Source organism: Sturnira hondurensis, unplaced genomic scaffold (assembly GCF_014824575.4).
Source record: "Sturnira hondurensis isolate 20B ecotype Veracruz unplaced genomic scaffold, ASM1482457v3 Scaffold0023817, whole genome shotgun sequence".
Taxonomy (NCBI): domain Eukaryota; kingdom Metazoa; phylum Chordata; class Mammalia; order Chiroptera; family Phyllostomidae; genus Sturnira; species Sturnira hondurensis.
In genome coordinates, this window is record NW_028096448.1 from 833,703 (window position 1) to 977,881 (window position 144,179).

General features: G+C 40.1%; 1 protein-coding gene, 1 non-coding gene and 1 pseudogene across 3 annotated transcripts; 2 read left to right on the top strand and 1 right to left on the bottom strand.

The window, feature by feature from the left end:
* Nucleotides 1–6,636: 6,636 nt before the first annotated feature.
* On the bottom strand, nucleotides 6,637–105,687 carry ADTRP (androgen dependent TFPI regulating protein). Of its 2 annotated transcripts, none has more exons than XM_037037959.1 (7): nucleotides 105,464–105,687; nucleotides 77,118–77,264; nucleotides 57,175–57,309; nucleotides 55,395–55,496; nucleotides 26,035–26,150; nucleotides 12,390–12,541; nucleotides 6,637–7,606 (listed from the first exon to the last, which is right to left on the bottom strand). In XM_037037959.1, the coding sequence occupies exons 2-7, from the start codon at nucleotides 77,145–77,147 to the stop codon at nucleotides 7,575–7,577; spliced, it is 567 nt and encodes a 188-aa protein (XP_036893854.1). In that variant the 5' UTR covers nucleotides 77,148–77,264; nucleotides 105,464–105,687; the 3' UTR covers nucleotides 6,637–7,574. The 2 variants fall into 2 exon arrangements, with proteins under 2 accessions (XP_036893854.1, XP_036893853.1); XM_037037958.1 differs by having other exon boundaries at nucleotides 77,012–77,264.
* LOC118981278 (uncharacterized) lies at nucleotides 25,680–25,860 on the top strand (annotated as a pseudogene).
* On the top strand, nucleotides 71,579–71,654 carry TRNAK-CUU (transfer RNA lysine (anticodon CUU)). The gene has a single exon. It is a non-coding gene; the product is annotated as a tRNA-Lys (tRNA).
* Nucleotides 105,688–144,179: the final 38,492 nt, after the last annotated feature.

Below are 144,179 nucleotides of genomic sequence, written 5' to 3' on the forward strand. Positions count from 1 at the left end.
GATTATCACAAGCCATTAGAAAGAAATATTATTTTGCAGAGCCTTCAGAGGGAGCATGGTGCTGCTGACACCTTGAATTCATACTGCCAGCCTCTAGAACTGTGAGAGGATAGACTTCTGTCATTTTTAAGCCATCTAGTTTGTGGTCTTTTGTTATGGTAGCCCTAGGAAACCAGTACAGATAATAATAGCTACACTCCTTACAAGTTATTGCAACTACAAAATAATCTATGTTGTAAACATAATTAAATTTAGTAATGGTAAAGTTTTAACTAAATGTTAATTGGAATTATTTAGCTACTGGGTGAACAGCCCAGTCAGATGATATTTTGTAATAGGAGTCAAGGCCACTGGTCAAGGTTGACCATGTGAGGTAAAGCAGATGACAAATGTTGAATGTAAAAAGGGACAAGGTGTGTGGCAGTAAGACAATAAGTCAAAATCAAAGAGCTTCCCCCCATGGGTACCTCCATCCACCAACTAGCAAAAGAGGACTGGTTGCTCTTTGATCTCAGGTGTAAAACACAACCCCTTGAAACACACACAAACATATTCATGCACAAATGGCTTAGAGTTTTGCTGGCTCTCATCCTTGAAGACCCACCCTGGAGTAGTGCTTTCAATCTCTTTTCCAACAAACAACCACTGAACCAAGGTTCATGTGGCATTTTTATTCAACCCACTAGATTGCCCAGAAAAGTCTACCTTTCCCATTGTTCACACAATCACTCAAGTAATAATGTATTCCATGTGGAGTCTAAGATGGCTCCCAGGTGAGCCTGAGAGTTCATCTGTGAGTTGGAAGGATATTTTGCAACAGGTCTTTTCTCTCCTTCAATGTAAAGCTTACCCAGGAAATCACATTGTTTTGCAGGGAAACTCTGACTGGCTTGGTTGCAGATAGATCCCTTGGCCTCTTGCTTTTAGTTTGGTAACATGTGAAGGCACCAAAAGGTCATGAGGGGAAGAAGTTTAGCAGATGAAAATACATACAATGGCAATACAATCTGTTTTATAATAAAAAGAATTGCATATACTCACATGACTTAAATAATTGGCAAAATTGAATTAATGCATGTACATAAGATGGTGTGGGTACACTTTACTATGTTGTTAGAAGAAATTTCAAATGGAATAAAAAATGCCTAGATTCAGAGTTTTCAGAATTGTGCACCAGATTTCTGGCAAGGTAAAATCATACAATATTTGTTTTCCTAACTCTACAATCCTCTAACTTTATAATTTGAGGCTTAGCAAAATTAAGCATTGAGTAAAAACAAATTTTTAAAATGTAACCAAATATATCTGCTCACTCAGATATAAACCTCAGACTTAAACCTCAGAGGTAGATTTTGTAAGCTCTTATAGAGGAAGTGTTTTTTTTCTCTTCTTCCTGTCTGCATCTCAAAGGAGTTCAGTCTAGTAGTGCAGCTGCAAATGAGCTAGCTGGAAAAACAGTGCTTGGTTCTTCATTCCCTGAAGTGCTACAGGATGAAAGGATGGAAACCTCCAATTCTAATGCAGATGGCCTGGACAATGACCACCATACCCCTGTCCCCATTCTATGGTATACACATGACTAGGGCCAAACACATAGTAGGCACTTTATAATTACTTATTCAGTGAATCCTACAATATGCTGGAGTGCAGTGTTGTTCAACTTACCAGTTGCAACCCTATTGTTGGATTCAGAAATCAATTTAATGGTCACAGTATATTTCAAATGATAGAAGATTATAGGGTAGAAAATAAAGGGGCTAATCATACAAATTAAAAGCCCGCATTTGTGTTTCTACTGGGTCATGATGTAAAATGCATTTCTGAAGATATCAGGAAATATTAAAAGCCATTTGTGGAGTGGAAACAATTGGAGTATTTGAGTCAAATAGATGTAAATTTGAATCCTAATGCTTGCATGAGATACGTGGGCATGTTACTTAAATCTTCCCAAGCATCAAATATGCATTTGAAGTCTACTGTGTATTATGCACGATGCTCTGGGTGGAGTATACAGTGGTGAAAAAGGTATGTTCCTTGGCTTTAATAACTGTCAGTTCCCCTAACACTTCAGTGGCTCTGGAACTGGTTGGTAAGATATTTGGGGAAGAAGAAATCTTGGGCAACTTACACCCTGGCTAAATCTTCTCATAAGCCAATGAAATTCAAATTTCTTTCTGTACTCTGCCACCTCTCTCCTTTAAAATGATGACAACCCAATGCTCACTCCTCTCCTCAGCCATAAAACAAGTTTAAGTTCCTGTAGTGTGCCTAACCAAGCCTAGAAACTGAGTGACATGTCTGTCACAGCTGTGCCTCCTCTTTCTACTTCTCCAAAGGCATGCAGAATTTTGTTGGCCCATCAGTGGCAGAGATGGCTGTCTAGCTCCCTTTTGGGGTACATGAACTGTGGGTTAGCACTCTCAGAGAGGCTAGCTGGAGAGCCGAGATACATTCCCAGTCTTTTCTTGGCAACTCATATAATAAAATGTTGTGGAGTAGGCAAGGTTTGTTCTTGAAGTCTGAAGCGGACCCTCTCTGCAGCTGTTCTTTTCCTTACAATATCCTCATTTTCACTGTGCCAAGCATGCCTCTCCATATTAATACTTGCTTTCAAATCATGACATATCTTTCACTGATAATTGAACATGAATGAGTATAAGTCAATAGGTCACCTCTAAGTATTTACATGCTAAATTTGTCTCTTCATGTCTCTAAATGGTAGGCTTTATCCCTGTTGTGGGATTTTTTTTTTACATTAGCAAGACTTATGGGGTGGCTGTAAGAGCCGAGACCCTTTCCGTGGTCCTTGAAGAATCACCCTTCAGCAGAGGCTGAAGAAGCCTCCAGTATGATAAATTGAGTCAGACCAGACCAAATCTTAATGACAACAGATAACATCTGCAAGGAAGGAGTGAGCAGGCCCCTAAATGAAAATAAATTGATGTAAAGATTTGTTTTCAGTGCTCCCCCTGTCCCACTTTTATGCTAAAGATCAGTCTCCCGATCTGAAGCCTTTTACCCACAACCTATCCCTGGGGTAGTCAGGGCCATTCAGTTGTCCAGTCTGGAGCTTCACCTGCTGCTATCTTTATTCTCCAGGCCATTCCTCCTTTGTCTCTCTATCAGAATTTATTTGTCCTGTGTCCCATTTTATCAGTGTACTTTCTACTGCTAGGTCACATGAAACTATAACTTGATCATCATTGTTAATAGGATTCTGGGATATACAAGTGGAGAGAACATCTTAGATGAAATAGGGAGTCCTGTGTTGAGAATTTCAATTTCTAGGAGAGGAGGAAGATATTAGGTGAGGAAGCCTATAAAATTAAGAAGGTGTTAGTATCCTTTAGTTAGTTCATATTTTCAGTGTGTTCTCAAGGTGCTGAGATGGGCCTTGTAGGAGATACAAACATGACCCATGGCCTCAATGAGTTCGCAGTTAAGCAGAGTAGGCTGAGGAAACTTGGGTGCCAAGCACTTGCTTCCTTCTAAGACTTTAAATCTTATTGTGGTGGGTATTATCATGTGATTTCAAGACTAAGGCTCAGAAAATAAACTATTTTCCCCAAGTTCTATATAAATTGTGAGAGGTGGAGTCGGGATTTAGATTCGAGTTTGGTCTGGTTTTGAAGATTATGTTCTTTCCAGCAGTCCATACTGTCCAAGAAACAAAAGCCAAAGGCTAGATTGAGAAGAGAGTGACAGAACACTGTGTAGGGCTGACATGGCCTGTGGTGAGAGTATCAAGAAGGGAATGAACCCAGTGCCTGGAGAACAAAGAGAAAACTTTTTAGGAGAACTGGAAAATGATGCTCCACTAGGTTCTGAAGCTCTGAAGACAATACATTTATTCAATAGTAGCTGGAAGAAGAGAGGTCTTTCCAGGCAGGGTGATCAGTTTAAGGAAAGGCTTAGGAGTAGGAATGAAAGTGTTCTGGAGGCTAAAGGGGGGAAACCTTATTAAGGTAATGAAAATTATTCTTTGTGGGCTGCCTACTCTTTAACCTCATCTTAATTCAACTGAGGGAGGGAGAGTGAATGCAGGAGAGGGTTTCCCTCTCAGGGACAGGAGCTCAGCAAACCCAACCTTCCTCGAAATCTTACCTGGAGCCACTGCTTCAAAGGAGGATATTCAGGGTCCCCAAAGCAAGGGGTCTTTTCTCAGAAGTCCCTAATGGCACAGGTTGTGAATTTTCAGGAGGAAAGGTGAAGGAAAAGGTAGTTCTCTTTCCTTTTTGGAATCTTGGCCCATTTCAATTTATGTAACACAGCTTAATCCATAGAAGCAGGAGCTAGAAGGCAGGTCCTTTCTCTTTTTTTTTTTTTCCCTCCAAGAAATAGAAACCTTTATTTTCTTCCTATACTGTGAACCAGTGCTGTTAAATAATATTGGATAATTGCACCTGTCGTACTCCCCATATTGTGCTGAGGAAAAATAATTGCTGGTTTTCTGCTTTGCAGTTTAGCTGTGACTCTGTCATTTGACTTGGAGCATGTCATTTTCTCCCATTTTAGACTGTGTACAGTTAAACTCTGTGAAAGGACTCACAGCGGCTCTGCGTGTGTGAGTGGGCATGGGCCTTATTCAGCAATGGTTCCTAATTTATACAGCATTGAAAATCCACAGCTATAAATAAACAGTCCTGATGGGCTTTGCTGCCTACTCAAATGCTTTATTAAAAAAAAAAAGCTCCACCAACTGCATGAGAAAGGAAAACAATGTCTGAATGTGGATTCTGGTTTCTGACACTTGGCCCTCGGAGGGGGGAAGCCCAGTTTTGGGATGGGTTCAGTGCTCAGCCAGGTGGCCTTCTGGGAGGCCTGGTCTCACCCTGGCTGTTCCTTGGCCTGCTCCCACCCCCCATGTGCACCCACAACATGTTTGGGGATTATAGTCAATGGGACTGACTTCTTCTCATGACAAGTATTGCGAGTAGGTGCAGAGGAGCCAGAAATGGCTTGAGAAATGCATGACTCTTTTGGAAAGGGTAGAGCTAATATATTGTTTAGGCAAACATAATACGTCTGTTCCCAAATTCAAAGTTGATTTCACACGTGAGACAGAGCCTCCAGAACATAACAAGCACAGGGACCTGTGAGGTCCATGGGGTGGTGTTGCTCCTACCTCTGCCTGTATGCATGGGTGAGAGTTTCCACTAAGTTTTTGTCCCCTGACCACCTGCTTTTGCCTTGTAAACATACAGGCACTCCTGCTTCTGTAAATAAAGGTTTACAGACCAGTTACTGCTCTGCTTGTAATAAAAATGAAGGTGGGCTCAAGAGGCAACCGTCTGTGTAACCTCAGACCAGTCCATTCCCTCCTCTGAACCCAGTGCTGAATTGGAGCCAGCTTGTACAGACCTGCCAAGACCAAGTGTTGTTCATCTCTCCCCAACTCTGCATTCAGTGATGGTTGATAGTGTGAACAAGGCCATGGTAGAGTGTTTATACCATGGGAATGGGCACGCCCTATAAAGCAGAACCATAACATGTTTTTCTAGAGAGTTGGTTTGTAAACATTTACCAGCACACCAATCAGAAACTCAGTTTACCCATTTGAAAAATGAGAGCATAATACATTTTCTGCTTATAATATTTCTGTGAGGATAAATAAGATCATGGTGGTAGGTATGGTTGTAAATCACATGATGCAATACAAACACTATGGCTAGTTATCTCATCTTTTATATTGTTCTTTAAGCATTAATAGCCTAATGTATTGTTTTTTAAGCACTAATAACCTAATGCAGTCTTATGTAGGCACTTCATACCTTTTAATGAATGTTTAATCAATATTCTTTATAGGTATTTTGTTGCTTCTCTTTTCTAAAGTTACAGCAGTACCAAGGTGCGTTGTGCTCAATGGGAAATGGTTCTGTGGTATTTCTGGTGTTGGGATACATAATTCATAATGGCCATTCGGGCAGCAATGAAGGTTTAAGTTGGCCCTGAGGACAGTAAAGCCACAAATAGAAAACTGCATGTTCATCCCAGCCAAGAGCTTACTATGACTCTGAGAAGCATGCAGCCACATTCACCTTTGGGATGTGGAAAATTTGGGTGATCCAGGTGGGCTTTGTATTTGGGGAATTTCCACTGTGACTACTGCTTTTGGGCTCCTGTTGAGACCAGGTGCTTTGAGCAGCCAAGAAGCAGCAGGTACAGGAAAAGCGGAGGTGTCTCCAGCTCAATCTGGAAATACTTGAGGTTCATATCTACATGAGTGTAGAGGAGTAGGGACCAAGCAGGTTTCTTGGTGTCCACCCTAGTCTTCCCTTACACTGCTTGCCCTGCAGGTATAGCCTGTTCTCTTCCCTAATCCTGCAAGACCACGCTTGATATTTTTGAGGAATTTCTAGTGCTGGAATATATATTGCACAATGGTCAATTATGTAGCAACCAAAGTTTTATTTGGTCCCAGGCACAGTCTTACCAGATTTTATCCGTTTTCACCAAATTTCTCCTGTACTATATTTGGTTGTGAAGCCCAAGTACAATTTACCCTGGTGCCCACAACCCAATCTCCCTGGGCCTTACAACACACTACTAGATTTGACTATCTCTATCAGTCACTAGACATTTATCCTTTGTATTCTTTACCAAATATGCCTGTAAGACCTAGGAAATTCCACTAGGAAAGTCAAACCAGGGTCTATTAATGTGCTTACTGTCAGTCAGCTTTGTTAAATCATAAATTAACTCAGTAAAGTGATTTGCTCCAAAGCCCTCTCTGCACTTCTCATAACCATATCATTTCCCAGCTAGACTGTTCCCCAAGTAAAATATATACACTTATTTGACAAGTTAATCAATACTTGAATAGAAGAGATTTTGACAGTGTCACCAGGTTCAGTGTTTATACCTTCCCAGAGTGCTTGCCCACAAGGGGGACAGATTTCCTAATACTTTTTATAACTTATTTTCTCATTGCCCCAAGTAATTTGCTGTTATACCATACCAGGTAGACAACTTTAGTAGCTGCCATCTCCCTACACTTCTATCCAGATTGAGGGGGAAAAAACAACAGATGAGCAGTCCATGAAAATAGCTAGCTTATAAAAATGCTTATTTTTAGGAAAGTTGGGATTATTAAAAAATGGCACAAGACTGGGAATTAACATATCTAGGAGACAAACGCTCTCATCTTAGTTCTCACGCTAAGTCTTTGACCTCGTGCAGGTAACTTCTCATCTAGGTCTGCAACAACTGCCTCTGTAAAGAGTTTGAATGATTCTAAATTCTTTTCTCTGTCTAAACATTCTCTAACACTGAATTATGAGTTTCTCTGGCCTATGTCCAGATTTTGACCACAGACTGTCCTCCACAGAGGTCAGATGAAGGTAACAAATTCTGAAACAGCAGGAGTTATTTTTGGCATGTCCAGTAAGCCTTTCAAAATCCAGGAGTCCTCAAATTAATCTACCTTCATAACCCTCTTATTAAATTTAAATATTGTTTACTGTCCTTTCTACTTTCTTATGTTTCTCCACCACCTCCCCCCACCAGATAAAAAAAAAAGATTAAGAAAACGTTCATGTTTTCTTCCTTTTTAGTTCTTGCAAAACAGCATATAATCACGTCTTCTTCCTTGACTGACCCAGGTCACCTGTGAAAATTAGAACAGAAAGAGACTTCAGACTTCAGAGTTTTCTGAACAGGTGTTCCTACATAGGAAGACATTCACTGTGACTTGAGGCAGTGGGAAGTTGAGGACATGATTCCAAGGCAAGAGGATGTAATTTAAGGAAATCTCTCACATACCCACCAACGTGCTAGAGAAGGCATTCTCCTCCAAAGTGTATCTGTGTGGAACTCCAACAGTAGTTTCCTTCTGTATAAACTTACATGGTGTGAATATAACAGAAATAATATTTCCTTTTTTTGTTTCTAGCCAGTGGGGGTGGGTCCTTAGTCTTGCATTCTCATGGGGCTGAGCAGTTTCTAGGCTTCTCTGAATCTTCAAAATTCCTCTTACTGTGTTTCCACAGTGAATGGCTAGAGATAAAACTGTTGACTTAGATCATATTATATAATCCAAACAGGGTTCATAAAATGGATTTCAAACTTTGGGGAATAATGTTGTTTGTTATCCTTTTCTTTGTTGATGGGGGGTTTTCCTAGTGGAACACCCCTTGTTTGGTGGTTAGGGTGGTAGGTCCACTTTTGAGTTTAGTTCTTTCTTCATCCTCTGTTAGTACTAAGGAATAGAGATATTTTAGGCCAAACACTTAATGATCATCTTATGTAAGATCCAAACATTTTCTGCTGGCATGGTAAAGGAACCATAATCAGTATCACTATGGATACCATATGTAATTATATATCTTATTATTCCAATAGTCAGAACACAGCGTAAGTGAAAACATACAATTCACAAAGATTTACACCTAAGTATCTATAACTACAAAAGCTACTGCTAGACTTTGAATTGAAAATTTGAAGAACATGTGCCTCATTTTAGCTAGTTGGCTTGGAAAAGGGTGAGAAGGCAGATGGTTGAGGGGTATGAAGTGTTACAGGAATGAGATTTGAGCATTGATGAGTACAGTCACAGTGCAAAAGTTGCAGGAAATAAATGGAGCCGAGGGCTGCTGGAGAAAGCCTTGAGGGGAAAGAGGCCAAGGAAGAAGAATGAGGAATAATCTAGAGGAGATTGTTCAGGGCGGAGAAGTTAGGACAAGAAAGGCACAAGTGCTTTAAAAATACATGAAGAATCATCTCATGATAAGATTCTTTTGTTATGAAATGATCAGGGACAACATGCAAGGCAGACCTTGTAACAGATTTCTTCATGGATAAAAGCAAGAAGGTAGACTAGATGGCCTCTAAGCAGCTTTTAACAATAAAATCTCCTTTTAAAAAATCTGCTCCAGCGGGCCTGCAAACCACACGATCGCAGTTCGATTCCCAGTCAGGGCACATGCCTGGGTTGCAGGCCAGTTCCTGGCAGGGGACTCACTGGGGGCAACCATACATTGATGTTTCTTTCCTTCTCTCCTTCCCTTTCCTTCTCCTCTAAAGATAAATAAATAAAATCTTTTTAAAAATCTGCTCTAGAGCAAATAGTATTAAAGAAAGTCACCATCATTCATTCTTCATTCTTAATTCATTCTTCCCAAGACACCATCGTGAGGTCACTTGGCCAGGCTGAAATTTTCAGTTGATGAACTATTCTTAGGAGGAAAGGATCTATGGTCTAGGACCTCAGCCCATATCCCTCCTGGATGTAAGTAGAGGGGTCATGGGCTCCCAGGCTAAAATAGAAGGCCTCCTACATTAGTAGGTACAGCCAGGAGGCAGTCAGTTCATTGTCCATTACTCTATACTCGTATTTCTAAACTTTGCCTAATTATTTCATAATGTGCAGTCAAGGTCAAGAACTACTGCTAGAGAGATACCTGCATATTAGATGGGTCTTGACTGATACTTCTTGACTGCTCAGTACTTGGCTAGTGACACCCAACTAAGGGCATAATGGGTCTCAGGATTTCAGAAGCAGAGAGTCCAATTAATTCTAGCTTGAATTAGCTTGACCTCCTATTTCACAATAAATTCTTCAGGAACTGCACCATCTCTGTCAATTTGCATTCATTTAGGTGGTTGTTGCTTTTAATTGCCTTAGCTAGGGTAACTGGTAATTTATGCATAAATTAGCAGGAGAGGATTAGAATATCCACTTAGAAAATAAGGTCACACATTTTTGCTGAAGAAGAATGAGATTAACAGCAATAGTGACTAACTCTACATGCTAGGCCCCATTCTTGGCACCTGACACTTCCCAATTCATTTATATATGGTTTTCCATTATCCTAGGAGGTGGGTACCAATACTGTCTTCATGATGCATAAGAGAAAACTGAAACAAGAAGACACTGAGTGCCTTGCAAAGTGTCAGAGATCTACAAGAGTATAAGGTCTCTTGTAAGTAAGTTCTGGGTTAAGGACAAGTTAGGAACCCAGGCAGTCTGGTACAGAACCTTTCTCCTAACCATGGTTTCCCACAGCATCACCAATACACTCCTTTGAGTTTCTGTCCTCATCAAAGGAGTCTCAGGCTGTGGAAGGAGGTGAGAAAGTAAAATCAGTGCTGAATTTGGACAGAGTAGGTGGCTACTTAGTAGGTGTTCCCATAGATCCAGAAGAGAAGTTTTGGAGAACTCAGAAATAGGGGAACCATACAATTGACTGTCCAAGCCAAGACAATGTGATACTATATGCCCATGGACACAAAACTACATGGAGACATGTTGTTGCCCTTACTTAGGGGTCATCTGAATAGTCTTAACACAGGTTACACAGTTGAGGGAAACCTTAGTGGTTTAAGCAGACTAGGACATGGCAAAATGTGTTTGCATAAACAGCTCTGTTTAATTTTAGGCAATTTATAAGTATTCACTGCTATTGGAATTTTAAGAGAGAGAGAGAGAGATTCAACCCAGAACCTTGGCATTTCAGAAGGATGCTGTAATCAGCTGAGCTATCCAGCCAGGGCTCTGATTTCTCTTTTAATGTTTATTCAACCATTTGTAATTAAGATATGTTTTGAATTTAACACATTTACGATACTACTCTGATGCTATATATCTACTACTACTCATGCTGTATATCATGAATGACTTTTTATTCATTCTATCCTTAAGGAGTTAAAAATCAGGAGAGATAAGAGACACAGCAGTCCCCATCTATTTACAGTAATCTGTCCCTCACAAACATTCATAGATGCACAATGCAAATGAGGGCCCACATGGTGATGCTAGCCTGTCTGCTCATGGGTCCTAATTGTGGTGAAAAACTAGATATAGCACTTGAACAACCAGACTTATTAAAAAGAGTTTGGAAATAGTGAATCAGTAGTACTAAATATAGTGAAAATTTTGTTTTGTAATTTAATGGATGTTTTGAAGTCACTGTTTAACAATTTAAAAATTAATCATTATTGGACTAAATACAACTGATTTAGTAAAAAGTTATTGTTCTCTGAGCTCTGAGTAATCGATTTTTCTCTGCACATTTTTATTCGCCCAATTTTAAATGGATTAGTTTCTTCTTTCTTGTTTTCTTTTTTTTAACAAAGATTTGGGGAAGGCTTCAGAAATCTTTACTCAGAATTTCAAGGAGCCAAAACTAGTTAGAATTAGATGTCAACACATCTGAAATGTTAACACATTTTTTTTTCTGGATAGTTCCCTGTGATTTGGAGTCCTGATTTTGGGAGTAATTTTTAGTATTCCACTTTTTAAGTGTTTGCTTTCAAAAAGGATATTGCCTTTGGGACTTTCTTAACTGGTTAAATTCTCCACAAGTAGAAAACATGTGAAAAAGCCAATGCATGCTGATTTATCCAGGGTTCCATTCTCCTCTCGGAAATGTACACTCTTGTGCTGAAACTTCTGAAACTGTTGTGGTTTTTTTTTCAGACACAGCTTATGTTTTCACACTAGTTCATAGATTGGGCGGAAGATGCCACTTCTGCCATTTCTATTTTGATAGAACAGAATGGCATGTGGGTGTGTGATGTGGGGGACTGTATGTGACTCTTGCTGTCCTTATATACAAAATCAGGGTACAGTTCCTGCACTTCTCTTTGGATAGGGAAATAAATCATGAGCATTTTGCAACCTGACTTTTTGGTGGTTAATTTTCCAACAAAATAATATTTGGGGGGTTGGGGTAGTGAGGGAAGCAGGGACAATAAAATTTTTTATTTTAAAGTCACTTGAGATTAATTTTTTGTATGAAGAAGTAACACTGTTCTACCCACCAATAATTAGAAAGCTCAGCTTGCTGACATATTCACATTGCCGTCTAAATGAGAGTTTCAGTCTCAAGTACAGGGTGTGATCTTTTCTGGTAAGTGCTTTACTAAAGTTTGAGAAGCAACCTAATGGGAGAGGGGAAGGAACTCACGGGGGGGGGGGGGGGGGGGGCACTGCTGAGGTTGAAAGAGCCGAAAGGATCATTTTCTTCAAAGCCAAGCCAAACCAAATTAAAACAAACTAATAACAATAACAACAAAACCTTGACATTTAAACATCCTGTATCTCTCAAGGACTCACTTAAGGGAGGGGGACTGAGAAGCCATTTGTTCATGCTGGGAGTGGTGACACCTTACTCTCTGGGTCCTAAGTTCTCTAAAGATTATTTTTAGCCTTGAAGTTAAATGAGGTGTCATTTTTGGTAGAAGGGGAGACAATTTCATGGGGTTCTCTGATAGAGTATGAACTTCCCCCAGTCTTTCCCTCTGGCTACTTTGATAAGACCTGTCTGAGTCCTTGGGCAAAGGCATCAAGCATCACTGCTTTCTGCTTTGAACTAGTTTCTCCTCTGTTTCCAGGAGGAGTGGAGAATGTAAGGAAGAAGTATCTCTAGGTAAAATACAAATAAACTGACCCCATTTCCAGTGGTTGAGCTTCTCTCCAAGTAGGTAGATGCTGACACTAAAGATGTAGCTGAAAGAGAAGAAGGCTGCTAGGCCCACTGCACTGAGTTTGGCTAACACCGGATATACCCATGTACCAGTCTTTAAGTAGATCCATAGGACCCTGCAGAAAATGAAAAGTCATGGTAATTAGGACAGCAGAGGGGAAAGCTATTTTATTTTTAGATCAATGAGTTCTAGCTCAAGCAAATTAAAAGAAGGCATGGCAGGTATTTGTCACCAGTTAACATGTTTCACAAACCTACAGAACTGAATCTTTTCTAAATAGATTTAATTCAGTGAGACATTCTATTTCATAGCCTTGGCTTAGCTAGTTTATGTAATCAATTAAATTTGATGATGGTGAAAAAATACGGGAGGACATTGGACACATCATTAGTCAAATACAATATAGAACATGAATTATCCCTTTCCCTGAGGGATACGACCTGCTGAGACATGGAACCTGCTATGACTGCATCCCTTTTCTGGGTCTCAGCCAGACAAGTGGGTTTGCATTTCTGTACCTAAGAGGTATATCTAGTTTTCCATTATCTCTCTAAGTACATTGGGGCAGGAAGGACAGAGATTGAGCATTATTACACTAACACAATATGCCTGGGATTTAATTGTTGGCCCCAATTTTACCATATAGTAATGAATAGAGTGTTAAATAAGAATGGATGGAATTACAGGATGCTCAGGTCTTGCTTGTGTGAGGATAGAACATAAGTCACTTCTGTAGGCCAAGAGAAGGAAATAAATGCTAGGAGAGAAGCCATAATGTCTAAGTGAAGCCTAAAGATGCAATTTTCTGAACATCAACTGCACTAAAAGATTCCAATGCCTGAAATAACTTTCGAAATTAAATATGAGGAAGACGATGCATCAGCTACAGTTTATAACTGATCAAGAGCACAGAATCTGGAGCCAGGTTTCCATGATTCAATCCTAGCACTGCCACCTGTCAGTCATGTTGCTTCCAACAAGTTATTCACCTTCTCTGTCCCTTGCCCTCATGTGTAAAGGGGGGGGTACAGATATCACGCACCTTATAAGGCCATTGTAAGGATTAAGGGAGTTAACACATGTAAAATAGGACATTGCCTAGGATATTGCTTCTTTCCTCTAGGGATAGCACACTGGCAGTCTTCTCAGCAACCTTTCTTTTGAGGTTATGCATTTCTTGTTACAATTAGGATAAGCCTTGTTTATATTTCATAAAGGACATTCAAATTTGTATACCCCAAGTTATCAAAGGATGGAAGAATAAAATTATGAAAGCTTATTAAACTTTCAGAACCCCGAGTGTAATCATGATTGTTTCAAATACTTGAAGCTTGTCAAATGCTTGTGGAAGAGACAGAGGCTAATATTGGGCCAGGACTATGACAAGGCAAGGGAGGCACCTGTGGCATAAAATTTAAGAGGCCATTTCTGTGCATCAAAAGACACAATCAACAGAGCAAAAATGCAACTTATGGAATAGATAAATATTGGCAAATCATATATCTGACAAGGAATTAATTTCTAGAATATATACAGAACACCTGCGACTCAACAAACAACCTAATTAAAAATCAATAAAGGACTTGAATAGAAATTTCTCAAAAAAAGGTACAAAAATGGCCAACAATCACATGAAAACATTTACATCTTCATTTCATTTGTGTTTCCCAACAACATCACTAATCATTAGGGAAATGCAAATCAAAACTACAATGAGATATCACTTCACACTTATTAGAATGGCTGCTATTAAAATTGCAGAAAATATCAAGTGTTGAAGGAGTTATGAAGAAATTGGAACCTGTGTGCACTACTGGTGTGAAAGGGTGTAACTGCTGTGGAAAACAACATGGTAACTTCTCAAAAAGAGTAAACATAGAATTATTTTATGACCCAGCAATTCCACTTCTGGGTATGTACCCAAAAGATTTGAAAGCAAGGACGTGAATTGATATTTGTACATCTACATTCATAGCTGTATTATTCACAGTAACTAGAACATGGAAGCAACCCAAAGTCCAACTATGGATCAACAGATAGATAAAATGTGTATGCACCCAATGGAATATTATTTGGCCTTGAAAAGGAAGGAGATCCTGACACACACTACAACATTAATGAACTTCAAGGATATTACGTTATGTGAGATGAAATATTATATGATTCTACTTATATGAGGTACCTAGAGCTAACAAATTTATAGAGACACAAAGTAGAATGGTGGTTCCCATGGGCTAGGGGAATGGGTGCAGAGTCTGAGTGGGAAGAAAAAAGTTCTGGAGATGGATGGGGGTGATGGCTGTGCAACAATGAAAATGTACTAAATGCCACTAAACCATATACATAAAAATAGTTAAAATTGAAAAATTTTGTTGTGTGTATTATATAAACACAATTTTTAAGCATATTTAAGGAGGCATCACTCTTAGGGTCATACCAGTGCTGGATTGGCCCTTGGTCCCTAGTTGTGGCCCTACTCTTACCACTCTGCTGCCTCAAACTTTTCTAGGTGCTCCTCTCATGCAATGAAAATTTTGCTAGATTAAAAACAAATGATAATTACTATTTCCAATAGTTCAATTCTATGAATGTGCAGCCATTAACAAGAGCATTTTAGAAAGACATACATAGCACTCCTTTGCTACAGAGCTGTCTCTCATAACAGCCCAGAGAATGTACAAGGGCCAGGAAGTAAATAGCCCTGAGTGGCTAGCTAGGGCTAGGGGTTTGGGGTCAGGAGGACATCTGAGTACCTTTTAAACTGGTTGCATTAATTAGTTCACTCTGTTTGCTTTATATACTTGGAATAAGGGCTTCCTAGTTTCCAGCACATTTATATAAGATAATCTATAAATAAGGACATTCCTCTAGAGGCCTGGAAAATTTGTTTATTTAATTAATTTTTGTTTCCTTCAGCATGAGGTTTTGGAAAGTTTCTGAGGTAAACTAATGAAGTCTGTACTTTCATGAAAAAGTGTGAAGAAAGTTGTATGTTAACTGACCGTGAGGGAAGTAATAAAAATTCAAATAAAGTATCAGGCAAGAATGCAGGTATTTAATGAAAGGCAGTCAGCAGAGAGGCCTGAGTGAGGAGATGCCGCACTCAGTGGGTATCAGTTCTTTATGGCTTGCCTGAATATAGGTCGAAGGGGAGAGGGAGGGAGAAGAAAATGGAGTGGGAGAGGGAAAGGAGTGGGGAGAGAACAGGAGGAGGAGAATAAAAAGGAGGAGGAAGAGGAAGGAGAGATGATGTGAGAGAAGGGAAGAAAGGAAGGGAGGGAGAAAGGGAGGGAAGACTAACTTAGCAAGTCCAAACCGAATTCATCATTGTTTTCTAAGTCAGTGTCAGCTTTTCCTTAGCTCCCAGGGGAGATCCCATAAAATCATATCTAAATGTTTCTCCAGTGCATTTATTTCATAATCTCAGTCTAGGCTCCTTCATCTCACCTGAGTTTCTGGAATTGTTTACTCATTAGGCTTTCTTGCTTCCTTCAACCCACTTTCCATACCATAGGCTACCAGTAATCTAATAACCTTTCTAAAAGAGAAACGTGTTTATGGTGCACCTCTGATTCCAGTTACACATCATTGCTTTAGGAAAATATCAAGCTCCTTTACTCAGTTCACCTGGCATTGCCTTGGCCCACCCATCCACCCTCAGATCTTCAGTCTATCCATATAGAACCCCTTTCTGTTTCTTGAATACACCACGTTCTGCAGCTTTTAGACCTTTACCCATGCTGCTGTCTCTGCTTGGAACACCTCTGACTCTTTCACATCCTGGGACACACTTCCTGTTCTGGGTCTAGCTAAATGGTATAATGAATGCTTTAAGTCTCAGCTTAAAAGTTAGTTTCACTAGAAAATATTTCCTGAACATTCTTTAACTTCCATTTAGTTAGGTTCTTATGTCTTGTTCTTTCCCTACCCATGTTGCTTATTTGACTGTCTTTCTCACTAGCCTGGAAGCTCTAGAGGACAAGGATCATATCATCATGCACATCAGTCTCTTAAATGCAAGAACACAGCATGTTCTTTATGTTTTTAAGTGAACGGCTGTTGGAAAGGCCTGGTGAATTCCAGTCAAGATGGCAGCATAGGTAAACATCACCCACCTCCTTGTACAAACACATCAAAATTACAACTAAATTTTAGAACAACCATCACTAAGAATCACCAGAAGTCAAATTGAATGGAAGCCTAACAACTATGGAATTGAAGAAACGACATCCATCCAACCTGGTAGGAGGGGTGGAGACACGGAACAGGCTGATTCTACATCCATGTCCTGGATAAAAATTGAGGAGGGATATCTCAGAAGCAAGAAGTCCCAGCCCCACACCAGGCCTCCCAGTCTAGGGTTCCAGTGCCAGAAAGATAAATCCCCCTAACTTCTGGCTGCAAAAACCTGTGGAAGAAACTCCTGGAGTCCCAAGCAGTTCTTCTTAAAAAACCCACATATGGACTTAATCAGACTCATTCCCTCTGAGCTCCAGCATTAGATTAGCAGCTTGAAAGGAATCAGTGGCATGCAGGGAGGAACTGACCTATCTAGCATTAAGACAAGAGCTGGGAGATAGCTTTCTCTCAGACAGAAAGGTGGGGAGAAGCCATTGCCCCTTCTCTGACCTTCCACACAAAGCCACTGAGCTGGCAGGCTGGTGCCACAACTGAGACTCCATCAACCTGGCTAGCACAGTTGGCCCTACCCTGGAGATCACCTGAGGCACAGTTACACCCAACTTATGGGCCCACCCAAGCTGTTAACAGTGGCTTTTCCCATTATGAATGACTGGTCTAGGCTCATATTTCACAACTTCCTAAATCCTTTCGAACAATCAACAGCCCGTCTCAGTGAGCCCTCAGTCCCCATATTTTTTGCTAAGTGGCCCCAGGTGAGGTATTGGCAGCAGCCAGCCTAGATTCACAGCTTGGCTACATCTGGGAATTTCCAAGCCCAATGTGAATAGCAGCCGTCTCAGACTGCTTTATAACTCAGGCAGGGTGGCATGAAGCAAAACACTGGTGGGACTGACTCTGACTTGTACCACTGAGAAACCCCATGGCTTGTGTACCCATTGGACAGCTAAAAACCATATAGGAGCACCACCACCCTGCCCCCGCGTAGCTGATCCTTCACAGAGGACAGAGGTTGGTGGTAAGTGGTCACAGACAATACTTGCAGCTGACTGGCCTAGGTAAGTTTCTCCTATTGACCTGCAAGTGGAGGCCAAGGCTTAACTACTAGAGAAGGGTGTACTCAGCCCACATGGAGGGCACATCTCAAATACCCAGCTTGGGTGATAGGGAAGGCTATCCCACTGGACTCTGTAGGACATCTACATTAGGCCACACTACCAAGACAAAAAGTCATAGCAGCTCTGCATAGTACATAGAAGCAAACACAAGGAGACTGCCAAAATGAGAAGACAAAAAAACATGGCCTACATTAAAGAACAGATAAGAATTCCAGAAAAATAAACAAACAAAATGGAGATACGTAATCTACCAGATGCGCAGTTCAAAATACTGGTTATATGGATGCTCGAAGAACTTAGTGAGGATCTCGATAGTGTAAAAATGATCCAGTCAGAAACAAAGGATACACTAGTTGAAATACAGAACAATTTACATGAAAACAACAGTAGACTGGATAAAGCCAAGAATCAAATCGATGATTTTGAACTAAGAAAGCAAAAACCAACCAATAAGAACAACAAGAAGAAAAAAGGAATCCAAGAAAATGAAGATACTGTATATGGCTGCTGGGACAACTTCAATCATTTCAACATTTGCATCATAAAGGAGCCAGAAGGAGAAGAGAAAGAGCAAGAAATTGAAAATCTATTTGAAAAAATAATGAAAGAAAACTTCTTTAATTTGGTGAAGGAAATAGACATACAAGTCCAGGAAGCATGGAGCGTCCCAAACAAGATGGATACAAAGAGTCCCTCTCCAAGACACATCATCATTAAAACACCAAAAGTTAAAGAAAAAGAGAAAATTTCAAAAGCAGTAAGAGAAAAACAGTTTTCTACAGGGGAGTTCCCATAAGACTGTCAGCTGATTTCTCAGAAGACACTTTGCAGACTAGAGGGGATTGGCAATAAATATTCAGCCTTGAAAAGTAGGAAACTGCAGCTAAAATTGCTCCTGGCAACTGCAGCTAAGATTGCTACCTCGCAAAGCTATCATTTAGAATGGAAGGGCATATAAAGAGTTGCCAGACAGGAAAAAACTAAAGGTGTTCATCATTACCAAACCATTATGATATGAAATGTTAAAGGTATTTATTTAACAAAAAGATCAAAACTATGAACAATAAAATAGTAATAAATATGTATCTACCAACAATTGAATCTAAAAAACAAACTAGGCAAACAAGGAGAACAGAGACAGAATCACGGATACAGAGAGCACTTTGATGGTTACCAGATGCAAGGGGTTTATGGGGAGAATGGGTGAAGAGGTGGGGGGGCACTTAAGAAGTTCAAATAGGTAGTTGCAGAACAGCCATGTGGATGTGAAGTACAGTATAGGAAATGGAGTAGCCAAAGAACTTATATGCAAGAACCGTGGACATGAACAATGATGGGGGGATTTCCTGAGGGAATGGAGGCTGCTCTATAGAGAGGGGGCAAAGAAGGAAAATTTGGGACAACTGTAAGAGCATAATCAATAAAATTTAGAACAAGAAAAAAAGCTAATAGCTTTTATGGGTGGCTTACTAGCATCTCTGGTTCCCTTTGAATTGCTCTTCACTACAGCTGGTTGAACCAGCAGGGACACCACAGCCCCTGAAAACTGGGAAATGGACCCAGTAGCCTTCCAAATTAGTTAATCTGATGTTCACTTTATCAATACTTTGATGAAGCCAATGAATCTTACCCTCTGATGAATTATCAATAATATATATTCTTCTGGAACTGTTTTCCATGTGAATCTGTGAGTCAGGGTGGGCAGGCATTGGTCACTAAAAATTAATCTTGCAGTCTTCTCATCCCACACCTTGTAGCATTATAGAGTCAAATGATTATCATGAAATGCATATTTTCTGTATCCTATCAGTAGGGAAATAGTGGAAGTCTGTGAGTTTGAAATTAGTAGATAGCTAGGGATTTCGTGGGCTTCCCACATAATTCTTAAAGTATTATCCCTCATATTATAGGTATCTAGCCTAGCAGAATAAATAGAATAAAAGGGTCCTCTGGTCTCACATTTTATGTTGACTTCTTACATAAACAGATGAGAGGGTCATGGTTGCATCTAATGACAGAGACAAACACAACCTACCTTCAAATTTGTAAATGAACTCAACAAGTTAGCAGAAGATTTCCCACAATGAAAATGTCCCTGAGAGTGGTAACATTGTGATTCCTTAACGTGGAACTTTAGTTCCTTGCTGCCCATGAAAACCACCCCTGTGTCACACCCCAGTTTACCTACCTTCCCAGGCTTTCTATTCATCTCATACAGAATGCAGCTAATCAAATATGAATAATGATATATTAAAAACAACTTCTAGCTTTAATAGCTACAAAAATTAAATCTGATTTTTAACATTAGGTTGTGAGTTTCTACCATTGTCTTAAAAAATAAATTTCTATCATAATTTACTTAACTTTCAATACATTTTAGGTGAAGCAAAAATAAGGAGATAGATGATAGATAGATAGATAGATAGGTAGATATGATATGATTAAAATTGAATCAGGGCCTTTAAAACTTCTGAAGCCCAGAACATATCCTGAATCAATTACATCAGGATCTTTTGGAATGAGACTCAGATATGGGATTTGAAATTGAATCATTTACTTAAAACCAAAACTATTTCTTTTCTAACTTCTGTACATTTATTAGTGGAATCATTATCTTTCCAGGCATCTGGTTGAAAATTCTTAGACTTATCCTTGATATTTCCTTTTTCATTTTGCCTGCTACATGCCAGTTAATCCACAGAACCTCTTTGTTACCTCAACAACGTGTCTCAGGTATGTCTCTCTTTCTGATTGGACAGCTGTATCTATCGTCAGGTTTTCTTAATTCTAATTTCTGTAATAGGCATTTTGGGTGAGCAGGAGCCAGGTTTGGACAGAAAGGATGAAAAGTGTCGATAACCCCTGCCTCTCCTGGCCCCCACTACCACTCACTCCTCTTCGGTGTGCTGGCTAACCTGCATCCCAAATGGTGATAACTAAGGGAGTTGTGTAGCATTTTTACATTTATTTTCATATGTAAGTTTACATGACATCTAAGGAGTCCTGTGGAAAAATGGGGCTGGGATTCTGATCCTCATTAAGATTTGAGGTTATGAGACTATGGAGCTGTAGATGGTCCCAGGAGACAGCCGTATTTCATAAAAGGGTAACAGTGGCTCTGGGAGAGAATTCACACAAGGCGCTAGTGGGAGTAGGAGGGTATTGTCGATGCTAGATTTGGCGAGGTGGCTGGCAGATCCTGGAACTCAGCTTAGTCCAGCCCTCTGGCAGTTTTTAAGATATTCTGGGGGTATAATGTCTGTATGTTTAAGCATGTATGTATAAATGGGTGCATTAATTTAGAAGATTGTTAAACCTGGGGGCCCTGACAGCTTTGCTGTGGTCTTCCCCTGAGTACGCATAGTATGGAAGAAAGGAATCACCCCTCACCTTTACCAAACTGCTATTGAGAAGTGACTCTGAAAATATCTCCCTCAAGGCTGGGTTATGGCTGCATATCTGTGCAACACTTGAACTTGGCCTGCAATTACACACTAGCAGAGATACCTACCACATCAGCAAATTTCTGGTCTACCAAATCAAGGTGGTGATATACTTTGGGTTAGCTGGGGTTGCAGTGGCCAGCAGCATTGTTCTTTTTTTTACTAATACAGGGGACTAATGGGCAATAGGCCATAGTAGTGCTGGCATTGTTAGTAGTGGGGGTGGGGTGCTAACCTTAAAGCAGAGCCAAGTGGAACTGTTGGGCCCAGAAGACTAGGTATTGTGGTTCTACAATCTCTGTGGGAGAGCAGTTTTCAGGACTGTGTACAACACAGGTATGTGTGAGCACCCATCAGATTACTAGAATTCTGTAGAGATGGAGGTCTTGGAGGACTGGGCCACCTGAGTGCAGGCAGGAGGTGCTCTGAGCACACAGATGTGGGGTGACACTGGAACTATGAAATAACCATGGATGAAGAATAAGACAATGTGATTAAACTAGATGAAAAGAATATTCTAGATAACTTCTATTTGTATATTGTTTTATTCTGTTTGGCTTCCCATGTCTTGCCATTTCAATCCATTTTAAGCATTCTCGTCAAGTGAACCTTTTGAAAGCATAAGTCTCTGGCTGTGTTGCGAATGCTTCTCACTCCCACCACCATGTAATAGAAATAAACAAACAACAGCAACAGCAACAATCAAATCTCATAGTGTCTAAACTATGTGTAACTGCCTCTAGCCTGCCATCCACAAGCCTCCTTGGGAGGGCAGTTCCAGGGTGATTGCCTGTCATTCTCTTTCACTAAGAGGTCCAATTTAGAGTGAATCGTTGACCTTTCTTCTAATGTGATCTGTGCTCACTTAGCCTTGGGACTATGCTGTGTTGTCCACTTTCTCCCATTTTTTAAAGCTCCAATCCAGTCAGTCCTTTAGGGCCCAGATTCAATGCACACCTTTCCCACACTGTGCAGCAAGATATAATCACTTCCTCCTCCATGTTTCTATGGCTCCTTGTATTTGTTCTGACATTGTATTACTTCTCATTGCTTGTTCTTATAATTCATATACATGGCTCATCTCCACTTACTAATAAGCACATGTCCCCGATAGGCTGGGGGTGGGGGGGTGGCCTTATATAACTTTGCTTTTCCTAGCAAGCCCAGCCCTGTGTTAATGGAAATACTTGTTCAATAAAAGAATGAATAAGAGCCAGGAGTAGGAACACTTATATTTTCCTGCTCCTCACCACTGCCTCAGAAAGAGATAGTTGATGTGTTCTGAGGTGAGAGAGAAGGGAGGAGTGAGTGAGCTACCATATTTATAGGTGACTAATGCTTTCCAAAGGAAATGAAAGATTTGCAGTTATTACTACTTTGCGAGGTTTATTTTCCCACTTAAGGGCCAGCCCTTCAATTTTGCAATCTGAAAAATAACAAAAAGTAAGTTCCACATGTAAGGCAGTCCCCACGGTCTTAGTCATTATTTTTAGGTCACTGTGATGTGATTTCTGCAGTGAAATGCTTCCCTAGCTCAGAGTTATTGCCATTTTTCAGACTTGTGTTTGTTTCTCACGCTCTGTCTGGCCCAAGCCCATGTTCTTGACCTCATTTCTGCTATACCATTTCCCTATTTGACCATCTAAACAGGCACACCTAACAGCTGATCCACAGCTACTTCTCTAAAACATCTCCATGGATATTCACAGTTTGTGGAGCTTGTTGATGGCCATCTGTGGCTGGGAGGGCTCATGGGCCCCAGAGCATTGCATCCTTAAGGGTGGAGACAGCAGGCAGCAAAGAGTCTAAGCTCCTTTAACCAGGGAATGGGCAGAAGTAGGGAAGCTTCGATCAATGGCGCAGCACAACATGCTCACATACAGGTGTTTTTGATCTACTCTAGAAATAGTGGGGCTTGATGGACCAAGTGCCGATTTACTACTTCATTAATGATAAGGAGGTTCAAATCCCGAACCACTGGGGTCCACCCAGTCACATTTCTGCTGGTGCTTCCTTCCAATTGCTCTATTACATCATTTTAACATCACAAGCACAGCTCTAGATACAACATCATGAAAGCTTTTAGACAGTGGGAACCACGTTAAGTTTTTTTGCATACCCAACAGCTCCAGCGCTTAGCAGAATGTGTTTTGCACATGCAGTGAACTGAAAGTATTCCTGACCATGTGAACTGAGTGGGAAGAGAACTGGATTTGGAAATAGACATGCATGTAACTCCCAGCTTTGATTTTCCCTGGCTATATGACCTTGGGCATGTCATTTAACCCACTGAGGTTTCAGTTCTGCAATGCTAGATGATCTCTTAGTCTCCTCTGACTCACCTTCTATAATTGTATTTGAAATTGACTGATATTGTGATCAGTGGGCTAACATCAAGTCTCACCAATGCTACCACTGTGCTCCTCGTCCTTTTCCTCTTTAACTTCCACACTTATGTCAAAATCAACTTTTTAATCATCTTTCTTACGTAAGTCAGTCACATCATTTCATTCCTCTGCTTAAAACTTTCCCACAGAAAATCCCTCAGTTGAAAAGTCCAAGCTCATTAATGTGAATTCATGGTCTAGCTTTTCCCTGTCCCACAATTCATCCACACCCTCAGCTCCTCCAGCCCTTCACAGATCTGACCCCTAAGCTTGAAGGTCTTATCCATGTCTCTTTTGACTTATTCCTACTCATTCTTTGGGTCTCAGCTTAGACATTACTTCCTTAAGAAGCCAGTCCTCAGCAGCCCACAGCACCCCACGTTTACCCCTCTAACAGTCTCATCATCCCGTCTTCCCATTGTGAGTATACTTTCCTCTCTCCCAGACAGTCCCAGAAAGTAGCATGGGACTGTGTACATTGTTGTGTCCTTGGGATCTTAGCAGAGTGTCTGGCACTGTGAATATAATTAAATGAGCATATCATGTACTCACACCTGACCCCACCTTGTTGCACTTCTCCCCAGCCACCCAGTTCTCTGCATTGTCAGAATACATGATCAGGCACTGACAAGTAAAGCCCTCTCAACCACTGTTTCTCATCTTTTAGGGCTGCTGCAATTTCCCCCCAAATGCCAGTGGACTTGAGTGTTCTTGTGCCTTCTCGGTTACTGAGGAGGAAAAGAGCAGAGATCAGATTTAAAGATCAATGATCAGCTTCCAAATCTCTAGGCAGAAAAAGATAATAGATCAAAAGTGCTATCTTATATATGAACTCCAAAAGTTACACCTGGCAAGAAAGATTAAATAAGTTTAAAATCTACCAGGAAAACAATACAACCCCCCCCCCCCAGAGTATGAAAATTCAAGTTCAGCTACCAACCTTCTTCTCCCCAACTCCATCCGAGGTATTCCGTCTTTAGAGACTTATTTCTTTGGTTAAGCCAGACTTAGCAAATATGTGGCACATATCCTGCTACTCCTCATGTTCATGCTATTAGTAGATATTACTAAAAGATAACACAACTCTGTTTTGGTAGAACCTCAGAATCCTTCCCAACACAGTGCTCCAGATATCAATTACCAGTAAGTTCCCAATGTAAGCCTTATTCTCTAAAACGTCATCTGTTAACATGCAAAGGCTCCATGCTGGAAAACAGTGTAGATCACTGGGATCTTGGTGTAGATTTACTGGGCAATACTTTCTTTAAGACAGGAGAAGCAAGAAAGATTTTGGGCACTCAGGGAAAGAGGAGCACAGAAGGGACAGAGGAGCAGGCTTTCCATAAGGGAAGGAAACACCAGGAAGAAACCATCGTCTGAGTTCTTGCACAAAGGTTACTTGCTCTAAGACAAAAGCTTGGGAAGCTCATGGAGTAGGCACTTGGAGCCCAAGCCCCTCTGGATGTGTTCTCTACCTGGCTTCTGTCAGAGTGCTGTATCTAGTTAGACGTTCCCCCACATAGTGTTTGGGGGATTACCGAGATTGTCAGATATGAACAGTTTATGTGAGTCTAGACTACAGAAAGAACACCATGATTAGCTTCTGATCTGTAGGCATTATGCTTGGCATGCCCCTGTCAGTAGAGCAAAAACTTGGAGTAAATGAGAAGGCTGTGGAGTGGAAAGGGGCTTTCCATTTTCTGGGCAGTATTTCTGACAATTAGTGTCACCAGGTGGTTGAATGATAAAATTTAGACCAGCTGCTAAAATGGTCTTGCCTGTACCCTGCTAGCTGTTCTGCAGGCCCCTGGGCAATTTCCTAAATGCCCTCTGGGAGCTCTAGTGGCAGATGTTGATGCAAATAAACCCATAATGATATAGGCAACAGGAATGGACCAAACCTATCGTGTTGAACCTGCCAAATGCCTTTTTAAAAAGAATATATTTAGATGCCTTGGATCATTCAGCTGTTCAAATATCTAATTGGAAATAGCACCAAAGATCAATATTTTCTTGGGGGAAGTAATGTGTAGCTTTGCAATGATGAATTCTGCATGAGAAAGAGAGGGGAAATCATGCATTGCTGTGTGCCCATCTATGTCTTTTTTTGGCCTGCAGTGCTTCCCTGAGTACCGAAATCAAACAATAAAAATCTTTTTTACTTGATTGCTTCTTGGCCTTTTGGCTAAGATCATCTGTTGTTATCAATTTAATATCTAATACATTCTGTATCCGAGAACATTATATTAAATGGATATTTGGAGCCAGGAGATGGAATAGGAGCTTACTCCTCCACTCTGTGCATTCACTTGGTATTGCAGTACTTCCAGGAATGATGCACCAAAAAAAAAAAAAAAAGAAAGAAAGGAAAAGAAGTCCTTCTTACCTTAATATTTAAAGATGGCTAAAATCCCCATTAACTCAATATAAAGGCACTCTTACAGAACAACATTTTTTCTGGAATATTCCTCAGAGACTTGAACTACAAGTCTAAGTTGATTTTCTCTCAATAATTCTTACCTGCTAATGTAAGCAATGGAGGCAACAGTCAACAAGGTGAGTCCTTTCTTCCTCATTGGATAGCAGTGTGGCCTGAGGATGATTTCAACCAGTGAGAAGGGGAATATGGATGTGTGCTGGAGGAGAAAAGATGACAAACCATATGTCAGTGTTCCTTTGCCTCCTAGTGTTTCTCATTCTCTCTTCCCTAGCACTCTAGCTTCTTCCACAACTGCTAGATAAAACTTTCCAAAACTTGTCTGAGAACATGTCCTTTAAATGCCCAAGGACCTACAGTGGCTCTCTATCACTTACCATACTGATCCAAACTCCTTTGTCTGGCAACCAAGGTTCTTTGTAAAGTTCTGTCACTCTCTCTTGTTCTTGTTACTGCCTGCTGCTTCCCTCTCCTAACACATATGTGCACACGCATATGAATGTGCACACACACACACTCCTCTGCTGGAACAAAGTTGTTTCCTTCATCCTTATTTGTACCCAATATGCTTACTCTCACCTTCGGACATACTTCTGTTCATGCCTCATCTGTATGAAATGTGTCTTCTCTCCCTTTATTCACATGGTCCATGCTCTTCACAACCTATGCAGTCTTCCATGATGCTATCTCTGAATTTCCCTCTTACTAACGTCTTTTAGTCAATTTGATTGCATTTATAGCCTGTGCCGTGTAGTCGAGCACTTATGGTGTGCATCTGTGTAAAATCTTGGGGGCCAGAGAACACATCTCAGCCCGTCTCTGCATTTCCATTGCACTTGGGTCTGTGGAACCATCCTGTTGACAAGAGGTAGGTGCTGTGGGATGTGTGAGAGCCTCCCTCTAAAACCCTCTCTGTCCTCCCCACTCCTTCCATGCTTCATCCTCTACTTCACAACCATCTGCCTTCTCACATCTTTTGAATCCTTAACACTACTTTTATACAACATAATGTAATCAAGGAAATAAGCCTTTAGTAATAGTGGTGTTTTCACATTGAAAGACCACTGAGGCCTGCTCCCCTCTTAGTGATTGGAAATGATCTGAGAAAGGTAGGTAACTTGAGTTTATGTGAAATGTCCTTCCATTTATTAAACACATTAAGTGAACACTTCTGCCATACTCTGCACTTATGGGGAATGCTAAATAATGTATTTTACAGTTTTTACATTTACACCTGTCATTCTTCTTTCATCTCTCTTATATCCATAGCCTTTACCTGCAAAGTCCATCCTATGCCTGCTCCTGAGCCCTGAGGCAGCTATGTCAGCACGTTCACTGCGGGAGCACCCAGTACTTAGGAACATCACAGTGCCCTTATCACCCTGCTCCCATGCCCAGCCATGCTGCTAGAACTCTGAGCACTGGCTGTGGATGGCCCTTGTTGTCAGTTCTTGTGCTTGGGGGCAGCCCCAGGAGTCAGTAGCTTCCTCTGGCCTTAACTTGCCTAGCTAAGGTACAGCCAGTCAGAAGATTAAGACTCTTACTTGACAGGAGATGAGACAAGTATTGACAGGGCAAGGGTGGAATGAGAAGGAGCAAGCCTTAAGTATAGAGTATTTACTGGGACTCCTGGGGGAACCCTACCAAAGCTGCCTGCCATTGGGGAAACACAGAGTAGTTAGGCCTCTTAAAGGCCTTGGGTACCCACATTTTAGTAGCAAAGCCTGGAAAAATATGATTTCAGACAAACCGTGCCTTTTATAGACTTTGTCCAAGGTTGATTCTGAACATTCAGACTGGTTGAATATGCAAATGGAAAGACCTCTGACCCCACTGCCATACATAGCATGTTTTCTGGGTTCGATTGTAGGCTACAGTTTCTCTGTCTCTCTCCCCAATAAAGGAACATGGTGTTTAAGGGCACACACTTTTGAATCTGGCCTTGGGCTAGCTCCTGAGTCTGTCTGAACTTTGGCTTCCTCAGATATGAAATAGGATCATAAATCACACACATGTTTTAGGGGTGCTGCTCTAAGGGTTGAGATCAGTGTATGTAAAGGACTGCTCCTTGGCTCAGTAGACTTCTCGTGACCAGTAGCTGTGATTGTCACTCCTATTGTGATGCTGTTCTTCATGTCATTGCTGACCCAATGTAGAATGGATGAGGCAAAGTTTTGGGATGTGCATAGTATCTGGTGCTCAGACACACCCTGACCCCCGTAGCCTGCAGAAGGATGTGGTGTGCAAGCAGGTGGGGTGTGTTGCAGAGCTGTCTCCATGGCCACCTCATGCCTCCTTCCTCAGCCCACAGCTGTTGCCTATGCTTCCAGCCATGGCCTTCTCAGAGCCCTGGCCCTGCTCTGAGACTGACATGGATGCTCTTTTCACTCAGAGGCCACCTCAGGACATGAGAGATGGGGCTGTCTGCCCAGCAAAGCCACTGCTCCTCCCTCCACCTTCATTCTGCCACAGCCAGGAAAGATCCCACTTATATTAGCAACTATTAAAAGTACCATTACACTGGCCATTGATCTGACAGATTTTATTAACCCTGTCCACAGTCAGCAGCTTCCACTGTCTATGTTAATGATCATTTGGAACAGAATTCTTGGGAAACAATGTAGTGTGTTTGCTTCAAGGGAAAATGAGTTCATGGTGATTAATGCTTTTACAACAAATAACTCAGGGATGCATGACAGGTCACCTCCTTTAGGAGCCTGCCCTTTGCAAGTGACATCCAGTTGGATTTCCAAATGAATTCTTTCTGATTACTTCTCGGAAGCTTTCTTCATTGGTGTCATTAGTGATGGGCCATATACTGTGGCTTAATACCCACTAAAAGGTCTTTTAAAAAACCACATTTTTAGTTGGGCTGGGGTACAAGTGAGAAAGGAGGAAGACCACACTCTGTGAGCTTTCTAAATATTTAGCAACTGTGAGGAGCCAAGCACGACACAGTAAACCTCCTGGTATTTCAAACGTACTTGTATTTCACCTCATGTTGATATAAATTGTATAAACTTTGTCAGGCAGCACATATATTTTTTTATAAAAGAAGAAAAATGCAGTAAGAGAAAAATCAAATATGCTTTCTATTTCCAAAAAAATTCAATAATTAGGCTGAGATTGACACAAATTAGAATGCTGCCAAAAATTGCTGAAAACAGTGACTCATTCTGTATTTCAATTAACAGTTTCTCAGTTTCCCTTATAAACAGTGAAGCTGACAAAAATTAATTATCTCAAAGGGGGTAAAATATTTTCTTCCAAAGTAAACAAAACACCATGGGCTGAAACAATAGTATGCATAAACAGAAAAATGAAAGAAGCTGTCTTTCCTTATCAATTAAGCCATCATTCTGGTGGATTTTTCTTGAAATATCTCATTTTAAAGGCATTAGTTAAAAGGACAGTGTTGTTCTTTTCCCATTCTTTTGTACTACATTATGTCTTTTCCTCTGTCCTTGGTGTAATGCCTATTTCCATTTGAATATCTTGGATACAGAACTGTGAGCATGAAATATAGGTTTAAGTATTAGTATAATAATTGCTATTTTTATCCCCTGGTTGCAAAATAGCCTCATAGTTAAGTACTATAATTTACCAGCCCATAGAAAATTCTTACAAGGTTACGTGAGTGGCAACATGGAAAGTAATGAGCACTTACTTTTACTCACCTTGTACCAGTAGATAAGTAGCTGTTACAAACAGCTTCCTGTGTATGAAGCTAAATCTACAATGAGATACATTTCCCAGGCTCTTGTGAAAGAGGCCAGGCTTAATTACTGAGATAGCCCATGGAGGCCAAAGCTCATCACTATCATGCAGGCTCCAAGGACTGAATCAGTAAGGCTAGAATGGTCACATTCTTATCTCTGAGACAAGAGCACTTAATTTTATTCAGTGAGAGAAATTTCAGGGAGCCTACACATTTTAAAAACCAAAGAACATTTAAAAATATGATCTCTGCCTGTGTCTTCTATTTAATTTTCTTGTTGAACTAGCTCTTGTGTTGACTAAGATAAACAAAACAGCTGCTGCCTTCTTGGACTGGTCATTGAGAGACTTGCTCATTCACCCGCTGTTTCTAGTGAACTTACATAATGTTGTCAAACATAACGTCATGTTTGACTCTTCTCCCTTCACTTGGTTAGGCAACACCTGCGGTGACAATTAACTTATTCCATTGGCTCTTCTCAAATTGATGTCCTTTTCCCAAGTCTCTAAGATATTGTATTTTGTGTATGGTGCCAATACATACGAAGTTTTAAATCAAGTTTTATTGCATCAAGATGTCATTTCTGGGGATGTTAAGGTGGATATTTTTGCTTAGTATATATTAAATATGTCACTTTTTAATTTATTAAAAAATGAAAGCCTCCACCAAATCTTCTCAGGGCCAAACACATGGTCAAAACATCAATTAAAACTTAGATGTAAATACAAGACATGTGAAAATGGAGGGAAAACAAACCTTAATAGAATGCCATGTTAACAGATTGTTATTATACTGCTGGATCATGTTCCTTAAGCTTGAAAACTACATGTAGTAATAGCTGTTTTTTAAACCCTCGTAAAGCAATCTCTTGTTTTGAAAATACCATCCGTTCGCCAGCTAAAAACTTTTACCTCACTCCTTACCACCTTCCCTCACTATAGTGTCTGCCTCTAATCACCTATACTCTCTATAGCTCCTATGCCGTTAAAGGTGAAATAAAGTTTGTATTAAGTCAATCTGCCATGTGGTAACCCTGAAATGTAGACATAGACTAAATCGATTATATCTCTAGGGGAACAAATTGTTTTGTCCACTCTCCCATCTACACTACTTGCAGGGGTCTTCCCCCGCCGCCCCCCCCCCCAAATACTAGAGTGTTGTAGATCACTAGATTTGTAAAAATACCTTTTTCCTTGTTCTAGGAACTCAAGTGAGTAGGCTAAGCACCACTCTAGTTAAAGAGTCAATGTTCAAATGCCTGGGTAAGAGGGACTGGGAAGATAAACCACTCACAGGAAGAGCCACACCATCTATATATAGGTGAGCTGATACAGCCCAGCCTGCTAAAAATTCAAAAACAGATATTAAAAACCATTAGTTTTATTTACTGCAGAGTAATAATGTTTGCAGTTTACTCTGAAATGCACCAAATTAAAATGAGTTGACAGATGGATAGATGCACACAACTGGTACAGTAAACTATTAATAGTAGAACCTAAGTGGTGGGTAATGCAAGTGTTCACTGTAAAATTCTTTAAGCTGTGCTTTATGTTAAAAATTGTTTGTAATAAAATATTTGAAGAAATACAAATAGTCTTTACAGACCTGGAAAGAAAAATGAATGCTCCATTGGGCCAAAGAAGAAAAGACTGCCATTATTCATGAACTTGTGTGTGAATTGAACAGGTGGTTAAATGATAACTTTCTGAATCTTCTAAGTAGAGTTTCCAAGTGATTTTTTACTACCTACACTGCTTTCCTATGGGTTAATATGTAATCTGGCCAAAATCTCAAAGTAGCATTCTTCTACTGGAGAGCTAGTTGGCTTTGATGGTGTCCAGCTTGGTGAAGAAGTGGCTGTATAAATTCTACTCAGTTACAGGAAAGACAATAAAAAGATCTGGGATCTTAGGACCCTACAATCAGGAGCGCATCTGCCTCTTCCTGTTCTCCTCCTCTCTCCCTCCCTTTCAAAAGCACTCAAATCCCTTTCTCTAATTTAGCTCTTTCTGGCAATAATAACACCCTTACACACCTGCTGTAATCACTGACTCATTCTTTTACTTCTCAAATCCAAATGTGATTCACTTTCCCCCTCAAATTCCTCTTATAACTGCCTATTCTTAATTTTCCCAGCATCACCTGCCCAGTCTTCACCTATTTTGGTATAATACATATTCAATGTTGCAATTTGACCAACCTTCCTAGAACAAGTTTCATATTCCTCAAAGACCTTCTCTGGTTCCCTGCTGCCTCAGTCGCCTGCTTATACCCCTTCTGTAAGCTCATCTCCCTGCCATTTTCCACAGTATCTCAATGAGCTCCCTCCTTTCAACTCAAACTAGTTTTTTCATTATCTTTGTGCTTCATTCCACTTCTTTCCACAGAATTCCTTTCTTTTCTCATTAATTATTTAACCCATCTCTCCCAACCAGACCCATCTTTGAGACACCTTACAACCAAAAGCGTGAGAAGACACAAAAGAAAGTCAGGACCCAGGAGAATGCTGAAATACAACTTCACCAAGCACAGGCTTGCTGCTCCACTACTATTGAGATTCAAATTTATCAATACCTTTCCAGGCATCCAGAATAAAACGAGAGAGATGAAATGTATACCATTTTTAATCCAACTATTTTTCTACTACTAATTAGACCTAATTAATCAAATAAATTTGTACTATTGCATTCTAGTTAAGGGACAGTAAGACATAGTAGGAAGTGCTATGTGTCCCCATAGCAAAAATAGAGGTCTGGTTTCCATAAACTGTTAAAAATTTCAAGACAAAAAAATAAAACACAATCTATTAAAGGGGATTCTGCCAATAAGGAGATAATATTGTATAATTATGTAGCTTTCTGATCATCAGAGCAGTGGAAGGACTCCAGAAATACTACTTCCTTCATGGGTGTTTTTATTTGTTTTTGTTTCAATTATGAGTCAGACAACAGCTAGTATTTTATTCTGTTTTTAGAGCCCAAAGTGTAGGTATTATACTGTTGGTGACACAGAGATCTGAATGCATGGAGGAATTCAGAGAGTCAATGGTAATGTTGGTGCCCTTTTATTGCAGATAAGGACTCTCATCAAGAAAATCATCCTGTCTCTTGGAGCTGAGCCCCTGGCTCTTTCGGCTACCTCTGGTGTCCACGCTGCATCAACAACACAGCCACATCACATATCTATCCTTCTCATAGCTTTTTTGGCCCATGCTAGACTCTTCATTGCTTAATTATAGTTAGTTTTATTTTTTATACTGTCAGTTTCATGTATTTTTCTTCCATTCTAAATTAAATTACAAGCAATTTGAGGTCAAAGTTCTCCTTTCCTTTTTCAGGACTTCCCTCCCTCTCAGATTTATAAATGTTTTTGACCAATTTTCTTCATTTAAAACTTTGTATTTCAAAGCAGAATTAAGCCTTGACATGGCTTACAAAGTCCCTCATGATCTATAAACTGTCCTGTCTTACTCTCATGCCCAGGACCCCACCTACAACCTTCAACCTGTCCTTACCTTCTGATTACTCTGCACTCCACCCATCATAGTTCCCTCTCTCACCACTGATACATCACACACTTATGCCTCTTTTCTCTCAGCCCTCACACCTTCCTTGCAGGACTCAGCCTAGATATCCCTGACTCCAGGGTAGAATCTGAAGACTCCAGTCCCCTTCCCTGGCATGGCTGGACCTCCCTGCACTAATTCCCTTCACAGCAGCACATTATTGCATTCACCTAATATTGGACAAATCTTCCTTAGAAATAGAAACAATTCAAAGCTTAAGGCTGTCACCATTTTACCTCCAGTGTCTAGCATGGTGCTCAACCTACTCTGTTCACTTAGTAACTGTGGCATTAATGAATGAATCAAGAAAACAATGGAATGGGGTAGAAGAGAAAGAAGGAGAAGAAGGGCGAGTTCTTCTTCACAGACTGGGAAGACTATCCAGTGTCCTAGTATGAGAAGACAACAGCTGCAGTCCAGATTCAACTGACATGGCAGTTTCACATTGGGCTGTGTCCATAGCAGCAGGATCCCAGAACCAGTCCCACTTTAGGCTGATCACCTTTACCCTTTGTAATGGCTATAGATTGCACCCCAAATCCTGAAAAATGGTTACTGTGTGTCACAGAGAAACTTGTAAGAAAATGTGACTTCTGGGAACAGCCCTGGGTGCCCACATCATGGTAATAAAACTGTAGACTCAATAAAGCGGTGTCACCATCCAGGAGTTGGCAACCCTGCAGAAGCTGGAAGATATGCAGGCGACAGAGGCTGTTTTTTGTTGATCTTTGGGCTCACTGGCCTCTGGCCCTCCATTTCAAAATTGGGCCAAATAGAAATCCTCCAGTTTTTGCTCAATATCTTCTTATACCCCTCCTCTGTATTAATCTACGATCTGTCCTTCCTCTATGCTTCTGTGCCTAGCTCCACCCAGCACACACGGAGACTTGTTTTGAAGACAGAGACAGATGGGCAGCTCTTCAGAAAGCTGCTCCAAGTTGGAGGAAGAAGACTGTTCTTTTCAAGAAAGGGAAAGTTTGGGAAGCATGGGGATTTGTTCTTGCTTTAGAGCCACCATCTCTCAGGGCACTCTCCCTTCCTCTCAGATATTTTACCATGATGTGCATAAAGGACTCAGAATGTGTAGGCAGCTGGTTTCCCCGGGAGATAACAGTATTTTAGGAAAGCATCCTGTAAGCACAAGCTCTGGGGCAAAGTTCCAAACTCCTCCGATGACTGATCCCATGACAAACCCGTTTCCACACTTTCTCCTTCCTGCTTCTAGCCTTCCCTTGCTAAACCATCAGTGTGCTCCTGCAGGGACTGGACCACTGTTGCGCTAGAATGACAGTTACTCACTGGTGGTATTCTCAAATGCAAGTAATTGGTTGATTTAGAGTTAGTCTATATGTCAGGCTCCATGAGGGGCCCATGAGATCACTGCGGGGGTCTTAACAGAAGAGGATGAAAGGACTGGTGGTGGGTCTAGAGGTAAAAGAAAAAGAGAAGTATGCTTGGGAAATGCCCTCACTCAAAATCTGTTAAATATTTCATGAGAAGCAGTTATGTTTCAGCATATCAGGCAATTAAAAAGTATGTAACATATGGTTCTGGAACTCAAAAAAATAAAAAAATTAAATTATATGTGTATTGTAGCCCTGCAGAACTCAGGCTAGGCTAGTTTTAAAGCATTATATAGTGGAGCCTCTGAAAGTGATAAAGAACAACAGGTGACCCTGGGTTGAGCCCTTGGAGTCCACAATGAAAGAGCACAACTTCTTGTTTAATGCGAAGACTGACTTTTCTTTCACTCACTCGGTAAAAATCTTTCTGACCTAAAATACTCAGGGGTTTCTCTTTAACAGCTTTTGTTTCATATAAAACTATGTCTCAGTATCTCACAGAGTGTCACTAAGTTGTGTTTTGTTCTTTCAAAATGAAAGTTAATTGTACTTCCCTTTTATTGATATTTAAACTTGACAACATAGATGGAGGCTTAGGTAGATACACTGTGCCTCCTCACACAACCAAAAGAAAGACAACAACAAATTTAAAAACAGAAAACATTCAGAATTGCCAGACCTGCCAGAAAATCAAACTGTATGGAAGTCTGACAACCAAGGAGTTAAAGAAGAAACATTCATCCAGATTAGTAGGTGGGGCATAGACCAGCAGCTGGGTGGTGAAGACTTGTAGCAAGGCAGCAGTTGGAAAGCAGAGTGGTCCCACATTTGTGTGCAGATAAACCAGGAGGAACAACCGAGGAGCAAGACAGATCATACAACCCAGGGTTCCAGCACAGGGAAATAAGGCCTCAAAACCTCTAACTGGAAAAACCTGTGGGGATTGAGGTGGTAGGAGAAACTCTCAGCTTCACAGGAGAGTTTTCTGGGGAGACCCACAGGGTCCTTGAATGTACACAAGCCCATCTACCTGTGAATCAGCACCAGAAGGGCCCAATTTGCTTGTGGGTAGTGGAGGAAGTGACTGAAAGTGGGCAGAGAGCAGAGGAAGTGAACATTGTTCACTCTCGGACAACTCCCCACATACAGTGCCACAAGACAGTGACACAGGTCACCCCGCCCTGGTGAATACCTAAGGCTCCACTCCCTACTACACAACAGGCATGCCAAGACAAAAAAAAAAAAAAGGCCAAAATGAAAGAACAGATCAAATCTCCAGAAATAAAACACCTAAGCAATGAAGAGATAGCCAACCTACCAGATGCAGAGTTTAAATCACTGGTAATCAGGATGTTCACAGAAATGGTTGAGTGTGCTCTCAAAATAGAGGAAGGAATGAAGGTGATGAAAAATGAAATAAAGGAAAATGTGCAGGAAACCAAGAGTGACAGGAAGGAAACCAGGACTCAACTCAATGGTGTGGACCAGAAGGAAGAAACGTTCAACCAGAACAGAATGAAGAAACAAGAATTCAAAACAATGAGAAGCTTAGAAACCTCCAGGACAACTTTAAATGTTCCAACATGTGAATCATAGGGGTGCCAGAAGGAGAAGAGGAAGAAACTGAAGACCAAGAAACTGAAAATTTATTTGAAAACATAGTGAAGGAAAACTTTCCTAATCTGGTAAAAGAAATAGACTTCCATAAATCCAGGAAGCTCAGAGAGTCCCAAAGAAGTTGGACCCAAGGAGGAACACACCAAGGAACATCATAATTCCACTACCCAAGATTAAAAATAAGGAGAGAATCTTAAAAGCAGCAGGAGAAAAGGAGACAATTACCTACAAAAGAGTTCTCATAAGACTGTCAGCTGATTTCTCAAAAGAAACCTTACAGGAAAGAAGAGGCTGGAAAGAAGTGTTTGAAGTCATGAAAGGCAAGGACTTACATCCAAGATTACTCTATCCAGTAAAGCTGTCATTTTGAATGGGAGGGCAGATAAAGTCACTCTCAGATAAAGTCAAGTTAAAGGAGATCACCATCACCAAGCCCTTACTATACAAAATGTTAAAGTGACTTATATAAGAAAAAAAGAGAAAAAATTAACAATAAAATGACTACAAACTCAAACTATCAAAAACTGAACCAAAAAAAAATGAACTAAGCAAACAACTAAAAAAGGAACAGAACCACAGAACTGGAGATCACATGGAGAGAGCAGGGAAGAATAGGTGAAAAGGTACAAGGAATAAGTAGCATAAATAGTAGGTACAAAATAGACAGAGGGAGGTTAAGAATAATATAAGAAATGTCAAAGCCTAAGAACTTATGTGTACGACTCATGGACATAAACTAAGGAGTGGGGGAATGCAGCTTGGAGGAGCTGTGCAGGGTAAAGGAGAGTAAAGGGGAGAAAAATGGAACTGTAATAGCATAATCAATCAAATATATTTTTAAAAATTAATACCATACAAAAATTATAAAGAAACTTGACAACAACAGCAACAAAAAAAACCCTTTATTAAAAATAGATAACTATATATTAGACTACTTTTTTAAATTATGAACTTTTTGCTTGCTGAGAACAAAGCAACAAAAAGGCTGTCTGTTGGACATGAAACTGAAGATGCCAAGTAGGATGATAGATAAGAGTTTGGTGCTCAGAAGAGAAATTTAGCTGGAGAAAATATTTGGGAGCCAACAGAGTGTTGGCTTTTTTTTAGTGGCAATAGATGAGATGGTCCTAAAAGAGTATGAGCTTAAAAACAGGGATCTTGGAGCAAACACTGTGGAAAAGCAATAGTTAAGCCAGAGTTTCTCAGCTTCTACACTATTGATGTTGTAGAATAGATAATTCTTTGTTGTAGGAGCTGCCTATGCATTGTAGAATATTTATCAGCACCTTTGCCTCTAATTACTGGAGATCAGGAGCACCCACCCACCCCCAGCTGGGACTATCAAAACTCTCTCCAGATATTGCCAAGTGACTCCTAGAGAATAAAATGAATCCCAGTTGAGAATCCTTCATTTAAGGGATGAGCAAAGAACAACTCTTACAAATATAATTGACAAGGAGCAATCAGAAAATACGGAGGTAAGGTAAAGAATAAAGAGAGTCTTTTGAGAAAGATGTGGTCCATTGTCAAGGAAATGTATTAAGACATGAGTACCACTCCCCACATCACCCAGTTTTAGAAACAAGAACACTGTGGTAAGCACACAGGAATTTGCTCCAAATTTTGTGTCCAAAATTGCTTGTTCTTCCTTCCAGAATGACACCGCATGTTCCTGTGCAGTCCTCTGAAAATTTGGATTTCAACTCCCTGCTCACAATACTCTTAGACTTGGACTTTGGAGCCCCTGGAAGCTTGGAGGTCAACACAGATATGTCTCCATGGCTGCGATTGCCATCTGTTCCACAAAACCTAAGGGTGGGTGGAAATCTAGACAAGTTTGTAATTGTAAAATTTAGGAACTTACACTCAGGACAAGCTGATGACAAGTTGGCTTGCACAGAACCCTCTATACTTCTGGCAATGCAAGCCTATGGCATTGAAACAATCTTCCCATTGCCAAGAAATTTGGCTCACTTCCTTATCCTGGTCTTCTTGAGAAAAACAACAAAATTTCTTAAAAGGTCACAAAATCCCTTCTCACCACAGGATAGTAAATTGTGGCTTTTATGAGTTCCTAGATGTGTTTACAGAGACACCAAAAACACACAAGCTTTTATTCCCAAACAATCCATAGAGAGAGAGCCCTTCAGAATACCTTTCTGAAATGATGCACTTTTCTGTTTCCAAACTCAGGGGTGGAAAGCACAAAAGTTTTTGTTTTGTTTTTAGCTTTCAAATGTGAATTTTCTCTGGTAAATCTGTTCCTATTGAGGGAAGTGAAATGCTGAAATTTCCCCTGCTGTTATGAGGCTTTTTTTATTCTGCACTCAGACTAAGAAAACTCTTGATTACTATTGAACTGTTAAAATGCTAGGTTCCATGGCAGTCACCAAATATTGGTGGAGTTCCATGTTTCTGGATTTGTTACTGTGGGAAGTTGACTAGTTATTAATTTTAAAAAAAGAGAGAGCAAAGGAAATTAGACATTGAGCTTAGTAAACTGGGGCACATGAACCTGTTTGCTTCACCAGGAAGTGACAGCTTCACACCCCAGGGGATCGTCATTGCTCTGCCAAGGGGATTAATACTCCTCCCTTCCCTGCTCTGGTACTAGATTGTTGCAGAGCACAGGGGGAGGTGCTGGACCATAGAGGCCTGTTACTCTAACTAGCCGGTGTGGGACCATCCAAAGCCCATGGACGCTTGGGAAGTTGATTGGTTATTTTGAAAAAGCTCCTGGTTATAATCTCAGAAGAACAAAGAAGCTCTCTCTCTCCTCATTCAGTGACCTGCACACACCCCATGTGTTCATGTGTTGTCTCTCTCCCAGAAATGCGTGACCATATGGGTCTAGCAGCTGCTGTGGCAGACTATGTGGGCTCCAAAGGACTAAGCTTTAGTATGAAGCAGAAACTCTGGACACTGGCCTTGGTTTTGGCCTTGCTGAAGACACAGTTGGACTTTTTCCATTTAGGATAGAAGGAAATGAGACACTGGAAGCCCAGGAGTCTAGTTCTACCCAGATAAACCTTGACGCATCACAATCTCCCATGCATGGATTATTGGGAAGATTTCCTTGCAATCCCACGAAGAGCTTGATTTCCATCTACAACAGATTCAGTTTTCACATACATACACTAATGAACCCATTGCTAGTTTCTTTGTCCATCAGTAGGAACCCTGGGTTGGATATTATCTCTCAGGACCAGTTCTAGCCCAGCAATGAAGAGGATGGGGGAAATTGACCTTCCACACACTTCACAGTGATAAAAAGTGATCTCACCTTTAAAAGGAATGCAATCAACAAAACAAACAAGCAAGCACAATATAACCAGAGACATTGAAATTAGGAACAAATTGACAGTCACCAGAGGGGAGGTAGGCGATAATGGGGGGGGAAGGAAAAGGGTTTTCAGGAACAACTATAAAGGACACATGGACAGAACCAAGGGGGATGGGATCAGCAGGGAAGGTGGGGATGGCTGGGGTTGGGGGGAGTCGTGGGGGGGAAAATGCAGACAACTGTACTTGAACAGTAAAAAAAAAAACCAAACTATTGTTTTAAACTGGTTCCTTTGACTACTTTTCTTTCATCTGGTTACCTCTGAGGCCATGTCTTTATTTTTCCTGATTTCAATCTTTGCCACCTTTCTTCCTCGATTCAAGGCTTTTTAGAACTCTCTTTGGTTACATGAGTACCCAGTTACCTAATTAGTTCTAAGAATGGTGGTAACAGAGGAAAGTGTAAGCCTGGAAATGGTTCTACTGAAGAGCGTCCACCCTTGAGCCACAGTCAAAATCAGAACAAACATCATCTCTTCTTTAATAAAATTTGTGCAACTATTTCAACATAGTTGAAGACTCTGCATCTTTTTCAACATAAATCAGTCACTAATACATGATTTTTGATATAACAACTAAAAACCTTGTAGATACTTCAAGAGACAAATACTTCCTCTCTGAAATTTCCTCACTTAAAATTTTTCCTATAAAAGTACACCTCAAAATATCGAAGCATATAATGTCAGCCACAGATTCTAAGGCATGACTACTAAAGGCTTTCTCTCTGCCTTCAATGTCCCCTGGCCCCAGCACATCCCACTCTACTCCTAATGAGGAACTCTGGAATCAATCAAGGGCACAGAGAAACTACCTGAGTAATAAGAGATAAAGACCTCACTCATTCTTGTATGCAGCAATTTTTAGTAAGTTCCTACCCCATGCCAGTCTGTGTTAGGTTGGGGATTAAATGGCAAACAAATACAGTCCCTGTCCTTGTAGTCCTTGTGGTCTAATCAGCAAGATTTTTTTTTTAAACGAGCAAAAAACTACACAAATACCAATTGTGGCATGTTGCTCTGAAGGACACAAACAGGAATCTATGCATCAGAAGAAAAGTGGAGGAACATTAAATAAAGTAATCAGGGAAGGCCAATGTGAGGAGGTCATTCTTAAGCTGGTTGCTCTTTAACACTATAGAGTAACAGGAAGGGGAACTCTTTTCCAATTTACAGTTGACCCTTAAATAACACAGGAGTTAGGGATGCTAACATGCCCCCACACCCCATAGTCAAAAGTACACATGTAATTTTCGACACCCCAATAACTTAATTGTCCTTTGGTGTCTGTGGGGAAGTGGTTCTAAGATCATTGTAGACATCAAAATTTGTTGATGCTCAATGCATATAGTCAGCCCTCTGCACCCATAAACTCCCAACCATGGACTGACTGGGAAAAAAAAATCTTTGTATAAGTGGCTTCATGCAGTTCAAATCCAAGTTGTTCAGGGATCAAAGCACAGTTGTTTAACTATACTTTGTTGCTGTATGGAGAAGGTTGAGAATAGAAGCAGGGAGACCAGTTTAGTGGTGTTGTGTGGAGAAAGTGAAGGTAGACACCAAGTATTAGCAATGGAACCAGGAAGTGAACAGATTTGTTATGTACTTTGGAGGTAGAAGGGACAAGATTAGCTAACAGATTGAATATAAGGGTGGTGGGATGGAGGGAGGTGGCAAGGTCAAGGCTGATTTATGTCTTGAGCAATTGGGAGAATGGTGACCCCTTTTCCTAAGAAGGAGCCCAGGACGACTTGATAGTGAGTATTACATGTCCACTTCTGGACAAGCTGACTCAGAGATGGGCTGATACAGCAATGTCAGGTAGACAGAGATGCAAGTCTGGAACTCAGAGATCTGAGCTAGAGACTCAGCACAATGATAGAATTAAATCCATGGGGATGGATGTGTGCTACTGGGAAAAGAGTACCAGCAAAGCACATGGCCCAAGGCAAGCTTGGAAGAAAACGACCATTTAGAGGGCAAGTAGAGGACACAAGCAGAGATTGAGGTTGGAGGAAAACTACGTAGTGTGCCATCAATAGAGCCGAAAATCAGAATTTCAAAAAGGAAGATGTCTACTGTGATGAATGCTGCTGAGAGTTAAGTAAGATGGGGGGAGGAAATCAAAAGCCATGGACTTGCAATAATGGAAACAACCAGTAAGCAGAGTAAGAGGAATGAGCAGAACAAGTACAGATAAAACATATAGGTCTGGGGCAATGCTCTTGACCTCTGTTCCATTCAGAGAGACGTACATTCTTTTTCGTATGGTGTGAATGGCAATGTCTCTGTCTTGAAGGAAACTAATTAGCCTACCCCACAACCACCCCTCTGCCCCCCAAACACTGATGACAGTCAGGGCAGGGCTCAGGAAGATGAAGTTATAACTTGAGGTTCACCACTGCCTCAGGTGGCAGAAAGAAGCCATTTGCTTTTTCATGTCTTTCCTCTCATCTCCTCATAGAGGAGGCAGTTCAAAAGGCTGGATGCCAGACAGTAACTCCCAGAAAAGTGACCCACTAGGAAGCTTTCATCTTACTTCTAGTGAAGCTTTAAGTTTAAGAGACAATTCAGTATCATTTACCAGAATTCAAGGGAGTGGCAAATTGTGGGGTGAGAGGTGGGAAGCACCACCTCTGTTGACAAAGTCTCCTTTGTTATTAGGTCATTAGGTATCTTGGGGGAGAGTGAGTGTTTGGTTACTGGTTAAATCTCTCAATGGGGGAAATGCCAGTTAACAGTTAGGACCTGCATGCAGTTCACACCTTCCCTGACCAGTAGGCCCAGATCGCTCTGTAGATTTGTGTGCAGAACTCCTATGATGACATTGGCCAGAAAGCAAATCAAGCAATCCTGGGGACTCTAAAACCCAACCTTGAAACTTTGAGTATACATTAACAGAGGAATACAAACATGCTTAATTGCTACATTACCAATCATGCAAGGCAAGCAATTTGATCATCTTGAGAGATCACTTTACAATGAAGAGCCTTTTCGTAATTGCCAAAAAACTCTAAAGGCTTCCCCACCAGAGACAGCTGCCAGGATTAGAAAAGAGAACACTTCACCAAATTCATCTGTAATCATGATTCAGTATTACTCAACAGTAACCTATGGGATAAATCGTAGGAAACAGGGCTCTCATCTGGAATAAAGGGATGAACAAAATGGAATACTTAATCATTAGTTCTCTTTGTTTATGTCTACCCCTTTGAAAGGTGTACTTTAGAATCTTTGAATTTTCCTCTCAAATGTTTCCTGACTTTCGTATTTTGCCACCTGCCCTACATGTCTGACTACATGATTAACTGGAATAGCCCAATTAGAGGTTATTGAATAATTTCGAGCTTTGCACATTCAAGAACAGTAGAAATACTTCTAGGGAAAGGTAACTGAATCCTGCACAAAGGCCTTCCTGTATTCATAGACTGGCACCTACCCCACACCAGGGCCTGTTCCCATGCTTCTCTCCACTCTTTAGAACGGCCTCTGACTGTGGATTCAAATTCTCATTAGTTTTTCTCCCCCTATTCAGCTTTTCCTCTTCTACTAATATAAAAGCAGCCCACTCCATTTCTATGTGGTTATTTTAGACATTATAACATGTTTATTTAATTTGGTAATGGCTAAGGTGTCATTATCCCTAGCCACTCCCTACCAGCAACCCAAGGAGACTTTAGAATGCCTTAATTTCATGCACTCCATTTATGTTCAGTATTTTAATGCATTCCTTTTCTCAGTACCCAGAAGTTGAGCAAATTGCTTGCCACTGCTTTTGATATCTTGGCCCTCCCTTGTGAGATCTTTTTGAAGTACTTCCTTCAGCATTTCTCATGGCTGAAGATCTGTGGGTGATACAATTTGTTTTTGTGTGTCTGAAAATATGTTCATATACTTTCAGGGAGTAAATAGGTTGGCAGTTTTTTCTTTAATACTTTGAAGCTATTTTTCAATCATCTCCTGGCTTCTTTGTTATTGTTGAAAAATCAGCTACCAGTCTAACAGCAATTGCTTTTTGGGAAACTCATCTTCTCATAGAGGAAGCAGTTCAAAAGACTGGATCCCAGACTGGCGTCTTCTTGGATCTTCTTTTTGAATAAATGCATGTAGTGTCATACAAGTGGCTACATGTCTGCCCTTTGTCCTGGGTGGCATTTGGCGGGGGGGCACCTTTTGAATCAGAGAATTAATTTTTCACATATTCCAGGAAACAATCAGTGATTGTCTCCTTAAATATTGCCTATACCTCACACTCTTTGTTAGATACTCTCCTGTTTTCTTTCAGTTTGGGGGAATTTCCGTTACTTTCTTGTCAATAAGACAAATATTTAAAAATAGTTCTAGAAATATCTTACAGCAACATTGCAGGTGTCTTGTGATGCTTGTGTTTGTTTCAGACTACTGGTCCACTTTACAGCCTGAAACAAAGTCACTCAGAATTCTGCTTCCTTTTTCAAGGTCCGTGGGGCATGACTTGGAAGGAGCAGGAAATTTATGGTCATGTATCAGTCACGAGTGCGTCAAGAACACAGAAGTCCATCAGGCATTCTGAGGAGGAAGATTTTAGAGCTTAGGCAGCTAGCTCCTGTTGGAAAGGGTAGGGCAATAAAAGTCAGGAAACTTGTACTGGAAGGGGGTGATTCCAGGGAGCTGGCAAAAAAAGCTGTGGCAAACTTCAAGTCTCTGGGAGCTGCCACCATTGATCTCAGCAACTTGTAGTACAAAGTGGTTCTTAGGTGTTTGGTGGTAGCCACTGCTAACCCAGTGTCTAAATCTTCCCATCCAACTATTCTCACCTGCCACTAGAGAAGAACAGTCTTCTGTTCCAGCCACACCTCATGAGAATGCCTCTCATTGGCTGACTATCACCTGGAACCACATGCAGAAAGGGATTCTGGGAACCGTGTATGGTTCCTTTGCACTATACAGAGGAGAATGAAGAAGGGGTGATAGTGATTTCAAGTTGACAGCAATTTGGCACAGGTCATTATGTATCACTGATAGCACTACACGTTGCATACATACTATTTTCTTTGCTCCTAATAACATTCTGAAAATTAAGAACTAACACACCCACTTTAAGGAACCCAGTACCCAGAGAGGTCTATTAACTTTTCCAAAATCACATAGCAAGATAATGGAAGAAATGGGGCCAGAATTGATGTGTTTCTGGTACTGAAGTCAATTTTTTTCATGAAATTAAAAATTAACTTGTAGAAAACACCTGAGATTATCATTTCTGCAACTTAGACAAAAAGCTAAGAAATTCTGCTTCTATTCACCCAATCTGACTTTTTAGAATCAAGTTCCAGTACCAGTCTTCCTAATAATTTACCCCCTTCAATTTTGTAGCCCCGAAAAAACCTTAACAGAGCATGGGCCTGTGAACCAGATGATCACAGTTCGATTCCCAGTCAGGGCACATGCATGGGTTGCAGGCCAGTTCCCAGCAGGGTATGCATGAGAGGCAACCATACATTGATTTCTCTCCCTCTCCCCTTCCCCTCTAAAGATAAATAAATAAAATTTAAAAAAAAACCTTAACACATGTGAAAGGACATTAGTGAAGATAGAATATTTTTCACAGATGGTTCATTTCTCAATGACTTGTACCTGGAGATGTCTTGCATTACCTGCACCATGCTCTAAGAATCATCACCTCAAAAAAAAGCCACCAATGTTAAATGTCACTTCCATTGGACATGCAACTCAGTATTCCAGTTGTCAAATATTCAATAAGTACTTCTTAAGCACCTTTTATGCGAGGCTTACAATTTCTGTGATCCTCATGATATTTTCATGCTACTAACTCTGACATTATTAGGTTAGTATTTTAAAATATGCCAGTAAAAGTATGCATATTAATTAAACTGTTCCTACATATAAGCCTTAAACTAAACTCCCTGAGCTGATTGTAGACAAAAGACTTTTATTAAATTCTATTTGATAGGTTAGTTATTTTAGTATCTCTGCCAATCATCACTACAAAAGAATATTTATTGTCAAGCATGAAATGAATAAGAAAGGGAAATATTAGCACATTATTGTCTGTTATAGCCATATGTTCTTAAGACAACAGCAAAAACAGCATTTTCAAGCAATGGCCCAGACATATTGCCCCAGATTGCAAACCTGGCATTTAGTATCAGGTTTTTATTCTGTTTTAAACATCCATAATTAGATGGCTGATTCTTTGAGTGGATACATGGATCAACATGCCTATAGATTTTTTTGTTAATGGTGATGCTCTTAGTGGCATACAGGGCACTTTCGATGTCAGTCCACTGTTAAAAGGCTGTGCGTATATACTTGGCTCTTAGTGTAAGGCACTGAGCACAGAAACAGGATCCCCTCTTGGAGCAAACCTTTTACTCACACTCCCACACACTCTGACAGTCATTTCTGTTGCATACACTTCAGCAGGCATGAGCTCCTTAGGCAAAGAGCTTTTTCTTGTCTGTATGTCTTTTCTTACTTTGCTTTAGTTTTGCTCTAGTGTAAAATTTTAGAGAAAATGGATGAATCTAGCAAGTACATGAAGGAGGTAGAGGACAAAGTTGCTCAGTAAGTAAGGATGATGGTAAGTTGGAAGAGTTGGTGAGATTTAGGAAGAAGTTGGCAAAGCAAGTACCTCTGTGTAGATGAATGTGGCCATTGGATTGTGAGAGAGAAATGAAGGGCAGGGCTCAGGATTCTAAATACTAGACATAAACATCTGAGAGTTAGAAATCCATGTGTGTGATCTGTGGGCAAATGGAGTCACCACCAAGAAGATTAGGTAGTACCCTATAGGTGGTAGGTAACACAAAGACCTGGAGGTGAGATGGAGGTAGAGGACTTGCACATCTCGAATTCTCAATTAAGCATGAGATTGCTCTGTCATCAGAGAAGATGAAGAGACCAGGGAAAGAGATGTGGGGGCTGGTTGAAAGCCTGTCAGCAGCTCCCTGTTGAAGGCAAGGACCGGACTCTGCAGCTGCCAGAGTGTCTGCCTGTGGGGTTATGTAGAAACTAGAAGCATGCCGAGGGCACTTCTGTGCTGCCCTCTGATCAGAAAGAGGGTGTCCAATCAAATGTGACAGTGAAGTCTCTTCCATCTACCCACTCACTGAGCAGCTCTTGGGTATTTTCACTTCTGTTCTGAGATCAACTCTTTCCTACCCACATAGATTTGAGTTTTTTTCTCTCAGTACTTCAGAGGGGTTTAGGATCTTCTGTAATGAGTTTCTCCATCCTGGTTATTCTCCAGTGTAAAGTCATTCTTCCCATTGGTAGTATTACACATGGTTGCCATGGAAGTGAGGATTAATTATATCACACAGGAGGGGAGGAGACCCACCAGCAAACCCTCAAGGGCACCAAATGATTTCAACTATTCAAATTCCCACTAAATTCTTAGAAGACAGGACACATTTTTTGATCAGTAAAAACCTTTGACCTTGATTTTGAAATTGGGATATATTTTCTGCTGGTATTCTATTTAAAAAGTGGCCTGTGGATAGAGACTCACTGGATAATGGAATCGTAAAAGCTATGTTGAAAGTGCAACTCTTCAGCACATGTTGAAAGTTCTCTGAATTAGAATTTTCCAAAAAAAGAAGCTATGCTTTCACCATTTTGTTTTTTGCTCTCAAGGGATTAAGAAAGCAGGCACTCTGAATACTTGGTTCTAGTTGTATAAAACCTTAAGTGGATTGGTAATCCTTTGGCAGTTCATTATCAGCATCTCCCCTATTTATCTTAAGAGATCTTGAGGAGCAAAAAGCCTTGATTGTTCTTAGCTAATTCTGCTTCCTTATTTGAGTTTAGCTTCTAATTTCACTGCTGAGCTTTAAGCCATATAACTTCTCAGTACTTCTCAGGCGAATGCCACCGGGGAGCCTAACCTATCTTAGAGTAAGAAGTGAATGGTATGAATAAAGGGATAGCTAAAACGTGTTTTAACCAAGAGGATTGTCCAGTGAGGATTAACCACTGAGGTCATTAAAGCTGGAAAAATATCAAAGTAATTATGTGTATGCTACAAATGATCCTATTTTCATTCTTGCTCAGAAGCCTTGGAACAATGTTCTGAAAAAGGATCTTTCCAGTGGCACACCATTAATACATCCATCATTGGCTCACCTAGTGGATCTCTACCTCCTGCAGGTCACATGACAAGTTCTTTACCAATACCACTTCCTGGTCATTGGTGGAGTCATACTTTCTCTTTTTAATGTGGACCTGGTCTAGAGTAGAAAATACTAGGGAACGTTTTAGAATTTAATGGTACACAACTAATTTGGGAGGAAGAAGCCATGGATTAAGGAATGTAGGTGACTATAGGTGGAAAAGGCAAGGAAACAAAGTCTCCTCTAAAGTCACTAGAAGGAATGCAGCTCTGCTGACATCTTGATTTCATCTCATAAGACACATTTTGAACTGTAGACCTCCAGAACTGTAAGTTAATAGATTTATCTTGTTTTAAGACATTAAGGTTATTTTACTTTGTTACAGCAGCAAAAGAAACTAATCCATACAGGCTCTATGTGTTAGGCTCTATGTCTCTCCACCACTCTATTAAACTGCTCTCATACCAGAAAGCTCAATAGTGCCAAACCCAATGGAAAAATCTTGACTCAAGTCATCTTCCAATATCACCCTACCTAACCTCTCAGCAGTTTCTCACATAAAATACTTCCTCTTTCTTGAAACATTTTTGTGTTTGACTTCCAGGAGACTAAACTGCACTGGGTTTTCTCCTAACTCATTGGTTAGGAGAAATCTAAATCTTTCTAAATCTTTTTTGCTGAATTCTCCTGCTTTTCCTCCCAAGTACTAGAAGTCCTAGGGCCAAGTCCTGAAGTATAGTTTCTAACCATTCTTGCTCCCTAGGTGATCTTACTTGACTTTAAAAACAATCCTTCTGATGAAGACAACCAAATTTATCTCACCAGTCCAGAAGTCTCCCTTAGGCTTATATGCCCAGCTTCCTAGGTTTTGTTGTCTCAGGTATCTTGGAATTAATTTCCTCCTTTGCCATCCTTTGACTTCTCCTAGCATCTCTATCCTTACTCCTTCCCTGTATCTTAAGCTAAAAATCTAATCACTACCACTGCCAGGCCACTCACCCAAACAACCTTCATCTCCTCCTGCAATGAGCAAGCACCTCCTAACTGGCCTTTACTCCCCACTCCCCCACCACACCTCCACGATGTCCCTCTTAGTTTGTAGTGAATGTGATGCTCTTGAAACGCAAGCAGGGTGAATAATAAAATGCAATGGAGATTCGATGATAGATCAATAGATAGATGATAGAGATGATAAATAGATAGGTGATAGGTAGATTATAGATAGATAGATACTGAAATGAAATAAGACTTTATATAGCCCTAAGCACTGTTTTGTACATATCACATGTAATGTGTTGGGAACGGACAGCTAAGGCCTATTCCTCAGACTTTATATAGTTTATGTAGTTTAAACATTGTAAGTGCTCCCCCACAAAATAAGGCCTCCCTGAAAAGATGCTCTTCCCCATCATACTCAGAATAAAACCCTAATTCCTTATAAATCCTGTGAGACATAATTCAAACCCTGGCTACAGTTCTAGTCCTTCTCTTTATGCAGCTCAGCCTGAACCAGCCACACTGGCCTTCCTGCTGTTTCCTACAGATGCTGACATTCCCTCTCAGAGTCTTTCTATCTAGCTGAGCCCTCCTTCTGCCAGAACTTCCTGTGGTACCTCCTTCACATTATCCAAATTTCTGTTTAAATATCAGTTCATTGTAGAGGGATTCCCTGACTACCCTGACTGCCTGAATCCTATTAAACTTACCACTGTAAACACCTGCACATTTTATTATTTATTTATTGTTTACACATTTATTGTTATCTTCCCCAACAGAATGTATATGTCATGCACAAAGATTGAGGGGAGGGTTATGTTTATTTCTGCATCCTCAACTCCTAAAGGACAGTCTGGTATAGTAAGCACTCTATAAATAAGATATTATATATATATAGCAAATTGCCTATGGTAAGATAATGCTTTATAAAAAATTGTGTCAATAAAGGTATGGCTTACAAAGATACTATGTGGGGAGTTACTTTATAGACACCTCACTGTACAAGAGCTGCATGGTTTCCATTAACTTTGGACCATGCTTTAAGTGAGATCTCCAAAAGATCTCACACACACATTATATATAATGAGATCTCCAAAAGATCTCACCATCCTATGAGTGATGTGCTCTGGGGCATTGTATCAGCAGAACACACTCTGGTTCATGCTTATGTCATGGAGAAAGAGAAGTGGATGGAAAGTAAAGTCCCCCATGGGGACCCTGACTAGGTTCTTCTTTCTTTTCAGACATGGACTTTCAGGGGATTAATACTAGAGGGGTTTGTTTTTGCTTTTTAACTGTCCAAATGTTCTGAAGTTTCTGCAGAACACAACCTCTGCCTTTGACAAGTTAAAAGGTCATTTGTGTGGGGGTATATATATATATGTTATATACACACACATATATAATGTACATATATATGTGTGTATGTAATACATGCATATAAAAAAGCTTACATTACAACCATTATATATAATTACATATATAAATTATATATTTATATAAATATGTAAATATATAAATTATATATAATTATGTATATTTATATACACAATTAGATATATAACAGTTGTAACTTAAACTTTTTGAGGTTAGGAACTATGTCTCATGCTTCTCTTATCACCCCATGGAAATGAAAACATCACTGAACACATAATAATGACTTTGAAAAATGGGTGTTTCTGATTTTGTCTTTTTGATATGAACTCGGAATAAGCAACCATTTGGGGGTTCTCTTTCCAAGTACATGCTCAGTTATGCCGGGAGACCTTAACCTGAGTTCCATAAATGGAATTTTGAGGGTCCACAAACCTTCTAAAATAATGCAAAAAATGTTATGGGCATCTGTGTCTCTTTGAGAAATGGCCCATAGATTCCCTTAGGTTCACAGAGGGGTCTACTCTGTGAAGGCTGAAAACAACTGAGCTATTCACAAGCATCTCAGCTGTGAGTCTCCTCTGTCCAGAAGAAGGGCTGGGTTGAAACACAAGAAAGGTGTGCAGAAAGGCTTTGTAGTGTTGGTGGACAAAATGTGGCCAGTTAGCACCGACATGCCTGCAGTTGGCCTTCTCTGCTCATCAGGAATCACCTAACTCTATTTAGCTGCCCAACAATTTCACATCAAGATGAGAGAGAAAAATCTAAGATTGGGTCTGAATTTAATGATAAATGGCATCTTGCACACCATGAGTGAGAAAGAAACTGGAAGGGTTAGAGTTTCACTCCCTTGACATTTTGATGCCCCACTACATCCTAGGAGAGAGGTCTAAGGCCTTTCACGTTGTTCAGTCATGACTCACAAGTTGGTCACATCCAGGCCAGAACACAGGGGGCATGAAGCGTTCCCTGTGCACATCTTTCATTTGGCAGTAATCACACACCACGGCATGCCACCACCTACCTCAATGCCTTCTATTAGTATTAACTGTTATCTTATTGCTTCAGTGTTGTGTGTATATACTAGGTTCACTCAGATTTAAGGTGCTAGAAGTCAAAACCCTCATCAAATATCAATCGTGGTGCTACACACACAGTAGGTACTTAACAATTATTTCTTCCAGTGATAAACATGACACATTAAACAACAGAGTAGCTGTATTTGGTATGTTTTTCCAATTTATAGAGCCAAAGTAAGGTTTGGTTCTTAAGAGCAAATTGTTTGTAGTCCTCTATTAATATCAATGAAGTCTTTTCAGTTCTAAAACTCTGCTCATGGATTAAGAGTTTTATGGGACAGTGACATATTTATACAGTTCTTGATGCAGTTTACAAAGTAGTTGCATCACATTCTCAATTATCATGTGTTATTTTCAAATGTAGAGAGGGTTTGAGGGGGTTCTCTGATATATTTTACCCCTCTTTGGGGGAAACTTGAACAATTTAGGTTGATTTTCTGAGAAATAAGTTCCCCGGCTCCCTTCTGGTTACTATCTGATGGTTTCCTCAGTTACTGAGTCCTCTTCCTATTTAAATCATCTGCTCTGATTCTATCTTAAGTAGTCATTTAGATAAGACCTGAGGAGCTAATTTTTTTCTGGAAAACCTGGAGAATACTTTGCTGTGCTTTCCCTTTTTTCATGAAGACTAGAGAACTTTTTAGCAGTAAAACATCAGGTTGATTGACTTGAAATAAGGCAACCAGCTCAAATGGGAGTGTTAGGGCACCAGTGAAGACAGCCTGTCCATGGTTAATGCAAATGTTTCACTGATGTTACTATTTGGTTTGAACAAATACATACAAAACATACTATACAAAACACACATATACATAGAAATACATGCAAACACACAAAACATACTATACAAAGCATGCATATACATACAAATACATACAAAACACACTATACAAAACATACATATCTATCATACTATTTGGTTTGAACAAATACAAAACAAAGGTAGAAAAATGTCCATTAAGGTAAAAATCAGCTTTGAATTGTCCTATTGCAATGACACATCTCCAGTGAGCTAGAAAGCTTGCACTGGAAGGATTCCAAAGACTTGATAAATCATGAAAATTTTAGAATTGCTCTCTGTCAAGGGGGACATCATATATTTCTTAATATGACAGATACTACTCACAAAGCCTAGAGCATCATCACAAATGGCAACAGGTAAGATATTTCAAAGCTAAGGCTAAAATAGCAAATATACATCTTTTGTGAAATGAAGGAAGCTTTCAGGAAATTATGACACTGAATATGTAGCCAATCATTCTTAAATTGTGGAAGAGAAAAGGAGCAGTACAGAAGCAATCCTCCGTAAGAGCAGGGCCAGCCCCAAGTATGTGTAGGCAACTAGCACCAGATGTCTGGCCTGACTGCCCATTGTCACTCTGGCTGCCACAGTGGTGGTTTCTGGGTAGTCATTCCTTTGGGTTATCATGGAAGGGCAGTGTTAAATGTAGAAAGTGTTAACAAATTGACCCAGTAACAGCCATTTTCATATTTGTTTATGCTAGTATTTAAGAAATTAGCAAAAATCATTCCTTGACACAATAGGCCAGAAAAATTTAATAGTGAGGATAGAAACGTCCAGCATAAGGGACACAATCTGGAGACAGGAATGAGATGCAGTCATGAGGACACTGGACTTGGAGCAAACACCAACAGGAAGCATGAAAGTCTGGAAAAGACCACAGAGCTGGCCTTGCTGATGCCAACACTGTCCCCTAGAAATGGCTCTGTTGGGATTTTGTCCACATAAACAAACAGAACTGTCTGAGTCAATGTCTGACTGAAGACAGGTTGCCACCTCCTCTTTTCTCTTTGTCACCATTGTCCCATCTCTTTTGACTCTAGTCTCTTCTCTTGAAGAGATTCAGATTACTTGATTGACCAAAGGACTAGGAGCACAGAAAAAAAAAAAACGGGTTGTGAAGGCACAAAAACATTTTAGGATCTCTATTGTACAGTATCGCCTTTGTTCTTGGATCTGATGTACCTTGTACAGCTATCTTGTTTTACAATTACTAAAAGTCTGTGTGGCTGTTTACCAAGATCACAGATGCTGGGCATCACCAAAACAAGTATTTGGAAGAAATCTAATCTTACTTCCATCTGGAAAATGGAACCAGAAAGAGCTAGGAAACTTGTAATAGTCGCAGGAAAACTACTAGATGAGCTCACAAAGCCTGGAAGAGGTGTGATTTAGGTGGTCAGCCCCAAAGAAAAGACACAAATGAAAGATTCTGCCTTTCTTTTTCTTTTCTTTTTTTTTTTAGTAACATCTAGCTCAGTCAGTTGTCCCAAATCACTTAATTTTCTTAAGTCATGTTTTAGCTTATTAATATATGGATGGGGATTCTGGATGTTTTAAGTGAAAATTCTCACTTTGCTATGTTAACCAAGCAGTCTTTGGACTGCCTGGTGAATTATGAAATAAGATCAGCCTACTGCCTGCACTTACTGTAGCAAAGAACGAGGGAGAGCAGAATCAGCCTTGGATTTGAATCCTAGTGCCCCACCTATCAGCTCTGTGGACCCAGGCAAACCATTTAACTTCTCTGAACTTTTTTTCTAATTTGTGTAAATCAGGATTATAGTTATCTAAATTGTTTGAGGTACATTAGCCCATATTTGAGGAACATGCTCAATAAAGTACCATGAAAAAGCAGGAATGTCCCTTAATAGTTGTCTCAGATTAATACTAATGGGAATTAGAAAGGTGGGCAGACCTTCCTTGGAAGAGGTGGTCAGACAGAAAGAAGGTGGTAGGAGGAGCTCTCTGAAAGGTAAGACTCATTGAACATACAGTTTTTGGTGCTGGACTCTGAATTAGACTAGAACTTGGATATATTAGTAATCAGTAATCTCACTGAGCACATATTTAAACTGAAAGTACATTTTTACTGGGGGATGAGGCATGTTGGAGGGACAGAGTCAGTGGACTGAGCTGCTTTTCCTGACTGGTAATCATGTGAGTGTTGAGACAATGGAAGGGTCAAATAAAGTCTGTGATCTCAAGGAGCCTTGACGATGCTACTGCCTTGTGATTCCCCTGGTTTTCAAATGTCATTTGCTTCACACACTCTGAAACTTCACTCTGAATTCCTGGCTAATGTGGAAGTACATCTGTAAGTGTGAAGCAACAAAGCTAGGATGCTGAATGGTTTCTTCATGAAGATAGTGCCCATGACTCAGGCCCCTCTTTCACCCAAGACCTGGACAGCCTTGCAGCCAAGCTGCTTGTCCAGGTGGCTATTACTGGTATTCAGGTGCTAGTAACCTGAATATTTCACAAGTTATGTTCACTATTTAGCCCTTTAAAAATAAGTGCATGGCCCTGGATGTTGCAGTTTAGTTGGTTGGAGCACCGTTCCTGTACACCAAAAAGTTGTAGGTATGATGCCTAGTCAGGGCACATAGCTAGGTTGTTGGTTTGGTTCTGGGTTGGGGTACACATGGGAAGAAACTGATAGATATATCTCTCTCAAATCAATGTTTCTATCTCTCTCTCTCCCTCCCTCCCAACCTTCTTCTCTCTCTAAAATCAAGCCCTGGCTGGTGTAGCTCAGTGGATTGAGCGCGGGCCTGCGAACCAGAGGATCGCGGTTCAATTCCCAGTCAGGGCACATGCCTGGGTTGCAGGCCCGTTCCCTGCAGGCCAACTCCCAGCAGGGGACGCAAGAAAGGCAACCATACATTGATGTTTCTCTCCCTCTCTCCTTCCCCTCTAAAGACAAATAAATAAATAAGATCTTTTTAAAAAATAAAAAATAAATCAATAAATATATCCTTGGGTGAGGACAAAAAAGTGCATGAATAAAAATAAACAGAAATGCATTCATAGAATATGTAAATAATCATTCCACTTGAGATGAATAATCCCGTGTTAGCTAAGAAGCTGCTGCTGAGCTCTGAGATATTCTTTAGATGTTGGGGTGGATTTTTTTTTAAAGCTTGCTTAATTCCATTTCTAGATCAGAATTTTCATTACATGTTATATGCTGAAGTCATTTCTCTGTCACGACTGCAGCTGCCCTTATGGTTGCATGTCTTTTCAATGACTACATGAGCAACTTGGCAGGGTCTTGCCTGGTCATCCCCTGTGCTCTCAATGACTGTAATTACAGTACTAGTATGTATTCATTTTATATCCTCAATGAGCTCTTTAAATGAATAGTGAAAGGGATCAGAGGGAGGAATGAGCAGAATGTTGGGGGTTCAGGAAAAGTTTGGAAACATAAATAAGACATTTTAGAGTTCAGTACAGAGGTTATTGCCTTTCTATAGACACTAAATTTTTCCCTCACTCACCATTGCATGATTCAACCACACTGGAAGAATATTATCTAGTTGCTTAGGGTAAACAAGTTGTCGATCACAGAGAAAGAGGATCCAGAATGTCAGAAATACAAACTGAAAAATAAATGACAAAAATAGCATTAGGTTCATTTTCAATCAAAGCTCTCTAAGATAAAAAGGAAACAGCAAAACAACAGATCACAGTTTTAGAGACATTATAAAAATGTAAAATAAAAAAAAATTCATATCCTAAGGAATCTAGAGAGTTAGAGATCAATTATTTGTCATTGGGGCAGGCAGTGAGGATAAAGATGACCAGGATTTGCAGACCATTATTAAGACATTTCATTTTAACCAATGGCTTCTCTTTTCTTTACACTTTCAGCAGGAGTGCTGAGAGCAGCCACTTGGAATACCTTGAGTCTTACACTTTCCTTGCCCACCCTCTCCATAGACATGGCAAGGGGAGGTAGGGAGGCTGGGAGAGAGGAGTGGCAAACTCCCAGGACCACTCACAAGCTAGTTAACAGAGTTGAATCTCTCCATTGCTCAGAGGTTTAGGTTGATCCTCACCCTCCTACATCCCTTGGCTATCTTTTCAAAGTGTCTGTCCTCTATATTAAAGTCAATTTAGAGATGGAAGAAGAAACTATTAATCTTCCAATCTTTTTAAATTCCAAAGGCTCAATTTGTAGGCCTTAAAAAATGAGTAAATTCCATTGTTATTAAAAACTTGGCCTTTAGATTTATGGGGCTGAAGAAGAGGTGTCCTGCAAAGCAAAACCGGAATGCCAGTACTTGCTCTGTTATCTGGGAGTTTCATTTTGCATTTAAGTTTTGAGTCTCAATACTATAAGAAGTAGGACAATGACGGTGGAAGGAGGTAGCCATGTCTAATTATAGGCCCTGCTGAGCAGCTGGCATGTTTGTTCTCAGTTTGTTTCCATTCTAATGAATGAAAATTTAAGCATGTTACAGAAATGTGGANGCAAAGCAAAATTGGAATGCCAGTACTTGCTCTGTTATCTGGGAGTTTCATTTTGCATTTAAGTTTTGAGTCTCAATACTATAAGAAGTAGGACAATGACGGTGGAAGGAGGTAGCCATGTCTAATTATAGGCCCTGCTGAGCAGCTGGCATGTTTGTTCTCAGTTTGTTTCCATTCTAATGAATGAAAATTTAAGCATGTTACAGAAATGTGGACAGTGTCAGCAAACAAGCTTACTCTCCCTTGCATATGTCTTGATTCTTTCCAATGTCTAATCATTCAACAAAACAAATGAGGCCCTCTATTTGTGCCCCACAGCCGGTATTTCAGACAGATCGTCTGTCTCTCTCTCCTCAATTGTCTTTTTCATGTTCCAACTTTAAGTTTCTCATCTTTTTTTTTTTTGCAGTTTCCTCTTGCAGAAGTAACATATACTCACTGTAGCAAGTGAAACAAGATGTATAAAAGGGAAAATTAGTTGTCTTTCTCTCTAGCACTCTCCATCTCCGTTGCCCTGCTGAAACCATTTTGATTAAGAAAGGTCCTTTAAACTTATTTATTAGACGGCAATATGGATCTTGCGTCAAACGTTCACAAAGACACAAAAGCTAATGCTAAGTCTGTCAGTAATGTGCTCTGTTTCCGGAAAACATAGGGCAATGTGATGTAGTCCTCAGGACATTTATGCAAATACAGTTGCTTTGGTCTACAATAATGGACTCCCAAGCAGCCTTGCCACCCAGGAAATAAGTTCATCCCACATGTACATGTGTATTGTATTGCATATACATCTTTGCAACTCACTGTGGATATAGGAAAGGCCAGTGTGGTGAAAAGCAGGTCCCTGAAGTCAGTTATGAACTTAATGTCTTTTTTTCCTTTCATTCTTTTCAGCGTATCTTCCAGACAGGCGACTCCATAGAAAATGGCCTGCAAGAACTAAATTCATTACAACAAATGAGGGCATTTTCATTTGCTTTAATTAATACATTCTTCATTGATGCAAAGCTCTATCCCTCTGGGAGCAATGTTGATTTAAGAAGGAGGGGGGCTGTTGGCTGTTTTGGTTGAAAGCCAATTCGAGGGCTGGTCTTCCAGCTCACTGGGCCTTGACCTTGCTGCTAAAACTGATTGAGTAAAGTCATTTAGGTGATAATAATATGTACAGTATTTAGTGTAATGGATTTGAGCTAAAATAGAAAAAAAAAGAGTCAGCTTAAATGCAGAATGTAATGAGCTAGATACCTTGGCTGCACAGAGGTGGGACAAACCGAGTAAACAGCACAGGAGCAGAGGGCCAGACACAATGGTGTATATGTTCTTCCTAGGAAGAAAAATGCCTTGGTGCTGCCATCTAATTAGAGAAGCCAGAATCAGGGTCAAGAGCACCATGAAGGAGCTGTGTGATCTCCTGAGGAAGATGCACTGAATGGCATCTGCTTATCTGAGGGAGAAGCCAGGTTTTTCCTTCATTAAAAAAGGGTACCTGAAGGCCTCACAGAGAAAACCTGTCTGAGAGAGGAGTTTAAATCCACAGGGACACAGCAAGCTGTGGGCTCTGGTCAGTCAAGAAATACTCTGAGGTCATATAAAAGAGAAGAGGGCCTTTTTCAAAGAAGTAAGATCACATAAAGCAAAAGTTGCCCATTCTTAATGTTTTGCACAAACCTGTGACTTCTAACCCAAAGTTGGGGTTCTTTTCGGATTATGCTTGCATCAGAATCCATTTATTCCTTGAAAGCTCTGGATTGATACAAAAGAATCAGGACTCTGCTCTGAGAGTATAAGTCAGGCAAGTTTTGGAACCTAGGGAGCTTGATGGATCAAGTTGGCTATTGGTGAATGACCTCTGAGGCCTGAACTTAGGAAAGACCTCACAGAGTTGGCCTCCTGAGACTTTTTGGGCTGAAAATATGGGCAGAAGGTGATACAGGGGTGGATTAGGTCAGGAATACTACCAGGTAGGTCCTCACACCAGGAGCACCAGCATCACCTGAAAGCTTCCTGGGAAGGTAGGAATTTTTGCCTTGACCAGTGTGGCTTAGTTGGTTGGGCATCAACATGTAAAGCAAAAGGTTGCTGGTTTGATTCCTGCTCAGGATACATGCCCGACTTTTGGGCCTAGAACCCCCGAGCGATGTTTCTCTCCTCTTTCTCCCTCTCTTTCCCTCTCTAAAAAATAAAAATGAAATGCAGGATTTTTTTTAACCCTGTTGTCTCCAGTATGTGCCCCAACAGGAGAGTGAACCCACAACCTAGGTATGTGCCCAGATACCTAGGTTGAACCCACAGCCTTTTGGTGTACAGGATGACGCTCCAACCAACTGAATCACCTGGTTAAGGCAAGAATTTTTTTTAACACTCTTCAAGTGATCTTTATATAAGCACACTGGATTAAACATAAATTCTAGTGACTACTTAAAACTATAGGAGTTAACTACTAATTATTTCTTTTTTTAAGTGCCAGGTACTGATCTAGGCTTTTACTTTCTAATAACAACCTTATGAGCTAAGTCCTATTATTATTTCCTCTCTTAGCCCTTTTTACAGATGAGGAAACTGAAGCATAGTCAGATGAACAAAATTCCCTAAAGTCTCATAGTTAGTAAATGTCAACACCAGGATTTGAGACCCAGAGTCTGGTTCTTGAGCAAGACTTAAAAAAAATCATGTTTCTAAGAACAGTTTGGATAAAGAACTGTGGGAGATCGGAAAAGAGAAAATCATCTTCAAGAGGGAGACTTAAAAATGACTCCAAAAATACTGATGCCTGATTTCCACTCACCCAGAGATTCTAATTGAATCGGTCTAGGGGTTTGGCCTGGGTTTTAGGACTAAAAAAATTCTCCCACGTTACTCTAATCAGGGCAGCTGAAGTTAAGAACAAGTTACCTAGAAGAACTTCCATTTGGAAAATCAGACCTGGCCTTCTCAGTAGAGGTTGGGTGTGGAGATCTAGGGAGTTGGAACTGCCCTGGTAGGATGAGGTTGCTACAGGGAAGGAGGAGAAGAGAGAAAAGAAGAAGAGAGACATGGGAAGTGAATGCTAAGGAATGCCCTCATCTAAGGAACAGAAGTGGGTAAAAGGCCAGCAAAACAGCAAAGAATGGTCAGATGGTAGAAAACCAGGGATGTAAGGGAAATTCATGGCCCTTGAAGGAGAAGCTTCAAGCAAGAATGGGGCATTTCAGGGAGGGGTGGGCAGCAATTTTAAATGTCATGAAGAGGTTGCCATCCTAATACTTGTCATGTACTTTTGAACATTTGGCCCCTAGGGCTGTAGAATTTGAAGTGTAGTCTTCTGCACCGGGGTGCTAGAAGTCCCTCCTCACCACACCCCACCCCCACCAGGTTTCACTTCCAGCTATTCAGCCCACAGCAGGCAACTGCTTTAGTTAGCAAAGGCAGGCATGGGGCCTGGGCTCCTGGCGAGGCGGTCTGCACTATTCTATCAACACAGCAATTAATCACACACTGAGCACTGAGTGTCTGCCAGGTTTTCCCCCTTTGGGAAGAGGCTGCCTCCACCCAGCATGTGAAGTCCATGTGACCACTTTCCTTAGCAAAAGCCTCCTAGGGTCATCATGAGTCAAGCTCATCCTGACTTGCTCTTGCCTTTCCCAGTCATAGAATGTGGAAATTGGATTGAGGAAAAGAACACATTACTCAGAGCTTCCACGGTTCATTCACCAATAAAAACTTGCTTCACACCACAAACTTGCCAATGACTCCTCCCCCTCCACCCTCAGCTCACACATTATTTCACAGGCATATGCCACAGAGTAAAGATACCAACTGTGCATGTAAGAGGCAGCCTTGTGCCCATTGATCTTAATCCGCATTCACATGCCATCATCTGTATCAACGAGGAATATTTACGGTGCCTCCACATAGCAGCCTAGGAGCAGAGAGCTAGGGTATAGACAAGAGAAATAAAGAGGCAGGAACTAGGGCACAGAGGAGCCACACTGGAGCAAAGCTAGAGGGTAAGGAGAGGAGGTGCCATGACCTTACTCAGTGAGGAGGTTTCTGGGAACCTTAAGGACAGGTTTGAATGAGCTCACTGAACTGCACAATGGTCTGTTGTTTCTCTAAGAAAAATACAATGGAATGTTTTATAAAACATGGGCAGAAAGAACAGTGAAGGGAGAAAATGATAGAGGTTCGAGGTGAATTGTGTCCCCTGCCTCAAAACTGATGTGTTGAATAACCCCTAGTACCTCAGAATGTGACTATATTTGGATATAGGGTCTTTAAAGAGGTGATTAAGTTATGACTGTGTCTTTAAAAGAGATCAGGACACAGACACATAAAAGGAAGACCATGTGAAAACACAAAAAGAAGGTGGCTATCTGCAAGGGGAGGGGAGAGTCCTCAGGAGAAACCAACCCTGCCAGTACCTTGATCTTGGACATCTAGCTTATGGAAAACTAGAGAAATACTAAATTTCTGTTGTTTAAGCCACCCAGTCTGTGGAGTTATATTATGATAGCCTGAGGAGAATAACACAGCGGCATTAAAATAAGATAGCAACAACTGGCCTTCTTTTAACAACATTACTGCTGTTTACATTTTTCAATATTTGGCTGTCCAGGAAAGCAGGGCTAATGGTATATGGATAAAGACTTACTTCAGAGCAGTAATGTTGCTCTGAAGCAAACGAATTCTATTTGTTCTTTTGTGTCTTTTTCTGAAATGCTGATGGCCTAAGTTTGTTAGATGTCTTCCATTTTTGTAGCTAGCTGACAAACTTACTACCTGGGAGAGCTGAACTTACATTTTTATAACTAGTGCAATTTAAGAAACCATAGCTAAAGGATATTCAGTTTTTATATTCACATGGTATTTCATGTGAATTCATGAAATTCACAAAAATCTTGAAATCACTGAAACCATCTTTCTAAGTCATAGAGTTTATGTCTATGCCTTTAAACCAGAACCCTTTTAAACTATTGCAAGAAATGAGATTTTTTTTCTACTTAGAAAATAATTTCAGAGAGGGAGATTCCACAAGTTTTCTGAGCAAGACATTACAACTCTTTTTAGATGAGTCAAGTAATCCTATGCCCAGCTCAGCACTCCATGCCTGACTTGGACAGGCCGGGACTTTCTTTGGTCTCACCTTGCAAATGATGCAATACTTGTACTTGCAGTGAGAGATTATTTCCAAAATAAAACAGCAAATGGGGACTAATTGTGATGATTATTTTATATAACTGTGTTAGTTAGGGTGGTGGCATTTGGAGCAGGTAGAGGAAGACTTTGCCAAATAGATTTATCTATAGGATATGTATATACTATTTCAATCATCATTAGTGCATTTAGCCTAATTAAGAAACAAATAAAGGATGAAAAAAGCACATAGGGGAAGAAATGATATAAAAATCACAAGCTGGAATGATGAGAAAAAAAAAGAAAAGAAAACAAGAATGTTGAGGGACAGGTTGGAAAGAAGAATTATAAGCATACTTGGCCAGGGTCGTATAGCTCATGACCACGGGCTTCAATGTAGTAGGAGAATGGCCATAGGTAGGCTGTCTAAAGTCCATAGAAAGTGTCTCTTACTAGTTAGAACCATGTTCTGGCCATTTATCCATGCAATCAACATTCACAGAGTACCTGTGGGGTGTTAGAGATTGTATTAGATATAATACAGGCCAGGGCAGGCTCTATATTAATAAGCTTTTAGTAGGAAGAAAAGAGAGGCAGAGGAGGAGGAGCAACCTTTTCTGTAAGTTTATGATTTTCCTTATGTAGGTCAGATTCCTCGGGAAACAGAATCTGAGACTCTAAGGTCTGCTTGCAGCGTGTTCATTGACAGTGCTCTTATATCATCTGTAAGAGTGAGGGAAGGAAGTAGGAAACAGGACTGAGCTAAAAGGCAGTGCAGCTGCATGGAATTAGCTGATTTCTGAAGGAGCTCTGGAGCTGAATGGGTCCGTCAGTGTTCTGCTGGAGCCTGGACTCTGTACCCCAAGTTGACCAGTCATTGGATACAGCAACTCCAGGGAGGTCTCTCAGCCTTGGTCTAGGCAGCTCCCTTCTGCTGAGCCAATTTCTGGGATTCTTATCCCAGTCCTCTCCCAGTCCCTGTGAGTTATCACTTCTCCCAAGAGTGGAGGGATGATTACCTCAATGCCTGGGGAGGTGGGTGGGATATGAGTGCCACCCCACAGTATCCATTATATATGAGGAAACTGAGAAACAGAGAAGTTAAGTGACTCACTCAAGATCCCACAGCAAATGAAAGGCAGAGCCAGCATTCACACCCAGGGTGTCTGACTCTAGAAGCTAAGCCTTCAATCTGTACACTGTGTATAAAGAACCTACCAAAATGCCCCTGGTAGGTTGCTCAATAAATTATAGCCATTTTATTTTGGATATTTGTGGTGACTATTCTCCCCAATTAGCCCTCATCCCTTTAGCTTTCTGAGAGCTGAAAACAGTGACCTTAATTATTTTTGTAAAATAGACAATTAAATGCACATCTGACTCTGTTGTGTTTAAGAGTTCCATAGATTAATATGTTGAGCAGATGATGGACATTAAAGGTTGGCTCCAAGCATTGAACTGGGTTCCGTAACATAAGCAAATTCTTGTCTTCTCACTCTTCATGGGCTGCCTTAGAGTTCAGACCAATGGAGCTTCCTCAAGGTTCTCTCTTCCCCAGGCTCTGCTTTGCCATCCCTGAGGACCTGTGTGATGAAGTCACTGTAGTCACCCTGAGACCTTGAGGATAATGAAGTCAGAGCTGCCTGAGGTTTGGGTAAATCAACGAAGAGAGGAGGGAAAGTCTTGCCTCTGTTGGTAAGGTGATGTGCGTGGGGGAGTGGGGAGGGGCCCACTCAGAGTCTCTCCTGAAGAGCCCAGTTATGTAGGATCACCCCTAACAACATTTCAGAAGGACAATTATTTATTCAAAGAGGAAAACCCAGAAAACTCTATGAATTCTGTGAACCCCCATTCCCAGCTTGCCTTCCCTGGAGTTAGAGACAGTCACTGAGACAGGACATTGGTGGGAGACTGAGGCACAGGAATCCTGAGCTAACATGTGCTCCCACGTTAGTGGATGTCCACAGCACTGCCTTGCTTCCACGCCCAGCTCTGGGGGCATCCCCATTTAGCACCACTCAGCGCTGTCTGTCTGAGCCTGCAAACTCTTCCGCCAGGACTGTCCCAATGCCATCCACCTGGGCAGCTCTTGCAGGGAAAGCAGTGACTCCATGGGGAGCCAGAGCCTACACCCTGCAGAGGGAGGTATTAAGCAATGAGGAGAGTGGACAACCCTTGCCTGGAAACATGACCCACCAACCACGGTGCTCAGTGACAAGACCCACGCTCCGCTAAATTATCCTCCCCTCTGTACCACCACTATCTGGAGATAACATGACTAGAAGCTCACCACCCCCTCACCTTCTCTCTCCCTCATCTACAGCTTCAGGGGTATCCAACATTTTTGGTGTCCCTGGGACACACTGAAAGAAGAAAAGTTGTCTTGGGCTACACATTAAATACATTGTGACACATAACCACAAAAAAAATCTCATACTGTTTTAAGTAAATTTATGATTTTGTGTTGGGCTGCATTCATAGCCACCCTGGGTTGCACGCAGCCCGCAGGGGTTGGACTGCCCCAGACCATTCTGAGTACTTCCCACATGCCAAGTTATTATCTCTCATGGTCACTCTGTGGTTATGAACTAATTTTTTTAAAGATTTTATTTATTTATTTTTAGAGAAAGGGGAAGAGAAAGAGAGAAACATAGATCCTGACAGGGAATCAACCTGGGGACCCTTTGGTTTGCAGGCCAGCATTCAATCCACTGAACCCCACCAGCCAGAGTTGAACTGTTTTTATTCCTGTTTGATAGGTTTGGAAATGGAAGGCACAAAGAAATACCTAGCTCTAGGTCACAGAGCCAGTAGGTGGTGAAGCTGAAGTACCGCCCCAGAGAGCTCATGACCTAAAAACTCTGCTTCTAACCTCAAGGTGACACCACCTCTGAGGCATTAGGCATGAATTGGTCACTCAGTGACACCCCCTCACACCTCATCCCACCCCACTCCACCCGCTGCTACCAGCCCTATGCCTCTTCCCTTTGAATCCTCTGGGACAACTTTAGGAGGAAATGAGGCCCACTCGGAATGCTGACTTCCACTAAGGTGGAGTTGCTCTTAAAACAGGGGATAACTGATATTCAGCCAACTAGCAAGTAAAGTTGTTTAAAGGGGAGGTGTAAATTTCCTGGAAAGCAGGGTCAGGTACAGACTTCAACAAGCTTACATAAAATAAAATTTAAAATATTACAGTAAGTTATGAGACCTCTCTAACTCTATAGGCACAACCATCAACTAATTAATCATTACTTAACATTAATTAATCATTATGAAACATAACCATTAATCACCACTAGACCTTAAGAACTAGAAATTTTAAGGCCCAACATTTTACCTTAAGTAATGTATTTGAAATCTATTCTTTTTTTTTAAATATTTTATTTATTTATTTTTAGAGGGGAAGGGAAAGAGAGAGGGAGAGAAACATCAATGTATGGTTGCGTCTCGTGCATCCCCCGCTGGGAACTGGCCCCTGCCGGGAATTGGCCTGCAACCCAGGCATGCGCCCTGACTGGGAATCGAACCGCAATCATCTGGTTTGCAGGCCCGTGCTCAATCCACCGAACTACACCAGCCAGGGCTGAAATCTATTCTTAAATTAATCCTCTGAAATACATGCAATCCATCTTTACCAACTGAGAAACTTTGCATTATTACACTCCCCAAATGACACCTAACAGAGCTCAGAAAGGAAACAGCCACAGGTCAGCCCCTCTCTGCTCATTTCAAGGACTAATTGCCCAGGAATGCAGAAAAAACTAATGTCAAGTTCAGCCAACAGACCAAGTCACCCCATGTTTATTATGAAGGTAGTCTGTGCCAGCAATTGTACAAATACGACTTAGAATCATAGACCGTTAGGACTGCCAAGGATCTAAGGGACAAAATTACTGGGTTTTAAAGTCATTTACATTCTGATTGGAATATTAAGACACACATGTGGGTGGAAATTAGAAAACAATAGTACATATAAATAAGGAGACACTGAGAGATGCTGTAAAAACTTAGAGAAAGGAAAATCAAATGGGGGCTGGAGTTGGTCAGCAGAGATTTTAAATAAAATATGGGGGCAAGGTGGGGGGGACATGGTGGTGGAGTAAGACAAAGAGGATTCCACTTTCCCCCACCCATGGGAGAAAAACCTGGCCGATTTGCGGAGGAACACAGCAAATAGCCAACAGTGCCCCAGCATATAGGAAAATAGGAGTCCAGAAACTGTAGCAGTTGCTGAAAGACCAGATGGTGAGAAGACGGCTGAAGGTCAGTCAATAAGGCCGGAGGGACCAGCACAGAGACCGCAGGCTACTGCTGCTGCCTCTGCCAGGCCCGGGGCCTGGGGCCTGGGACGGGTCTGCTGTGGACTCTTTGGGAGCCGAGGGCTGGCAGCAAGGTCCTTGGGAGAGAGCAGGGTCATCAGCTTCCTCCCTACCCAGCCGGGCGCAGTTTGAGAGAGACCTATTTGCTTGAAGTGTCAGAGAGAGGAATGGGCACAAGGAAGCAAACAAAGGGGCCTTGATCACCATGGAGTCTGTGATCGCTGGCTTGGGAGAATTGAGAGTCACCCTTGCGTTCCCTGGTTCTGCCCAAGCCTGCGGGACCAGGGAAACCTGGCCAGCGTGTGCACCCGCACCCCAGCCCCACCCGAGGTGACTCCTGGGGGGGGAAAGGAAGTGCTCTAAAAAAGGACCTGGATTCCCTGCGGGGGCACTGGGGAGAGGTGCTAGTATGGATCTTGACAGAATGCTCCTGAGACTGGCTGAGTACACCCAGAAGGGAGAAAGGCCAGGCTAATCCCCTCAGCCGGCTGTAGCTGGTGAGACCAGAAAAACCGGTTTGGCCAGCTGGAAACCAAGTGATTTTTTGTTTCTTAAGTAATCTTTTATTTTTTAAACTTTATTATTTTATTTTTCAATACTTTTTTTCTCTCTTTCCTTCTTTACTGTTTTATTCCTTCTTTCTTTCTTCCCAGACTTATTGTTTTTTCCTTCCTTCTGCTACCTTTTTCTTATGTTTGTTTTTTTTTTCTCCCCACAGGTGAGACAAAAAACTTGGAACTTGGAAAAGACCAGAGTTGGATCCAAAGAGGGTGCATCCCAACAGTAGAGACAGAGAGACAAATTTCACTTTGCTATAGCAGAGAAACTACAAGTTACTGCATATTTGTATTATTTTTTTCATTATTCTTACATCTTTTATTTTAATAGTATCTTTGTATCCCTCTTCTTTCTGTGTGTTCTTCTTTGCCTGGGCTGGGTATATTGTATCATTTGACAAGTTTCCCCTGTCCCCTCATTCATAGTGTATTTGCTAATTTACTGTCCTTTACTTCACCTCTGCTCCATCAACACACTATTGAAGGTCCAATACTCCCTATTCTTGGTATCTCATAGATACTGTCATATGATTATTGCTCTAATATTATTTTAAATAATAGCTGTTCCATACTATTGTAAATACTACACAGCACCCCTCCAAGATCTTAGCCCACTTCCTTGTTTCCTGAACTATAATACTATAGTAATTAACTCTATTCTCTCACACCACACCTACATACCACCCTTTATTCTCACCTTACCTCAGAATCTGACCTCCCGCAACCTCACTGCTTTCTAGATCCAACTCACAATCCTGTTATCTTCTTCCCATCCTTTCTAAATAGTGGGTAGTTGGGTTAAAGATTATGGTTATCACTATACATACCAAAAGGATCTCCTATCTCTTCTCTACTGGATGCTACTGTAAATATCACAAAATACTCTTCTCTTGTCATAAACCATTTTGCCTTCCCCTATAACAGATCACACACAAAAAAGAGTAGGTAGAAGTGGTGAACACCAGGATACCCACGGGAAGAGGAAACCCAACAACAAAGGAACCACCAACAGATGACAACAGAAGAAGGTGAGGGAGAGAGTAGAAACCACAGAAACCTCAATCCAAGACCTATCTGGAAATATAACTAAACAGTGGAGAAACCACACAGGGCAAACAACTGAACAATAGCAAAGGAAAATCCTCAAAATCCTGTACACACAGAAGAACTAGCTTCAACACAACCCACCCTCACCAGACCAACAAATTAAAATGGGTGGTGGACAGGGGGACCATCAGTTCACCAGTTGGGAGAAGGACCCACAAAAGAAATACCTTAAAACAACCAAAACTCAAAGAAAAACTCAGGGCCAATGTAAAGGACAGCTCAAGACCAGTGAGCTGGGGAGACCAAGGAGAGTACACCACAGAATCTCACAGGTATTATACCACAGAAGTGCACACCATAAACCCAGAAAGCCAGAACAAATCAATTTCAGAAGCTGAAGTTAACAAGAAGAGTCTCACAAACAATGGGAAGACAAAGAAACAATCCCCAAATGAAAGAAAGGGAGGAATCCTCAGAAAGAATGCTAGATAGAATAGAGGCAAGTCAGCTATCAGATACTGAATTCAAAGCACTGGTCATCAGGAAGTTCAAAGAGTTCACAATGAGCTACCGGAAACTACAGGGGAATTACAATGAACTCACTGCAAATTATATCAACATAAAAAAAGGAAATAGGCCCTGGCTGGTGTAGCTCAGTGGATTGAGTGCAGGCCTGCGAACCAGAGGATCATGGTTTGAAACCCAGTCAGGGCACATGCCTGGATTGCAGGCCCGTTCTCTATAGGCCAACTCCCAGCAGGGGACGCACGAAAGGCAACCATACATAGATGTTTTTCTCCCTCTCCTTCCCCTCTAAAGATAACTAAATAAATAAAATCTTTAAAAAAAAAAGGAAATAGAAACTACCAACAAGGGCCAAGAGGAAATGAAGAATACAATTTCTGAACTAAAGAACACAGTGGAAGAATTCAAAAGCAGGATCAATGAAGCAGAAGATCTGATCAGTGAGTTGGAGGACAAAGTAGAAAAAAATTGTCAGAAAGAGCAAGAAAAGGAAAAGAGGATCAGAAAGAATGAAGAGGGATTAAGAGAAATGCAAGACAATATGAAATGTAATAATATCTGAATAATAGGAATACCAGAAGGAGAAGAAGAGCAAGAGATAGAAAACCTATTTGAAAAAGTAATGATGGAAAACTTCCCTTATTTGATGACAGAAAAAGTCACACAAATCCAGGAAACACAGAGTCCCAATCAGGAGAAACCCAAAGAGGTCCACTTCAAGACACATCATCATTAAAATGTCAAAATTCCAAGACAAAGAATTTTAAAGGCAGCTAGGAAGAAAAAGGAAATAACATACAAGGGAGCCCCAATAAGGTTAGCTGCTGACTTCTCAATGAAAATGCTCCAAGCAAGAAGAGAGTGGCAAGAAATATTCCAAGTAATGAGAAACAGAGGCCTACAAACAAGGCTATTTTACCCAGCAAGACTCTCAATCAAGATAGAAGGCCAAATAAAGAGTTTCCAAGACAAAAGAAGTCTAAAAGAATATACCTCCACCAAACTAGCTCTGCAAGAAATACTAAAAGGACTGCTTTAAGGAAAGGGAAAAAAAAAGAACCAAAGAGAAACACAGGTATAAAAATGACAATAAATAAGTACCTATCAGTAATAACTTTAAATGTAAATGGATTAAATGCTCCAATCAAAAGACATAGAAGAGCTGAATGGATAAGAAAGCATGACCCACACATATGCCTTCTACAAGAGACCCACTTCAGGACAAAAGACCATCACAGACTAAAAGTGAAAGGCTGGAAACAAATTTCCCAAGCAAACGATCAGGGAAAAAAAGCCGGGGTAGCAATACTCATATCAGACAAAATAGTCTTCAAAAAAAAGGGCCAAATAAAGAGACCCAGAAGGTCACTTTATGATACTCAAGGGAAGAATCCACCAAGAAGACATAAACAGTGTAAATATATATGCACCCAACACAGAAGCACCCAAATATATAAAGAAAATCCTAGAGGACCTCAAGAAAGATATTGACAGCAACACAATTATAGTAGGGGATTTTAACACACCACTGTCAAAAATGGACAGATCTTCCAAAGAAAATATCAACAAAGATATTGTGGCATTGAACAACACCCTAGATGAAATGGACTTAACTGATATATATAGAGCCCTTCATCCTAAAGAAGCTAAATACACATTCTTTTCAAATGTACATGAAACATCTTCAAAGATAAACCACAAAACAAGGGCACAAAACAAGCCTCAACAAATTTAAGAAAATTGAAATCATCCCAAGCATTTTCTCCAACCACAAGGGACTGAAACTGGAAACCAACCACTGGGAAAAGACCCAAAAAACTCAAAATCATGGAGATTGAATAGCATGCTATTAAACAACGAATGGGTCAAGAATTGAATTAGAGAAGAAATCAAAGAGTTCCTGGAAACAAATGAAAATGAACTCACAACAACCCAAAACTTATGGTACACAGTGAAGGCAGTTCTGAGAGGGAAGGTCATAGCAATACTGGCCTACCTAAAGAAGATAGAAACATTTCAAATAAACAACCTAACCTGACACCTGCAAGAACTCGAGGAACAACAACAAAGACAGCCCAGAGCAAGTAGAAGGAAGGAAATAACCAAGATAAGAGCAGAATTAAATGACATAGAGACTACAAGCACAATTCTAAGGATCAGTGAATCCAGGAGCCAGTTTCTTCAAAAGATAAACAAAATAGACAAGCAATTAAGCAGGCTTATCAAGAAAAGAAGAGAGAAAACTGAAATAAACACAACCAGAAATGAAAGAGGAGAGATTACAACTGACACCACGGAAATACAAAGGATTGTAAGAAATTACTATGAAGAATTGTATGCCAAGAAATATGAAAACGTAGGTGAAATGGACAAATTTCTAGAAAAATATAATCTTCTAAAACTCAGTGCAGAAGAAGCAGAAAGCCCGAATAGACCAATACCAGTAAATGAAGTTGAAGCAGTAATCAAAAATCTCCCAACACACAAAAGCCCTGGACCAGATGGTTTCACAAGAGAATTCTACAAAGCATTAAGGAAGAGCTAACTCCTATTCTTCACAGACTATTCCAAAAAACCCAGAATAATAGAAGACTCCCAAACTCTTTTTATGAAGTCGGTATCTGTGGGAGCCTGCCAGGCCACAAGGGGATCAAGGACAGAGTTCTCCACTGTGAGAATGGTGGATGAACTTGGTTTCTGGTCCCTGGAGCCGGCGGATACCTTGACATTTTCCTAACTTTCTCGTTCCCAGCCTTGAAGGACATAACAAGATTTTGGCATGTGTGTCATGTTCCAAGAAAATGACGGTTATGAGAACATCTTGCCCTTTTGATAGCTTAAGGGAGTGCACGAACTTTGAAAAACAACATTGTTCCTAGTTCCTTGCAGTCTTGCTTCAGGCGTTAGCAGTTTGTTTATAAGACAGCTGTTCCTTGAATAAAGTTGCCATTTGCCAGCAGAGCATTTGGTCCTCTCCATTCTCTCAGTCCCTCGCCTCACCTCTCGACCACCCTTGCTGCGGCGGGCCGCAGCAGAGTGGCGCCCGATCAGGGACCCGGAAACAGGGGGTCTCGGGGGGACCTGAAGAGTCCTAATCGCGAGGATAGAGGAGCCCGAGAGGACCGCTGCTATGGGGGCCGGTAAGTTAAAAGTAAAAGTAGCAGGGAGCGGTGTTGGAGAGTTTATAATCATGGGAATTTCCCACTCATCAGATCGGGGACTTTTTGAACAAGTCCTTTGCTCCTTATTAAGGGGGCGAGGCATTGCTACCTCTAAGGGTCAAATACATCGTTTTGTAGATTTTATTCAACAAGTGTGCCCTTGGTTCCCGGAAGAAGGTACCATCAATATGGAAATTTGGAAAAAGGTTGGGGAACGTATTCGTGAACACTACCGTGCTCACAGTCCAGAGAAAACCCCTGTTGATGCATTTTCTTTATGGACATTAGTGAGAGATTGTCTTAGAGGAGATTCCGAGTTTGAAAAATGGGAACGCGGAACTCGTGGCAGTTTGCGAGCCACTCGTTCGGCAGAGGATCTTTCCTGTCGCTCACCTCCCCTGCCAACTGCTCCACCTCCTCCAACTTGGGAGGCGCCACGGTATGAAGAACCAGATCTTAAGGTAGAGGCCGTCAAGTCAGGGCTGCCCGGATAGCTCAGTCGGTAGAGCATGGGACTCTTAATCCCAGGGTCGTGGGTTCGAGCCCCACGTTGGGAGCCAGATGGTATGATCCTCATTCTCCTAAACTGTTAGTGTCACATTCCTTATTTGTTCTTAACTTTTTAACTTTAGATATAGAGAGACGCTCCGCAGCTGATCGGCATTGGGGGCCGCGTATGCGATATTACCCGTTGGTTTATTGGAGAGACCCCATGGATGGGTCTCGTCATGGACCTGACCCCTCCCATGGGGCAGAGGGCATGTTTGTGTTTTTCCAACAGACGCAGAAGCCCCTCGTTGGCTTCCCGAACGCTGTGTCAGACATGCCCAGAAGCAAGATGAACCGGCTGCGGAGACGGCTAGCACGCCTGACAATACAACCTCGTCTCAACCACCCGGAGCGAGCCCGGAAACGACTTCATCACCTGGCGATTTTGCTGAGCCTTTTGTGGATGCTGAGGATTCAAGTGAAGACTGAAGAATATTGGGCTTTTGTCCCTAATCCTCCCATGATGCATCCTGTGACCTGGAATGATAATGACTTTGTTCCTGTTTATGTTAACAACACTAAGGTTTTAGGACCTCCTTCTATAGGACGTGTTATCCGCTCTATCCAGACAGTTTCCCTCTTTTGGACATTTTCTTTATAACTGGATAGGTTTTGGTGTCTTCGTTATCTTGCTTTTGTTATGTATACCTTGCATCATTCGGCTTTTTGTCAAAACATATCGGTGGCTTATACGTAGACCTCAAAAAACATAAGCTGAACATGACAAAGGATGTAGAGCCAGTGCGCTATATAAAATAAAAAAGGGGGAGATGTGGGAGCCTGCCAGGCCACAGGGGGATCAAGGACAGAGTTCTCCACTGTGAGAATGGTGGATGAACTTGGTTTCTGGTCCCTGGAGCCGGCGGATACCTTGACATTTTCCTAACCTTCTCGTTCCCAGCCTTGAAGGGCATAACAAGATTTTGGCATGTGTGTCATGTTCCAAGAAAATGACGGTTATGAGAACATCTTGCCCTTTTGATAGCTTAAGGGAGTGCACGAACTTTGAAAAACAACATTGTTCCTAGTTCCTTGCAGTCTTGCTTCAGGCGTTAGCAGTTTGTTTATAAGACAGCTGTTCCTTGAATAAAGTTGCCATTTGCCAGCAGAGCATTTGGTCCTCTCCATTCTCTCAGTCCCTCGCCTCACCTCTCGACCACCCTTGCTGCGGCGGGCCGCGGCAGGTATCATCCTAATCCCAAAACCAGATAGAGACAGAACAAAGAAAGAAAACTTCAGGGCAATATCGCTGATGAACATAGATGCTAAAATCCTCAACAAAATATTGGCAAACCACATCAAACAATACATTAAAAAGATCATACACCATGACCAAGTGGGATTCATCCCAGGGATGAAAGGATGCTTCAATACTCACAAATCAGTAAATGTAATACATCACATAAACAAAAGCAATGACAAAAACCACATGATCATATCAATAGCTGGGAAAAAAGCTTTGATAAGGTACAATACTCATTCATGATAAAAACACTCAGCCAAGTGAGAATAGAGGGAGCATTCCTCAATATAATAAAGGCTATATATGAGCGATCTACAGCCAACATCATACTCAATGGGCAGAAACTAAAATCTTTTTCACTAAGATCAGGAAGAAGACAAGGTTGTCCACTTTCACCACTTCTATTCAATGTAGTATTGGAAGTTTTAGCCACAGCAATCAGACAAGAAAAGGAAATAAAAGGCATCCAAATTGGAAAGGAGGGAACAAAACTGTCCACAGATGTACATGGAAAATTTTATAGACCCCAACCAAAAACTGCTCGACCTAATAAATGAATTTGGCAAAACAGCAGGATACAAAGTCAATATCCAGAAATAAAAGACATTTTTGTATACCAACAATGAAACAGCAGAAGCAGAAACCAAGAGAAAATCCTATTTGATATAGCAAAAAGAAAAATAAAATACCTAGGAATAAACCTAGCCAAGGAGGTAAAAGATCTGTATGCAGAAAACTACACAACACTGAAGAAAAAATCAAGGAAGACACAAACAAATGGAAACATATACCATGTTCATGGATTGAAAGAACTGACATCATCAAAATGTTCATAGTACCCAATGCAATTTACAGGTTCAATGCAATACCTATTAAAGTACCAATGGCATATTTCACAGATATAGAACAAACACTTCAACAATCTATATGGAACCAGAAATGACCCCAAATAGCAGCTGCAATGTTGAGAACTGGACAGCTACGTGCAAAAAATTGAAACTCGAGCACCAACTTACACCATACAACAAAATAAATTCAAGGTGGATAAAAGACTTAAGTATGTGCTGTTATACCATTAAAGTCTTAGAGGAGAACATTGGCAGGAAAATCTCAGATATTTCATACAGCAACATTTTTGCTGATATGTCCCCTAGAGCAAGGGGCATAAAGGAAACAATAAACAAGTGGGATCTCATCAAAACTAAAAGCTTTTGCATGGCTAAAGAAAACAGTATTAAAATAAAAAGAGGACCAACTATATGGGAAAACATATTTGCCAATGATACCTCAGACAAGGGTTTAATCTCCAAAATATACAAAGAACTTACAAGACTCCACTCTAAGAAGACAAGCAACCCAATTAAGAAGTGGGCAAAAAACTTGAACAGACATTTTTCCAAGGAGGACATACAAAAGATCCAGAGACACATGAAAAGATGCTCAGTATCACTAGCTATCAGAGAGATGCAAATTAAAACCACAATGAGATACCACTTCACACCAGTTGGAATGGCCATCATAAACAAAGCAACAAACAACAAGTGTTTGAGAAGTTTCGGGGGAAAGGGAACCCTAATCCATTGTTGGTGGGATTTTAGCCTGGTTCAACCACTATGGAAAACAGTATGGAATTTTCTCAGAAAAATAAAAATGGACCTGCCTTTTGTCCCAGCAATTCCACTGCTAGGATTATATCCTATGAACCCTGAAATACCAGTGCAAAAGAATGTATGTACCCCAATGTTCATAGCAGCACAATTTACAATAGCCAAGTGCTGGAAGGAACCTAGGTGCCCATCAGTAAATGAATGGATCAGAAAACTATGGTACATATAAACAATGGAATTCTATGCATCAGAAAGAAAGAAGGAGCTCCTACCCTTTGCAACAGTGTGGATGGAAATGGAAAACATTATGCTGAGTAAAATAAGCCAGGTGTTGAAAGACAAATACCATATAATCTCACCTTTAACAAGAACCTAAACAACAAAACAAACAAGCAAGCAAAATATAACCAAGGACACTGAAATAGAGACCAGGTGGACAGTGACCAGAGGGGAGAGGGGAGGGAATTTCAGGGGAAAAACGGAAAGGATTTACAGGAACTTGTATAGAGGACACATGGTACAACAACTAAGGGGGGTGGAAATGGGATGGGAGGAAAAGACAGAAAAGGTGAGGAGCACTGGCGGGGGTGGGGAGCTGGGATGAGAGTAAAAGACAGAGAACTGTACCTGAACAACAATTAAATTACAAAATTCAAATTAAAAAAAGAAAAGAAAATATGGGATTTCTCATCATCTATGCAAATAACAAAGTGGTAGAGAAGCTGGTAGGCCTTTCATTCAAGGATAGTGTGAACATGGGTTGAGTAGTTATAGCAAGAACCCTGGGGACCAGCACTGGAGAATACACAGGCATTCCTAGGGAAGAGACTAGCCTTCCTTGGTGGAGGGCAACCTGAAGGCTGGGTGGTTTGGAATTGGTCCCATAAGGTAGAAGGAAGCCACTGTGGTTTCTTGAGTAGCAGACCACATTTCTCAAGCTGCCTTATGCTGTTTGAAACCAAACCAAACCAGAAACAGGGCTATGGAAAGATAAATCTGGTTTGGAGTGGTAGATGGATGGATTGATAATGAGATGATCTGGCCAACCAAGTTAAAATTAATTACAGCCTGTGATGAGTGAGGCAGTAAGATTAGGAAAAATGGGATGAACCAAGCAAAAGAAAACACATAGGATTTAGGGGATTTCACTAGGAAATAATAACATCTGACAAAACAAGTGGATTTTTTTTTTCACTTTTAAAAATGTGGGAGCTCTGGAGCACGAAACTGAGGTAGAATTAAGAAGCCAGGGAGCTGGTTTATGGGAGTAAGTGATAAATCTGTTCTTAACCATAATGAATGTGAGGTGGGATGCTAGAATTTAGATTTCTTTAGAGTATTAATTCTGGCTACAGACACAGCTCTCTTTTCATTGATAATTTTTCAACATAAAGCCAACAAATACACAAAGCTGACGTTTTTATTGTATTATTCTAGCTCCACAAAAGCTTTTCTTTTGTTGTTTTCTTTTACCTCTATAAAATTCTATGATTGAAATAAATTATCACTTTGATATTTTCAAGCACAGTAAAGCTGTATTCAGGCTTCAGATTTTTCAGGCCAAAATCAAAAGCCAGTAAATGACCAGAGAAGGAGAAGCAGAACCTCCAGGCTTGTTTAATTTGAACTTTCTGAATCTCAAACCCTTAGTGTTTCAGTGTCACTTTTTCTGACCATACACAAAACTTTTGGAGTCTGATTTCAAAGGATTGGAATATTTTGTCCAGTTTCTGAAATCAGATGTTGATATTGGCACTCTAAATGTTAGTTAAACATACCAAATGTTAATTAGCATCTCCAAAGAATGTGACATTTTTAGCTTTTAATGCTAAAAATTTGCTTATATGTTCCCAAAACATTTAAAAAAATTTTTTCTTTCTCCCATTCATTCACACTTCATTTATTAGAATGTGATCATCAGGGTTAGAAAGACAAGAAGGGATCAAGTCATGTGATTGGTTTGTAAATATAATTGAAAATCTGCATTTGCCATTTGGTTGTGGGATTTCGTCCTTTAAGGTGGAGACGTGAGCCTATAAAAAACTGAAGTAGGATCTGAATATGGCAAAATATATTTTCTTTTCTTAGATAAATCTATTCGTCTTTGCGGGCTGTATAATGGCATTATTCCTCCCTAAGAAATTACATTTCTATTCAATACACACCATTCCGTCTGCTTCACAGATTTCCCCAAGCCAAGTTCAAAATCCTGTCTGCATTTGTAGTCAGTCTCATGATGACTTAGCACCCCATTTGAGATCAACTGAGAAGAGCCCCCAAATAAGATTCTTTAAAAAAGCATTTAACAATTAGCAAGCACAAAAGGTACTGTGAATAACTTCTAAATGGGGATTCTCAGAGTAAACTTTTAGGTAAAAGAGAGCCAAAACTCAAAAACCATGAAGAAGAAATAGAAATAATGGAATTTTGGATTTAATAAAACTTAAAGGTGATGTATGTAGAAGATCCAATATTACAGACAAATCAATTACTTCCTGAGATACTCATATGGACTTACCAGATTAAGGATTGTCAAGTACTTCCACTGTCCACCATTTTCAAAGTATTTGGATTTCTCCTTATTCTTTTCTTGTTGTGAGATGTAATAATTGAGGAGAACATACCAGTTCAAAACAAGGAAGTGGTATATGCATGTAGAAATCCTCGTCATAGCTTGCTTTGATCAGAGCAGAACTATGAATATCTTTAGTAGCTTTCCCCTGGCGTCCTTCTGTCGGGTAGGAGCTGAGGTCCTACAGCAGGTCGCAGAGCTGTAAAACACACATGCCTTTGAGAGTGAGTTCCAACAAGATTGAATTGTGCTTACCTTATAGGCTCCCTTCCTGAGAACTTTGGTGACAGGATTATTGTTTGTTTTCAGATGTCCTATTTAGATACAGATAATCTGCAGATTTGCCTAAGGGTAGAGATCCACACAAGAGCTGCATTTTGTTCTGTTAATCTGGGGTAGGAGTATGATTAACTAACCTTATGAAATGCCACTAAACTGATGAAATACTGTTGTAACTACATACTCTTTCCTTTCCTTTTCATTTGAGCAGAACAAGGAGGTCACAATATCTCTTAGAATGAGGAGCAGGTTGGTAAATCAGGAAGGGGAGACTGTGGGCATGTTTAGCACAAGGGGGAAGTTAAGTATAAAGGGAAGGGATGTTGTAATCTTGCTCCTGAGGTCTCTGATGACCCATAAAATCTGAAACAACTTCTGAACCTCCAAGGAGCAGTTCCAAGCAGCTTTATTTTGTTTTGTTTTAATTTTGTATCTATATCCTAAAAAAGCAAGGGCTATCCAGGGCTGCCCCAGACACTTTATTCACCTAAGTGTTTCTATACCCTGGGAGGGAAGAAGCATAGCAAGTAGACTGTGACCAAAGAAACAGTGTGGTCCTGACTCCAACCTACCTGAGTTTAGACATTGCTGGGAGAAAGTGAGAGTCTCAGCATGCCCTGGGATAGGACAAGAATGCACTCAGGCTGGACAGAGCTTACAGACCTGAGCCTTGCCTTAAGCTGGGGAAAGGGACCTCACCAGCTAGTTTCCCTGGGCAACTAGGATGGTTCTGAGCAAATTTCTAAGGGCAATGCTGTCGATGCAGTTATATAGGTTTGTAGTTGGTACGGTTCAGTGATTTAACCAGGCTGCACAAGTACTAGGAGAAAGAATTGCAGACTGTACCTGCAGGACAAAGCAAAACAAACCCACCATGGGAGTCAGTCATACCATTGCAAACCTTAGGAACTGCAGATGGGTATATAGCAAACCTGAGCTGGCAATAAAGGGTCTGCACTGTAAACATTCCCAAAGGCGGGGGGGTTCTGAGAAATGGGTGACATCAAACTACACACAATTCCATGGCCTAGGCTAAAATTGTGAATAACAATAGAAGTAATACTTAATATATGACAGGCATTGTTCCAAGGGCTTTATTCATATTAACTCATTTACACTCTAAATACCACTATGAACTAAGTACTATTATTTTTGTTTATTTTTCTTTTTAACTAAGTACTATTATGATCCTCACTTTCAGATGAGGAACTTGAAGCCCTGACTGCTAAAAGGAAGCATTCAAAACCTTAAGAGGCAGAGCTGCAGTCTGTCCTCTAACTAGTGTGCTTGACCACAAAAAACAATCTGTATTCCCTGCTGAGCCCCTTAAATCATTTCTCTCTCATCAGAAAATTCTCTACAAGACTATATAGTATATATATTTTTATATATGCATGTATATATATATAATATATATAACATATGTTTTATAATGTGGTACACATTTAAATTGTGCTATGTCTTTCAGGACATTTTCATGCTAAATATCACTGTAGATTTAGGGGTTTTATTTTTTTATAAAAACATCTGAAGCATGTATCTGCAGATGGGTAAGAATTTAAGGCACAAAGAGAAAAGAGAGGAAGACAGAACACAAATCTCTAAAATGTGTAGGTTCAGACTTCTAGCCAAGATGGAGGCATAGATGGATAAACAAACAAAAGAACAACAACAAATTTAAAAACAAAAAACAACTAGAACTGCCAGAAAATCAAATTTTATGGAAGTCCGGCAATCAAGGAGTTAAAGAAGAGACATTTATCCAGACCAGTAGGAAGGATGGAGATGGGCAGCCAGGCCAGAGAGGACTCTTGGCAAGGTAGCAGCTGGAGGTCCTGGGCGGGCAAAGTGGCAGCCGGTGGATTGGGCAGTCCCACATTTGTGTGCAGATAAATGACGAGGAAAAACCAAGGAGTGACACAGACCACACAACCCAGGGTTCCAGCTAGAGAAAATAAAGCCTCAAACCTCTGACTGAAAAAAACTGTGGGGATTGAGGTGGCAGGAGAAACTCCCAGCCTCACAAGAGTTCACTGGGGAGACTCACAGAGTCCTAGAAGGTAGACAAATCCATCCACCCATGAATCAGCACTGGAGGGCCCAATTTTCTTATGGGTGGCAGAGGAAGTAATTGAAAGCATTGGAGAACAGAACAAGCAGCACTGTTCCTTCTCGGACCCCTCCCCAACATAGAGAGCCACAAGGCAGCCACCTGGGTTGCCCTGCCCTGGTGAATACCTAAGGCTCCACTCCTTGCTACATAACAGGCATGCCAAGACAAAAAAAATATGGCCCAAATGAAAGAGCAGATCAAAGCTCCAGAAATAAAACACCTAAGCAATGAAGAGATAGCCAACCTACCAGATGCAGAGTTCAAAACACTGGTAATCAGGATGTTCACAGAAATGGTTGAGTATGGTCCCAAAATAGAGGAAGGAATGAAGGCGATGCAAAATGAAATAAAGGAAAATGTGCAGGGAACCAAGAGTGACAGGAAGGAAACCAGGACTCAACTCAACGGTGTGGACCAGAAGAAAGAAAGAAACGTTCAACCAGAACAGAATGAAGAAACAAGAATTTAAAGCAATGAGGAGAGGCTTAGGAACCTCCAGGACAACTTTAAATGTTCCAGCATCAGAATCACAGGGGTGCCAGAAGGAAAAGAGGAAGGCCAAGAAATTGAAAAGTTTTTTGAAAACATAATGAAGAAAAACTTTCCTGATCTGGCAAAGGAAATAGACTTCCAGGAAATCCAGGAAGCTCAGAGGGTCCCAAAGAAGTTGGACCCAAAGAAGCACACACAAAAGCACATCATAATTAGATTATCCAAGATTAAAGATAAGGAGAGAATCTTAAAAGCATCAGGAAAAAAGGAGACAGTTACCTACAAAGGAATTCCCATAAGACTCTTAGCTGATTTCTCAAAAGAAACCTTACAGGCAAAATGGGCCTGGAAAGAAGTATTTGAAGTAAAATAATGAAAGGCAAGAACCTATATCCAAGATGACTCTATCCAGCAAAGGTCTCATTTAGAATGGAAAGTCAGATTAAGCATTTCCCAGATAAGATCAAGTTAAAGGAGTTCATTATCACCAAGCCCTTATTATATGAAGTGTTAAAGGGATTTACCTAAGAGAAAGAAGAAGATCAAAACTATGAACAGTAAAATGACAACAAACTCACAACTATCAAGTAGCAAACCTAAAAAAAATAATAATAAAATAAAATAAAAACACACTAAGCAAACAACTAGAACAAGGACAGAATCAGAGAAATGGAGATCACATGGAGGGGGTCAGGGAAGAATGGGGGAAAAGGTTCAGGGAATAAGCAGCATAAATGGTAGGTATAAAATAGATAGGGGAAGGTTAAGAATAGTATAGGAAATGAAGAAGCCAAAGTGTTGAGAACTACCCTGCCTGGTTTCAGAAGCTATAACCCCCCCATGGCTAAAGCTGAGTGACTGACCTTTGGACCACAAGCCACTAAGGAGACAAAGCTTATCTCCCTGGCAGGGGTGCCACCTCTTCCTCCTTTTACATCACCCTGTCTGGTCCCCAGTGCTTGATCGGCTAGCCAATGATGGGTAAGATCCCTCCAGGGAGGGGTTGTCCCTGGAGGGATCTTAAGGGACATGATCTCAGGGGGGCCCCAGGGAAAGACTTGGGGGCTAAAGAAAAGGGGTGATGGACTCTTGCCCCTGGGCTTTGACATAGCCTGAGTTCTCATTTTGTCTGCAAGAAATCTCCTAATCTCTTGGCTGCCTTACTTGCCCTACCTGACTTAAGCCTGAAACAATGCGAGAGGTGGGTGTGGACCTGTGCTGGAAAGGGTGGGTTCCCTATGGCAATCAGGCCTAAGAAAGAATATGTAAAATCCTGTGAAATTTGATTTGTTTAGAATGCTCTCGATTAAATGATAAGCGTCCAAGCAGGAAGTGAGTTTGTTCCCCAAAGTTTTATGGCCCTTTAGCTATCTGACCCTGACTCAAAATAGGCCCTCAGATGTTCTTTTTATGTTACCTGTTGTTTGATCCTTACTGCCTGATAATGATTAGTGAGCTTTACCTGTATTCCTGTGCAAAAGGAACCTAATAAAAGCCCATTGAGGAAAAGGCTCTTGGCCCCTCCCCTTTGAGAGATTAGCCACCTTTCCTCCCCAAGCAGCTCATGTCTTGGTAGACTTATTCTCATCTGTGGCAACTTGGGGAACAACCTGCAGGCGGATCCCCACACACACACCAAAGTACTTATGTGTATGACCCATGGACATGAACTAAGGGTGGGTAATGTGGGTGGGAGTGGGGGTAGAGGGCAGAGGGGAATGAGGTGGAAAATGGGACAAATGTAACAGCATAATCGATAAAATATATTAAATACAAACAGAAATAAAGAAAGAAAATGTATACGTCCAAACCTGGAGACTGACCTTTTAACACAGGTCTTTTTCCTCTGCTTTAGCCTCAATGCTCATAGATGAAGCCTTTCACAACTATTGGCAAAATTATTTAAATTTGTTTGTAAAAGGTTTGACATTCTGTAACCGGGTGCAGCCAAGGTGGGAGGCCCAAATAGGGATTTGTAGTGGGTTCCAGAACTCACGGTGTTCAGAAAATATTAGAGAAAAAATATATATGATGTCCTCACCCCCACCAGTCTGAGCTGGGAGATGGGACACAGGGAGCAGGGCCATTGAGAGCTGTTTTGCACAGCAACAGCTTTGCAGTTAACCTCTGGTATAGTCAATTAACATATCTATAACCTTTAACTGGTTTCATGCTAAATAGCTGTGGGCATGCTTTGAGCCAGGGGGATGGGGGTGACTTCAAAGCAGGATGTAATTGGGAAGCAACCTGCCCTGGTTAAAGCGCCTGCATGAGAGCTTGAAGATGATTGGCTCCATGCCATGGGTCCATGTCTGCTGGGATTTACTATGGCAGCCCAGTAAAGCTGGAAGGATACAGGAATGCTGGCAGGTGTAACTAATTGTGGGAGAATTAGGAAATAGGGCTGCAGAGGAAGACTGGTGTGGGGATTTAAACCCAAGTGCTGCAGCCATACCAGGGCAGGACGATGTGGCTTTGGCAAAGGTTAGGCCCACACAGCTTTGGCAGAGGTCAGGACCGTGCGGCTCTGGGGAGCTCTTTTTTGCCATGTGGGTTAGGCAGCAGGAAAGACTTTGCCTGGAAGTAGAGGGGTTAAAGGACTCTTGCTGGTGGGCCATGAGAAGGTGCCACAGGGCTTTGGATTAACTGGAGATTGTGACGGCAGCACAGGGGATGGTGCCAGAACCACGGGACTCCCTGAACCATGGACTTCTATGTCTTCTCCTGAAATATGGTACCCCAGACTGGGCAAAGGGGCGAAGGAAGGACTGTGTGCATTTGTGGGTATTCTAAAGAACTTTAGTATTTTAATGAAGACATTAAGTCATTACTCTAAGTCTGTATAACTTCTAAATAAATAATTCCTTTTCTTTCACCAATCTCTGGCATTGAGAGACATCTTTCCTCTGGTGGCAGGCAAAGTGAACCTAGTACAAGGGGGGAACCCCAAAGAAAAATGGGGTCATTTCGGTAATAGTATATTGTTCACCACCTCCAGGTCTGTTCTGTAACAATTTAACATTGAAATTTAATTGTTAGCATTTCAATAAAACAACACACAATATACATACGAGTATATAGTCGTGCACTGCCTATGAATGGGGGATACATTCTGAGAAATGTCATCAGGCAATTTCGTTGTCATGTGGACACCAGAGAGTTCACTCACACAGATCTAGATGGTATAGCCCACTACACCCCTAGACTGTACGGTATAGCCATTGCTCTGTAAGGGAGATAAATAATTTTCCCTTTACCCTTCTGGTTCTTGGCTGAGACATTTTTGAAATAAAAGACAGGTTAACAGAAGACAAAAGTTTAACATGGATAACATGTTATATCCTATATACAACATTTATATCCTGTAAACATGGGAGAAACTCAGGAAAGCTCAGTAACTTGCCAAAATGATTAAAGCCGTTGCCTTAAATAACATCTCCAGGTGAAGGTCAAAGACGTTGAGGGTGGGGTGAGGTCACCATAAAAACACTGAGCAAGGTAAGGTTTTTATGCAGATTTAACTCAGTTGTCTTCTGCATTGATAAGAGTTTCTAGAGATAAGATAGTTCCCTTCTTATCTTACAAAGGACGACTTCCATTTGATTTTCAGAGCTTCCCACATGTCTGCTGTTTTTTAAAATTAACCAGCATAAAATAATCCTTATGCCAAATAGACATGTTTGGGGTGATGAATTCTGTTCCCTTGCAGCTCCTAGGCTTCAATCCTGTACCCTGCTTGTTACCACACTGAATGAATACTGCAGGCAATTTGTGCAATGCATTGTACTGCAACTTCACTTTCAACATTACTACGTGATATGAATTTTTCAGCTCCCTTTTCATCCTATGAGACCACCATTGTATATGCAGTCTTTCATTGACTTGGTGAATGAAAATAAGCCATGTAATAAATATGACAAGCTCAGTGGCCAAGAGTAACTTCACTGGGCAGGTCACAGTAGGTAGTCACAACCCAAGCCTCTAACTTCCTTAGTAAAAGATTTACCTTTGCCTTAATTAAGCAAGTCCTGTCCATTGCTCTTGTGTATCTAGGCTAACACACTTTTGAAATATCAAAGTAATCCTCTTTTCCAGACCCCTGGGAGGCATAACCACCCCGGAGGGAGCACCTGATATTGTTGCCTGTATATCATCTCTATTTACCATGTTAAAAGTTACTTATCCTGTATCCTGCAATGTAAAAGAAGTTTGAGGGGTGACCCCCCCAAAACAGCATTTACTTATAAAAAATTGTGGGTTTTTTTTCATATGTTCAAACTTCAGTCACCTTCAAAGTACTCTCCATTTGATGAAATACATCTATTGAGACCTTTTCTTCCACTGCTAAAAACAGTTTTTGAATTCACGGGTTTTGATGCCTTTTAGTGTTTCTGCTGTTTTGTTTGTTTGTTTGTTTGCTTCACCTCTTCCACATCAACAAAAAGTTTCCCTTTGAGGGCTTTTTTTCTCATCTTGGGAAATAAAAAAAGTTGCTCAGAGCATGCCATTTTTGGTACAAAACTGCTGACTGATTAGCATTTTGTGGGCAGGTGCACTTATAAATCACCCATGATGAAATGGGCAGACCAGTCAAAAGAGTCTTCAAAAAAATTTACTGAAGCTGACACAACCTCTCACAACAGCACTGGCCAGTACACTGATAACAGATGGGTTCCTAGAACATTCACCTAATGGGGGAAGCTTGTACTACAAGGGGCCTGCCCTCCAGAATAATTCTGGGTTTTGGTCTTTTTTTGGGGTCTCCCCCTTCATATGTCTCTCTCTATTTTACTTTTCATTCAATGAAAGATATTTCTAGTACTTAATATATAGCAGGTATTGTTCCAAGTGCTCAGTTTGGCTCAAATAAACTCCTATAAAATTTTCTCTAGGTTTGGATGTTCTCACATGGACAACTGAACCATCCTCATGAGGCACATGGCTACATATGAGGATTTGCATATCAAAAATATGTAACTTCTTAATTCAACATTATTTTCTTATAATTGATTTTACAAAAGTGTTGCCTAAAGGAAATTCTATATTGTGAACATATTTACATGACCATTTGTATCCATGGTTGAATGACCAGGTAAATTTTTGTAAAGCACTTTGTCCATGGCACTTGGGGGAACAGGTAGGACTCTGGGGAACAATGGCAGTGTTACCACTTAGCTACACAGTATTAAGAATAATAAATACTAAGTCTGTTGTTAGCCTGCTTCTCTCTACTCTCCAAGTATTTGAAGGCCTCAAGTCATAGCCAGAAGAAGCAGGAATTGTTCCTAATTCTTAAAAACTTACAGAAATTAAATTTATTTTACGTAGGAAATACTAAAAATATACAATGGGTATTATTTTACACTTTGAATTAAATATACAGATGCCAAGTTGCTTATTAAAAGTGACATTTTTAAAGAACTCTCTACCCTCTGGAGGTTTCCACACACACTCGTTGAGCAACTAATTGTCAAGCACTTGCTAGGCTCTGAGGATTCTCTGGGGAATGAGAGAAATCCACTCCCTGCTCCCATGGAACTTATATTCTAGCAGGAGAGATAGACATTACATAATAACAATTACATAATACAATAACATTACATAATACAATCAGGTATTAATGTATAGTTACAGCAGATTCTGTGAAGGTCAAGCACAGAGGACTTATTAATGGGACAACAGTCCCTGTCTTGGGGTAGTCAGGCAGTCAGGGAATAGCTGGCCCTGAAGAAGCCACAGATGAGCAGTGCTGGTCTTCCCAGCACTCCTAACATGTCCTGATGGTCCTTCTCAGTCTTCTTCTGTGAGTTCATCTTCTCCCACCAGCTCCTTACATGTTGGTATTTCCCAGGGAGTGTGGTCAGCCATTGCCCATTTCACACTACATACTTACCCTGGTGATTTTTCCCACTCTCACAGTTTTTACCACTATATTAGTTTATGACCACAAATTATACACCTCTAGTCCCAGCCCTCTCCTCAAGCCCACCAAACTTCAAACATATCTTCAACTTTTTCTTGGACACCTCCTGAATAAATCAAGTATACCTCAAACTCAAGATGTCTAAGATGAACTCAGTACATTCCCCCAAGCCTGGCTTTTATTTATCTCATTTTCTGAGACTGATTTTATCAATCTGTCTTTCTTGACTCCTGTCTTTCCCTTATATCCCAAACCCAATTAACCACCAAATTTTGCCAAGTTCATCTCCCAAGTCCAGCTTAAATCAGTCCTCTTCTTTCTATCCCCCTACAACTGTCCTAGTTTCAGCTTCCTTTATTTCTTTCCAGTGCTATAGCAACTGTCTTCTAACTGGTTTTCCTGATTTTTAGTCCTGTCCTCCCACCTGTTCTTCACAAGGCAGGAGGGGGGCACGGTTTATCTGGAATGCTGATCTTATCACACTCCCATCCCCAGCTTGAGTTGCTTTACTGAATCAATATCACCTAGAGCCTAACATCAGAATTCCATTACTTTTTTAAAAAGATTTTATTTATTTATCTTTAGAGGGGAAAGGGAGGAGAGAAGGAGAGAAATATCAATGTATGTTTGCCTCTCGTGAGTCCCCTGCTGGGAACTGGCCTGCAACCCAGGCATGTGCCCTGACTGGGAATCGAACTGCAATCGTGTGGTTCACAGGCCCGCACTCAATCCGCTGAGCTACACCAGCCAGGGCAGAATTCCATTACTTTTAATAAACTTCCCACTTCCATATGGCTTTGCTACTCTCTCCAGCCTCATCTCATGTTTCACGCTTGATGGTCCCTCCAACACCACCCAGTTGTCAGAGTGTTTCACCCACACATGGCTATGTTGTGTCCCAGTGCCTTTATTCCCACTGACTCCTCTTCCTGATGGCCTCCTCTTAACGTGGCTTTGACTTGTTATCTCAGAACCATCCTCCAAAACACAGCTCAGAAGTTTGCTTCCCTAAGCACTCTTCCCTCAGGTGTTCCTCAGGCAGGCCATAGTAAATAATGCCCTCTAGTCTTCATTAATATCCTGTGCACCTCCATAAACTGCATGATGAATAATTAGTATCTTAGTCCATTTGAGGGGATATAACAAAAATATCACACTTTGGGTATCAACACCAGAAAATTACTTCTCACTGTTCTGGAGGCTGGGGAGTCTGAGATGCAGGCACCAGCAGATTCAATCTAAGTTGAGAGCTCACTTCTTCAACAGTTGTCTTCTCACTGGGTCCCCTTAAGTATCTGAAGGAGCTAGGAATCTGCCCAGCACTTCTTTTGTAAAGACACTAATCCCATTTATAGAGGCTCCACCTCATAATCTAGTCACCTCCCAAAGGCCCCCCAACTCCTAATATCAGTACTCGGGCAGTTAAGATTTCAACATATGAATTTTGGAGAAACAAAATCAATTAGTCTATAATAATTATGAATTTAATCTTATTATGTGCCACTATCTCCCTATATCATAAGTAGTGTGTTTGGATTCCTATAGCTTAGCATATTTCTGGGCACAGAGTGAGAAGTTAATAAGTATCTACTGAATAAATGAATATGTGCATATCAGGTTTACCTGTCTGCTGAGCCTTACTATAAAGCCAGCTCATCCATTTAAAACTTACTACTCTTAAAGTGTTTAACTGCTAGATCCTGGGGAGCAGGTAGAATACCAAGATGAGTAAAACACAGCCTAAGCCCTGGAGGAACTTGAAGTCAAACATCAGAGACAGATATGTAAACAGAAAATTACAGCATGATGTGATAAGTACTATAATAGAGGCATGTATAATGTACTAATGGAGCCTAAATTATCCTGCACATTATTCTGTCATTCTGAATATACAGAAAATGGAATTAAAGGTGAATGTATTGGGGAAATCATGGGAAATCCTGTAAGAGGAGATAAGGATTAAAGTAATCTTTCTGAGCAAAGAGTCACAGCCACTAGTGACGATAACACTTTTGTCTGATAAGGATTATAACTCATTCCAAGGTCAGTCACTGAGTGATGAGGTACAAAGAGAAGAAGATCAAGCCAGGGCATGAGTCTACTGCATGACTTTGAGCTTGTCAACCATCAACCTCCTTGGAGTGTTAGTTCTCTCAAGCATGAAATGGGGCCCCAGGATTCTAGAGGGCTAATAGTTTACTGAAGCCAGGACATCTACTCAGCTAAAGGAACAATTGACCAGGGTTGGCATCAAAGAGATTGGAGAGAAGCCCCAAGACCACGCAGGTACACCTCCACTCTCACACATACCATGGAACCAGCCATAGTGAAAGGTGTTAGGAGACCCACCACACTGCTGGCTACAGGTAGCACAGTGGTGAGAAGGAACCAAGGATGGCAGAGCTCAGAATTCTTGAGTTTATGGTGGAAAGCTATGAGGGAGTGTGATTTTGTTCTGGTACAAGGAAGAAGCCTCTGCAGCTTCTGGTGCTAAACAAAAAAGCTAACCAGTAATTACCAATTATTTTAAGCTTCAAGACATGTCAGTGGGACTTATCTGTGTTCCACTTAACCTCTTAATCCCCACATTTCCTTTACAGTTGATACATACCTTCACAGACCTTACAGAGTCCCCTCACCCCTCTTTGGTCAATAGACCCATCACTAAAATCTCAAATGTGTGGGCTACATTTTCCTGCTGGAACTCTAACTAATGTGGCCAATCTGACTGTGAGTTCCTCCAGGGTGTCTGGTACCTCTGGGCCCTCAGCACACTCATAGCAGCAGGTAACTTCAAGATGCTAATAAAGCTTTGTTTGCATGGATCAATTCTGGTGTTGTGGTGTTCTTAATATCTACTTAGGGGATCTGTACCTCTTGGGCCTACTGCTTACTACCACTCTCATCACACTGTGCTGTTTGTATTTTCCTGGCACCCCTACTTCCCAGTATTTATATTGCTATTCCTTGTTTATTTTTTTAATTGATGTTTACATGGTACATATTTGTCAACTCTTTTACTGTCACTGTCTTCTAAAGGCCTCTCCTTAATAAAAGGCAGATAGTTCTGGAAATAACCAAATTTGTGTGTGTGGTCCAGTAAAAGCCAAGGCAAAGGGAGACCAGGAACTTCCTTCAGTGGACTTTGCATCCCTAGAAGCCCTTGTCCATTTGCTGTGATGCAGCTGAGAACTGAGTTAGAATGGAGCTCCCTCATTGGGTTACTTATACTGCATCTAAGAGCATTTGTTTTTCTCAGAGGTTATTGTGACTGTCCTTCTTTTTAAAAACTAGAACATTTATTAAAGGCCTCCATCTGAAGTCTGTTTGATGAGATTATGTTTGGTTTTTCAGTCACCAAACCAAGCCAACTCTGAAAGGCACTGGAACCTATATTTTTAGAATATGAGAACTTTCTTGGCCCACCTCTTTGCCTGTTGCATTGGGAAACGTAATTCAGGTCTGCCTTACTCCTTGATCTCTAGCTTTGCTTTCACAATGAAATGCAATGTTCTGTGGTGATCTCAGATTGACTCAGAAGAGCAGAGAGTTCTCTATTGACAATTTTGAAGGTTCCTTTTCATTGTGAGGCCAAAGAATGTTTCCTGTTTACAAGCATGAAGCTGATATACATTGTTTTAAAAGTTTTAGAGCTGGAAAGATCCATTTGAGGTCACTTGATTCAATGTTCTTATCTTTCAGGTGAGAAAACGAAAGCTCAAAGAGTTTAAGGAATTTGTCCCAAACCACACAGCTATTAATGAAGGAGTAATGACCAGAATACAAGTCTCCTAACTAATAACAAGCCCAGTAAGCTTTCACTCTGTCTTGAATTATTTTGTTTTGTTCCTAAATTCTAGAATTTTCAAGTGAATTTCTCTTGTATGAATTAGCTTACATGTAACTTGATTATGTGCGTGGTCTGCCGAAGTTATTAAAGAGAAACTATCTACTTAGGAATGCCTTTTTTTACACTGTCAGATTTCATATGTTTTACAAATACCTTGTTAATCAGAAATGCATACACTTTCTCATAAGAAAAGTTATATATTCACTCATAGATTTTTATTTCTTGAATTAATCAGCAAAGTTAAGAAACATATTTAATGCTGACCATAAACACATTTAATTTTAAGGTTTTGAGTGTTTTTCACGTGAATTCTTGTTTTCCTGAGAAATTCACCACAAGAACTTGTTTTAGCCATCTATAGAGATGTACATCTGAGTCATGAACACTCATATATCACATAAACTGCACTCTGATTTGCTGATTTTCTGTCTAACAATTATATAATTTGCTGAAACCAGGTCTGTTGTAGTCCTAGCAACAATTGTGAATTTGTTTATTTCTCCTTTCAGCTCTACCAGTTTTTGCTTTATGTACTTGAGGCTCTGTTGTCTGATGCACATACCTTTAGGATTGCTATGTTTTCTTGTTGATGGATCTTTTTATCATTGTGTAATATCTCTCTTCATCTCTGGTAAATTTCTTTGCTCAGGTAAAGTCTAACTTGCCTGATATTTATATTGTTTTTTCTTGTTTTTTAAATCGATGCTTACATGGTATATATTTGTCAGTTATTTTACTGTCATGCCACCTACTTCACTGACATTAAAGTGAGTGTCTTGTAAACAATATAGTTGGGTTATGGTTGTTGACTTTTTTAAATCCACTATACCAATACCTATCTTGTAATTGGTGTATGTAGACCATTTATAGTTAAGGTAGTTGTTGATATGTTAGTGCTCCTTAAGTCTTCCATTGAGTTATTTATTTTCTATTTTCTTTGTTGTTTTGTACTTTTGTTTCCCCTTTCTTGCTTTTCTGAGTATTTACAAGCATGTGCTGAACACTTCTGATGATTCCATGTTGATTCATAGTGTTTCTGAGTGTATCTGTCTCTTTGTATAGTTTTCTTAGTAGTTGCCCTGGGTATGACAATGCACAAATGTGACTTTTCACAGCACTGGCATTATTTTACCGCTTCAGATGAAGTGTGGATACCTTGCTTTCATTTCAGTCCCTTTACCTTTCCCAGTTTTAAATATCATAGTCTTAAGCATCAGATGATCAGTTTTGCCCTAACAATTACATGTGAATTATAAAATTTATGAGAAAATTTTAAAACTATAAAAATTTATAAATTTATAAAAATTATATATTTTTTTCTGCTCTTTGCATTGTTCTTCTATCCTTTCCAATGCATCAAGTTTTTCTTTTATTCTTGTCTTTCAATGTGAATTACTTCCTTTAGCCATTCTTTAAGGGAGTATCTGCCAACAGCAAAGTTCTTTAAATTTTCCTTAATCTGAGAGTGTCTTTATTTATTTTTAGTTTCTCAGGAATATTTTTGTAAGATATAGAATTCACCATTGACCGTTCTTTTCTTTTAGCGCTTGCAAAATTTTGTGCAACTCCCTTCTGGCCTCCATGGTTTTAGATGCGAAACTTAATTTTATTTGAATTTATATTCCCCCAAGGTTAATGCATCATTTCTCTCTGGTTACTTTAAAGACTTTCTGTATTTAATTTTTGGAAGTTTAATTATGATCTGTTGTGACATGTATTTTCTTGATTTATCATATTTAGAGAAATTTTCAATTTCTTAAATCTATAAATTTACATCTTTGACAAATTTGGGAAATTTTCAGCTATTATTATTTTTTAACATTCTTTTACTCCAATTCCTTTTCTACTCTTCTGGGATTCTAATGATGTGAATTTTGGATATTTTACTATAGTTTCACAGTTAGTTCTTTGAGGTTCTCTCTTTTTTTCTTTCAGTCTATTTTCTCTTCATTTTACAAACTGAGCAAATTGTATTAATCTGTTCTGAAGTTAATGGATTCTATCAGTCATTTTTGCTCTACTATTGAGGTCATCCAGTAAATCTTTTTTTATAATTTTAATTAAAAAAAACAGTTCTGTTTTTGTATCTTTCAGTTCTATAGTTCCTGCTTGGTTCTTTTTATAACTTTTATTTCTTTGCTGATATTTTCTATTTTTCATTTGTTTCAAGAGAATTTGCAATTGTTGTTTTATAATAACTGCCTTAAAATCTTTATCAGGTAATTTCTTTATCTGATTCTTCTCTGTGTTGGTATCTATCAGTTGATAGCCTTTTTAGCATTTTAGCTGTACTTTTCCTTCTTGTATGGCCAGAGATTGTCATTTGCAACCTAGATATTTGGATTATTATATTAAAAGTTTCTAAGTCCCGTTTAAACTTTTGTTTTAGCAGTCAGCCACCATGTTTAGGTGTATGGATCCTGACCTCACTTTTCTAGGCTATGGTTCCAATGACAATTTAATTTTCCTTTTGTCATGCTACTTTGATCTGCTTTGTTTATCTGGTGCCACTGGGGCTCCCTGTATAGGAACCAAAAATATTACCTATGCTACCAAAAGTGCTCTGGGAAGAAAATCATTTCCAATTGCTTTAAAGAAAATTGTTGTATAGAAATCAAAAGAATTCAATGTCCCCAATGTGGGGCAGACCATGATCCCCTGGAAAGAAGGGCATGTATTCTCCCCTAAAGCCCTAGGAAAGCGCTTTAGGATCCCAGTCTGCGTTTGCATGCACAAACTCCTGTGGCCTGGGAAGAGAAAAAGGCTTTTTTTCCCCTCTTTCTACAACTGCCCATAATTGTACTCAGCGAGGTTACTGATAAGGACTCTTACAGTGGAACAGGATTTGATTTCCTGTGTATCCCAGCTCAGAGACTATTCTAGCCCTTGACAAACAAGTGGTCTTTATTAAGGAATTACAGCTATGAAGTTTCAAGGTGAAATCCTGTTAGAATTACATATGTATGCAGGCATATTTTTATGTTCTGCTTTAAGACATGCTGCCAGAGATCATTATCAGATACATCCTTTTGCTTGTTAGTTGGTTTTCTTATTTCTACCTTGCTAAAACAACATCACATGACCTTTGAAAGATTTTGTTTTTCTGCCTGGAAACAGGGCAGTGTTTTGTAGAAGCAAGGAAAAGGTTGCCATGCTTTAAATTTAAAAAAAAACAACAAAACTCTTTAACTTAAAAAAAAAAAAGTAGAGCAGAAGCTGTAAAATTGTTCATTGTGGAGTTGACTTATCTGGTCAAAAGGAGTTGTTTGGGTTAATTGTTCACTGCCGTCTAATAAAAGTGTCATTCTCAAACTATAAGAAAATAAAACAAAACTTCACAGAATCTTTGTTTATAAAATGGCTGAAGGTAAAGGTCAAATGTGTTGGCTTCCTTGGCATTTTCTGCCAACCAAGCAAATCTAAATTAGTGTATATTAATTATTCATCTGGAATTCTTTTACATTATCTCCTTGGTTGAGGAGCATCCATGGTCACTAAGCATTTTCCAACAATCTCCTCTAGAACATTCATGGTGTTTTGGGCTATTCAAAGTGATTTCAGTTTTTGTTGTGGCCTAAAATAAATGACATGTCAACGAACAGTAAACTCAGCCTTTCTCTCTTTCTCACATTCAACAAATTAGATTTCTTTGAAACTCGCCCTGCTCAGGATGAGAATGCTTTATAGGTTACAATCTCCTGGAGACAGAAATGCAGCTGATATTAAGTTGGATGGATGAAACGTCTCCTCCTGACCGTGTACTCCAGCACCAACCCTTCGTACGCTTGTCCTTGAAGATGTCAAAACTTTTTTCCATGGTATTTTGACTTATCCCTTTCTGTCTCCACCTTCCAAGATTCAGAGGCAGTCATGCTAAAATGATTCAGAAAAGGCCTACATAGAGAGTATGTGAAGCATAGCCATTTGTCTTCAGGGCTGTTCTCAGACCATGAGACCTCTTTGCCAATGAACTTACTTGAAGTACTACAAACCTAATTTTTTCCCTGTTCTTAGAAACAGCAATTACTCCACTACAGACTTGACAACACTGTCCTCCACAGTTGTAGTAACATAAAACACTTTGGCATAGTTTTTGGCTCTTGAATTAGCATAAGCATCCCTGGTCCCATGAATCTGGCTTTAATTTTCAAAGTAAGCTTGATGGCTCAGGAGCTAAGGAAGTATACACTAGGTGTTGAAGCCACTGGGCTGTGACCTAGTAGGAAATCCAGCCCTTTGCCCAGGTACTGCCATCGTTCTACCATCAGTGATATCACTGGGGTGACTCTAAGAGTAAAAGGATAACTGAGGAAATGTTGGCAAGTTGCTAGATGATTTGAGTGGCTCTCAATTTGCTTTCTGTCATTTTGACAGGCTCCCAGCCTGCAGTTAACTGTTGGATGCTAAAGAAGCGTGGACTTGATGGTAAAATGAGATGAAACATTTTACACAGTGGTCAGGAGAGACAGCTCCAAGGTTAGCATGCCCAACTTCAGTCCTGGTTTCACTTCTTCCCACCTGTGTGACCATGGGCAAGCTAATGAAACTCTGTGTCTCAGAATGAGGATGATGGTGATGACAATTATTAATAATAATAATGCCCATGCATTGCTGTGTGGGCTGAACAAGATAGTGCCTGTGGAGTGCCAACAATAGAGCCTTTAAGATAGTAAGTCTTCAATAAGCATTAGGGTGTATGATAGAGGAGGTAATTGGAAAATGTGCCCTCTCAGCCACCTCCTGAGCAGAATGCCTGTCTGGCCACAAGAAGTATCTCACCACTAGGAAGTGTGTTTGCAGGAGAAACTTTTGCAGTGTGTCTTCAGTGATTGGCACAGTGAAGGTGCTAAACCTATTGGTATTTTTCCCACTGCAAGACTGAATTGCTTCTAGAAAACATTCAATAGGAACAATTTTCAAACATATTGCAGAGTTTTCTTATGGTCAGCATTATTTTTTAAACTGGAAAAATATTTTAACTCTTGAGCCGGGGCTTTCCATTAAGACTATAATGACCCAGAATTTCCCAATATCCCTATTAAGTTTCTTAGGAATTGAAAAGAACAACTGAAACTAACCTAAAGTTTAAGGTTTATGAATTATCATCACCTCTCTGAGAGAGAGAGAGAGACACAACTAACTAGGGGGCAGGTTTATGTAAGCAAGGAGGGTTAGGATGAAAGAAAACACTCAATATTGAGTTTGTTTTAATCAAGGGGGGTGTTAAGGGATAGAAGTGTCTTTTAGGTAGCAGACCGAAGTGTGGACAAATTCAAGTATTCTCAACTGTTTGCCAAGTTATAAAGCTATAAAACTGAGTTTGAATGCATAGGCCAAATGCTGTCTGGTTAGAAGTATTTCCTTCTAAAGAAATCAGATCTTAGGAATGACTATTATTCAATCATAAAGGTTAAGTGTACATGACCCTAAGAGATCTTGGGCATCCTGGGAGTTCTCTGTGCTTGAGAAGTACAGAAAAAGTCCTCAGTACCTCAGAGATCATAGAAGAAAAGAGATTCCTTTGTCCCCCAGTTTCCATGCCCTTTCAGTCCCATCTCCAGCTCAGCATAGAGCCAAAGGAAGCTGAATTGTGAACTATTCACCAGACCCACAGAAGAGGGAGTCCCTGTGTCCATTCTCAGAGCACCTAAGAGGGTGCTCTGTGAGTCTTCTCAGTGAGCCCATACTGAATGCAGCAAAGCAGATCATTTCAGCTTCCTATGCTGTCAGAGCTACGGACTAAATGTTATACCACCTATTTTTATACAAATATATAAAAATAAAAGACAAAGAAGTTTTACAGATAAGTAGGAAAGAACTTGGAAGAGACATTAATTTCTACAGGACACTAGTGACTCAGCATGTCAGTTCTTACCACTCAACTCCTGATAATCCTGAGTATGAAGTTCAGCCTTATAGAATTTTGTTCTTTGTGTGTCTAAACCAAAATTTGACTTGACTGAGTTCTGCCTGACTTGAAAAGTATGAGAATCTGCTTTACTCTGAGGGCCACAGTCCTAGGCTTCTCATCAGCAAGTATTCTATGCAGGACGATGTCACAACTCCATGTGTTCTTCACAACATAGCAAATGGCTATGGCTGAGGCGGCTCTAGAAAGATTGATGGAGAGGCCCACGAGGTTTTAATTTCTGCTTTGTTTCATTCCCCTGAGCCTTAGTTTCTCTGTCTACAGACATGGGGGTTTCAGTACCTATCTTGGAGAGATGCTATTAATAGTAATACAGTAACACACCTATAAAGCTTCCAGAATCTGACCCACAGTATGTAACTTACAAATTATGCAAGTGCCTTTAGTTATACATCCAGATAATCCTTCAAAGTATTTGATGGAACAGTCAATAAATGTTAGACTTTAAAAAAAAATAAAAAATAAATAAATAAATAAATAAATAAATAAATAAATAAATGTTTGTTCCTCCTAAAATTCACATATGCAAACCCTAACCCTCAATTTGACAGTTTTGAGAGATGAGGCTTTTCGGAGATAATCAGGTCATGAGGGGGAAGCCCTTGTGATGGGATTAGTGTTCTTAGAAGACACAGGACAGAGTTGGCTTTCTCTCTCTGCTCTCATATTTTTCCTTGCCTGCAACCCTCTAAAGCAAGTATTATTGTGCCGTTTTTCAGTTCAAGAAGCCACATTTGAGGAAATGAGTGTTTCAAACAAGTTATCCAAGGATACAACAATAAATAACAGAGAACTGAAGCCATTGCTCTGATTTAGAAAACCATTATCATATGGGGACTCTATGTATTTGTTTTCGAACTACTCCATGTAGGTAGCTAAAATTTTGCCTAAATAAAAAAGTTATTAAAAATGAAATCTGTTACTTAAATTGCTCTACTCTCTCCAAATAACTCTCCAAATATCTCTCCAAATAACTTACAGGAGTTCTGCTTTGTTTGTATGCTAAATTTCCTGGAAATTTTGAAAATTAATGTGCTATATTTTTACCTGGAGATATTTCCAGCCTCTGTGAGTATATTCCCAAAGTACTGTCTTGTACTTCTTGATGTAAAACACTTAGAAATAGAGCTTCGTATTGGGAAAGACCCCAGTAAATATTAGGTTTCTCATTGTCGTCATCATCATCATCATCACAACCACTGTCTAAACAGATAATAATCTGTTACATTAGACTTTCAAAGCCAGCCAACACATTAGACTGCCTGACTGGACCGTGAATGACTCAGGAGTAGCAACTTAGTAGGTGCTAGGTCACATTTTATAAAACAAATACAGGCATACTTCATTTATTGTGCTTTACTCTATTGGGCTTTGCAGAAACTGCATTTTCATTAAAATTGAGACAAGACCCTCCACCAACAAAAAGGTTATGACTCTCCAAAGGCTTAGATGATAGTTAGCATTTTTTTAGAAATAAAGTATTTCTAATTAAGGTATGAACAATTTTTAGATATGATGCTATTGCAACAGTAGAATGTAAACATAACTTTGATAAGCTCTGGGAAACCCAAAACTTTGTGTGACTTCGTTGCGATATCCACTTGATTACAGTGATCTGGTACCAAACCCGCAACATCTCTGAGGTGTGCCTGTAAATCCTTGTGCTCACAATTACATCTTTTAGCAATACATTTTAAAACCAATAGGCAGTTTCTGTTTCTGTTTCTAATTCCCCTTTGCCCTGAGTGCAAAGGGACATGGCCAAAGTGTGTGTTCTCCACAACTCTTGGCCACTTTTTATGAAAAGCTCAGTTGTTCTATGCAACTGATGTTTGGGGTAGGGATCTGATAGACTTAAACCCACCCATTCCAAGGTGGTTTCCCTCATGCATGTCCTCCTTCAGCTGTGACTCAAGTAGGTCCTGCTATCTTCTCTTCTTTGCTATGCATCAGGGGAAAATCTCCACACTGGAACAAAATTAGAGTGCCCCTCATCCCTTCTAGACAGACACAATTTAAAAGGGGTCAAGTCATCTTTTCTTGCTGTCATGTCAAATATTTCTTATGCCATGTTCCCATTTCCACTGTGGCTTTGCTGAGCTAGCATACTCTGTGTGTCCACTGAGACTGCATGCCCCGTCACATGAGCTTGCTCAGCCAAATGGTGATGCTTGACCAGGGTATTATTGTTTTAAAAGATGTTAGTTCTAGGGAATTGCAGGCTCAGCACTATCCAACAGACCTTTCCTCAATGATGGAGGGTTTTTTTAATCTACACTGTCCAATAAGGTAGCTGCTAGCCACATGGAGTTATTAAGCCCTTTTGTACAACTGAAGAACTAAATTTTTAAATTCCATTTAAGCGGATTGAGGTTTAATTAGTCCCACGTGGCCATTGACTACCATCCTGGGCAGTGCAACTCTTGAACGACCAACTGCCCCACTTTACCCAGGACTGAGGGGCTTCCTGGGATGCAGGACTTTCAGTGGTAAACTAGAACAGTACCAGGCAAACCAGGACAGTTGGTCACCCTAAACCAGATCCTTTTGTAAAATATGTTTGGCATTTTGGGAAGTGGGAATTGGACATGTTCCAGCTACAGTGTAGAGTAAAAGGGAGAAAGATGCAAAGACAAATGAAGAACTGAGACTTTTCCTTCCCAAGCAAAGCACAAATACATAAAGGTTTTTCTTAAAAACAAAATGAATGAATTGAAGAGACCACAGGATCCATCCTTTAACTGAAATAGTCTATTTAAAACTGCAATAAAAACAAGAATATAGAAAACAAACACAAGACACTCATCCTCAAATGGCCTGCTGAGCCCACCAGTAATCCACCTGACTATATTTTAAATTTCATTGGAAAGTGGAAGGCAACTGCTGAGTGCACTGAAAAATCATAACTGCCTTGAATTTCTGTTCCCAAGCAAGGTGTTTCTTCTAGAAGTTCCTCTGCATATATGCTTCTCCTGGAAAAGCCCTCTCTACCTCAACTCATACCTACTTGCCAACCAGAGAGCCTGAAACTCACCACTAGAGATGGATTCCTTCAGGTTAGATGCTGTTCTCTATTGAAATACAGATATCTTCTAAGACAAGTCACATATGACCATAAATGAGTGCCATTTGTAATTTTTTTAATTTTTCAAGTTGATAACTTTCGAGGTACTGAAGGAATGAGGTAAATAGACCTGTAGTCTCCCTTATTAGCTAAAAATTTTGAGCTATGGCCACACATGTGTGTTATATAACCATTATCAACCCACACACTTTCATAAAGAATTTTAAAGAAGTATGCCACAGTTACCTTTTACTTTGTTTTATTTTGCTTTGCTTTGCTGTTCTTATGTCTCTGGTTCAGTTGAGTTAAATAAATATTCATATTAAGATGCACGTGTAGTTTGATATTAGTCACCTGAGTCACAATCACTAATGATGTATTAGCATGATCAAAAAGGGTTAAAAATCTCACCATTAACAGCAACCTAACCAACAAAACAAACAAGCCAGTAAACTATAACCAAAGACATTGACATTGAGAACAGGATGACCAGTGGTGACCAGAAGGGAGAGGGGAGGGGATAATGGGAGAAAAAGGTAAAGGGTTTATAGGAATGACTATAAAGGACACATGGATAATAACAAGGGAGTGGAAAGAGGGGAGAGAAATGGGGAGGACTGGGGTGGTGGGGAAGGGTTGGGGGGGACAGAAAACTGTACCTGAATAATAATAAAAATGTTAAAAAATTAAAAGTTAAAAATAATTCTATTTCAGCATTCTATGACTCATTACTTAAATTTTTATTTCTCCTTTTCACTTAATCTTGTTTTGTGCATTTCTTTTTCTTGTATTGGGTCACTGGTAGAAACTAGAGCTACAGTTGCTGAGACAAATGTGAGAATGATTCAAGGTCTTAGTTTTGGTTTCCATATGAACCAATTTACTTTCAATCTTTCTGGCAGTGGTTACCAAACTTTATTGTGCATAAGAATTACTTAGGGCTCTTTAAAAAACTTTCCCAATTTCTCCCAAGCGATTCTGCTCCAATAGGTGTGAGAAAAGGTCAAGAATCAGCTTTGTAATAAGACATTCCCCCACCCCATACAAACAGTCCATGACTGAGCTGTGCACATATACCCAGGAACACTGGAGGAGACGGTGGGAATGAATAATCACTAATGCAACCTCATTTGGGTAAAGAAGTCTCTCTCAACTATATTTTGTAGTGACCACAGTTTAGGAGCATGATCACAGAATTGGTAGGAATGGGGGACTGGTAGGAGGAGGTATATGGATGTGGATATAGATGTGTACAGATGGAATGCCAGGTTTCTATGAAGTTAAATACTTGGAATTGTTTTCCTTTTCTTTCTCAAAGATGAAGCTTGTTTAGAATGTATCTATTTTCAATAAACTCAGTACTGCTTTAGAAATTATGCTTTGTGTCCTTTGTTAGATGATTAGATAAAGAAGATGTAATACATGTATACAATGGAATACTACTGAGCCATAAGAAAAGATGAAACACTGCCATTTGCAAAAACATGAATGGATCTTGAGAGTACCATAAGTGAAATAAGTCAACAGAAAAAGTTAGGAATCACATGATTTCACTCATATGTGGAATATAAAACTATAAGCAATAAATGAACAAGAAACACAAACAAAAAACCAAACAAACAAAAATTCGTATACACAGACAACAATATGTTGGTTACCATAGGGAAGGAGGATAGGAGATAGTAAAGGGTAATGAAGGTCAAAAATGTGATGACAGAAGATTTGACTTTGGGCGGTGGGCACACAACACAATAATAAGATAACATATTACAGAACTGTACACTTGAAACCTATATAATCTCATTAACTAATCTCACCCCCAAAAATTTAAGTTAGAAAAAAGAAATTATTCTTTTTAAAGCTTATACCTCTAAAGAATTATTTATACGGTATTGTCTAATTAACAACTGTGCCATTAAAAAACAACAACAATTGTTCAAATTGGATGTCTTGGTTCACAGTTAACAATGAGACTTAGATCAGGTGTGAATCTTGGCCCTAGAGTAAACTTATTACTGGAGCATCAAAAGAATACAAACATCGGCCCTGGCTGGTGTGGCTCAGTGGATTGAGCATGGGCCTGTGAACCACACGATCACGGTTCGATTCCCAGTCAGGGCACATGCCTAGGTTGCAGGCCCATTCCCAGCAGGGGACTCACGAGAGGCAACCATACATTGATATTTCTCTCCTTCTCTCCTTCCTCTCTAAAGATAATCTAAAGATAAATAAATAAAAAAAAAGAATACAAACATCGGACTTCTGGCTAAGATGGAGACATAGGTAGACACACTGTGCCTCCTTACACAACCAAAAGGACAACAACAATTTAGAAGCAAAAACAAAACAAAACAAAACAAAAACAACCAGAACTGATAGAAAATCAAACTGTATGGAAGTCCGACAACCAAGGAATTAAAGAAAAAATATTCATCTAGAGTGGTATGAGGGTCGGAGATGCCCAGGCGGGTAGAGAGGACTCCCAGCAAGGCAGCTGCTGGCTGGCAAGGCAGCAGCTAGTGGTACCAGTGGTCCTACATTCACATGCAGAGAAACTGGGAGGATCAATTGGGGAGCAAGACAGACCGTGCAACCAAGGGTCCCAGCAAGGGGGGAAGTAAAGCCTCAAGCCACTCATTGAAAACACCTGTGGGGGTTGAGACAGCAGCAGAAGACACTCCCAGCCTCATAGGAGAATTTGCTGGAGAGACCCAAAGGGTTCTAGTATGTATACAAGCCCACCCACTGGGAATCAGCACCAGAAGGGCCCAATTTGCTTGTGGGTAGTGGGGGAAGTGACTGAAAACTGGCAGAGAGTGGAGCAGGTGTCATTGTCCCTTCTCATACCCCTTCCCCTCATACAGGATCACAAGGCATCAGTGAGGGGTACCCTGCCCTAGTGAACACCTAAGGATCCACCCCAAACTACATAGCAGGCGCACTGAGAAAAAAAAATTGCCCAAATGAAAGAACAGATCAAAGCTTCAGAAAAACTACAACTAAGCAATGAAGAGATAGCCAACTATCCAAGACACAGCTCAAAGCACTGGTAATCAGGATGCTCACAGAATTGGTTGAATTTGGTCACAAATTAGATGAAAAAATAAAGGATATGCTAAGTGAAATAAAGGAAAATGTATGGGGAACCAACCGTGATGGGAAGGAAACTGGGACTCAAATCAATAATTAGGAACAGAAGGAAGAAAGAAACATCCCATCAGAGAAGAATGAAGAAACAAGAATTTAAAAAAATAAAGAGAGGCTTTGGGATCTCCAGGGCATCTTTAAATGCTCCAATATTCAGATTATAGGGGTGCCAGAAGGAGAAAGAGGAGCAGCAACAAATTGAAAACTTATTTGAAAAAAATAATAAAGGAGAACTTCCCCAGTCTGGCAAAGGAAATAGACTTTCTGGAAGTCCAGGAAGCTCAGAGAGTCCCAAAGAAGTTGGACCCAAGGAGGAACACACCAAGGCACCTTATAACTACATTACCCAAGATTAAAAATAAGGAGATAATCTTAAAAGCAGCAAGAGAAAAGAAGACAGTTACCCTACAAAGGAGTTTTCGTAAGACTGTCAGCGGATTTCTCAAAAGAGAGTTTAGAGGCAAGAAGGGGCTGGAAAGAAGTATTCCAAGTCATGAAATCCAAAGACCTACAGCCAAGACTGCTTTATCCGGCAAAACTTTCATGTAGAATGGAAGGTCAGATAAAGTGCTTCTCAGATAAGGTCAAGTTAAAAAAGTTCATCATCACCCAGCTCTTATTATATGAAATGTTAAAGGGATTTATCTAAGAGAAAGAAGATATCTAAGAGAAATCTAAATCTTCTTAGATTTATCTAAGAAGAAAGAGGATATATTTTTCTAAGAGAAAGAAAATATAAACAATAAAATGACAGTTAACTCACAGTTATTAACTATCACACCTAAAACAAAAACAAAAGCAAACTGAGCAAACTAGAATAGGAACAGAACCAAAAAATGGAGATCACATGGAAGGTTATCAACAGGGGAGTGGGAGGGTCATAGAGGGGAAAAAGGTACAGAGAATAAGTAGCATAAATGGTAAATAGAAAATAAACAGGGGGAGGTTAAGACTAATACAGGAAAAGTAGAAGCCAAAGAACCTATATGTATGACCCATGGACATGAACTAAAGGGGTGGAGGGGAAGATAGGTGGGAGGGGATGTGCAGGTTGGAGGGGAATAAAGTGGGGAAATGGGACAACTGTAATAGCATAATCAATAAAATATATTTTAAAAAAGAAATACAAACATCATATGACATCCAACTGTACTTTTGCTTTTTGCCACCGATAAGTCATGTACTTGGGCCAGGAGGGTTTATGTAAAATTTATGTCCTAGAAACCTCTTAAGTCCTAGCAGATAGGTCCTAAATTGATGAGCCTGCTCCTCAGATCCTAAATATATCCCGACCTGTCTTTCCCAGCATAAACACTTGCCCATTGTTCTGAAGGTAGGTATCAATGAATATTCATTGATAAAGAGAATGATAGTTATCATAAAAATAGAAATCAAACATGATTTCAAATTCAGGTTCTTCATTAAGCCCCACTGTGATTTTTAAACCTTCACCATTTTCATTTCTTTGTTTTGAGCTGTTACCTTATAAAATTCATAAGCATAATTAGACTTATTGAACTGAATTGAATTTCTTTTTCTTTGTTTATAGGAATTAATTTGGCAAGCCATAGTGTGTTTAGAGAGCATGTTTACACTACATTTTATGTATCTGACCCATTGTATACAACTGCGCACTGTGATCCCTTCAAAATGCTGCCTACAGCCCTTGCTGTGACAGTTCAAAGCTGCAGGTACGCTTCAGGGGGACCTTAATGGTGTGAGAAAGGAGGGTTTCCTGTTTCTGTACTTCACATATGACATATCCTCAAGCATAAATTTCTTCACTCCTCATTGAAATCTTGTCAGTGCTGAGAGAAGAGTATTCTGGAGACTAGTTTAAATCAAATCCACAGGATTTCTGACCCAGAAACCCCGACATTTGCTAGTTGGGCTCAGTAGGAAGATCTGATAGCAAAGACACCCCTAAACAGTAAGGACAAAGCATGCTACAGAGGGTTGACATTCAGCACCTCATTCTATCGCCTTCCTTCCAGGGCTATCACACTTCCTCACCAAATCTCGTCTCTCCTCTCTTGTAGGCCTTCAGGATGGTTCTCAGTGTTTCCCAAGTATCTTTCCACTAATCCCTTCCCTGGTACGTGGAGAGGCTAAAGAACTGTGATGGGAGGAGCAGCTAGCTATTCAGCTTGACTGAATGGCACAGTACCCAGGCTGGTGATTTCCCCATCAGCCTCTACTGTGTGGGGCCAGGGGGTGAGACTTTTCCCCCCTGCCTCTCCCAGCTGGAAACTCTATCACCAATATGTATAAATACCTGACACACTGGAGAATGCAGGTTGGGCTGTACTAAAAGCCTCAGATTTTTTTCTTTCTCAAATGTAGGGAAAATTTTCCTGGTTATGCAAAACAAAGTAAATGACAGACTCCTAGGCTTTAAAAGGAAGAAGTATGAGGGAAAGGACATTTTCTTAATTTCAAGATATCCAATGTCCCAGGGATGATTCACCATGTGTTCAAATGGCTGCTGCCTGGGCACCAATTGCTGCTTATCTGGGTAGGTGAGTTGGGTGTAGCACAGTGTGTGTGTGCACACCTAAGCATCAAGTGGCAAGACACACTTGTGCTTGCTTCTCTCTCTCTCTCTCTCTCTCTCTCTCTCTCTCTCTCTCTCTCTCACTCTTGTTGGATCTGTGGGGTCTCAATCTTCCAGAGAGGGGTCACTCCTCAGCTGAGCCTGTGGTCCCATGTGTACCTTACCAGGGGCCTTCTGACAGCAAAAGCCCCATATTGGTTGACTAACCTACTAGTGACGTCAACAGTTTAAAGTTTGGGAACATTTTAGCTAGATTAGAGCAAGTCCCTAGGGAGGATTTAGAGGTGAGAAAGGCCTTTCGATGTTTTAGAAAACACATCCTGCCTAAACTTGCCTGCTCTGCAGTTTCCACCTGCAGGTTGTTGTTTAATGGGGTCAGGAAACACTATTTACACTATAGGAATCTGATAATAAATATTCACTGTCAGCTGGTTATTTCTTGAGAACAAAGGGAAACAAATGCACACTATACTGTTTAATTTGGAGAAAACTAGAAGTGGATAAAAGACATCATGCTCTTGGATCCCATTTTACTGAGTGGGCAAGAAGTTTCCCCATCAACCCCTCTTCATCTCTGACCAAAGCAGTGAAGGGAATCAGACCTCTTTGTGTGAATTCACACTGGAATTAAAATTGAGAGAATATCTGGCAACAGTTTATTGACACACAAGATAAATGTTCAGAAACCCAAGTTGCAATTCTGAGAAGCTACACAAATCCATGCCCCTTCCCACCCACTCCTTCTTGTTACTGTTCATCTTCACACAGTGATGAACCCCACATGCCGACTCTAACAAGCATGGAACTTGTCCCAGATTGCAGGAGTCTCCTAAGAAGGGGGAAGAAAGTAGAGAGCTCGAGACCAAGCCAAACTTTCTGTGCACAGGGGATTTCTAGGCCAAGAACGCTGCCCTGCTGAATGAGACCTGCTGAAGATCAGAAATGTTATGTGGATGCAGCAGCCTCACTACCCTTTCAGCCCACTGCCCTTTCGCCTAGCCACACAGCCTCCTCTCCAAGTAATTGTCAGTCTAGGCAGACACTCACCTGCAAGAGAGTTTTCTTACGATTTGGCTTCACCTTCTGAATGGCTGTCTTCCTGAATATCGTTATTGCCACTCAGGATGAAAAAGAGCTAAGGTCTCCTTCATTCGTAGGTGGTAACTCATTTTGCAGATTGAAAAACAAGAGAACTGGACGGATGGCTCTGGTTTGGAGGGTGTCTTAGGCTGGTAGCCTGTGAGAATGCTATCAAAGGTGAGCAGGCAACATTCCTAACTGATGAATGGTGATAATTGAGACTGCCAGAAAGTGTGGGTGCGGCAGCTGTCAAGAGCCACTTTGTGTGTGTGTGTGTGAGTGGGAGTTCAGAGGCAACTCCCTCCAGAGTTGGCATCATCCACCTAAAGTAGGAATGTGCAGGGATAGTGTGATAGAGGAAGAGTGTGGGAGTGTGTGGATGAGGGTGTGTGCAGACCCAACACAATGAGTTTCTCAATGAAGCTAAGAACAGTTTTCTTTTAAAAAAATAGTTTTATTGAGGTATAATCAATATACAAAACATACTTAGTATGTACAATTTGATAAATTCAAACATATGCAAACGCTTAGAATACCATCCCCTCTACACTCAAGATAACACATATCTAATACCTCCCCAAGTTTTCTTGTGTCCCTTAGCCTTGTGTGTGTGTGTGTGTGGTAAAATCACTTAACATGAAATCTACTCTCTTAACAACATTCTAAGTGCATAATATACCATACTGTTAACTATGGGCACTATGTACAGCAGATCTCTAGAACTTATTCACTCAGCACAACTGAAGCTTTACATCCATTGAACAACAGCTCCCCATTTAGAACCAATTTTCCATGAACTAAAACTTTATTTTACAAGAAGTTACAAGAGCTTTGGGGTTTTCTGCCTCAGTATGGCATGATATAGCAGTGACTTGAAAACACTTTGAAAGCATTAGAGGCCTCTTTCTCTCAAAGCTCTACACCTGAGCTCCAAATTACAAAAAACATCGAAGCAGAGCTTCCCTGTTTGGTGAGGTTGCTGGTCCCAGAGATCTAGACTCCCTACTGATCATCTGTTTGATGGCCAGGAAGATCCAAGAGGCACCCACGTGAGAGCCCCTTGGCTTTCTAGAACAAAGTTTAACAAATGTGTGGTGAGTATGAAGTGGTTTGGTACATGGAGTCTTTATATAACATATTGTTGCTATAATTAAGACTTTGGGGATGTGGGCTGCCTGATGGAAAAAATAACAACAGCAAGGAGACTTCCCTTACCACACTCCTGTAGCTGCTATTATCCTATTTGGCATGCCTTTTCCCAAAGCATCTGAATGCTTTGTTTGGTATCTTCTCTTTAAAAATAGGACCATCGTGAGAGTTAATAGACAACCCACTAAATGGGGGAAAATACTTGTAAATCTGGTGAGTTTAGTATTCAGAGTATATAAGATCTACTACAATTCAAAAACAAAATGACAGAAACAACCCAATTTAAAAACAGACAAAGAACTTCTCCAAAGAAGGTATGTAAATGATGAACAAGCACACAAAAACATGCTCCACATCCTTCGTCATTAGGAAAATGAAAATCAAAACCACAATGAGATACAGCTTTTTATCCACACGGATGCCAATAATGATAGAGAAAATGACAAGTATTTTGTCATTGAGACAAAATAGAGAATTGGATGAAAATGAATGTGGAGAATGTGGAGAAACTGGAATCCTTACACATTGGTAAGGGAATCGTAAAATGGTACAACCTCTATGGAAAACAGTTAAACAATCTCTTAGTAAGTTAAGCATAGAATTGTCCTATGGGCCTACCAGTTCCCCTCCTAGGCATACATATACTCAAAGGAAATGAAAAGAAATGTTCAAGTAAGAACTTGTACATAAATGTTCATAGCAACACTGTTCACAATATGCAAAACGTGGAAACAACCCAAATGTCTACCAACCGATAAATGCATGAGCCATTGGAGTATCATTCACCCATAAAAGAAATGAAGTATTAAACATGCTACAACATGGGTGACCCTTGAAAACATGCCAAGTGAAAGAAGCCAGACACAAAAGGTCACATATTGTACGATTCCATTTATATGAAATACGTAGAAGAGGCAAATCCATAGCGACAGAGAGCAAATTAGTAGTGGTCAGGGGCTAGGGAAGGTGGGAATGGGGCAGTCACTGCTAATAGGTACAAATTTCCTTTAAGGGTGGTGAAAACATTCTGAAACTAGATGGTGGTGATGGACGCACAACATTATGAATGTACTTAATGACACTGACTTGTAAAATATAACGAAATACAGGTTTTCTGTTATGTGTATTTTACCACAATTAAAAAAAAAAGACGGCAAATGTACCTCTAGCCAAAATGCAGCCAAGTGCATTTTTAAAGTAATTTTGAAGGCTTTTTGTTCTTTTTTTTTCATAGTTCTCTAAATATTTTTTTTCAATTTTTTTATTTAATTATTTTTCAAGTACAGTTTTCTGTCTATTACTCTTTTTGAGCTAACTGTATGGATGCAGCAAAACAGAGCTCTGAAATCAGGATATTTGTGCTAAAGAACAGTCACACTTATTTCAGGGGCTCATATCCCTCCAGAGAGTCAAGGAAAAGTGGCCTGGAGAATATGAGTGTCCACTCCTCCCTCAAACTACAACTTAAAAAGAGACTTTCCAGGAGCCCAGCCAAGAGCATGACCAAGCACCACGTCGCTTGGCTTGGATGGGGCTACTCTCAGCTAAGAGGGAGCTGCCGCAGTTCAGGTCGTGGCTTGTCATGTTGCCCTATTTAATCCAGAACCATTTCCTCCGGCTTCTATCCTAGAAAGGTAATGTGTCAGGAGCTATAATCTTAGGCATATTCCTTTGGATTTCAAATGAGACTCAGCTCTAGGGCAAGTTTTGAAATCCTGTGGGCTGTGTTTGGCCCAAATACTACCCTTTGGACACTTTGGCTGTTGCTATTATTTTTAATTGGCAGGGCAATTATTGTACCCCTTTGCACAGCCTTCTTGGGGAGAGTCTTAAAGATCTTTGCATGCATTCCATTCCATCACAGTCCTTTTAGCAATGATCATTCTCTTGCCTTTCAGAGGAAGGTTTTTTTAGGAAAAAAACCTCTTGGTGAGGCAAACAAACTCACTCCAATCAAGTAAAGGACACCCCTTGGGGAGGGAAGCACCTACCTGCTCACCTGGAATGACCTTAACTCACATCTGCTCATTATATACAAATACTTGTCCTGTTCTGGGCCAACCTACTGAGTCCCAAACAATTCTCTTTAAAGTAGTTGGGTTTGATTTTGTTTTTCTGTCTTTAGCTACTTCCTGCTTTATTATTCAACAGCCTAAATTTAGTTCCATACTCCATCTTTATAGCCCAGATTTTCAATGCACGTGAGAAGTAGAAGTAATTATGAGTGGGAGGCATTAGACAGGGACTGGGGGGCAAGAGAAGCACATGAGTACTTATGGGAGGAAGAGAAGTCATCATATTTGCAGAGCTGGATTCTGACATTCCAAGAGGCTGCCCTCAGACATGCAACAGACCTTAGTACCATAGGATCCTTTTAATCCAGCCGAAGGGAGGTACAGAGTTGCCTGTCATGAAAAAAGTAATCAGTTCTTTCCTTCCTACATCCATTCAGCTGTGTGGTGTGTTGGCACAATGCATAGTACTTGTTAACCACTCCAGGAAAAGAAAGGGCCACTCACTCTGATTAGCTGTCAGAACTAATTTTCATCCATGTTATTATACAGTAAAGAGGAAAAAGGAAATCCAAGGAAACTGTGCTTAAGGCCAGTGCCTAATCAGGTTTTTTCCCCTTCATCTGTTTCATACAAAAGCTGCCTGGAATCACTGGTGTGAGCCATTAGGTTTCTCTCTTCAAGTGTTAATTAAATGTGATATTTTAAAATATACACTCTTCTTTTCAGGTAGAACAATCTGAGTCCTTTGTAAATTGCTCAATGCCTGTTGGTCCCCCCTCGCAACTCTACTTCATTGCCTTGTACCTCTGCTCCCCTCTTAGGCTGTAACTCCAGCAGCAATAAGTATAGAGTAATTATTTCTGCCAGAAATGTTTCCCCTGAAAGGGGCTTGCCTTAGTTTTGTTGTATGTGTGTGCTTGAAAGAAAAGCATATTATAATATTAAGCCTCTTTGTTTTCCCTCTTTTAATACCCACTGGTTCTCTAAGATGTCATTGGCAAACACAACACCATTTGCTTTTGTTCCCTTCACAAATATTTTCCACTTGAGCCCTATTTCTTACTTACAACTGCTGAGTGTCTTGCTACAGAAAGCAACTGTTCCAGAGTAGGCTGAATGAACACAGACTGTGTGATTTTGATTTAGGAAATATTTACTAAGCTTTTTGTCTACAACGCCTTGGAATCTGGAGCAGTTTATAGTCTCTTGGATTCTTGAAGGCATCTCAAATGGTAGGTATGTGTGTGTAAGGTGGGAGTTGAGGGCAGGTGGGGAGACTTGGAAAATTCAATTAACTTGTCTGTCATGTCTATCTCAATCATTCAGTTACCTACGCAACAACAATGGCTGAATGTCTACTATGTGTTTGCTACTTCTGATCAAGAACCCCACCCACCCAGGGTGACCATTAAATCTGAGCAAAAAGCTTGTTTAGATGCTCCATGTAAAGAAAATTAAGAGACCAGACTTCATCATTGTCACAATCTACGTAAGATACAAGCCCTATCTAGAAATCTAGAGACATTGAACACTCCTTTATCTTGGAAGAAAGTTTACTATAAGATGCTTAGATAATTAAGTACTTGTTTCCTTAAAAAATAAATAAGTTTTACATTATGTCAACAGACAAATCACATTATTGACTCACTCCAATAAGGCCTCCAGACTGTTTTACATTGTGTCCAGGTCTTCTCTTGCCAGAATTCATTGTAATAAGATGCTTGAAAATGTGTTTTCTGTCCAGAGTCAGGTCCAAAAAATCTAATCCTACATTCAGCTGTGAAACACGAGGACGGGCAATTGGGTATGAGAGTCATGAATAACAACCTCAAGATTCTACCATCTCCATTTAAGAAATGTGCTTTCCACTCTCAAGATAGACTCCAGTTTTAATTTGATCACACCCCTATGACTCATTCCCCTAGAAGAAGTGGTTGGTATTTCACTCTAGAACCATTCCTTTTAAAAACTCAAGCCATGATTTCTTAGTTTGCTCCCATTAAGCTCTTCATTGGTTACACAGATTTTCCAGGACTCTTAGAAGAATGTGATTAAGTAGACTTTGAGGAGCTCTATCCTGAGATTCTCATTTCAAGCATACATCTAATTTTGTAAGACATAGGGGCAAAGGTTGAAAGACAGAGACTTGCACTTCTCTTCATGTGCACCCTGCCATACCTCTCTAGTGCTAGCATCAGAGAGGACATAAAATGTATTGCTATAGGGTAATACACTTGGGATACTTAATTAGTTGGCAATGCCAACTGATATTTTTACTCAAGTAGTGAAAACAAACTCTGGCCTTTCTTCACCCAATGCATTGATTAGGACTGTGTTGATCCATTAATAGAAATGTACATCTAAAACTGGATAACTATCAAAATCTCAGGCATGCCGACCTCTATTTTCTTAAAATGATATCATAATCTTTTCCCTGTCACTTAAAATAGTTCAAGTGCAATGCAAGGGGACTTTCAAAAAAACTGTGGTAAATTATGTTTTCAAGGTGTTTGCAAGAACAGTTCTCATTGTACGGCTCTTTTGCACTATGATCTTGACAATCTCTATTACATAGGTGGAGCCTATTGCCTTCTCCACCCACCTAAGATCTAGGCTTGCCAAGTGACCTCTTTTGACTAGTATAGTGCTGCCAAATTACACTGTGCACTCTCTAAAGCAAAGTCATAAAAGATCTAAAACTCTTGCCTTTATTTTTTGGAAGGCTCCTTCTTAGAATCCAACGACTGTACAATTAGGAAGCCCAAGCAGACAGGTTCATATGAAGGAGAACTGAAGCTCTCTGCTAAGAGCCTGAGCTCCTAGACAGCCACCAGCACCAACTAAATATGAGCCATGTGACTGGAGTCCTTTTAAACCTTCCAGCTCTTCCACACCCCAGCCAATACCATGCAAAAAAAATTTCCTGAATTGTAAGAAGTAATAAATTTCCTTATCTTTATGAGCCCCAAAATATTGCAGTGATCTGTTTCCCCTGCCCTCCACAGCAATAGATAATCAAAATAGACCTCTTAAGGGTCCTTTTTTCTAGGTTATTTGTGTGTATGTGTATGTGAGTATGGTCTTGTGTTTTTCAAAAAACTATTCTTATGCACTCATTTATCTAATCCTCTATTGTTTACTATTAACTTGATAATTTCCATTAAATCTCAACAGCGTGAATAGGGAGGAAGAGGTATTCATTCAGAGGTTGAAACCTGCTTTCTTAATTATCTCTTCTGCTCTTTTGTACACACTATTTCAAGAGTAAGCTTTCTAAAAATACAGATAAAATCATATGGCTCTTGTTTAAAAACCACCAATTGTTCCACCTTGATTACATAATAAACTCCATACCTCAACAGATGCTTTTTTGATTGGATGTCAGTTTCCCAACATGAAGATGCTGTTCAGAGGAGAGAATTGCTGGAACAAAATGATTATTGTTGTGGAGATGCTGGGGCCACTGGCCCCAGAAGCAGAACTAGAAATTGAAAGCCAGAAGAGAGAGTTCAGATCAACAAAGAAGATTTGGAACATCTAGAGATACATAATGGAGAATCCAAAGGGTGAAATGAGTTTTGAGCTGTGGAATAGAGCATATTTGATTTGGTTTCTTGGAAGCCAAGTTGGACTAGAGTCTAGACAGACTGTGGTTAGAGGTACTATATTTGTTCCAGAACAGAAAAAGTGAAATAATGTACAATTCATCAAATTAAACAAAGATGAAGCCCTGGCTGGTGTAGCTCAGTGGATTGAGTGCGGGCCTGTGAAGCAAATGGTCGCTGGTTCGATTCTCAGTGAGGGCACATGCCTGGGTTGCAGGCCAGGTCCCCAGTAGAAAGCAGGTGAGAGGCAACCATACACTGATGTTTCTCTCCCTTTCTTTCTCCCTCCTTTCTCTTCTCTCTAAAACTAAATAATTAAATCTTTAAAAAATTAAACAAAGGTGAGAAAGATGACATTACAATTACCACACACTTGTCTTCTAACAATAGAGAGTTATATAAACTGCCTGAATAATGCTGTGAATCCCCAACGTGGCAACCTGTGCAAAAAGAGAAGAATCACATCTGTGTACAAGGCCAGGTTTCACTTAGACCCATGGGATTCAAGATGGAAGATAGAAACAGGAATCATTTTATCATGAAGGGTCCAAATTACTGAGTCTCAATGTTCACACCAAACAGGTGAAGCTTTGGGAATGCAATCTTTTCCAAAAGGCATCACTTATACGCAGTAGGACCTGGCTTTTTTACTGCCTCAGGTTTCTAGAACATGAATGAGAATCCCTGGAACAAAAATAGTGATTCATGAAATTCCTAGCATTGCAGGGAAGATAGAAAAAGAGGTGTGAGTTACATTTAAGATAACTGGACTTCCCCAATCTTTGAAATCGTGCTATTTGGTTTTCTTACCACTCTTTTGGGAAATTGGGAAGGATGGAAGATAAAAAGAATCAAGAATTGTTTTTATTTGAATAATAACATATTAAAGACAGGCTCTGAGTGACCTACTCAGCCCTCCTTGCAGGGGATGCTTAATGGGCAGGGGATTGAAGTCAGAGGCAGCATTCCTCCATATTCTCCTGGGGTTTTTTAATAGTTCTCTCCTTCCCAATGCTTCCTCATTTCCTGCAACTACAAGTTATCTTTTGTTCAAGTAAAAATCTGTATTACTTATCTATGAGTATCTGTAGTAGTATTCAGGCTAAATGGGCTTTCTCACAAGCTCCATCAGGTAGGACTCCAGTATTAACAGGTGTGATGACCCCTTTCCTTTAGGAAACTTCAAAAAATTTCTCATACAAATAAAGCTTACATCCAAAGAGGTACGGAAAAGAGGTCTATGTGACCCATGGAGGCTGAGATTCTGTTTCTCCAGATCTGGAAGAGCTGGAGGAACTTAAATTTTATGCAGGTGAATAATACAAGATTGGAGAGAGCTTGCCGTAATGTTCCTCCTATGGATACATCCATCTCTGCATGTGGGGACTCAATTGAACTTCTGCTTGGCTGGAAAGAGTTTTGTTGTAGATCAGTATTTCTCATGCTTCAAGGTACATGCACATTATGATAAAAACACTCATCAAAGTGGGAAAAGATGGAGCATTCCTCAATATAATAAAGGCCATATATGAAAGACCTACAGCCAACATCATACACAATGGGCAAAAACTAAACTCTTTTCCACTAAGGTCAGGAACAAGACAAGGTTGTCCACTTTCACCACTTGGGATCTGGATAAAATGCAGATTCAGTAGGTCTGGAAGTGCCTAAAATTGCATTTCTAAAACATTTTCAGGAGATACTGATGCTACTGGCCTGCAGAACATTCTTTGAATATCAAGGATATGGTGAATTGACTTCAAATCAATGAGTCAAAAGACATGGGTTCAATTCAAGTTCTACCTGACTTCATGTAAGTTACTTAATCTCACTGAAATTCTGATTTTTCATCTATAAAATAACAATTAATAATATCTGCTCCAAAGTATTGTTTTAAACATTCATCTGGATAACCAGTAAAGTATTTTATAAGCTACATCATTTAGTGCCCTCGAGCCTGCTTGGATTCTCCATCAAGCATGTAGTTAACAGCTGTGGGCTTTTCACAGCAGAGAACATTGTGGGGAGCCCAGTTTCACAAAGTGACTGATAGTCCCCATAGCTGCTCCCTTGGGTCTGAGTGGAAGGGTAAGCAAAGGCTCAGACTGATCATGGTGACACCACCAGGGGCCAGTCACTTGAGTCCTCAGCCTCCTACAGAGGGAAGCAGCTATTTTTTTCTTCATTTCCAAAGGAAGGCCAAGTCTACTTGGCTTTTGATTCTGTATCTTACTAAAGAGAAAGGCTGAAAAATAAGACCTTTTAATGAAATATTGGAGTCAATGTATTTATGGGACAAGTGGAACAATTCACTCCTAGGATTAAAAGAGAAAACAAAACAAATAAAAGAAATGGTAACTCATGTAAAAAGCCTTTGAACTTTCACATACTTACACAGTTGTAAGGCCAGTTCTATTATTGTGGAGTTTCATGGTTGAGAGAGACCTATTAGGCAGCCTGTTGATTGTGTTTAATTGGTAAAAGTCTTATAATTCATTCAAGTAAAAGTGCCTTACCTGGGTCATGGTTGCTTAAGCGGGGCTAATTATGAGTGATATAATGGGGAGAAACTGCTTGGATAAAGGTCAAACAAAAATCACATTCTGTTGAACAAACATTAAACTCCTGAAACCAATTTATATCAACCTCTTTATGATGTTCTGTAAAGCTTCTCCCAAATTCTTTTTTATTTTGTTTTTCTGCCAGAAATGAATGCAGATGCATTAGCTACCTCACAAGGAAAACCTGTTCTCACAAGTTTTATCATACCACTTGGCAGGGGAAAAAACTTGGGTAGAGGCTGAGAACTTTCACATAGTTCCAGAAAGCTTGGGAATTCAGCCATCTTGACTTACTGCCCACCACGGAAAAGAAACTTAGCAAATTCTAAGAGCCAAGATCTAAGATTCCCTTAATAGGGGGAAAAAAGTCTACAGGATTCATCTTCTGCTTTGTGACAAATTTCATAGATTGTTACAAAGACAGGCCATTTCAGAACTGTTCAGGACAGTGAGGGAGCTCAAAGTTGCCATGGCTCCCTACTCTCACACTCCCCTTACCCTTTCCTCCCGACCTTCACTGGCCCAGGGCAAGTTCCCTCAGAAGATTGTAACTCTGGGAAAATTCTGAATTGGTGCTAGAAGGGATGAGGGGTAGTACAGAAAGGGGAGTAACAAGAAGAATTCTTTTAGTTGTGCTATTTTATGTTTTGGGGAGTCCACAAGAAGAAATATAAGATGGGCTCACTCTAATTAAAGAGGAAACAATTAAGACCATGAAAATATAACTGGGAATCTGCTGAGAATGTCTTCACATTACTCACAAGTTAATAATTTTCCCAAGAGTGGGAGTTTCTTGAGGATGTTTGCAATTTATTTTTAAGTTTTTTTTAGAGCTTTACAATAACACTTGCAGTTTCTGTTTGACTATTTTCATGGTTTCCAAAGGTTTCAAACTGACACATTTTAGAGCCCACTCACTTTCTCAGATGTAGACAAACCAGTTAGAAACATACAGGGACCTCTCAAAATCATTGCAGGGCTTATCAGGAATATGAGCAAGATAGATAGATAGGTAGATAGATTCTATATCTTATTAAAGAGAAAGAATGGAAAATAAATTTTTTTAACTGAAATATTAGAATCAATGAATTTATGGGACAGATGGAGTAAGTCTCTCCTAGGATTAAAAGTTATCTATAAATTTATATCACATATACATATATATTAATATTATACATATACACACATATATATTATATACTATATTATCTTCATGGGCCATTGTATATTTTTGTTTGTTTGAGCAATTGCTTTTTATTTTTATTTTTTATTAAATACTTTTGAATTTTACTGTTGTTCAAGTAGTTTTCTGCCTTCTCCCCCCACCCTTTCCCACCACCCCAGCCATCCCCCACCTCCCTCCCCTGTTTCCACCCCACCTTGTTTTTGTCCATGTGTCCCTTATAGTTGTTCCTGTAAACCCTTCACCCTTCCCTACACATCCCATTATCCCCTCCTCTCTCCTCTCTAGTTACTGTGAATTTGTTCTTAATTTCAATATATCTTTGGTTATATTTTGCTTGTTTGTTTATTTTGCTGATTAAGTTCCATTTAAAGGTGAGATCATATGGTATTTGTCTTTCATCAGCTGGCTTGTTTCACTTAGCATAATGCTCTCCAGTTCCATCCATGCTGTTGCAAAGGGTAGGAGCTCCTTCTTTCTTTCTGTTGTGTAGAACTCCATTGTGTAAAATATACCATAATTTTTTGATCCATTCATTTACTGATGGGCACCTAGGTTGCTTCCAGCACTTGGCTATTGTAAATTGTGCTGCTATGAACATTGGGGTGCATACATTCCTTTGGATTGGTGTTTCAGTGTTCGTAGGATATAATCCTAGCAGTAGAATTGCTGCATCAAAAGGCATGTTCATTTTTAGTTTTCAGAGGAAATTCCATACTGTTTTCCACAGTGGTTGCACCAGTCTGCATTCCTACCAACAGTGCACCAGGGTCCTCTTTTCTCCACAACCTCTCCAACATTTGTTGTTTGTTGCTTTGTTTATGATGGCCATTCTGACTGGTGTAAAGTGGTATTCATTGTAGTTTTAATTTGCATCTCTCTGATGGCTAGTGATATTGAGCATCTTTTCGTATGTCTCTGGATCCTCTGTATGTCCTCCTTGGGAAATTGTTTCTTCGAGTTTCTTTCTCATTTTTTAATTGGGTTGCTTGTCTTCTTAGAATGGAGTCATGTGTGTTCTTTGTATATTTTGGAGATTAAACCCTTGTCTGAGGTATCATTGGCAAATACATTTCCTCATATAGTTGGTTCTCTTTTCATTTTAATGCTGTTTTCTTTAGTCATAAAAAGCAGAAGCTTTTTATTTTGATGAGATTCATGGGACACTGTATATTGATTATGTTGCTTATATATGAACCATAGTGATGTCCCCAGTCTATAATCATTGCTTAATTGGTACTGTGGAGTATATAAAAGTTGAAGGGCATTTTCTGAGGACATACTAGGCAGGTACCACTGCACTAGAGACTGCAGGTAAATATGTCATCAGAAGATGTGAGTTTCCTGCCTTGTAGAAGAGGTTTCTAAAAAATTAAAAGGGAGAGAAAAAACAGTCATGTATTTGGATCTCAATCTGCCCATGTTCCCAGGTTACTCAAGGGGAAAAGAAAACATTCAGGTTACTGACCATTTGTTGATTTCATAGATAATTTTATTCCAAGTTCTCTTAAGCCTAATAAATGTGTGAAGATAAATATGCAATATTATTAGGTGAATATAAATCAGGGAAGCCCGGTAAAACAGGGCACATAGTAAGGACATAATAAATGTTGGCTGTTGTTATCATCATTATCACCCTTATTATTATTTCAGTCATTAATTAAGCACCCCTAAACCTAATAGGATAAATGACATGCACATATTTGTAATAAAAGGCAGAAAGTATACAGATTATATTATTCATATAAATAAAAGTCTATAGGAATCCAAGGAAAGGAAAAATAATTTCAGATCAGAGATAAACATTTAAGGCATAACAATAGGGAAGCCCAATTCCCCCATACCCCTCAATATTGTGTGTCTGATAAGGCTATCTATCAAGTAACATTTTTGCAAGAAGGTATGGTAATGTGCCCTTCAGCACAAGAATCCCAAATGTTCCTGATTTCTTTAATAATATATTGTTGCTCTGTGTACCATTAATTGATTCTGGTCCTTCTATGATTGTATTTTTAATCATATGATCACTAACTGAGTTCTTCATGCCTGTTGTTTGCCAAGTGTCTATCAGTGGTAGAATTACAGGATTTAATATGCAGTTCATGCATATTAAATATGCAGTTTATCTTCATTATTTTATAAACATTTTTTACAAAAGGAAAGTTATTTCAAAAGCATAATATTCTATAAACTTTGATTGTATTTTTGTCAGCCTTTCTGTAGTCTAAATAAGTAATTCTAGTATGTCCACTGATTTCCTGAAAATGATTCCAATTACATTACCCTTTGAAATGCCTTCACTCGGGTCTCTGCTGCTCTCAGTTATCACTTTTAAGGTCTGACAACAGAATGACACACAGACTTCCCCAGGTAGACGTGTCTTGGTTAGGCTCAAGGATGTGATACTATTTTAAGCCTATTACTAAAAACCATCTCCATGTTAGCACAAGCTATGGAAAAAGCTGTAGGCTGACAGGGAACTGGATGTGTCATTGGTTATAAAGGATTGTTTGTTATCCAGGTTACAAAAAGAAATAATGTTCAGTTGTAAACTGATGATGGCTTCTCATAAAGTTGCCTGAAAAGTGACGTGACATGATTAATCTTCTCTCACACATCCTTTTTACACTGTTTTGGGGAAATACATCAGTCAAAATATTTATTGAGACTGATTTATATACTCAGCATTGTGCTAGGCACTCTAGGGATTACCAGAGAAGCAGATGGTAGGTCCCCTGTCCTTCAGAAGTTTTAAATCTACCTGAAACAATGTGAAACATGAGAGGAGAGCACATGACACAATTCGATCTCTAATGAATGTTCTGCAGAAAGCTTCAGACAGAAAGAGCTTTTAAGAATTCAGAGAGAGAGGCAAGATGAATGTCAACCAAAGTAGTCAGGTGAGGGGCACGTTTAGGGGCTGGGAAGATCTCTCTTGGTCTGCATTATGGAGCAGAGATGGCCTCTTGTCATAGCTCCCAGTACTCAAGAGCCTTTAAAATAAAAATCCCAAGTGGGCTCCTTGTGTAAAGAAGAACATCCTGTGTGTTCTCACATGTTTTCAAAGGAGGGAGCTATAAAGAATGAAGTCCTGTGAGTGCTTTTATACACTCCCTGTTGTTCCTGAGCAGAACCAAATGATCAATCACTTCTCCCTGAGGAAAATGTCTGTGTTATCTTGTCAGAACAGATGAAAGTTTGCCGTCATCCTCATACTTGCTGCAAAGAGGAAGGGAATATTTCTCAGCTGCGAGAGAGCATGTCTGGTCATATCTTCTACATTACCAAACTAAAAAAAATTTACATTTGCCCCCTTTTGAGAAAATGCCTTGGTGAAATGCACACAAGCACCAGCTTTACAAAATCATCAAATGTGTGCTTTCGCTTTTCATAAAGTAACCTGCACTACAAGGCAAATGAATCAGAAGTGAGCCAGGGTGAAAGTGGGTCAGGCTGATCCAAAGGCTAGCATCTCAGAATGAAACCTCTTGGTCTTTCAGTGGACAATCTCCTGGGCCTTCCCTGGTCACAGACACACAATCCCAGGTTATGTTTACCCATGGAGGACAGTTTTGTGACTGCAAAGACATGATCTACTCACCACCCATGGGAAGTTCTCATTTGCTGGCCAAGGCAGACACAGGGCCATGGAACCTTCTGCAACCAGAATAAACATCCAGGCAAAGAAGACTGGATCATAGCCTTGGGGCTCAGTGGAAGCATCTTCGTTGCTCACTATGTAGGCTGATTTATCCGACCACCATTTGCTGAACATCTACGATCTGTGGGCCACCTCTCTGGGAACCATCTAGGCAAGGACAAAAAAGCCTCATTTCTGAGCGTTCTGTAGTCTGAGAAGAGTTAGCTATGGAAATATGTCATCAGAATACTATGGGAAGAGCTGCAGACAAGATGTAAACGAAGTGTCATTGATCTCAGCAGAAGGTGTGACCAGCTCTGCATGAGGTGTGACAGTTGAGACAACTTTTGAGCTGCTGTATCTTGAGGGTTTAGTTGGAGTTCCATTGGAGCCATGGAAGAGAGGCCAGAGCATTTGAGAAATTGCAAATAGTCTTGTTTATGGGTGGAGTGTAAGGTCAATGGGGTTGGATTCGGGGTGAGGGAAGGGCTGGTGATAAATGATGGCAATGTCTGAAGGATTGTCTGAAGATAGATTCCAAGGGGCCTTAGATGTTATGCTAAACTTTGGAGTCAAAGGGGCCTTAGATGTCATGCTAACCTTTGAAGCCAAGTGGAGGATCTTAGGTGTTTTGTCACTGGGAGAATAGCATGGCAAATTAGATGTCTGTTTTAGACACTTAACCTTGTGGCAAGGGGATATTGGGAAGTGAGACTGAGTCAGAAAGAGCTATTAGGCAACTAGCTCTCAAACTGGAGAGTGTGTGAGGGAGAGCTCATGCTGCAGGTTTAGCAGACCAGTCCCATGAGCAAGAGAAAGGCTACCAGCTGATTCTTGCTGCCACAGTAGAGGTAAATTCTGTGTGGTTCTTCTCATCCTGTCAGCCTGTCACTCAGTCATCACATTTCCTATTAAATCTTTATTGAGCAATTCCTATGTGCTAGACAGAGATATAAAACAGCCACAGTTTTCCTTCTTGGAAACAATTGTGATTGAGTTTACTTCATCTGGACCCAAGTTAAATACAACATCTAAAGAACCACAGTTCAAGGCGTGCTAAAAGAGTGCCCCTCAAATCTCCTCAAAATTGCCTAATGTTTAGCTCCCACTTATTTGTTGAATGGAGGAATAAATAAACAATTGAGTGCAAAGAGATTTCAGCTCCTCAGTGCTGTGTATCCCATGGACATTTTCTGGCTCTAGGGCTCCTGTCTCTGTGCCTTAGTTCACAGGGAGAGACAGTTTAGTAAAAGTGACAGTGTTTGGAGGCTGGAATCAGGAAAACCTGCTTAGATACCAGGTCCTGCAACTTCTTAACTGGAGGAAGTTAAGAAAGTTACTTAATTTCTCTGAATTTGAGGGGTTTTTACCTAAAAAATAGAGATATTAAAATCTACCTGGCAAGGACACTAGATGAAGAACTAAAAAGATTTAAATGTGAAGGTTAAGCAAAAGGATATATTTTAGTACCAGGCACAAAGGAAAACAGTTAAGGAGTAAATGTTATCATTCTGTTGGGTCCACCTGTTACTATTCTACCTATAGGGCACTTGAAAGAGCTTTGGAGTTAATCCTTGATCATGCCACTATTCTACCTAAAACTTTAAATAACTCTCTATTACCTCTTTTCTTAATATAGCATTTAAGGCTCTCCATGAATGAGTCCTAGTCTCTCTTTCCAATCTCATTTTCCTTTGCCAACTCAGCATCACTACCACGTCTTCTAGGGCCTGTGCATTGCAGAGAAGCCAGGGATTACATTTCCCCAATCTCCTATGCTATATTGCTCCAGGTTAGAATTTGCCAGTGGGAACAATTTGCACAAGATTGGGAAGGGAGAAGGAAAAGCCATTATTCTGTGGAGTCAGTTGCAGTCTGACTGGTAGTAATTTGATTTCTATGGTTGAATATTTATTCTCTACCAGCAGCAAACAAGGAGATGATTTTCATGAGAGCAGTAGTTAGTTTTCAGAAGAGGGAACAGCTGTGCATCCAAATTTCAGGAGTCTGCATAGTGGTACTCCTATCAAAATTTTCAAAGACTTCATCTGCCATCAGATATTTCACTCACCCTCTGATCTTCTAGATCAAAGCACTCAAGTTGTAGAGCAGTTTAGGTAGTGGCCTGGACCTATTGTAGATCCTTCTCTTGCTCTTGACACCTTGCAAAACTAGCTAGCTTAAGGATAACCTGGTAAACTGCATAGAATAGCACACTTACCTATGACACATGCTGCCTCCTGAGTCCAGAGTACTACCAGCCTTTGTGACTCACTCTTAGTAGTAGGAGGCACAAGAAGATACAACTTTGGATTCATCTCTGAAGGAATACCTCAACATTTCCCAGACCACTGGGCCCCTAGAAACTTCTCCGTGATTTTGGGTTTCTGCTTTCTGCTGTAAGAGGAGCGTATCCCAGCCAGAGGCTGCTCCTCTAGCCTGATGCCCCAGATAAAAAAGACACTTAAAGAGTACGGTTAAACAGAGCTACAGACAGTTGGCAGATTTTTGAGCAGGACAACGATAGTTGTGGTTACAGTAGTTGCCTCTTATCCACAGAGGATATTTTCCAGGACCCCCAGTGGAGACCTGAAACTGTGCATAGTACCATATAGATACGATGTTTCTTCTACGCATACATACCTGTGATAAAACTTAGCTACATTGTAATGTAAGCACAGTAAGAGACTAACAACAATAACTAAAAATAAAATAGAATGATTATGCCAATGTATTGTAATAATAGTTATATGAATGTTTTCTTTCTTTCTTTCAAAATATCTTATAGTAACTGTGCCTCACTTCCAGTGAATGGCTTGGTGTCACTGATATATGGGTTCAGTGCTTTCTGGTGCAACACATTGCCATCAGTCAGAATACATTTCTAATTCACTTCCACCCACAAATTTAATAATTTTTCCTTTTTAACTAAGTACTTACCATGCACTGTGGCCATCATTTTTGCAATTAGAAATGTGACAACAAAACTGTAACAAATTTATTTTTACTTCTTCACAATTTCACAGACAGAATTTCATTCTTACCACAGATCTTGGCAACCTCAGCATAAACGTTTTTCTTCTCTTATTAAGTTGATAACTTTTACCTTTTCACTTAAAGGAAGCACTTTAAGACTTTTCTTGGGCATATCCAAATTGCCAGCATCACTACTTTGGTGCTTTGTGGTCATTATGAAGTATATTAAGGGTTTCTTGCATCTGAACACAGTGATGCCAGGATGGTCGATCTGATAATCACAGTGGCTATCGGGGAGTAAATAACAGGTGAGGAGTGTGTAGGGCGGGGAGACAAAGGGATGACTCATGTCCCAGTGGATGGAGCAGGACTGTATGAGATTTCATCATTTTACTCAACATAGCACACAATTTAAAACTTGTGAATTGGTTATTTCTGGAGTTTTTCATTTAATATTTTTGGACCACAGTTGAACACAGGTAACTGAAATAATGAAAAGTAAAACCATGGAGAAAGGGAAACTACTGTGAACCTCTGAGATGTGGGCTTAGTACCATATAGATATTATGTTTAGCAAAAGCTAACTGCCATACCTTCCTGTATCTTTCCTTCAGCCAAATGTACCTAGTAACTTTATATATGTTCCATTATTTTTCTCTCTTTTTTTGACTAGAAAATTAAAATGCTCCTTTTCATCTTTTGTATAATTCCAGTATTCCACTCCAGAAATGGGGGGGGGGGCAGTAATCCCCAGTTGGAAATAAGTTCTTAAGGTTTAACACCCAAAACACTTATCTCTTTATGATTTAACAAAAGAGAAGATTTCAATCTTGCAATTTGTGTTTTGTTTACCTGCCTGCTGTAGCTCTTATGGTTGATTTCCCAACATCCACTTGATCTGAAATAGTCTAAGCCAAACATAGCAATCCCATTCTTTTATTAGTGATAGTTTTAGCAATGGTCTTAGAGCCAAAATCTGGCTAGTGAAAAAATAGTGGAAAGCTCTGGAAGATATCTAGGAAAAATTTACTTGATTCTAAAAAATCGGGACAGGGGGCAGAGAAAGAAGTGGCAGAGGCAGCCCTCTCCTGTCCTTGCTTCCTCTGCTCTGCTAACAATGTGAGGATTAAGCAAACATAAGAGAGGAAGCCAAACTGAAACAAGCACCCAGGAGTGTCCTGCATAGCTTGGGGCCCTGTGCCCCTGCCCTGGGAGACTCTGGATCTGTGTCAGCTGCAGCCTTCCCCGAAGAACTCAGGGTGGGCCCAAATAATGTATTACATGAATAAATAAAAAGACATACTTTCAGGTTTTTTAAGTCTGAAATATAAGATCTCTGAGTAAAGCATAAGATAACCATTATTGTTGCAGCCTGGAAAGTTGGTGGAGAAGCAGCCCAAAGTACTCATGAGTATTTTTTGAAAAAGTAAACAAGCAATAACTTTTAAGGGACTAAGAATCATTGCAAAAAATAAGAAAAGAAACTTCTGGAATGAAACTTGCATAATCTCTTTTTTTCTGACCTCTTTGTGAACAAGGCCAAAGATTGTATGAATTTTCATCTATACAGGGAAATCTTGGTTTATCTCTCTGTCCAGAGGATTCCAGCAAGTGAGGCCAGACCTAAAAAGGGTGGGAACCAGCATTCGATATTACTGACCAAGACCACACTTTAAAAAACTTTAATTTATTATACAAAGTAAAATTTTCAGTATTCATAAATCTAAGTGTAGTGGTTTCATGTCAAATCTTTTAGAGAACAGAGTATTGTATCCAGTCACAACAAATTAGAACAGCCACTGTTCCCCTTTTGCAGAGGGCTACACACACAGGTCCACTGCCATCTTCGGGCTGAGTTTTGACCACTTCTGTATTGAACAAAATAGTAGGTGACCCATCTTCTGGACCTTCCTAAGACTCTGACCAATGACCAACCTTGGGGCTCCAAAATAGAAATGGTTCTTTCGAGACCTGTGGAAATTGTTTTAACTCTTATAAATTGCTCAACTTCTTAGCATGGAATAATTCAAGCTCTCAGTAAATAAATGTTTTAAGTAAGGTGAATAAACTTCTATAGAGTTTTCATTTTGTCTTTAGAAATAGTAGAAGATGTGCTACCTGGATGGGGCAGTTGAGTTTCCATCCTTAAAAGAAAATGTACAGTTACAAAATCCATTACTATATAGTTATTAATCCCTTTCTTTACCTTGGGGAAGAAAGAGGAAAACCCAGTTTCCTTCTCTACTGTGATCCTTTTCCCCCCACCTACTTTAAAATCTAAGTATGTAGACATTCCTGGGGAGAATGATAAAACCAAGGGCTAACGTGGTTACTGGTAAATTAAAGGCAGCAGTTCTCGTTTAATTAACTATGTACTAAGAGACAGGAAAATCTGCCCTGTAGCTATTACTTTCTTCCTCTGCAACACTGAAAAGAAATTGCTTCATTCAAGTGTAATGGTATGTTTAACAGGACAGACCACCGAAGAATCAATATTCAAGTTCAAAAGCAGTTAGTTATCCTCTCATGCACACACAATGTGTGATTCTTTTTTTTTTTCCTCCCCTCCCCTAATGTGTGATTCTTAAGTACTGATGTGCTCAGCCTGTAGTCGTGCAATTTAAGGTGAGTGATCGAGTGTGGTGCAAGGTGAGAAAGTTTAATATAAGATTTCTGACTTCCATATCACAAAAAAAGTGTAAAAATAAAATAAACAAAATAATTCTGTACCTCATGACTCAGTTTTCTTCTTTGGAAAATGAATATATTCTATTACAAAAATCTTAGCACACAGTGTTGAGAAGAGCAAGCCAGATGTTTTCTCCTTCAGACTTTCCTTTATGAAAAATGACTAACTTTTGACTCACCAATACACACCTTTACAAAAAGTATGTTCTTAGTACATGGTCGTTGAGTCACATTTTCATAAAAATACAAGTGTGACTTCACAGACAGAAGCGTTCCTTTGAAAACTAGATTTCAAGCAAGTGGCTTTGTTCGACTTTCTGGGGTAGAAGTTAAACCACAATCTAAGGAGTAATCTTGACAAGAATGTGGTGGGGAGAGGACTAAGACGGAAGAGGAGGAAGCAAGCTGGGGTCTGGGCTGATTAAGGGTCAGTAACTAACAGCTTAAAGGGGAAGCAGAACAGAGAGAGTATCCTTTGTCTTTTTTTACTTAGCTTGTCTATTAAAAGATATGGAATCATTTTATGAGATAGCGATAATGTGTTAGACTTTTATGATAAAAGTTTAATCTTCTAACAATTCTAAGTCACCTATATGGTTTGTTGCCTCTAGTTGACTTATTTAACTAAGAAGCACTATGGATATTCAGGTAGTTGACTGGAGACTCTGAAAAAGATGGTTGTTCAGATTTCCTTTGGTATTTTCATTTGCATTCACTGATTTATATACCATATTGAGTAAAAAGCTACAAAGAGACATGAGAGGTGAGGTGGCTTTGAAAAGTGTAGTATAACTGAACAACTCCAGAAACTGTACCCCGAAAAGCTCCACCACACTGGTTCCATGGTCCTGCCTCATATGGGCTGCCACCAGGCAGCGACCAAGTGGGACAGAATTACAAGTGATGCCCTTTCCTGGATGACAAGGATTTTTCTGTTGGGGATCCTTGGCTCAAGGACTCCATATCTGCTTTGCCATTTTTTCTTTTACTGCACTACAGTCTAAGGCGATTGCACTTAGGCATCTTTTCCTATTTTCTCCAAGTTTTAATGGCTCTTTCAACCCCATCCGCCTCACTTGCTACCTTTCCCTCAAAGGCATTTCCCCTAATGAATTTCTTGCAGAGCTAATTCATCTTAGGGTCTTCTTCTTGGAGGGCTCAGACTAACACAAAGTAGAAGAAAAAAGTATTTATTGGCTAACACCTACTTACCCAGCAACATTCATGTTTAAATCTATCTATACCTATATCTACATCTATCTATATCTATATTCATTTATTTATTAATTTTCTACTATGTCCAGTTACTGTGATAGCATTTAATAACAACAGAAACAAAAACTCGAAGTTCACAGAGACTCAAAGACCAAGGTGTGTTGACTGCATTTCTAACCTTATCATTGAGACAGAAATAGGTTGTTGTGGTTTGATCAGCAAAGAGGCAACAGGATACCTAGAGAAGGTAGTTAGACACTTAAGCACAAAGGATATATTTTCCTTGGCATTGTTCCCTCTAGTTTGGTCCACAAATTCAACTTTTCAGTGCCTCATAATTGATTTTAGATTCTTAAGAACTGATACACATTAAGTACACATACATTCAAGGTCACCAGTGACTTCCACATTGCTAAACCTAATGATCAGGTTTCAGCCCTCATCTTACTGAACTATCTATAGCATTTGGCAAACCCAATTGATTACTCTCTCTGCCATGGAAACAACATTATCACCTGGCATCCAAGAACCACACCATCCTGGGTTGCCTCTTACCACGCTGGCCACTCATTCTTGTCTCTTTTGCTGGTTCTTCCTCACACATTTGACCTCTTATTGCAGTGCAGCAGGCCTTAAGCCCTGGACATTGTTTTCTCTTTGTACACTCTCCTCAGTAGTTTCATGCAGCTTCTTGTTTTTTTAATGCCATCTATATAATAATGACTCTAAAATATATATCTCTAGCCCACATCTCTACCCCAAATACCAGACTCATTTTCTTTTTTAGTTTTATTTTTTTACTGTAAGATTTTATTTTATTTTTTACTATATGATTTCCATTTTATTTTTTAAATTATGTTTTATTGATTATGCTATTACAGTTGTCCTAATTTTTTCCCTGTTGCCCCACTCCATCTAGCATCCCCCATTCCCTCAGGCAATGCCCCCATCATTGTTCACATCCATGGGTCATATGTATAAGTTCTTTGGCTACTCCATTTCCTATACTGCAATTTATATCCCAAGGGCTGTACTGTACCTGCCTATTTGTACTTCTTAATCCCCTCACCTATTCACGAATTTCCTCATACATCCTAATCATTGGGCAACCATCAAAACACTCTCTGTATCCACGATTCTGTCTCTGTTCTTCTTGTTTGCTTAGTTTGTTTTTTAGATACAATTTTTGATAGATTTGCACTTTTGCCATTTTATTGTTGATAGTGTTGATCTTCTTTTTCTTAAATAAGTTCCTTTAACATTTCATATAATAATGGTTTGGTGATGATGAACTTCAGGGGTTTTTTGTTTTGTTTTTTTTCATCTAGGAAACTCTTTATCTGTCCTTTGATTATAAGTGATATCTTTGCAGAGTAGAGCAATTTTGACAGTAGACTCTTGCTTTCCATCACTTTGAATATTTCTTCCAAATCCTTTCTAGCCTACAAAGTTTAAGATATCAGCTGATAGTCTTATGGGAACTCCTTTGTGGGTAACTAACTTGTATTCTCTTTTTGCTTTTGAGATTCTCTCTTTATCTTTAACATTTGGCATTTTAATTATGATGTGTCTTGGAGTGGGCCTCATTGAATCCATCTTGTCTGGGACTCTCTGTGCTTCCTGAACTTGCATGTCTATCTTTCACCAAATCCAGGAAGTTTTCTTTCATTATTTTTTCAAATAGGTTTCCAATTTTTTGCTGTTTCTCTTCTCCTTCTGATACCCATATGCTGCAAATGTTGGACTTCTTGAAGTTGTCCCAGAGGCTACTTACACTATCCTCATTTTTTATTCTTTCTTCTTCTTGTTCTGATTGTTTTTTTTTTTTTTGCATCCTTATGATGCAAAATTCACATTATTACTTGATTCTGGCTTTATCCACTCTACTGTTGTTTTCCGGTAAATTGTTCTTTATTTCTTTATTTCTTTATGTTCTTTAGTGTATCCTTCATTTTCAACTGGGTATTTCTTATGCTGCTGAGGTCTGCATTAATTTCCTTGACCATCTTTATAACCAGTGTTCCAAACTGTGCATCTGATAGATTGCTTACCTTCATTCTGTTTAGTTTTTTTTTTTTTAGGTTTTGATCTGTTCTTTCATTTGGGCTATGTTTCTTTGTCTCCTTGTTTTGACAGCCTCTTATGTTTGTTTCTATAAATTAGGTACAGCTGCTTTGACTCTGTGTCTTGGTACTGTGGCCTACTGTAGAAGGTGTCCAAAGGGTACAGTGGCATAATCTCCCCTATCACCCAAGCAGTGTATCACACAAAGGGCTCTGCTTGCCCTGGGCCTTTCAATTGATACCAGATACTTCAATTTCTCCCTGTGTGCCACTGGTGCCTTTTAAGCTACTACCCCGGTGCTGGAGCTCAGAGGAAGTGAGTCTGAATAGGTGAGTCTCTGTGTATGTTCTTTAAGAGGAAATACATGGGGCTACAAAAGTTTCTCCCACTCTGTCAATTTCCACTTATTTCTTTGCAGACAGAACGCATGGGGACTTATCCTCCTGGCATAGGAATCCTGGGCTGGGGAGCCTGGTGTGGGTCTGGGACTCCTCACTCCAGAAGATACCCCTCCTGAATTTTATCCACTACACATGGGTGAGGGACCAACCCGTTCCTCATCTGCACCCCTTCTACTCATCTGGATAAATGTGGTTTCTTTAATTCTGTAGTTGTCAGACTTCCATTTTCCTCAGTTATTGATGGTTCTGTGTGATGGTTGTTCTATACTTTAATTGCAATTTTGATGTAGTTGCATGAAGAGGTGAGCCATGTCTGCCTGCACTGCCATCTTTACCAGAAGTCCTAGACTCATTTTCAGATGCCTACCTGACATCTCTATTTAGATGTCCAATAGGCATCTCAAACGTAACATGTCCTAAATAGAATTTCTAATCACATCACCGCAGTCTGCTTGTCCCATATTTGTCCACCCCTGGTAAGAGCAACTCCATCCTTTTAGCTACCCAGGCCAAAATCCCTGGAGTTATTCTTGAGAATTTCCCTTTTGTAGCTTGTATTCAATTCTAAAGCAATTTTTACAGCTCAATTTTTAAAATATTTCCCAAGTGNTCCTAGACTCATTTTCAGATGCCTACCTGACATCTCTATTTAGATGTCCAATAGGCATCTCAAACGTAACATGTCCTAAACAGAATTTCTAATCACATCACTGCAGTCTGCTTGTCCCATATTTGTCCACCCCTGGTAAGAGCAACTCCATCCTTTTAGCTACCCAGGCCAAAATCCCTGGAGTTATTCTTGAAAATTTCCCTTTTGTAGCTTGTATTCAATTCTAAAGCAATTTTTACAGCTCAATTTTTAAAATATTTCCCAAGTGCAAATTTTATTACCACCTCAACCAAACTGTCACCTTGGACTGAACTGCCTAATTGTAAAAGCTCCCTAATTGCTATTCCTTCTTATGCTATTGCATCCCTACAGCCCTTCAGTCTGTTCTTATCACAGCAGCTCAGTTCTCATGTTAAAAATCTAAGTGAAGTGTTAGATCTGGGCTGAGTGGTATCCTCCCAAAATTTATATGTTGAGCCTTAACACCTAGTACTCAGAAAGCAGCTATATTTGGAGATAGTTTCCTTATATAGGTAATTAAGTTAAAATGAGGTCAGTAGTGTGGGCCCTAATCCATTATGGCTGGTGGCCTTACAAAAAGTGGAGATTAGGACACAGACATGTACAGAGGGGAAGACTATGTGAGTTCCCACAGAGAAGACAGCCATCTGCATAGCAAGAAGAAAGGCCACAGAAGAAACTGACTCTGCTGACACTTCGATCTTGGATTTCTAATCTCCAGAATTGTAAGAAAATACATTTCTATTTTTAAGCTACCCATTCTGTGATATTTTGTTATGATAGCCATAGAAAACTAATATGGATTTTAGTACTTAGAAATAAGGTGCTGCCATAACAAATAGCTAAAGTGGAAGGCAGATTTGGAAGCAGGGAGACTGGAAGAGTTTTGGAGTGCATGTTGGAAAAAGCTTAGATTACCATGAAGAGATTGTTGGTAGAAATAAGAATGTTAAAGGTGTTACTGATGAGGTCTGAGATGGAAATGAGAAGCATGTTATTGAACATTAAAGGAAAGGCAATCCTTGTTATAATTGTAAAGTGGTGGGAAACTGGGCCACATTAAATTCTAGAATTTATGGACAGTAGATCTTGTAAGTGATAAACTTGGATGTTTAGCTGAGGAGATTTCCAAGCAAGTGTTAAAGGTCTGGCCTGCTTTCTGTTTAGTAAAATATAAAATGAGAGAGATAAATTGAAGAAGTAATTATTAAGTAAAAAAGAATCAAACTTGAAGATTTGGAAAGTTCTCAATCATATCGCAAACAATAAAAAGTGTGTTCAGTAGAGAACCCCAAATGTTTGGCTGGACATTCTTTGTTGAAGAGACTACAGGTGTGACTTGTGAATTCAATTGATCATGTCAGCAGAAACGCTGCCGATTTGGACTAAATGGGACAGGGGAAATAAAGGAAGGCAATTGGATTTTTGGAATGCTATAGGACAGGCCCATAGTGCTGTGCAGTTGCAATAGTGTATTATCCTTTAAGAGCGTAAAAGAATGACCAGGAAGGTAACTCAGAGATAGGCAGGGCTGCCACTGCCACCACTGTCCCAGAGGGCATGAGAGGTTGGGGGAGTGTGAGGCTATCTCCTCTGTAGTCCAAGAGGGTGGGAGCCACCTCCTTAGTTTTGGCAGAACAGGCTGCTACTGCCCAGGGCCACAGGGGAAGTGTTACCCTTAAAGNAGTGTATTATCCTTTAAGAGCGTAAAAGAATGACCAGGAAGGTAACTCAGAGATAGGCAGGGCTGCCACTGCCACCACTGGCCCAGAGGGCATGAGAGGTTGGGGGAGTGTGAGGCTATCTCCTCTGTAGTCCAAGAGGGTGGGAGCCACCTCCTTAGTTTTGGCAGAACAGGCTGCTACTGCCCAGGGCCACAGGGGAAGTGTTACCCTTAAAGTAGGGCCACCCCACTATTGGGCCCAGAGGACAGAGAATGGAGCAGAAGAGGTTATTCTTGAGCCCTAAAACCTAATGGAATCCTTGCTAAGTTTTTGAATTGCTTGGGACCCGTCACCCCTTTTTTCTGATTTCTCCCTTTTGTGATAGGAATATCTATCTTATACCTGTCTCACCATTATAATTTGGAAGCAGATAACTTGTGTGGTTCCATAGGTTCACATCTGGAGAGGAATTTTATTTTGGGATGAATCATACCTTGAGTCTTAACCATACCCAATTTAGATGATATTTAGGTGAGACTTTGGACTCTAGTTAGTGCTAGAACAAATTAAGAGTAAGATTTTGGGGGCTGTTGGGATGAGATGACCATCCTTTTCATATGAGAAGGACACAGATTTGGAGGGAGTATTATGGACTGAATTGTTTCCTCAAAAAAAAAATAAGTTGAAGTTATAACCCCCAGTATGTTGGAATGTGACTATATATACATGTATTTGGAGATTGGGTATCTAAAGACTTAATTAAGGTACAAAAGGATCATATGGTGAGCCCAGTTCCAATATTACTTGTTTTCTTGGAAAAGAGATTAGGACACAGACAATACACAGACTGAGGAATGACCACATGAGGACACAGAAAGGAGAGAGTCCTCAGAAGAAACCTACCCTACTGGCACCTTGACTTTGGACTTCCAGTCTCCAGAACTATAAGAAAATAAATCCCTGTTGTTTAAGCCACCAGTCTATAGTATTTTGTTATGAGAGCCCTAGCAATCTAATTTATGAAGTGATAAAATTTCTTTGCTTAGAACTCTCCAGTAGCTCTCCACCTTCCCAAAGGTTCTTACCGGGCTCTACAAGGCCCACAACCTGGTGCCCAGATCCCAGGTGTAGGGGAAGGGGTGAGTATTGGGAAGACTTTAATTACTAGAAGCTGAAAGCCTCCCGCACCTTTTTGCAAGGGCTAATTGTACTATCCAAGGCCAATAGTGCCATTGACCTGATGTACATTCCACTGGACACTAATATAAAAGTACACATAGTTTTTGCCTTTGTAACCTCTCATTTTGTGTTTTCATTTAGGGCATTTTCCTTTTTTAAACATATTCTTTCTTTAGATGTGTCTATATTTGATTAGGCTTTGGAGCCACATAAACCAAACTATGTGAATCTTAATTGGCTCATATATAAATTGGGAATAATAATATTCATTTTGTAGAGTTATTTGTTATTTGGTCAGTAAATATGCATAGAAAACTGGTTGGTTCCAGGCACTATGTAGTAAAACAAAAGTTAGGTAAAATATATAAAGTATTAAGTTTATAACTTGGTTTATATTAGTTGCTCAATCAGTAATAATATTATCAATTTATTATTATTTTTATTATTCTTGGTGTTGTGATGGAGTGCTAATTCTGCTGTTTAATCTGAGAAATGTTTTTATCTTTTTAACGGGCTTTTGCATAGATGATGTCATTCATTATTTGCTAATTTGTGAATTTAATCCCCATAATCCTGAAATCCCACACTTTCCCCAGTTTATTACCTTATTCCTCTTTTACACTCCACACTCAAATTTCTTGAAAGAGTTAGATATACTCCATCTTTATTTATTCATGTCCCACTTATTCCTCAACATGCTCTATCCAGTTTTTCACATCCATTACTCCTCAAAACTTCATCCTGGGTCATTTATGACCCCTTGTTAGTCACATTAGCCTGTTACTAATGCCATAACAAAACACCACAGACTAAGAGGCTTAAACAATGGAAATTTATTTTCTTACAGTACTGCAGGCTGAAAGTCCAAGATCAGGGTGTCAGCAAGGTTGGTTTTTCCTGAGGCCTCTCTCGTTAGCCACCTTCTCCCTGTGTCTTTACATGTCCTTCCTACTGCATGCATTCATCCCTGGAGTTTCTTTCTCTTCTCATAAGGACCTCAGGTATATTGGATTAGGAACACACCTTTGTGACATCATTTAACCTTAATTACCTCCTTAAAGGCCTTCTTTCCAAAAACAGTTATATAGGGATTAGGGCCTCAACATATGAATTTTGGGTGGTAGAATTCAGTCCATAATACACTCAGCAATATTTTCCTGTGCATATTTTATTTGCCCTTACGTGAGAACTCAAAAGTATTACCCACACTTACCTTCTTGAAACTTTCTTCTCTGGATTTCTTCAGCCCCCACATTCTCCTAGTTTTTCTCCTTATTCTGGCCACTTCTTGAAGTACCATTTTCACTCTCTAACAATTGAATGTTAAAACTCCTTAAGATTTTGACCTTGAGTCCTTCACTTCTCACTAACTACCGTACTCTCTTTTGATATGTGAAGTCATCCATCCACCTGGGCTCCATACCACCAGTATGCAGAAAACTCTGTTTTTTTTCTGTAGATCAGAACTGTTGACTTGACCTCGCCATGTACTTGCCCCTCCCTGGAAATTATCAAACATTGAAAAAACACAGTTTCAGTGTTTTCTTTTTCTTCCGTTAAGAAAGGTTGGCTGTATTGAAACTCATTTACCCTTTAAAATCGCCATTCATTCCACTGCACCATCACACTCATAGGAGGGAATTTCCAGGGTAACCTCAGATGAACTTGTGTGGTCCTTTACAGAAGTGACCCACATACATAGTTCTTCTTGACATCAAGGTGTCAGGGAAAGGGGGGAATTCCAAGCTTCAGAGTGCCTGAAAATAATGTTTAAAAGTAAATTGGTAACCATCTACAGTGCAGGCATCCTGTGACTATTATTTATGATTAAGGACTCTGAGGCTATTACACTACATTCTGCCAGTGTGGAAGAGGGGAAATTTTTTTCTTAAGTCTGGGCTGAGTTGTTCATTTGCTGGGCTATGGTGAACAATTTCAAGATATTATAACTCTCTAGATTTTAGATGTAATTATACATTTCATGAGATAATATATTACCAATTATTACTAATTAGAAATGAAAGGGGTAAAATCAAATCATTCATAAAGAACATATATGTTGAACATTCATACCAGGTATCGAGCATTATGCTAATGAGAGAAAGAGAGAACAGAAGATGAGAAGGTCCCAAACAGAAGTCCCCAACCTCACAGTATCATGATTGTGTTCACCCCACTCAGAATCGCTCTATGTATGTCTTAGACAGGCAAACCTTAGTTTGCCAACCTTAAACAGACCTGGCTCACATTTGTCCAGAGGTGGTCTAATTCTAGATACACAATTTTGACCATCCAAGTTCTTTTCACCAGGATTTATTTAATAACACATATTTTATGCATGTCCTAAGGTAAATTAGCATAAATGGCAATTATATCAATACATCCAACTGAATTTTACTTAATGGCATCTAACTTATTAAATGTCACATAATCAACATGTCTGTACTTACATATTTATATTCTGTAAAGACTAATTCAAAATAGTTCCAGAAAACATTTCCAGTAGATGCTGGTTGGTTCTTTCTTGGATTTTTTGATTTCTCCCTTTTCGGCTAACAATTTTTTTTCTGCTTTTTTTATTGTCATTCAATTACAATTGGCCCCATTTCCCCCCATTCCTCTCCCCTGCCCTACTAATTTTATTTTTAAAAATCTCCCTTTTTTTAGGTGATGCAGAGTTCTCCGTGTCAACTCCATCATCAACAATGAGTTATGAGACTTCCGGCCAAGATGGAGGCGTAGATGGAGACACTAAGCCTCCTTGCACAACCAAGTTTAAGGACAACAAAGATTTAGAAACAAAAATGTAACCAAGACCGACAGAAAATTGAACTGTACCAAAGTCTGACAATAATAAACCATTCATACAAACCAGTAAGAGGGGCGGAGTTGGCAGATGGCAGAGAGGAGTCAGGGCAGGAAAAAGTGGTCAGACAGACCCAGGCACACAGGCAGTGGATAGCAGATTCCAGGTGTGGAGTGGCAATGGGCAGACCTAGTGAGGGCGCAAGGCGACTGGCTGACTGTGATCACACATTCACGCACAGATAAACCAGGCAAAGGAATGAGCAGTGAGACAGACCGCACAACCCAGGGTCCCAGCTCTGGGATATAAAGCCTAAAAGCATTGATTGGAGAAACTTTTGGGGGTTGAGGTGCTGAGAGAGGCTCCTGGCCTCACGGGAGAATTCATTGGAGAGACCCGTAGGGTCCAAGAATGCACACAAGCCCACACACCCAGGAACCAGCACCAGAAGGACCCAATTTGTTTGTGGTAAGCAGCAGAGGGGACCAAAATCCAAGAAAGAGAGCAAAACAAATGCTATTGCTCCCTCTCTGGCCCCACCCCCACATACAGCATCACAACCCAGCAACTGGGTTGCCCCACTCTGGGGAAAACCTAGGCTCTGCCCCTCAAATGTAATAGGTGCAACCTGACCAAAACATTATGGCTCAAGTGGAAGAACAGCTCAAAGTCCCAGAACCAATACTTCTAAGCAACCAAGAGATAGCCAACCTACCAGATGCACAGTTCAAAACACTGGTGATCAGGATGCTCACAGAACTGGTTGATTTTAGTTGCAAATTAGATGAAAAAATGAAGGCTACATTAAGTGAAATGAAGAAAAATGCACAGGGAACCAATAGTGATGGGAAGGAAACTGGGACTAAAATCAATCAAGTGGACCACAGGAAGAAAGAAATGACCAAACAGAAAAGAATGAAGAAACAAGAATTCAAAAACATGAGGAGAGGCTTAGGAACCTCCAGAACATCTTTAAACATTCCAACATCCAGATTATAGGGGTACCAGAAGGGGGGAAGAAACAGCCACGAGTGGAAAACTTATTGGAACAAATAATAAAGGAGAACTTCCTGAATCTGGCAAAGGAAATAGACTTCCAGGAAGTCCAGGAAGCTCAGAGAGTCCCAAAGAAGTTGGACCCAAGAAGGAACACACCAAGGCACATCATCATTACATTAGCCAAGATGAAAATGAAGGAGAGAATCCTAGAAGCAGCAAGAGATAAGGGGACACTCACCTACAAAGGAGTTCCCAGCAGACTGTCAGCGGATTTCTCAAAAGAGACCTTACAGGCAAGAAGGGGCTGGAAAGAAGTATTCCAAGCCATGAAATCCAAAGACCTACAGGCAAGATTGCTTTATCCAGCAAAACTTTCATTTAGAATAGAAGGACAGATAAAGTGCTTCTCAGATAAGGTCAAATTCAAGGAGTTCATAATCACCAAGCCCTTATTATATGAAATGTTAAAGGGACTTATCTAAGAAAAAGAAGATAAAAAAATATAAACAGTGAAAGGACAGCAAACTCACAGTTATTAACAACCACACCTAAAACAAAAGCAAACTAAGCAAGCACACAGCTAGATCTGGAGCGGAAACATAGAAATGGAGATCACATGGAGGGTTAGCAACAGGGGAGTGGGAGGAGGAGAAGAGGGAGAAGGTACAGAGAATAAGTAGCATAGACGGTAGGTAGAAAATAGACAGGGGGAGGGCAATAATAGTGTGGGAAGTGTAGAAGCTAAAGAACTTATGACACATGGACATGAACTAAAGGGGGAGAATGAGGGGAAAGGGGGTGTGCAGGGTGGAGGGGAATAAAGGGGGGGAATGGGACAACTGTAGTGGCATAAACAATAAAATATATTTTATTTTAGCCCTGGCTGGTGTAGCTCAGTGGATTGAGCACGGGCCCGTGAACCAGAGGATCGAGGTTCGATTCCCAGTCAGGGCACATGCCTGGGTTGCGGGCCGGTTCCCAGCAGGGGACACACGATACATTGTATGTCCTCGGCAGAGGCAACCAAACATTGATGTTTCTCTCCCTCTCTCCTTCCCTTCCCCTCTAAAGATAAATAAATAAAATATTTAAAAATATATATATATATTTTATTTTATTTTTTAATATATATATTTTATTGATTATACCATTACAGTTGTTCTATTCCCCCCTTCATTCCCCTCCACCCGCACCCTCCCTCCCCCACCATTCTCCCCCCTTAGTTTGTAACCACGTGTCTCAAGTTCTTTAGATTCTATATTTCCCCTACTATTCTTGCCCTCCCCCCATCTATTTCTACCTACTGTCTATGCTATTTTCTGTACCTTCTCCCCTCTTCTCCTCCTCCCACTCCCCTGTTGCTAACTCTCCATGTGTTCTTCATTTCTATGGTTCCACTCCTGATCTAGCTGTCCTCTTGGTTTGCTTTTGTTTTAGGTGTGGTTGTTAATAACTGTGAGTTTGCTGTCCTTTCACTGTTCATATTTTTCATCTTCTTTTTCTTATATAAGTCCCTTTAGCATTTCATATAATAAGGGCTTGGTGATGATGAACTCCTTGAACTTGACCTTATCTGAGAAGCACTTTATCTGTCCTTCCATTCTAAATGAAAGTTTTGCTGGATAAAGCAATCTTGGCTGTAGGTCTTTGGATTTCATGACTTGGAATACTTCTTTCCAGCCCCTTCTTGCCTGTAAGGTCTCTTTTGAGAAATCCGCTGACAGTCTGCTGGGAACTCCTTTGTAGGTGAGTGTCCCCTTATCTCTTGCTGCTTCTAGGATTCTCTCCTTCATTTTCATCTTGGCTAATGTAATGATGATGTGCCTTGGTGTGTTCCTTCTTGGGTCCAACTTCTTTGGCACTCTCTGAGCTTCCTGGATTTCCTGGAAGTCTATTTCCTTTGCCAGACTGGGGAAGTTCTCCTTTATTATTTGTTCAAATAAGTTTTCCACTCGTGGCTGTTTCTTCCCCCCTTCTGGTACCCCTATAATTAGGATGTTGGAACGTTTAAAGATGTCCTGGAGGTTCCTAAGCCTCTCCTCATTTTTTTGAATTCTCATTACTTCATTCTTTTCTGGTTGGATGTTTTGTTCTTCCTTCTGGTCCATTCCATTGATTTGAGTCCCAGTTTCCTTTCCATCCTTATTGGCTTCCTGTGCATTTCCCTTCATTTCAATTAGCTTAGCCTTCATATGTTTCTCTAATTTGTGACTATAATCAACCAGTTCTGTGAGCATCCTGATGACCAGTGTTTTGAACTGTGCATCTGAGAGGCTGGCTATTTCTTGGTCACTTAGAGTTATCGGCTCTGGTGCTTTGAGTTCTTCTTGAGCCATCTTTTGGATTGTTCGTGCCTGTTATGTATCAGGATCAGAGCCCTAGGTGTTCACCAGAGCAGGGCAACCCAGTTGCTGGGTTGTGATGCTGTATGTGGGGGCGGGGTCAAAGAGGAGCAATGGCAGTCTCGTCTGCCGCCGCCTGCCACTGCCACGGTCACCGGGGCCTTTGCATTTTGTCCCACTGCACGCGAATGTGCCACCGCTGTCAGCCCTCCACCACTGGGTTTGCCTGCTGGGGCCTGCGCAGTCTGTTTCACTCTGCCGAATGTGCGACTGCAGTCAGTATGCCCCGCACCCTAACTGGGTCCGGGCTGCCTGTGTGCCTGGGTCGGGGGATCTTTCCTGCCTGACCCTGCTCAGCTGCTGGCTCCTCCCCTCTTACCAGTCCCGGTTGAAGGGTTTGTTGTTGTCGGACTTCAGTATAGTTCAATTTTCTGTTCTTTGGCTGTGTCTTTGTTTACTAAACCTTTGTTGTATTCAAACTTGGTTGTGGGAGAAGGCACAGTGTTTCCATCTATGCCTCCATCTTGGCAGAACTCACAAAGAAACAATAAAATATATTTTAAAAGAAATTTTAAAATAAACAAGAAAATAACAATGAGTTATGATATCTCACCTAACCTTATCTAAATCTCAGGTTAAGGATAAATGAAATTTCAATACAAGCACCCAAACCAGTAAAAAGGGGGAATCAAATCATTAATAATAATGATTAATAATAAACAGATATGTTATGTAACTTATCTTTGAAGAAAAAAACAAACAACTTCACCCCATTTCAAGTGGAGTTCAGTGTGTTGGCATGATTTGTTCCTCCCCTGCATGTCCCCTTTCTACTGAATGCCTGTGTATTTTTCCTCTATATGGGGCTCTCACTAAATTCAAAGAACTCAGGGAGGTGAAGATTTCCAAGCAAAAGGAAATGAGATGGGGATGAATAATGAACTCCTGATTTCAGCTGAACTCACCCAGATGGCAAAAAGAAAAAAAAAGTGACAATTTTGACCTTAGAAAGCAGCAGAGTAGTAAGAAAAGTCGACTTGAGCTCAACTCCAATTTCCTCTTTGATGGCTAAATAAATGTTAAATTACTTTGTAAATATTTTTAAATGACTGGTTTTGGAGTGGGAGCAGTGAGGAAAGAAAGGGAAAAAAAAGGTTAACTACCACACATAAAACAACCAGCTCATACAGCCTATGGCCAATTTTTACAGCTGGATTTTTATAAACTCCTTGCAGAGCTGGGTGAGGAATGGGTTTATGATGTTACCATGGCGTTACTGTAGTTCTTTTGACAAAATATTGTGACACTGAAGCAGATGTACATACGGTAGGAAGATCGGCACAGTGCTTGGGACAAGTATGAAGGAATTTAAGACCCTCACTAAATACTTCAGCAAAGAATGTCTCACTGAACTGTCACTGGGTTTAATTAGCTGTAGAATGAAAGATGAAGGGTTAATCCAAGGTCAGTGTGGGGGAGAATGAAGCCTGTGACACATGCAGCCATTTGACATTTGCTGAATGCCACACTCTGGTCATTAGAATGGTAAATTAACAGTGTAGGAAAAAATGGCCACCTAGAGTTTGTTTGTTTGTTTTTTTAAGTCAATTTGTTATGATGGTGTTCAATATATAATTTCCATATGTGTTTCTTTAAAATTCTTTCTGTCTAGTCATTTTCTCAGAAATAGTTTTTTTTTTAAGATTTATTTATTTTTAGAGAGAGGGGAAGGGAAGAGAAGAAGAGGGACTGAAACATCGATGTGCAAGAGATACCTTGATCAGTTGTTTCACACATACCCCTACCTGGAGACCCAGGCATGTGCCCTGACTGGAAATAGAACATGCAACCCTTCAGTTCATGGTCTGGTACTCAATCCACTGAGCCACACCAGTCAGCGAAATGTTAAAAGTGACTGCCAAGTGCATAAGAAGCATTCTCTGATCTTCAGTGATGCATAACTTAATTGAATTCATTTAAAAACTATTCTAGTTGTTAATATTGTTTAGTGCCTATATTTGTCTATTTGTACTACTTCAATTTTTTTATTCACAGGTAGAAAAAAATGTTGGGCAGACATCTTTTTTTTTCAATGTGTAAGCTTCATGACTAGCTTGTTTGAGAAGAACAAATTCTGAACTCTGTCTAGAATAAGGGAAGATTTGTCGGGCATAGTGGGCATTTCATCTTTCATTAACTGATTCAACAAATATTCCTTGAGCATCTGTTATGGTCCAGGCATTGTGCAATGCACTGAGTAGAGTGTTTAGTCTTTACAGAGCCTTATGGGTTGGGACCTAGAACAATGGCATCTTTTCAGAGCAAACTCTTAGATGGACGACACATCTGAACCAGCCATTTTAGTATGTACAAACATACTGAATACTTCTCTCACTTATATACTCTGATTTAACCATTGGATAGATGGTCCATATAAATTAAACATATATACTTTTATATACTATTAAAGACGCATTTTGAATTTTGTTTCATTTTTCAGGATTTTTACTAGTAGTATAACTTTATATACACAATAAAAGTGAGCAATTTAATCTGGCCTGAATGGTATGAATGACCAAATATCACCTACTCACCACTAACTTAGTAGAGAAGAGAGAGGAAAATCAACTAACTAGCTAAGTCACAGAATAGTAAACTCCCAAAAGGGTCCTGAGTAATGTTAAAATAACAAGTAAATGTAAGCTGACATTTAACCATGTTTTCACATTAGGCACAGACATCAATCCAAACTAAGGTACACTCCAAAAAGCGCTGGACAATTCTAACTGCACTGATATCCATGGCAGATATCAGAAGGAGCTCTGTTTAGCAATGGGCTCTGTTTTGTATGGCCAAAGATTAAGTATGTACCTCGGGGAATACTGCTGCCTCTACCAGCTGCCCCTCCATGACTGACCTTGAAGCTTAAGGGCTTGACAACTGTGAATTTAGCAGTTGTGGAAATAAGATACTGCAGTTTCTGTACTCCTACCCCACACCTCATGCAATTAATCCAGTTGAAACCTGTTTACTAAATGCAATTCTGCAGCAGGTATTGTACTGGCTGTGGAGAATGCAGTCTCAGGCAAGAAAGAAACTGTCCTTGGGTGGCTCCATAGAATCCGTGTGGGGGAAGTGTGAGTTGGTGACCCAAGGGTATTTGAGTGAACTGAGTTTTTCATTGCATTAGATGAGTGACCCCTGCCCTGGTCCCTCCCACTGAAGGTCTCTGTCATCAAGCACACACAAGAACAAGGACTCTACTCCATGAAGTCAGGCGTGGCTGACACATAGCAGAAAGTGTCCTGGAGGTCCCTGCCTACCCAGCATTCTGCATGTGGCAAGAGATCACAGAGGGCCAGGGTCCCTAGAGCCTTTTTCATCCTTGGCTGTCCTTCAATACTCTCATAACAGCTACTCAGAGCTGGTAAATGGATATCACTACATTGGTGATAATATCCACATTTTACCTCCCTTGATTGCTCAAAGCCAAACACTCCGTGGAACCATCCCCTTCTGCAAGTGGATGTAGGAGCAGAACATGTGTTTTCGTGTCTGGATGAGAGAGCTGGAAGAACAGGAACAGGGTCACAGTGCTCATGGTTAGATGACATAAATTTTCATGGGATTCTTCATTTGTTGCCTCATAAATTCTCAAACTAAACTGACACTACTCATCTTATTGACTCATGGATGTTCATCTTCCACAAAGAGTAGATCCACCTTATTTAAACTCATGGAAAAGAAAACAACAGTAAAACTTTTACCTAAAAAGAATTACTCTCACTGCTAAATACCACTTAAAACCAGTTTGGAAATGAGTTATTTACTCCTTGAAAGAAAGGATGTAGGTCACCAGGTCAGAAGTGTACATGTTTCTGTGATGTGAAAAGTTGACGGCACAGTTAATCTGTTTCATTTAGCCTTGGTTAACCAGACAATTATTAGCTGTTAGTTGGAAAAACACTTCCACCAATATAATTCTCTTCTTATAAAGTCAAGTAGAATGATTGTTTAAAAGTGATTAGTGCCTTTTAAAGTTATAATTGTGTATTCAGCAGAACAGAAAAGCAATTTAAGAAAATGCTGACCTGAGACTCCAAATCCATTGAGATCTTCTTAAAATCTCTGGAAGAAGAAAACAAAGGTGAACCTGAATTTTTATTTCCTACTGGGGAATCAAATAACCAGTAAGGGTTACCACTGAGGTCTGCTATGTTGATAATCACTAGAGGTTTTGTGAGCTAAATTCTCTGTGACTGCTTCAACAAGTATTTATTGAATACTTTGTAAGTACAAGACCCTGTATGTACTAGGATAATTTAAAGATAATACAATTCTTATTGAGGGTTTCATACATAGGGATTAAATCTTATTGACAGAGTGGGGTATAAATAGTGCTTGAGCTTATATGTAAAGACATTTCTGTCTGTGGTTTGGTCCTCGTATGTGCAAATGCTTGCTTCGGGGCAACGGTGCCAATTAAAGCCAACAAAATTGCTGTACTTTGACACATTTTTCTTAAAGTGGGCTCTAACAACAAAAAATTTTTCCAATACCAATGAAGCAATAAAACAAATAAAAGATATTTAGTCCACTTTCTAAAAGAATGTTTTTTTGCTGACTTTTGAAAGACCCATTAAGGCAGCAGCTTCAATTCCCACTTGGCCATGAGTGTTTATTGTTTTAATGCCAAACTTGAGGGTGAATTCATTTTTGTCATGGTTTTGAGTGACTTAAATTTTCTTTGATGGTAGACAGGTGAATTACAAAGGCCATGACATAGAACACATATTAACACACATGCAAACCTAATATATGGATGTATAATGCACACCCAGGTTGAGCTTCTTCAGTTTGCATGGTAGGGAGGTGTTGTGGGGAGAAGGCAGATGCTAAGCTCTTCTAGATCTGGGATAACATCCAGTGGATCAAGTAAAGAGTCAGATACAATTGGGAAGGAGCCAACACAGCTATAGTTGGCAGGGAGCATAATCATGGGGAGACTGGGAGCTTTGGCGGAGCTTCAAATGCCAAGATTGTGATTTTTGAGGTTAAAATTAATGGTAATAAGGAGCTATTGGAAGATTTTGAAATGTGGGTGGGCTTAATTATTTAGTGGAGGTGATATAAATGGCCTCAGATGGTAACAGTGATTATTCTTGCGCAGTTGCTGCTGTTTTTCTGACCCTTGAATGTGCAACGTTCTTTCAAGCCAGTAGCCAGGTTGCGAGTGGAAAGGGCTGCTGAGAAGAAAGTGTTGATGATCACAAAGCAGCCACTGTCGTTCTCTATGGTGCTGTAGAGAATGATCACTTGAGACACCTCCAAAATCAAGGTCCCTTGAAAAGAAAAGACAAGAAAGGCTCAATGTTAGAACACTGGTGTGCAAGTTATTTATGGCAGAGTCCCAGCTGCTACCTGAATTCCCTTATTAAACTAACCAACAGGTGGGTGACCTGACCTCTGAAAACATTGTGTTGGGGCATGTACAGGATACATTACTGCATTCATTCTCTTCTTGCTTAGATACAACCACACTTTTATACTTGCAAATTCACTTTA

Coding starts and splice junctions, on each gene's coding strand:
- ADTRP (XM_037037958.1), bottom strand. CDS start 77,164: ATGACGAGGATTTCTACATGCATATACCACTTCCTTGTTTTGAACTGG. Junction 26,151..55,394: donor TGTGGTTGAATCATGCAATG/GTGAGTGAGGGA, acceptor TTTCTCCTCCAG/CACACATCCATATTCCCCTT. Junction 7,607..12,389: donor GCTCAACCACTGGAAATGGG/GTCAGTTTATTT, acceptor TAATTTTCACAG/GTGACCTGGGTCAGTCAAGG.